Source organism: Mastacembelus armatus, chromosome 12 (genome assembly GCF_900324485.2).
Source record: "Mastacembelus armatus chromosome 12, fMasArm1.2, whole genome shotgun sequence".
NCBI lineage: Eukaryota > Metazoa > Chordata > Actinopteri > Synbranchiformes > Mastacembelidae > Mastacembelus > Mastacembelus armatus.
The window spans coordinates 16,591,835-16,733,636 of record NC_046644.1 but is presented as its reverse complement, the minus strand read 5'-3'; the positions used below and the strand labels follow the sequence as shown (position 1 = coordinate 16,733,636).

General features: G+C 39.1%; 1 protein-coding gene across 2 annotated transcripts; it reads right to left on the bottom strand.

The window, feature by feature from the left end:
- Window positions 1–20,117: 20,117 nt before the first annotated feature.
- fibcd1b (fibrinogen C domain containing 1b) lies at window positions 20,118–94,944 on the bottom strand. Of its 2 annotated transcripts, XM_026297900.1 has the most exons (8): window positions 94,873–94,944; window positions 73,832–73,915; window positions 69,413–69,892; window positions 62,970–63,129; window positions 57,312–57,448; window positions 45,630–45,726; window positions 22,943–23,122; window positions 20,118–20,383 (listed from the first exon to the last, which is right to left on the bottom strand). In XM_026297900.1, exons 1-8 carry the CDS (start codon window positions 94,942–94,944, stop codon window positions 20,118–20,120), a joined length of 1,476 nt encoding a protein of 491 aa, XP_026153685.1. The 2 variants fall into 2 exon arrangements, with proteins under 2 accessions (XP_026153685.1, XP_033181373.1); XM_033325482.1 differs by lacking the exon at window positions 73,832–73,915.
- Window positions 94,945–141,802: the final 46,858 nt, after the last annotated feature.

Below are 141,802 nucleotides of genomic sequence, written 5' to 3'. Positions count from 1 at the left end.
CTGATGTGAAAAGGACTGTAGGGCCATGCAATGTAAAATGGTCCACTCCATTAATATCACAGGAGCTATAAAGCTGTCACTGCCACTCCATGCTCTTCCCACATAAAGCTGATTTGTGATGGGTCCAATCCGCCAGCCCTCAGTCTCCCTAATGATAGCGAGATCCATCACACTCATTTAATCAGAGCTGAAAGGAAAGCACAGAAGATAGATGAGGCCATTGTGTTCCTCAATAGGTACTTTATGAAGTCACTCTTGCAACCACATCATGCTCCGCCAAAAATCTAGATCCTAATATAATCAGTAATTTAATGCAGTTAAAGTTGCTGTTTCTTTTTTTTTAATCACCTGCCTGAACTGTTGACTCTAATGAGAGGGTTGCACAGACAGCTCACATTCCATTACCAAATTGATGGTTCCATTTGGCACAATGTCCCTTCTCACAAGAGCAGACCATGAAAACAGACAAAACCAACAAATTCTCCAGACTTGACAAAATAGGTTGTTCGTCTCTGCCTTTCAAACTGACCCCAATGGCCATTAAATATAACTAATACCACTGTTATATGATCTGGCACTCTCCAAAACACAGAAAACTATGCTGGTTACAGAAATAAATCATTGGTGTTTTCTGATCTTCCACTGCTATGAATTGGATTTGTAAATATTTAGACAACTAAAACCTCTTGGTTATGGTCATGGACAGAATGTGAATGTGTGGTTTTCAGTGTTAAAGTGAAATATTGTCAGTACTACAGTAATATGAAAATAGTACAGTCATAAACAAGTCATTATCCACATGGCCACAAGAGGCTCTTTGCCTACAAAAACCAAAAAAATATAAGTATTTTATCCATGGCCATTAGAAGAGAACAGTTTTATATGAGAGATGCAAACAAATGCAGACAAATAGAGAGAGTCTTGATCACTCACAGATGATATATAATGCATGAGGGTACTAAGTACTGACTTCTTTTTGTGTGTACATTATTGAGAAGATCTCTGTAATCAACATCACTGTAGGACAGGGGTAAACAGCAAGTGTATGTGGCAGCTGAGAGCCTGAGTGGACAGGCTGAGGTGGTGTACTGCCCCCAGAGGACCTGGGAGTTCACCATGCACTCAGCTGTGTATGATGAGGAAGTTAGAAGATAGACTGGGAGTGATGTAAAGAAGTATTGAAATGAGTATGTAATTCACTACAGTAGGAAAGTCTGTTCATTACTGGATATGAAAAATCTGTCATGGGGACTGTCCTTGCATTCAGACACTCTGTGGTGAGCTAGAAATTGATGGAGGAATGAAATTAAAGGGCTTCTTTTACTATTAAAGAATAATTAAGTTTACTTTTTCTTTCCTGCCTATTTTGTTATAGTCACGACCATTTCAGATGCTTTGCTGTCATCAGCCTTTACCTGTTCTTCACTTCAGCCAGTTTCACACCATCATGGTACAATGTTATTTTTGTGACTAAAGCTATTCAGCTATATCTGTCTGTGCACCAGAAGTTCCTAAATCATCTGTAGGGGTGTGTATTTATACTTGGAGATAGGCTGTGGGTTGATATATTGGGAAAACAAATGGGTGGGAAAGGGTGGGGTGGGCGGTGGGAAAGGGCAGAGGGGTATAAGGGTTTTAGAAGAGTGCAAGCAGCCAAACAAATAGCTGAGTCTGTATTCCTACAGGCAAAATGAGGTTACTTCTCCACTAAAGCTGCCCAATAAACTCTGCAATGAGGTTAAGGTCATAGTGATACAGGACTCAAAGCTTATCACTTTATGTTTGTGTAACTGTGTGTGTGACGGCATGCATTTGTGTGTGTGTTTGTGTGTGTGTGTGTGTGTGTGTGCGTATGCCTGATTTAAAGATAACAAGGGAAAAAACAGACAAAGGAAGAGCAGGAGAGCAGAATATAATCGAGGGAAAAAAAGGAGAAAAAAAAGACACACACAGAATCCGACTCCTACCATCACTGTTTGAGAGAGTTCACCCACATGGGACAGCCCATGCCACCATATTAGATTTTCTGCCTTATTGCCTCAGCCAAAATCTCTTGCCTCAGGTCACTTCCCTGTATAAGGGGACACACATTACTCTAATCTCTCAAAACCTTTCATATATGTTGATCCAAGGCCAAAGCTTTAATATCAGCTGGCTAACCTCTTATGATCTACCCCAAGTTAATTCAATTCAAACAATGGTAACAGCGAACATGTCAATATTGAAAATATTAGCTTCAGTAAAACATGTGGGTATATCCTTTTTCTACAGACACAGGTCCTGGGAGACCAGGCGGATTCAGCGTAATAAGAGCTGCATCAGCAGCCACATCAGTGCTCATTTAGTTAATAAATGATGAGGAGTGTGTTGCCAGGGAAGCTTCCTTCAACCCCTTATTATTCGGCCATGGGGTGGATAAAGGCTGTGCAAATGATGAGGGAGGAAAGCTATAATCTCCAACTGAGACTGATGAGAATCTCTGGTTTAAAAAAAAGGAGCAAGTAGTAAAAGATCAATATGAACACAGAGCAAGAGTAGAATTTTCTTTCAAAAATCACTTTATATTCCTCCCTGGCTACTTCGATCTGCCTAACCTTGAATGAATTATGACAAATAGTTCATCTACAGACACACCTGTCTCCAAAAACTGTATTAACATGACCAGCATTACAACACAAACACTACCACCCATGCCTTGACTGGTAGATATAAGTTGTAGATAAAAATGACAAATCTGCCCCTGGATGTGAAAAGTATACCTCACAGTGCTGCATCAAGAAAACATCACTTCACAAAAACACAATAAACTTGGATTCATCATATACTCAAATCTCTTTTGTACTGTAGATAACCTTCAACACTGCAGTCACAGTCATCCAGCAAGCATGGTTCTGCAAGGGGGGAATGATATGGATGAAAAGAGGAACCTGCAGGTGCTTGTTAATGCCTGGAAACAAATGAGGAAATTATGAACACCAAACAAATGATTCATCCATCATATACTTCTGTGACATGGCTCAGCATGTGCTGGTGTGCAAGAGTCTCCCTCATGTAAATTTATATGCAGAGCTGTACAGACTTTTTCTTTCATATCACATGTGATGTGATCTGTGAATTAAGATTTGCAGAAGCCTCTAACCACTATACTGGAACCAACATGACCTGTTGGGTTTGCTGAAAAACACCATTCTCATATGATGCATGTGTACCTGAAGAAATGGAAAAGAAAAAGAAGAACTCAAACAAAGATCTATTATCGTTTTGTCATTTGCATTTCTTGTAAACAAAGAACCACAACAAGCTACAACAGTCTAACAGCAGCAGAGACAGGACAGAACTGGCTGAACTCTGCATGACATGATATGCGGAGAAGCTGAAGGGACAAAGGAAACATATGAAAAAACGAAAGATATTTCTGTGGCAAATTAAGTAGAGATAAGTGCTTTCTCATGACAGAGAGAAGAGGTTTTTGCCAGAAACTGTGAAGGCATTCCTGGGTCATGCAGAGAGGAGAAAAACAACATGAGACTGAAGCTGCATCAGCTCTATTATTATCAACCCAGGGACCAGTAACAAGCTTTTCCCTTATAAATGGACCAACGGCGATGTCACTTAATTCATGGATCGCGTTTCCAGAAGAATGGCAGCTTTAATGACTTGCAATTTCTAGTTTAATGGGAAAAGACTAAATTATATAACTTCATTCTCTCTGCTACATTTAAAGTCTTCTGGCCTTAATCTTGGTGCAGCAGACAGAGCTGTCCAAGCCCTGTGGAAGTCAAGTCCCATCAGTCTTATCATCGTTATGATGTAAGAAAGTGCAATAAAACTACACTGCATCATCAGCAAAGGCAATAATATATTTTAACATTCAGGGATTGTTGAACTGACCCTTGTCTCGCATACTGCAATGTTGATAACCCTAGCTGGGAATTTATAGAAGAAATACAATAAGAGCAGGACAAGACATTGAGAGCCACAGTTTTGTAGTATATTTTTCTTTCTTTCAAAATGGTGTTTTATTGAATGAAAAGGATCACATGTATTTCACACAACTCACTGCAACTCTAGTGAGATTACCACACCAGGCTTTGTATTACAATACATAGAAACTCTGAAAAAAAAGAGCATAAAGGTTACAGCATATTATACATTTCACATTTACACATTAAACTTTTATTGTTTATTTATTAATATTTAATTATGTTGTTAATTATTCATTGATCAAACTGTATGACATTATTACTCACTGTGTAAAAACCTATTAATGAATTAAAGACAAACTTGCAAATTTGTCAAGATATCATGAATACATTACTGAAAAAATATTTCTCATGAATTATGTATTATGTATGCTCGCATAAATAAATAACACTGCAACCTGTTCTCATATAAAAATGTTATATTGCTACAATGTGGGAATCTGCTGTTAAAGGACTGTGTGTGTTTGTGGGCTATATGTGGTTGTATATCCTTCCTGTTCCAGTCTTGTAAAGTCAGCTGAAAGACATTTAGCAGATGTTTAAATATGAGAATTGGGATGTTCTTAATGATGCCAGACCTTGATAAAGTTTTTGGTGGAGTACATTAAAAATATGTAAGATATAAAATATAGAAATTGAGATAGAAATTAAATCTATATAGCCAGTTAACCTATTAAAAACGAAGACTAAATCAATAATTCAGCTTCCACTCATAGATGACTAATAATGTTATCTAGTATCTCTTGCCTTTGAGCTAAAGAGGAAAATAAGCATAGTGTGCATAAGCATCAAAACACTCACATGTGGTGGTAAAATTTTCTCTGAGCTGGAAAAAAGTTTCTACAAAAAACAGTTCAAAATGTGGTTTAACAAAATGTGCTTTTTGTGCTTAGGTTTCTGTCATTTACAAGATTAAAAGTGTGTAATACTGCATAAAGGAGATATATATGAGTGTCACCATCCTGTTGTTTAGATTCTGCTGACTCTGGATATATCTACACACTTACACGGTATAGACCCAAGTAAAAAATGCACCCACTGCGTGAATGGCCAATAAATGCCTCTGGGCTCGAGAGAACAGACCAGTAAAAAAGATAAACTTTCAATATCTTTTCAGCATTAATTAACCAATTAAAACATTAAGTATTTGCTGAAGAAGTAATTAATTACATCACTAGAAACAGTATCTTCTCTGCTGTATTGTATTATACATATTTATATATATATATAAACGGAGTAAACAGGTTATAATTACCTTTAGGTTGTAGTTTGTGCCACTGGTCTGTTGGATATTTCAGAAACAGAGGTTAAAAAAGATTTTAATGGAATTTTGTGGCATACTTTACTAAAACATTATATAATAGTGAAGGCCATGAAATGTTAGCAACTTAATTTTAAAAAATGACTGCTACAACATGGCTTGCATATTACTCTGTTTTGTATTATGCAACAACTGCAGAGAGAATGTGTAACACTAAAATTCAGTATTATGCCAAAATTGTTACAGTCGCTCTGTCAAACAATTGCCCTTTACTAAGCCACTTATACAATGTAACAAGCAATCCTGCAAATTTTGATAGAATCGCAAATGTAAATGTCAGCAACCACTCACTTGTCTCTGGGGAGACCAAACTTATTCTCCATAAATTTGCATTATTATGTGTGATTGTGGTTGGTCTGGTACAGAACTATATGCAGCTGATAGAATATCCCAAATACTTTAAAGCCTCAGCAGAGCTTTTGTGACTATAGCTATTACCATATGGCAATATTACATTTTAACACGTAAGACATTAAGAAATCCACCCTTTCATTGCTCTATCCCCTTCTCTGAGCCCTGACTCCATGGACATCAAATTAATAAGAGCGGCACAGGTATCCTTTTCCTTGTACAATGTGCTCCAAGCTTCTTCTAGGGAAACCTGAGGCATTCCCTGACCATTCTGAGTCTTCAGGACTTGCTCCCAGTCAGACGTGCCCAGAATACTTCTATATGGAGGCTTCAGGTAGACATCCTAATCAGTTCCCCGAACCATTTCAGCAGGCTCCATTCAACATAAAGAAGCAACTGTTGCAAGAAGAGGTTAGGGGCTTAGATAGGGTATCAGAGAATCTGAGCTTCCCAGCCTATCACTGCAAAGAAAACTAATTCCTGTTACTTGTATCTACAGTTTCATCCTTCTGGTCACAACCCAAAAGCTTGTGACTAAAGGTGAGAATTGGACCGTACATCGCCTGGCAAATCCCAAGCTTCACCTTTAGGCTCTAGCTAAAACCTGAAGCCAAAGCTAGTATAGTAAATGGGAATGGACTATAGAGAGAAAAAGACAGCGAATTACTGAGGCAGAAAATGCATATTGCATAAACAGTGTTAGTGTAAATATTTGCATGAGAAAACAGTAACAGACAAAGGAGAGAACATTAACGTCTCATTAATGTCTATGAGCAATAACACATTTAAATGTTTGCCATCATGTTAGTCATATCTACAGTGCTAAATCTCTAATTTATTGTTTTATAAAGGACTCTATTTAAAATTGTTACAAGCATAAATAAGAGCAGCAGAGAGACATTTTACTTACCAAACACTGAATTAATTTAAGTGTTTAGAGGTTTGCCAGAGTCTCACAATGGAAAAATAAAAATGAACTTCTAAATCTGTCATTAGCTGTGGTAAATGCCAACAAAGAGAGCACTTTTTCTATTTTAGTAGAGAGACAGTGCATTATCGAGTCACATATAATGAGATGGATTATTCAATTGTAACAATCTGTTATATGATACTTCAGTTAAGAAATAACAAAGAGCACATAAGCAGTGACAAAGTTTTTTTCACATGAATGAGATACTGTATATCTAGATTTAGCTGCAAAAATAGTCCCTATTGTTGTAGTTCTGTGAGGTAACAGCATGAAACACATAAATAACACCCTAATTGCACAGTGTGACTTTTGACTGTATATACATAGATCATGCCAACATGCCAAGTGTGTTGTATTTGTCGTGTGCTTACAAAATGTGCTAAAGAGAAAAAGTGATTAAGAGATAAGGACTGAGGGAAAACTACTGAAGTTGATGAATATCTGTGTTCATAAATCCACCAAATGCTGGTAGTGGAGCATGGTGATTACAGCAGGACAAAAAAATCAAAGCAGGCCTGAATTTTGCCAAAGAGCACCTTGATGCTCTATAAGACAACTTAAAAAATGTTTGACTGATGAAACTAAAGTTGAATTATTTGGGAAGGATATGCAGCATTACATGTCAAGCCAATGGGAAAACATCATCCCAATGGTTAAGAACGGTAGAAGGAGACGTGGCCTGGGGCTGCCACATAGCTGAACAGCTTGTTGTCATGGATGGTAAAATGATTTCCCAAGTTTATCAAGCCACATTACAGAATAATATGTCAGAGTGGCTGTCCGCCAGGTGAAGCTCAAAAGTTGGCTGATAGAGCAGGACAATAGCCCAAAACATCAAAGTAAATCTCCTACAGAATGGCTTCAAAGAAAATCCAGCTTTTGGAGTGGCCCAGTCAGAGCCCAGACCTTAGCCCAATAGATACTCTGTGGGATGACCTCAAGAAACATTCACACCAGACATCCAAAGAATATGTCTGAGATGAAGCATTTCTTAAAGAAAGGCTGGTCCAGAATTCCTCATGACACTAAACCAGTTACTTTTCCCACCTGTAATGGGAATTTTATGACCAATTAACGCAAAAACAGGTGATTACATCAGTTTACAGACTATACAGGCATATGTGTATGTGTGACGCAGTTTCCTGTCTTTAAGTATTTTTAAAGTATCAGTATCTTACCATTGAGCTGTATATCATGTTGTATTTAGTTGAAGATGTGACTAATATACTGAGCTTGCAGATGGGTAATTTTACACTGTGAAAACACTCACTAATGAAATCTACTTGATGAAACACAGATACAGTATCCTTTCCTATGTGCCATGTTGGACAGGATAACATCAACCAGTGAGTCAACCGGTTTAACAGTTCTGCAAAACGAATACTAGCATGAAAACTTCAGTATTACTTGCACAGGTCTGGATTTACTCCTGAAGGCTGCAAGGAAACTAAGAATCCCAATTTGTGCATTAGCTTCGTACTTATTGCAACGGCTGCTGGCAAATCATTGTACACAGAAACAGTGCGACTTAATCACACTGATAAAAATGATACACTGATAACATTGCCACAAGGATGGCCCTATAACACTATCACAGTCCTTACTGAGTGAAGCTGCAAATAAATCTATGTATTATTCATCAGTCACATTGTCAGTCCATGCTCCTCTAATGGGTCATTAATGTTAACAGTTTCTAAACTTCAATCGATAAAAGCAATAGACAGACTTCAGCTTGTTCTCTTTGACCAGGTCCTTAATGCCTTCAAATCCAGCTGTACTTGATTGATTTCTTCCTGTCTTGTTCATGACTGTTAAGGAAACTATACACTGTCTGTTACCCACAACCTTATGACAAGAGTTATTTGGTTCTAGGGCCTCCTTCTAACATGTCCATTACTCACAGCTCATTAACCACTGTGATGATCCCCTTTTGTCTTAAACATATTAAGACCAGGGTGGACTGGGACTATAATTTATAATAAGGTAATGAACCACTACTATGCTATCATAATGATGTGACATTACACATATACTCACATACCAAACAATTATAAAATATGTAGTTGCTAACATGCTGGAAATTGTAACAGTAATTGTAAATGTGTTTACATTTAGTGCTATATAGTAAAGTACTGTACTGCTAAGGCTGTTATAGCATGACGGAAAATACATAGGACTACAGTATAAAGAATGTGATCAGATATTTGCATGATGCTTCCTTAATGGACTAATCAGTATCCTTCTTTATTCATACTAAATCTATGTTCTAATTGAAAAACTACCTAGAGGCATGTTTGCAATTATTACTAATGGAAATGACTCTTATTAGCCTCAGAGACCATTGCAGGAAAATAGCTGATCCTCACTGACATGACCTAATGAAGTCTTTGTGTGTGTGCGTTTTAGTTGTTGGAAAAAAACTTCCATTTCAAGTGTGTCAATCCCCACAGACACCTAGAGATGCCTTTAAAATGCTCATATAACTCAATGTCAACAAGTCAATATGTGCCCTCCTTTGTCCTGTGCCTACACTGTGCAAACAGAGACATGTAGGTTTGGCAATACAGGGCTTGCATCCCAGAGGGTCAGAGAGAAGCCTTTGTGTAATTTCAATAAAAGCCTGTTAGCTGAAACCTCACTTTCCTCCAGTCAACATCCTTCTATCTAAGACTCTCATGGGGTGTGCTTAGTTATTAGCCACCGCTCCATATTTGTGAGGTGTCATCAGTAATAAGCAGGTTCCAGGTTACCTTTGCCTGTGTCTGTCAGGCAGAATATTAGATCCACCGTTCCCATAGGGCTCCACTGGGACCTTACACTGCCAGCACCATCAATTAGCCTAACGCACAATAACGTCAAATGCGACAGGGAGATGGGGACTCCTGGGCAGGAGTCTGGAGTTACAGCTACCTGTGCTGTGATATTTTCACATATACACTGCATGTCAAAGAGAAGAATGAGAGCTGCATAATATTTTGTAATTCTCACACATACTGGTGCATGGATGGACAGATGCAAGCATATAGGGACATTTACTTCATCTGACTGTTCAAAAATAATTTGAGACAGACAAACAAACAACTCACCAATATGGTACATACATTGTATCCCTTCTGAAAAGAGACACAAAAACCAGGTTAAAAGCAGAAAGTTTATAGCAGCCCACTTCTGCTCTTCACATGTCTGTTCACTGATAGTTTTATCCCATTAACACTGCTGCACTTTCTGCCATTTCCTAACACGCTGAGCTCTCTCCTCCACCGTTGCTCTGCTCTTCTTCATTGTGCATTGTCCTCCTGTCTGAGCAATCATTTGATATGAATGAGTATTGTTCAGTTTGGTGTGAGTGTTCAGTTATAGGGGCTGTCACTGTCGCTGCCAACACTGGACCTGTGAAAAGTTTCCAAATTGTGGCTGCATGTCTGATGTCTGGTGGAAGCAGCAAGTGTCAGAGAGTTTCACTATTGTTTGGAAGGTATAGATGGATGTTTAGCATCTGGGTCATCACAACATTTTTAGCTGCAGGGACAGTGAACTGACATAGATTAAACGCATTCTTTGCAGAAAAAGCTTTCTCACACAGGAACAGGCCCTTTCTATTGAATTGAAGAGAATTTCAAAAGTATTTTATAATTTCGGCTGTGGCATTTTTTAATGCTAAAGTGACCTGAAATTTTAGCACTTAAATCTACAAACACATCTTTTACATGAAATGTCAAGCTTGAAAGTACAAAAATAAAATAGGTGCAAATTCAGCTTTGTGTGAAAACTGCCATCGGTCAGAGACAAAGAAATGTAATGCCTTGTCCTCTTGCATTTCATTCATTCATTACCTACATCTGTTTAATCCTAATTAGGTTCACAAGGATCTGCTGGAGCCTATCCCAGCTCTCTTTGGGTGGCAGGCAGGGGTACAGCCTGGACAGGTCACCAGTCCACCACAGGGCACTATTGCATTTCATTGCCAGAAAAAATAAAACTAAAATAAATAAATAAATAAATAAATAAAAATAAAAATGTACTAATAATTCATATAATCAACCCATAATCACCTGCAATCTGAGACAAATTTAAATATGTACAAACCAGATTTTAAGACAAAGAAAGAGAATAATTAAATATAAAATAAAAAAGTCTAAATTCACATACAGAAAGTCATAAGAACAAATAATAAGAATAGGTAATATTTACCATCATGAACAGTAAAATGCCTGTATAGCTATCGTCAGTAAAAAACTGCACTGGGAATATTATGATCAAAATCCATTTGTAATAGACAAAATTAGTACAATAGTCTTATTTAATTAAAAAGTACATTACTAAGAGATGTTGAATTTTCTGAAGTTCCCACTTCATCCCAATTTTTAACTGCTTCCCAGAGCTGTCGAGGGATGAAATATACCCGGTCATGATTCGGCTTTATAAAGAAAGATGTCTGCCAGGTACAAGGCCAAGAAAAACAGCCAGACTCACTATTGCCTCAGTATTTCCTCACCCACTCCTATTCTCACCTTGGATTATTATTCTAATCAAAGTGCTGACATATCAAGAGCTGGCACCAGTCACAGTATAGCACAATACAAAATGTAATAAAATGTGTGTGTCTTCTCCTTGACATCTCTACTTTTATATGGTACCCCTACAGACCTCGAGAAGAAGCAAGTATTTTTTTTTCTAAGTGCCAAATCTGTACAAAAACAGCCTTGCCAAAACACATACAAGGTGAATTCTGCTCCTGAATTGCTCATCTGAACATCAGGGTAGTGTGAAGAGTGCAAGAACCAAACACTACTCTCAAGCTAATCAGTACAATGAGTCTCTGTCATTGTTCTTTCATCACATAACTCTTCATGTAATGACAAACTCAAAGGAAGCAGCTGTGGCTTGATGCAGTTCCTCTGCTGCAGTCCTCACAAAGTCCATTTACTGATGTTAAGATGTTTTGTGTGCAAAAAATATGATGACAGTTTAATTTTCTTCTCAGATATTCATGAACATACTGTATGCTCAAAAATACAAATACAAATACAAAATATTCAGATGGATGAAATGTGATGATACACAGTTTTTATGTTGGGTAATTTTACTAAAAGCACATTAATATTTTCTCTCCAGAATGAGAACTGTACTGTTGTACTGACTATAATAGGCATTCTTTGAACAGGGAGCATCTCTGCACCATAACTGTCATGCTGTTTGAGACATGACAGGTCCCATCATTTCCCAGCACCAACAGCTGTCCAAGTGATATGGATGACATGGAACAAAGGTAGTATTAATGTCAAAACATACTAAAGAGAGGTCTTTGAGACTTAAACTGCAAACAACTGCAAATCAGTGAAAAAATGCATTATTAAAGAACAAAATATTTACAGGTAAAGGTTTAAGTCTAGTGGAAACAATTTTGTATAAGCTGTAATTTAGTGTTTTACCTGTGACGTGAGAATGTTTGTTGACAGCCACACAAAGGCCTAGGAATTAAATTCAACTTTAAATTATCTTTACATTGTGAACTGATAAATCCATATGGCATTAATGTAAATGTGAAACCACACTTTCAGATTGGAAACAAGTTCTGAGGGCTGTGGATTGGATGTGAAAGCTTAGCCTGGTTGTGTGTTTGGGTGTTCTCTGAGGACTGTGGCAATCCTGCTCTCATACAGCCAGAAGTGTATCGAAGGACAAGAAGTACAAACGGTGCTGTGTATGGATCAATGCACTGGGACAAGAGAGCTGGAAAATTAGAAATTGGTGCATTTGCAGTGCTTATGGTTTCACTGATAACGTCACAGGTAAAACCCTTATCATTATAAAGAGGATTTATAGCTGAAGTATACAGCTGCCAGTGCAGTATGATGCAATTCATCCAGTAACTAAAGTCACTTTCACTTTGCCTTCCATCTCTGTGCTCAAATCCATTAACATATAGACCTTTTCAATTTGTAGCTTGCATGTCAAACTGGTTTTGGTGATGGTTGCTCGCTACTACTTGACAGCAAAGAGGTAAAAAAGGAAGACTGGGTAACGATATTTATAAAAAGAAAGAAAAGGAAAAAAAAGAGAGCAGAAAACTTTCAGGGCCACACAAAAATACCCACAAACACACAGACACCTTTGAATAACTAAAGTATAAGGTATTATTTGTCACTTGTCAAAAAAAAAAACCCCAGTATGTTCATTTCACATGGTCTTAGAAAAGTACTAAGACAGCCATTAAGAAAACATTACTCATTGCACTGGCAATTCAGTTACTGATCACACATGAAGAAAATAATGAGAGTTGTCTTAATTATCTGTCTACACTACATTATGTTCGAAGTGTTTGCAGTAAAGCTGCAAATGCACCATACTGTGAGAAAAATAAAAGAACATTAGTTCACCAGACAGTATAACAGCTACTACATTTCTAATTTGAATACCTAAAATAGTCAGTCTGTGCGAAGGAGTCATACTAATTAAGTGTAAGTGTGTGCACATCTAGGACCCTTTTCACCTCCATATGGCTCCCAGTAAGCTCGACGTAGGAATCTTAGACTCATGTGAGAAGCAGTAATGATTCAAAGGATCCCAAAAACTATTACAACAATTGTTTGCAATTAACCAAACATAGGTAAACTGGAACTAATCTCATAGCAATATTGACCAGTTGTGAGGAGAGTTTGGGAGTAATGAAGAAAGCTGTGCAGAAATAACAACAGGCATAGCTGAACAGCCTTGCACATACTGCAGCGATCAAAACCAAAGCCTGTGATTTGTTTTGGTCTTTACCATTTTGCCTGTACGAACACAGCAAATTTGATTTTGTTTGGAGGACACTTGTCAGCTTTTCTGTCTAAGTTTGTTTTGTCAAGGCAAAGAATCTGTTGTCCCTCCGTGTTATTGTTATTGTACGTTTTGCTGATTTGACAGCTTTACATTCAAACATATTTCTGGAAGTGTGCAGTTTTCCTGTGAAAATGTTAGAGCCAACTTTAACATCACCTTCCTCTACAAACATAAGCACCATTTACAAAGTCCTTTTGATCCTTACCTTTTACTTTTTAACTTGCATGGCAATCATTACAAAGCAACATCCGTTTAGTTCGGTCAGAAACAAACGCTAAATTCTTTCTTTTTTACAGAAACAAATAGCAGAACAGTTCTATTTGACATACAAGTCTGTGCAGTTAACTGCCTCCTGCCTTCTCAGCAAGCATGCTGGAGATATAGCCAGGCAATATCCCCCATGGGTGTTCAGAGAGTGAAGCAGGGCAACAGCACTGTGTTATCAGTGTCACAGCCAGTGGATAGACTATATCAGATAAAGGGTTGGGCAGGAAGAAGTAAAGCTTTACCATGCTTCAAAATGTGTGCAACAGTTTGTATGGCAACAATCAGTGTACAGCAAGTAATTTAAATAGACTACTGTGTTATGACAACGGATGGAGGTGTGTGTAGTGATTAGCTGATAGATTACCAAAGCATGGCATTTGTGCTCTGCCTGAACTACTATAATGCACTCTTTCAGTCAGGTGTTCATGTGTTCAGTTGGTTTTCACGGTTCTGCAGTAATCTGTATGCTTACCCTGCTGGCATACAGAGAATAGATGCAGGGAAGGAATACTAATACCACAAACCCAAATCTATGTGGCAAAGCCGGAGCAGATGACGCTTAGGTATGAGGTGTCTTTGCTAGCTTACTAACAACAAAACAAAATGATTCATACAGGTATAACATATCACTTACCTTTTCTTTCTTCCTTTCTTTATGTGCTACTGCATTTCCTGATTGAATTGCCTTCACACATTGCTGCTCAGTATGAATTCTGCAAACTATTTCCTTTTTCTTCCAGTTTCTCCCCAAGGAATTCTTCACAAATCTGATGCACAATTAAAGCAGATAGGGAAAAACACTGGCACAGTTAACCCTGCTTGCATCAATCCTCTAAAGCAGATTAAAGAAGTGACTGAACAACACAGTAATTACTTTACGGTTCAGACAGCAGGAAAAAAATGCACAAAATCATATACTGCACAACATAGTACCCTGACGTTATATCACCCTTCCCTGACTGATCTCTGTAAGAGCAGTTGAGTTGGTATTTAAAATATCTTGACACTCCTCCACAAATAAGCAAACAACATTTTGCTGCCAATTCTGCACTTTGAAGGGACTGAGTAGATGGCACAGCCAGCACACACACAGTGTCAAGACAAGACTTGAATGCCTTGTACATCTAGTGGCTCTACAGAGATAGGACCTCAGCCGCTAACATCATTTGCTGCCTTTTGAACTATGAATTGAAGAACTAGATCACACAGCTGGCATCCCTTCTCAGCATTACTTCTTCAACACACACCCTTCCTATCATGATTCACACTCCTTCAAGGCAATTAGTAGCTGCACCATACTGTCCTGGGTCTGGGCCATAGACACTTCAGATTTGATTAGTGACAGGTTGCTTTTTGTTGCAGGATTTCATAGCAGCAGAGGATTGTAGGAAGAATGTTGAATATTCTGAATTACCCTGTTACTTAAGTGGAGCTGGATAGTCATTCTCATATAGCTTATCTCCACTATGCTTTAAGAACTCAGCATGTAGCTGAATTTCCAATGGACAGACAGAACTCTTTTATATTAAATAAAATTAAACTGTTTATCCCTGTGGGATTTTGGAGGAGCAACAAGTAATATGTTTCGGTCTAAAAGATACAGACACTAACTACACAACCAAAATATAAAAAGCTATAGAAATAGTAAGTAGAATAGCAATAACACAATAAAACTAGGCAAGAAAAACTTAGACTAAAAAGCTGTAGAATTACAGAATTTCACACCTACCATTAGATAGCCCATATATTCAGTCATCTAGATGTGGGTGTACTGTAGGAGAGGAATTGCATATTAACACTGCAGAACAAATTAATGGATAAATACCAGTAGTGTGTCCACATTATAAGAGTTAAAAGTGATGTTAATGTTGTGGAGGGTTAAGAGCATTACTGTGGAAAAGCTATTTAAAACAACAAAAAGGCTTGATGAAAAGAGTACTTCACAGAGGTGACGAAGATGTTTTCTGAATAAATTACTCTAAGAAAGTATAAGAACACGATGCAGAAAACCTCCTAAATGCAACGGTCACTCAGATTCCTTGATACTGATTGACTGAAACCTTCTTGTGATTGACAATGTAACTCAACACCTATTATTGGCTATTTCAAATTAATACTGCAGTATTAAAAGCTGCACTACTAGCATTATTTGTTCACAGTGGATGAAATATCTGTGTTTTATGAGAAGGGTTGAAGAACCTCCCGAGAAGCATCATGCAACTTTATAGTTTTCCTCAACTTTATGAATCATTTTAGTGTCTTTCAGCTTCTTGCAGTGTAATTGTTGTGGTTCAGCCTCTGCACCCTGCACCCTGCTGTAGCAGTAGCTGTTTTCAGCAGAAATGTTCCAAAAACCTGCCCAGCAAAATAGAACAGAATCAGAGGTGAACTAGGGGTGAAACAGTGAAATATTTAGCTTCATTAAATGGTTGTTGAAGATTAAATTGCAGCTTAGATGAGAATGAATACTGAACTCTGTTGGACAGAAACATGGCCACAAATGAATGCCATGCTTTTAGGCAACTCTTTGCTTACCACATGAATTTATTATGTACCACAGACACATATCTGTTCATAGGTTAATCACATCTTGGTGATCACACCAAGATGTGAGCCCTATGAGGCCTCGTAAGCTGGAGTTAAGCCAAAATCACTTGGTTATCCCATTAATAATTGAACTGGTACAGGCATTAATTCTAGTGACAGTTTAATTGGATAGATCAATAATCAATCAATAATCAATTCACAGTACACACAGTTCTGCTTTCACTTGCTCATTTGCTTTCAATAAATTATGCCATGTTATTCCTAAATTTGACTTTATTTTAAATGTATCCTCTTAGATTTACTATTAATATGGGCCCTAAAAAGCTGCAGCACTTCTACATTCTGGGTCTGCTTAGGCTAAGTAGACTAAACAGCATCCTCAGTTCTTACTTGCATGGATGGAAAGAGAGAGAGAGAGAGAGAAAACTCTCACTTCGGGGTGTTCCGCATTTATAAAATGTGAATGTTTATTAAATGTTGACAAGAACATTAAAACACAGTATCAAGATTCAGCAAAACAATCTATAGTACTTCACTAAAAATTAAAAAAAGAAAACAAAACAGAGTTAGTTCTGCGCTGGGCCCAAAGGAATAGAAGGACTGAGGGCTGGCAAGAGGATAGCAGGGACTGGAATGAGACAAAATGCAGAGCAGAGTTGGGATGTGGAGAGGAGATGAGAGTTCAGGCGCTATGAAGAGAGGGGGAATTGGCAGCAGAGGCTAAGGCAATTAAGGAGGTACACAGTCAGAAAGACAGAAGGTCTGGGGACCTGGGGGATTGGTCAGGAGGGCGCTGATGTTCTGTAATGAGTGGGATAAGTGGGAATAATCAGAGCCTCTAATTTCACTCTTGTCATCTCTTCAGTTCGAGAGTCAGCAAGCTGCAGCAGAAAGAGTGACTATGAAGGCAACCACTCAACAAAAACACAGAAAGGGGGCATGGCATGGCAAAAATACTCACCTTACATTTAAATAGCAACATAGCATTAACATATACAGTGAGCACAACATTGTGTGGAGGTGAATAAAGATTTTGGGAGTGGATTCTCAGGGTTTAAGGGTACAAGCGCAGTTCAACACAGTACCAGAAGGTGGTGTCCACTCTAATGGGTTCACAATCACAATAAGTAATAGTTCATTATAATCATGTAAATCTCTGTTATCAACACAAATAGCAGGGGAAGCAAGTTGTACATAAACATCACATTACTTCAAAATTCCATAGAGACAAACTCAGCGTCCCATCCTCTTGTCTGGCTCATGCACATGGGCATGTACAAATCAAAGCATGTGCATATATGTGTACACACAGAGACACTGTGGACGCTCACATGTGCGCACACACTCACACAAACACACACCCTGTCTAGAACAGACACACACACATTCGCACACACACGTTCTCAGAAGCAATTCCTTCTCCTTAACTAACTTCACACATTTCCACCTTATTTTAAATTTGCTAGGTCCTCTGACATTATCATACCCCATACTCTGTGCCATAATAACAACAGCAGGTATTTGCAACATGTGTCTGTGCTTTGATGTTAAGGAAAGGTGGCAGTCCACCAAGACATGACGTTTAGCTGAATGTATACAGCCAAGGAGCAGAGCTGCAGAAACATCACTGAGATCCTTCCCAGCACTGGTGATGACAGAAAAACTCACAGCTGTTCCAGTGTCAGAGGTATTCAGTGCAACATTGCTCTGCGCTACACGTTAACTCACTGTCAACTGGGGCGACACCCTTCAGCAAACATTCAAAACTGTCTCCCAGTGCCAACGGGGCTTTCCAAAGCCAAGATGTCAGAGAGATTGTGTATGTCCAGAAAGGCAGCCAATGTACCAAGAGGTTCCAGTTCTCTCCAATAATATGCCTTTGTAAATTATTTATATTTGTGCTGCAGATTTGAATGGACATGTGCTTGAGGAATAATCATCTTCCTTCTCTTCACTCATATTTGACCTTCAGAGCAGTGCTGGCTCTTCCCACCTGTGGTTCAGGTAGGGGAAGGGAAAAAAATTTCTGTAAATACATCACACTTGATGCTTCATCTTTTATCTGGTGGATTGTTTTAAGTCCATGTGCTTCAGTTCTCTTTGTGTTGTAGCATAGTAAGAAAACAGATTCACATGCTCTAAAAGTCATACACACTGTACAATAAAATCTACAGATATTTTTAAAGCTTTTAGTACATCCAAAGAAACTCGATGAAACGGAAAAGTTGATTCACCAACTTACAAAAAAAGAGATGGAGTAATTGGAATTGCACATTTTTTTGTACTATTGTGTTTTTTCTTCATAACATTTTTTCCTCTTTCATTCTTTTTTTTGTTTGCTTTAGGCAATTTTGTTTTTGCGATAACACATTGTAGAATTCCTACTCAGAAGAAAGACAGTGGTTTAGAGCATCAAATCTTATTTTACAGCAACCTACTCTCTGTTTGCACAAGTGAAACTGTGTCACACAAACAAATCCCATAATAATCACCTGGAAAAAAGAAAAACACAAAACAGAAGACAGAGAAGGCATGTGGAAATGGGAGTTGGACAATTTTCTCAACTGGTCCAAAAAAAAAAAAAAAAAAAAAAAAAAATCACCACCAAATTCTATGGACCCATAGTTCTTTGAATTGTAGGGGTCTTTTCCTTCCTATTACACGTACACGCAGTAGAAGTTTTGTTATTTCATGTTAATTAATAAGATGGAGAGTGTGAAGGTATGCCATCCATGCATCATGTTTAGTCTGTCTGTGCTATACAAATCGAGATGTTCTACTGAACTCGTTACAGGAAACGGATAATGTTAGAAAACTCTCTCTCTCTGTCGTAGACATACACACACGCTCACACACGCACATATATATGTACACACACACAAAGTGCTGGGTTACCATCTGTGAGTGCTGCATCAGTTGGCCAGTACTCAGCTGGCAGGCAGATCAGACAAAGTGCCCAATATGCTCCCTAATGGCCCAAGTCAGATGAATGAGATCCTCCTTTGTCTTTCTTTTTCTAATTTCTCTTTTTCATCCTTTTTGCACCTCCTCTTCTTCCACTTCCTCTCTCCTTTGATTCATTCTCCTTCCTCTTTTCTTCAACTAATTTAAGTCTTGTCAAATTGTTTCCTCGTTCTCTCTGTCTCAGTCTGTCTCTCATTATCTGAAGCCGTGCACTTCTCGCCACTATCCTGCTGGGTCTCATTCACACTGATCAAGGATGTAAATGTGACTTAGTGTAGTGTGACCACAGCGCTGTCCCTTCTCACTGGTTAAACTCTAGACTTCTTTTTCAGAGTGGAGAAAGGAGAACTTGTGTCTCTTGTTCATATATTGTGAAGGGTCTGTCATTTTTTTTGTTTGGAGCAACACTGTTCACAGATTACACAGCAGTGAGCAGCAAGACTGAGCCACAGTGCCTTGTCAGCACAGATGGGAGGTCAGCGTTGCATAGCAGGAGGAAATCACTGGTGTGTTTCTGTAGAGGATGGTTGGACCACCGTGTTAAACTAGGTAAAGTACAATAGACAGTGGGCTCAGTGCTCTGGTAGGCTGTTTTTGTTAAATTAATAATCAAAAGAAAAAGGGATCAATATTACATTATTTTTTAAAGGAGGGGACCAGGGGGAAGGATTATGGCAGCTAGCATGACGAGTAGCTGAGTGATGCAGGGAGAGGAGCAAAAAGGAAGAGACAGAAGGAGGTAAACCGCTAAAATTAATCTAAACTAAATTCTAAGAGGTGTTTTAGTGAATAAACAATAGCAAGACAAGCAACTCCACCTACTGTAGCTGTCAGACATTGTGGTTTGTAATGTTTAAAAAAAAATTCTTTTTTTCCTTCTTTTTCAGTTTTATTTATTCTCAGGGTCGCGAGTGGGCCGTATCTTCATTTCAGAAAACTTGAGGGAGTACTGCCAGCCAGTCCAGGAGGACCACTCGATGCCATCGGCATAGGAGGTGTGCTGACCGCGCAGGTACTGGCCGTTAAGGTTGGAGGTGTGACAGTTGCGATACCACCAAGCACCGTGATAGAAAGAGGCACAGTTATTCTCCGAGTGGTCATTATCCCTGTCTTTGGTGGTGAACTTCATCCCATTGTGCTTTAGGAGAGAGTCACCTAGGGTGGGAAAATATGTGCAGCAAAATTTGTGTTAGGATGTAGATATAGGCTCATTTAAAATATGTATTAGAATATTGGGAGAAGAATAACACTACAAATATGAATGGTTTGAAGACTGAAAAAAACATTTTAACATTTTAAGCAACTTCTCTGTTTCTTTTACCAAGACATTCTTAGTTCTGATAAAAAAAAACATTAATTAGAAGTGTGACATGATATTATAAGTGAATCACTTCAAAACTGGTTTAAGAATTGTCAATTAATCACTTCTCTAAACAGGAGGAGAAGACAGAATAAAACAATAAAGCTGAGTTCTCTCGGGCATTGCTTCTCGTTATCTAAATGAGGAGGTCAGGCAGCTTTGTAGCCAATTTATCAAAGGTTGCACGGTGACCTTTTTATCTTCTTCTTCTTAATAACACACACCCAATGATTTCATCGGCATGTCTGTCAGTTAATGAACAGAAATTTAATAAGAAAAGAGGAAAACATGCTTAATGGTTCACATATGTTAATTTCATTGTTGCACTATTTATCTATTTTAGTAATTCATGCAGAAATCTTTAAATGTATCCAAATCAATACTCAATAAGACGGTATTCTTCTGTGTAGCATGTGTTTGTGAATATGACAATAATGGAAGACCACTGCAGGAATGCGGCACAAGAAAGTCACATCATCAAAGTGCCTTTAATCATGATCTGCATGGTAAGTCTCATCCACACAATCAAACTGCAGAGCTGAAAATATCTACTTTCCATATAGAGATTTCTCACTGGCAAATTGCATACATCGATAACTGCTTTCCAAACCCCTTCTCTAAGAGGCTTACAAGTAAAAGGAAAGCAGCATCCTTACAGAGACTGGTAGAACTAAAGTTTTTAGCAAATGGATGTTCAAAGAGCTGATAATGCTCAATAAATTCCCCATAGCTCGCCTTCACCCTCTCTCCTTTGCTTTCTTTCTAAACCAGGCTTCACATTGTGACCAGAAGTGGATACCAGGATAAAACTGAGAGCAGAATGAAAGGCCACTCACCAGCCATCAGGTGATGGCTAACAGCTCGTCAGGGCATCAAAGCCCTTAATTGCCCAGGAAGTGGCCACCTAGCTCCTTACCCTCTCACTCTGTCCTACTGTGCTCTCCATTTGGTATTACCATAGTAACCAGTCATCGGGAAAGATAACCTGACAGGCATGTTTGACATTCATGGTGTGTGGTGCTCGACATTAAGAGAAAAGAAATATTGCGGGAGGAAAATAAAGAAAAACAAATTAGCCAATAGCATCACAATGGATATAGAAAAGAGGTAAGAGGGGAAAAAAACAAACAAAACAGAAGCACTTAAAGGCTCATTTGCAATACTCTGGATGTCACCTTGGTGGTTGGAGGCCACCAGCCTCCTCTGATGCCCATTAAGATCCAGCTGTTTCCAGCCTAAATGAGCACCTGTCAGCTGATCAGAAAGCAGCCACAGCAGACCATAGTGCCGCTGCTGCTAATAATAATAGTAGTATTGCTTAGAGGGAGGCCAAGGCGAGAGCATGAGCATCCTGAGAGAGTTGGAGTACTCTTAGTTTGACTGGATTCAAATGTCCAACAGGCAGATGAGTTCAAGGTCAGGTCATGCTGATGACCCAACAGAAGCATTATTACAGAACTTTTTAGCAGATGCTATATTTGCACAAAAATCTGTTACACATGCAGCACTTTTTCCTTCCCCGCTGGTTTCCTTTTATACCCCTCTACTTTTTTGTCTCCTCTGTCCCTTAGATACCACTATCCTCATTTTTATTTACCTCTTCCTCTCATCTGTTACTCTTTTCTTTTCTTACACCTGTTCTCTTCATTCCTCCATCCTAGTTTCTTCCAGCCCTCCCTGTTTCTTCACTGTTTCATCTCTCATATCTGTCCCCATTCTCTCTGTGTTCTCAGAACAGAGCTCCCCAAAGGTTCTTTAAATTGCTGCTTCATTTCAACCGCAGGTTTTTGTTTACGCTGCAGGTCAAGCAGTGCAATTAATTGACAGTAATTTAATCAAGGTGACAGGTAGCTGGTTTGGATCTGGAGGTTGGGGTACAGAGACAACACAAGCAGTTCCTCTTTCAGAGCAACTGTCTGCATGGTTTAACAAGTGGACCACCTATTGCACCACAAAAAAATAACATACTATTATTTTACTAGAAGGCATATCTCTCTCTTTCTCTCTAAATACATATATATATATATATATATACATATATATATATATATATATATATATATATATATATATATATATATATATATATATATATATATATATATATATATACATACATATATATACATATATATATACATACATATATATACATATATATATACATACATATATACATATATATATATACATACATATATATACATATATATATACATACATATATATACATATATATATACATACATATATACATATATATATATATATATATATACACAATAAGTCCTCTATATACATGTGTGTGTGTGTGGTAATTCTTGCAATCTAACTCAGTCACTGACTATACATACCTGCATTGCCAGAATAGTCTCCCACAGTCAAAGGGTATCCATCATCATCAGGGTCCACTGAGAAGAGGCCCACTCCAAAGGTACCATACTGGGCGTAGGCTGTGCTATTTTCAAAGTCCTCTAAGTCGATGCGTAGCTCATAGTTTCCCTGGATGGACAGAGCATGGATCTGCTTCAGTCCTGCAGGGAAAAAAGTGAGACAAAGACCAAAACAATCCATTACAAAGTACTACCATTCTTCTCAGAAAACAACATAAGGCTGTTTCTGCAGCCTCCCAACCCTCTACATTTTCTGGAATTAAGATGTAATATGGTTTTTGTCCCATTTAGAGTCTCCCCGCATGTGTAGGGTTTCTTTCCACAACAAGATTAGACCTTTTTCTCTAAAATGTGGGGAAGGTTTACTTCTCACACAGCTGTTTGCCATATGGAGACATTAGCTGAATCCACTGAGTCAATATATGCGAATGAATTAATAAGGTCAACTATTAACACTTCTTCTTACTGGCATGTAGCTGCAGCACTAAAATGATATTTTTCAGTTAGGTCAGCTCACAAGAGAAAAAAGGGATTTGTTCTCACAGAGTATATTTTCAAATACTCAAGAGGATAATATGATGTACCACTGTTGAATTACCAAAAAAAAGATTTGGTAACGGAACAAGTTACTCACCTTTAAATCTACATTAATTTTTGATGCTGTATATATAAATATGCAACAAATGGAAGAAACATCAAAGTAAATGTCACCACTGTATCCTACATGCATTTTTGACTGAGGAAAGAGTGTATCCTGTAAATCCTTGATTGTGTGTTACTTCTGCCACTCCTCAGAGAAGGAGCACACATGTTTGCCTATCTCAACAATTTCAGATTCACACTTGCCATAATTTCACTCTATGCCTCAAACAGACGTTTTAATTGTTGATCAGTCCTTTAGAGAAAGTGTGCAAGACAAAAACGTGCTAGGGGGAAGAAAGTGTTTCCATCCCTTCTTCCTTGCACCCTGTTTCCCCCTGCTGTGCTGGAGTGATGACGCTTCCCAGGGCAAGTTTACTTCTCTAGGCATGATCAAAGGTACAAGTGCAATAGTGTGTCAGGCAGAGTGGAGCAGGAGGAACTCAACCTACAGAGGTCTCTTGAAATTCAAGGCAGGAAGACAAACAAAAGTAAACTCAGCCTCAAGACTGAGGATGTCCCATGCTTACAAATGTGCTCTATACATTTGCAGTGTTTATTTGAGAGACAAAAAAATAAAACAAAACAAAACATTTTAAACTGTGCACTGATGGAGAAGCTTCAGACACTTCATGGTTAACAACAAGGGTGGGATTTAGAACATGCAGAGGAAGCTGGAGGATGCAATTGCTTGTTTGCTTTACTGTGAATCCTTTAATGTCTCAGATTCAGCATGAAAGCAGGAAGGAATGTGTTTTTATGAACCTGAACATCAACATCATTTTATCTCCTATGGCAATCATCACCTTCACAAATGAAACTCATTCTCCTTTTTAAAGCTTACAAACCTTGAGCTGACTTTGTCTAATTTGAATTCCATCGTTGTCGAGAATTGCACTCTGAGAGGGCCTCGTTTGAAGTAGAGGGCTAATTTGATGACAAACACAGCTGAAAGAACCCATTATTATTCAGAGACTGAAGCTTGCAGTCTGGGCCCAGGCACTTAGTTTGGATTTAATCTTGCCCAATGGGACGTTGATCCCACTCTTTTCTTTTTCACAGTGGATCAGCAAATTGGAGGTGGAGAATCAGTCATTAATACATTCATAGGCAGGTACGTTCACGCATAACAGTTTCCAGTGAATTCTTATAATACTCTAATACTAAATACCGCATATATGCAGGAAACAGGCACACAGAAACACAAAATAAAATGCATTTCCACATGTATTCAGAGAAATAAAAATGATTCATTTACAGAAATAGTTTTTGTGTCACAGCCCTTTGAGAAAAAGTATCAATCCACACAGACACCTAAGGGAAAAGTAACCCTGGAGTGATTTGACAAACTTCAAAAGAAAAACTTAGGATGTTTTCTCTTTCAGAAAAAAAAAAAAAAAAAAAAAAAAAAAAAAAATATATATATATATATATATATATATATATATATATATATATATATATATACCAGATGCAACACGACTCTATTTAAAGACTCCATGGCTTCCAACTGTATTTACATAACTTTAATTCAGTATCTAATTAAAGCCCCAGAGAATCTCAGCGAGATTCTAATTCAGAATAATTAAAGGGGAAGACGCGTAAAATAACAACAGAGACTTCTTTGGTTAAAATCTAAATGCTCAGGTGTAACTTCCTGTTAATTAAATGCTACTGTTGAGTTATTTAAAATGGATTCTAATACAAGGGAGAATTTTGAGGTGTTTTGCTTCAGTATTAACATACTGATTGCTCCATTGGGGAGAGATCCTTCCCTCTTCTCACTGATTTGCCATTTAAGAGAAGCTTAGAAGAACATCTGTCGTCCTACGTGCTTTAGCTGGACAATTAGGGTATGCTTTCTTTATTCCCTTTGTTCTGACTACCTTTCTATGTGTTTAATATTAAGTCTGTCTGTTTAGATTTTTGTTATTGTTTAATCTACCTGACCCAAGCTATGTCTATTTAGCCATTCACAATTTAGCATGAAGGGATTTTGAGATAATTACACTTTCATAGGATGATGCAGTTTATTCATGTTAAAGTAAGTATGTGAAAATATTAAAGTATACTTTGACTCACAAATAACACTAATACTTCTTGGTATGAAGCTATCTCGCAGACTGGATTACAAAATTTGGCAAAGCAGAAACTACTACATGAAATCAGACCCTCAGGGGCCCTGAAAGCATCAGGTAGTCTGTGTGTCGACTACACTGTGTGGTAATAATCAAAACAGCAAAGTCCAAGTTGGCTCCTGCATTTTTTCCTACTGCATATGTTCAGGGGCCTGACATCAAAATCTAGTTTTAATACCTTTTTAATGTGTATACTTCATAGACATGTCTGGTTGTGTCTTTGACTTTTAGCAAAATAAGTTGTGGGAGCCTCATAAGGGCCCCACAGCTCACTGTTGCCCCAGGACCCCTAGTGGGCTTATCACATCCTGCCTAGAGTTACATTTTCCTTGAGCATAGAGTCAGGGAACATTTTAAGGCCACTGCTAATGCTACCAAACACTTCAAGCAACAACCTATGAGTGGGTAACACTCTTCTTTTAACTTTTCTTTACAGATAAATCTCTATGTGATGCAAGCACTACTCTCAGTCATCTAAAACGAAGATTAATAACTCTGGCAGAATTGGTATCTCAATCTGAACAATCAATGTGTTTACTGATAAGGAATCACAGTTAGAGGGGCCCTGATTAACAAGCACATTGATGGGACAAAAATCTTTACGCATTCTTCGCCATTAAATCTGCCATATCATTTTAGTTTCATTTACAATGTTTGCTAATAGGACAGGCTAAAAAGTGCTGTGCATTATTATGACTCTTAGTCATTCAGGTGTAGAAAAGACAAAAAGAGGATCTGTTATGCTAAACATGAGAATCATGCTGCTATTACATTTAGAACACATTAATATATGAGGGAGTCAACTATCGGTCCTCTGGTAATATGCAAATTTATGAGAAATGACAATAAAAGTGATATATATTTTAAATTACATCATTAAACTAGGTCATTGTAATCCATAAGACATTTTCACAGCTGCAAGGTTTATATAAAAGAGGACAAATTTAGCTTGTTTAAAACATGAAGGCAAAAATTTGTCACTTTTTATCTTTTATTCATTCTGGGAGGGCATGTTGTGTTCTCCAGAATTAAAAAAAAAAACAAGTTCAAACCTCTAACACTGATTAAACCATTACTGTCAGAGATTCCTGCTCCATAAATGTGATTTTACAATTAATGTGACTGACATCAATGATTTGACTTAAAAATGTAGACGACCTTTGTGAAATGTCTCTTTGATGCTGCTAAAAGACCCAAATATTAATGATTTATTTGCTTTTATTTGAAAAGTATGTAGGGGGATGTATTGGATGCTTTTAGGGGAACGGGTTGCAGTCCTGTGCTCACAGTCTCAGTGTAGCGCAGTACTACAGGGCAAAAAGAAAAAGAACAAAAAAACAGATCTCTAAACCCAACAGAGAAATTATTACACTTCTCTCTGCCGCTTGTGACATTTCTTGAAGTTAATTATTCATCATGCTTTTCTCCCTCTTTTGCTGTGGGGTAACTCCTGAGACTGTTTCAGCTGAAGAGGAGCAGCACTATTCCATCTCCTCCTCCCCATCTCCTCTCACCATAACTCAAGCCCTCCCTTGTTTTGTCTTCTCTTTTCTCTCAATCCCTCCCTCTTGGTTAATCTTCCTGTCAAGTTGTTTTACTCTACAGAGATTGTGGATAGGGAGGAGTTAGAATGGGTCTGACTATTTCTGTAGTCACAAGGACATGTGCTGTGCCCTTTGTCATTGGGGGCTGGGCTGGTTGAGGGGGTCTGTGAGCACACGTCAAAAGACAGGAGCACAGGGAGAAAAACAGAGACAGGTGTGTGCTGAACGTTGGCTTACGGCTCCCCTAGAGTCAACTGTGACATTTGGTGGGACAAAAAGCAACGTTTTCTGATTACTTGTCACAGCACTGACATGTCTATGTCTCCTCACAAGTTTCCTTTTGCAAATTCCCATATAGGACGGTCACTTTTCCCAGCAGTAGGATGTTACTCATTTGGAAGACACTCTACGGCTATAGAGCTTTACTCAATTGAATACATTTTTCTGCAGTATATTTTAAAGTACAGTGTAAGCTGCTGATACCATCATACAAGGACAAAGAACCAGGAGCATGCAAATCCATTAACCCTACTTTCACTGGTACGTGTGTAGATTGGCTGTAAATCAAATGGGATCTGATTTGATTTGATGAGACTTGTTATCAGCGTTAATATTGTCCCGATTCTCTCACAGAAAAAAAGTGGGTGCTGCATTTTCTTCTGGTCCACTCATGCACACACAAGTATCATGTGTTTGGCTGAAAGAACTAGTGCATGGGAGGATGAGTTTGCTATATTCAAAACCATTTCCCGATTGAATGCAGGGTGTTTGATACATGAATGAGCATGACAGTGGTTCTTTTTGTTTAGTGCCAAAAACTCAGTGCCATTCCCCAGGCTGAGTTTAACTTGGGAATAATGAGACTATATTGCTCACTTTGCCCACAGAGTCCTCATTATTACTCTTAGGAGTCACTTGCTTAATTTTGAAGACAGATACATTTTACAATATATTATTGATACACATCATTTGCTTTGAATCCTTATGGATTTCTGAAAAGACGGAGGCTCACTGAGCTGCATATTTCAGACCTTCAGCATTTTTACTGAATTAAATTCAGCAGCTTTAATGAGATCTGTCTCCCAGCGCCGCTGGAAGAGGTGGTTCAGCATGACTTCAGGTGTGAGGATGAGCCTCCATAGGTCTGGTGTGTAGGATGGCAGTATGAAGAAGGAATTATACAACTAATCTCTGACTTTTTCATTTTGCAGTCCCACTGCACAAAGAGGTATTAATGCTATCTATATTCATGAAAGTAGCATGGTGTGTCTAATTGAGTCCAAACCTTGGGCTCCTGTTGATTATCATTTTATAGTCAAGGGTCATGTTTATGTTTGTACATTTTTATGTGGGTACAAGCAATGCTACGATTTATATAGTAACTGAAAACAAAACTGTCTCTGTGGCAGACCAGTCAGTATTTATTAAATTTAAGTCATAATTAGCTTTTTTTCTGTCAGTCAGTTATAGGGAAAGGTTAGGGACAGTTACAAGCCACTGTAAAGCTCAGTCCTGTGGATTAGATGGAGCTGTGGGCTGTGGTTAGCCATACACTTAAAAGAGCAATGGATTAGTGCACGTGCTAATAAAAAGCTGCTGTGTGACAAACTGTAATATTTGAGGAATCGCACAAACCATAGCAGTTTTAGTATTCTTAAGTTTCTCTATCGATGTGCTAATTATTTTTTCTGATCTTTCCTTAGAAGATGAATAAAGTTGATCTCATCTTATCTTAAATGATGTGTTGTCTGTGACTGCACCACATCTTTGCTCTCTCCTGTTGCCACTTTGCTGAAACCTAGTTCCTGAAAGTCATCGAGCTGTCACTGCGTTCCTCTCACACCACATTACCCACCACTCATTTGAAATGAATGAGTACCATCATTTTGTCTCGTTTCTGGTGCCCACATGAGCTCATAGTATGAAACGAAAGAGGCGACAAGTTTACTTCGTGTTACTCATAATGTAGCTTGAACAATCTGATTTCATGTTTGCATGATTCAGCTGCTACTAGTGAACAGCATTTGTAGCTCATTCCAATGCAGACACTTATCCGTTTTGAAAATTACTCCATCTCTCTTGCATTTTTTTTATTGTGAGTATTAATAATGAGCAGGTAGATTATTTTATATATAGGGACAGGCAGAGGTTGGTGTAACATACGAGACACAAAGCTAATTGGCAGGTCACAATGCTGTATAGTTGCAGTGAGTCCTAATTAAAACTAATGTCTAACTAATGAATTTACCTCTCTAACATTTCTACCACACTTTAACCAATCATGCAACCAACAACCCTGGCAATCAAGAACAGATCAAGAACGCACATTGTCATACAGAAACCAGATTCACACTTCAACTAATAACTATTTCACCTTGACACTAATGTTCTTCATGTTTATTTCCTTGTCATCATCTAAGTGTTTGAACTGTAGGAGCCATGTGGAGTTTCCTTGTGTATTGAAGCCCTGTTATGATATATTATGCATAAAACCTTGGCTTTGCTCTAAGAATAATTCATGTAGACATAATTGAGCACATAAGAGGAAATCAAAATGTCTGCTGTGACTATGCAGTTGACAGTGATTACTGATGATAATAATATTGCACATGCAGTTTGGTGGTCACATGCTGTTAAATGCTTTGGTAACTGAACAGTGACTTTGAAAGAATGAGTATACAATAGTACAGTAGTGGTTATGTTTTCCATATTTCCCAGCATATTTCCCAAGCATAAATATATTGTTAAGAGGAGGAAATGTTGCATTTAATTGCTATTGTGTTGTCTTAGAGTCTGTTTGAACACTGTCTAATAGTTTTGATTTCTAAGAGCCCTTCACTAGTGCACCACCTGATCTGTATCTTATCTATCATTGTATATTAATGACAGCACATTTATATGTGGGCTGAATATTATGTTGCTGAAACAGAAGACCTCAAAATTTCTTATGTCCCAGCCACAGCCAAGTCAAATAGCCCAGTCAAACAGGATTCATTTGTTAGTGATAAAAAGGACATGGGTGGCACAATCATACAGATTTCAATGTTGGTTAGCACATAAGATTCAATTATTACATGCTAGTGCATTCAGGTAGTTGTCAGAATAAGATTTCAGGTTTGCGTTCAACCTCACACCTTTGCGGAACTAAATGCTTTCAAAAGGAAGGGATTTAGTTCAAGTCGGAGAATTAGAATCATAAAATCATGAGAGAGAAGAATGAGAGCCAACTACCCATCACATCTGATATCATCAGAAATTAACCTTTGGGGTGGAAAGACTGAGCCAAGAGTGGAAAAGAGATATAGTGGGAAAGTGGAAGGGAGAAAGAGAGGACAGTAGACAAATGCTGGGAGAGTTGGCAAGCCTGTAAGGCTGTAATTCAGGGAGAAGACCACATTAATATTTAGAGGTGCTCTCAGGTAAAACAAAATGAGCAGAGCAGCCCCAGCTTGACAGGAAAGACTGGCAACAGACAAGGCATAAACATCCACCGGGTATCCAGCAACCACACAGTCATAAAGCTTCAAGGTTTGTGTTAGAATTAGAAGTCCGCTTTGTCTTAGAAGTTAAACACATTTTAATTAAAAAATGTCAACGTATTGATAACAGACCACAACACATACATATGATATGGTATAAGACAGGTATAGATGTGATAGCTAATGTTGCCATCTGAGGTAAAGAGAGTAGCTACAGCAAATAGACCGTTATCATCTGCTAGACCTTTGTGAGAATGGATATAGTAACAAACAGAGTGTTCCAGGTTTAAGCACAAAAAGGTTGTGCTTTGTGTTAAAATAACTACTAAACATTTTCACATATAGGTCTGGTATTTTGTTGTCCCACCCATCCACGCTGACCTCTACTTTGCTGTTTGTGTGACACCACCAACAGTGTTCCTGCCATAATTACTGTGACTGCTAGAGGTTGACTAGTTGTTTAGACTGATAACAGCCATTCAATATAGTGATAATATTTGAAACGGCTCTGAAAAACCTACCCGAACACGCATAAGCACATTTTCAAGACAAGAGATCCCAGAACTGTTAGAACTACTGTAATACTCAGACCTAAACAAAAACACGGTTGATCCAAGCAGATCAAAAACGAGAAAGAGCAGGTACAGTCTGAAATACCTTTGGTTTAGTTGGTCCACTGAGGATGAACCCCACTGACTGTGATGAGCCACTGACTTTTCCTCTAACACGACCACAAGTGTTTTTTTTAGTGAAATTCATGTTCATCTCAGGATGAATTACATTATTTTTGATGATCTGTTATGGTCAGTGTTATGGTGATTTTCTTTTAGCTGCACTTCACAGTTGACACACTCTCTTGTGGAAAATGTCTACACTCAAAACATTGATTATGATGCACCATATTAACAGGCCTGGTGAATCCACTATATTAGACATGCTAGCACACGTACCAGAGACCTGCTACAATAAAAGTGGAACCAGACTTGACAGGATTGAATAGAATATGGTACAGAGCTGGGTCTTAAGATAAACCAAAAGAAACTGTAAAATCCTCTATCAGTCATTTCCTAATGTGCCCTGATGGGCTGTGTCCCTAGGGGGTAAAATGGTACAAATGTGAAAGGCATTAAAAGAAGTGCTGAAGAGCAAATCTAACTGAGCAGGGAGAATGTGTTAGATGAGAAGGAAACACAGTGACAGACACCAAAAATGGAGAGTTGACATGGAACAAGACATGATAAGGATGCCATAGAATATTGAAAAGCCACAGAGACTTTGATCATGGGCACATGACACTATTACAGCTGGGCAAGGGCAGGGTGATGGTTTTGCTAAGCCCCATCTGTGATTCCTTTCTCAAATTAATGAAGGGCTTGAGAAATGGAGAGAGAGTGTCCAAAGGGGCCACACATCTTAAGACCCTCCAGTGCTGTTTGCTTATAATGACGTTACTAAGAGTTTAGTGCTAATTAAGCACCAGGCATCATTAGAATGCAATGCTTTAAAAAGTCAAGACATTCTCCTTCAAATATTAATATCATCAGCAGAAAAGCATTTCTGACCTTTTAGTCTACTAAACATTCACAAGCAGAACTGAAGGAAAATTAGGCTAATATTTAAGACTAAAATAAAAAAGATAAATGATCATTTAACAGTATGTCCCACAAAAGTGCTGTGGGTGTGCAAATGTTGCCATGAGAGCTCAAGACTTGAATGAGAATAAAATGCCTATTGAGAGTCTCCCATCGAGGTGTAGTAGCCCATACAAAAAGCGTAAAATAGCACTGGGTGTCAGGTACATGTTTAATTCATTGAGAAACATGCTTTTCACAGTTACCATCACCTCACCCTTTATTTATAGTCTTATTCACAATGCAGCAGCACACAGCAGAGATACCATCCTGCAGAAATGTACACTTATCTTAGCCCCGAAGAGTTGAGGAAATTTTAAAAATGAATTGTTAATCCACATGTTGTTTTGATGTCTAACGTCTGACCAGGCATGAACAATGTGGAACCCCTTAAGAAAACGCCGTCAAATCATGAGATGAATTCTTTTCTTCCTTTCCTTCCGCCTGCTCTCTTCAGGGGTCGCCACAGCGAAATCATGAGATGAATTATTACATGAAACAAAACAGAAAGGGGATGATGTGGCAAGAAGCTGGGTTCTTGTACGAAGACTTTCCTGTCACTGTCATTAGCAGAGCCATTCAATCATTGCTTAATCAAATTTCCAATTGTGCCATCTGTACACATTTAACATTCCATTATGACAATCTTCTGCTGATAAATGTTTTTTAGCTGAAAAATAACATCCCTTCCCTTTTTAAACAGACTTCTTCGCCGTATGAGCCAAACCTGATATTGGAACCACTGCAAGTAGCAAGGTGGAGGAATATACCTGTAGGCTGGTGATGAGAGGCATCAAATAAAGTACCTTGGCCTTGTGGAGAGGGCTACGAATTGCTCTGGTCCTCATACATACCGAAATTACTGGCAGAATTGCTGCAAATTGCAGCTATCTCCACTCCAGCAGTGCAATCTAGTGCAGATAGAGTGTCTGCCTGGGTACAGCCGCACCAATCAGAGACAGCAAAACCCTCCTGAAGGAAGCAGAGTCAGAGTTGGCAGCTGAGGCATCATTGTGTCAGCATCAGGGCTGATTGGCAAGGCCTCAGCTGGCTTGCTGACTGGATCTCTGGACAACATCAGCGTGTCAGACTCACTGAGGAGGAATCACACTCTTGAATAATTGAGTAGATATGAATGCAGTGTTGAAGGAGCTTTAACTGCAAACACTTCCATGTGCTCTAAATAATAGATTGCAGGGGATTGTAGTTTATATTTCTCTTTGTCATGTGGGGTATGGTATCATCATTTCTTGTAGATCTTGACAGCTGGGTTCCACACTCATCTCAATCAGTTTCTCTGGTAAATTTTGACCTGCACACTATACCCTGCACTTCCATAAACATATTAAATGCATTTACTCCACATGTACTCAAACTTGAAATGCCATATACTGTAGTACTCCAGCTTATAAGTTGTCTTTAATAAGGTTTAGTAAGATTTCTGGTGCATTTGCCCTAAAGTTTCAGTAAAAGTGGACAAGAGTTCATAAACTTGTGACCACATGCAATAAATGCTTACTATACACATATTTAAAAATGCATATAAAAATGTATCTGTATATACTCTGTCTGAATACCCTAACGTAAATAGAGTATATCATAACTGTACTGTATGTGTGTATGCATCAAAAGATATGTGACTATCAATTATAGGGACATATAATGCTTTGATGCTGAGAGAAAAAAAATATCTGTAAATGCAAAATCTTGTTTCAAAGGTATTATTGGAAATTAGTTCAATGAGCACACAAATGGTTACCTGTGATGGTATGTGGCACTCATGCACCTATAGACACTTGCGGTGACCTCAAGGAGACATGATTTATCAAATATATCCATTTATAGTGCATAGTGCCGTACCCACCAAGGATTTTTCTTGTCTTTTCACGTATTAAGTGAATAGTCCAATATAATACACAAGCTCCATAAAGCCCTTTTCATGTGGAGCCAATTATTATGGCAGCAGCTGTATAAAACACTCTTGCTGAAACACTCTTAAAATTGTACACTGTGTCAGAGTGAGGAATTAAACATAGTGTTAGCAAACTGCTGTGGTTGTACTACACCATGAAATGGTTTTCTGGATTATAATTATCTGTGGGTACGGCTGGAGGGAGTAAATCTACAGGGTAGAAAGCCAACAGGCAGCATGAGCCACACGGGCCCAGTGTGTGGGCAGACACTAACTGTAAAGGGCTGCACAAGGCATAAAAAATAACTATTGTTTTCCTGACATTAGGGTCACCTCTAGGTGATAACAGTAATCACTGTTCTGCTTTAGTTCAATATGTTGTGTTATAAAAGGTTCTACAAATATGGAATTATAGTATTATTAAAAACTCTCCCTAGTGACTGTTATATTATAGATACCGTATAACTGAGGACTGAGCAGGGAAACTATGTACAATGAACGCATTGTTGTTCTATAGAATTATGTGGCATAAACACATTGTTAAGTCAAATAATGATTGATTTGCAATTGTAAGAATGAAATCACTAGTGAAATATAGTTTGATAACATTTTACGTATAAGACAATATTGTGCACATCGAGATTAATTCTATAAACGCATCGTGAACACAACGGAAATGAAGCCACCTCACAGTTGTGTTAGGGGAGCACACTGACATGTAGGATATGTAAACTGACAACTAGTTTCTCTAGTGGAGACTTAGTGATCAAATGTTACTTATTGTAAACAATTTACAGGCGTTTGGATTAAATATTTGCTTGCTCGGGAAGAATAAATCATCATGAGGACACATTTTAAATTGTGCAGCTGGCAAATTATATTGTGAGAATAATTTAAAATGTGCAATAATTCTTAGAATATGTTTATGTGCAAGCAGACCGAATGAAAAGTTTTCTCAGCAAAGTGATAGGAGTTTTTTAGAAACAATGGAAGCGACGCACGGGGATGGATGGTGAGTGCCTGGCAGAATAATGAGGCTATTTATTGCCTCTAACGGGAACAGAGAGTTCAGGGGGAGACTGTGTAGAGCCTTGTGGAGAGTTTCTCTAAGCTCTGACCTTCCTGCAAGGTAGCAGTCATTATTGACTTTACACCTGTTTCAAATCAGCTTCCAATGCACATTGTGTGCCCAGCCTAAGTAAGATTGTGCATTCTTAAATTTGGAGTCTTATGCACATGCATGTGAATTGTATATGACGCAATATGCCTGTCAGGAATATGCCTTAATGGTCCAATTGCAAAACACTAATTAACTAATTAATAATGTGACAAAGAAAAACATTTAGAAGTAGTCCATCACTTCTTTCATACGTTCATTTAAAAAAAAAAAAAAAAAAAAAAAAGAAATCACTGACATCAATACATTTTCTTACATTTTTTAGCTTTAACCCCTCTTTTACCCTGTGCTTCCATTGATGTATCTCTTCCTTTCTTAAAGTCTGGTTGATTATCTTCCTCCTTGACCACTGTTCCCCCCCTTCCCTTACTCCACTGCTTTAATTGCTAATCATGCTCATCTGCTGTCTCAGCTATTTCTTTGCACTCATCACCTGTCTATTCTTTTCACCTGTCCTTTCTACCTCTCTTAATACCCCAGTATATAAATTTTACAAAATACTAGATGGGTACAGACACTGGAAAGCTGTGCAGCCGAAAGACTTGTTTTTAAATGAGGCAGAAGCAACACCTATCTAGTAAAGACTGGAGTGATAAATCTCCCAGGGAAGAATCGATCTCACTACTGTACACCCCCTCTCTCCACTAACCTTTGAATGGTGAAAGGTACTGACCCTTGCCCTTGCTGTGCACAGTGGTACTGCAGACAAGCCAGGACAAGAAGCAGCAACATATGATTGGAGTGTCCGGCATCTTTTCACAGATGAACCACTGTCAGGGTCAAGGTACACAGTTGTATTATGTCTTTTATTCCTCGCTCTCACAGAACTGATGTGATTAAAGAGTAATCAGAGCTGCTGTCTACCCTTGGGGTTTCTGCATCATTTTGGACTTAAGGGCTATGTGTAGTCCCTATGAGAATGATTAAATGTTTATTCAAACCCTTGGCCCTTCCTTTCATGGCTATGTCAAACTTCACTGGCTTTTTTGCCCAATTCACTGGCTTTTTTTTTTTCAATTGAGCAAAGTGTCCACAGACAAAATAATGAAAAAAAAAAAAAAACATAAAGAAGGCAAAATGAGCTGTCATCCTCACAGGAATTGTGATGTTCTTTGATTTGTGCTTGCTTTTGTAGATACTGTCCTCTTTATGTTTTCGACTGTGTGACAAGAATATAAATGCAAGCCTCAGGGCGCTGCATTGTGGTACAAGCAAGTTGTGGAGGATAAATGTGTGTAAAGATGTGTTTGTGCATAAGTCTGTAGGAAAGAGAAAGATTAGAAGGCATTAAATGATAAAACTGAGAAATAGTTGCCTAACTTAAACATGTGGAATGATATCGCACAATAAGACTGCATCAAAACATATAAATGAGTGAATTAGAAAATGGGTGTTTTCAGTAGCACATCTATATTGAAAATCCTATTTTCTGCTTAGGTTTTGTATGGCCCTAAGAGCTCTTCATAAGTGAGAATGTGGTTGTGCCCCATGCAGTGTGGTAGAAGTCAGGCAAGGATCTACCATCTCAAAACGCAGTTTCTAACAATGGCAGCTAAATGACTGCATTATTATGATCTTTTTTCAGTGCTTTTGTAGTTCAACAACAGTAGGCTGTGACCTTTCCATACCCTGTTCTTCCTTTTCTCAGGAAACCAACTACGCAACAAAACAGCTTAATAATAGTGATGTAACTTTACATATATCCCCACAGAGAATATTTTACTTGACCTGAATAAATGCTCTCTTTCAGCATTTCGGCCCAATCACATCTATTCTTTCAGTCCCATTGTTTGCACCTTCTAGCATCTTTGCATGTGTGTGTATTTGAGTGTGGACTGTGAGTCCTCTCTGGACTGAAAATGGATGGACTCCCCTGCTGTGCATGGCTCCGTTGTTTCTGTAAGCTCTGAGCAGTTCTACACCCTGGCAGCTAATTGGCAGAAATTCTGTGCTGTTTTACATTGATCTGAGAAATATGGGAAGGACTCCTGCTACAAAAAAGAGATAAGGACACCAAGGGACGGAAAGAGATGAAGGGAATGAAAGAGCTCAAGAAAGACAAACAGGCATGTTTGGCAATTAGTTATTATACCTACTGGTTCCATTTGTATTTGTGTATGAATGTTGATAGATGTGGGTGCATATGATGCTGTATTTGTTAGTGTTTATTCACTATAATTTGCCACTGTGTGTTACATTATGTTGCACTTTGATTTAATAGTTTTTCTAACACTGTCCTTATACATTGTTTTCTCTCCTGAGTAATTCCAGGCCGCCTTTTTGATGTGAAAGGGCCCTCTCCTACTTTGGACTGACACAAACAGTCAAGCCTGTCAAACGCCCATCTCCAAATTATAGTCATCCTCCTGCCTGGCTCCTATCAGCACCCTCTCTTTTGCATAAACACACACAAACTCCCAAATAACTTATTCTTTGTTACTCATCTCTCTATAATCACATAGGCTTACAATTCTCAGGGCAGGCTAAGAGCTCAGTAATAGCACTTGCACATGCTCCACTTGTTAAAGGTAAGCAGTAGGCAAAGTGGTTATCATTGCAATTTTTGTAGGATTTTGTTCAATTTTAGTGGCACAAAGAAAAGACTAGAAGATGAAAAAGAAGTCTTTTCTACGTCTTCTCAGTTGCAACTGTAAGTCTATCTTTAATGAGCCAGTCAGTCAATAAATGTTAAACCACAATGAGGCACTCGTGAGATAGAGGACAACTTCCAGGCAGAGCAGTCAAGACACACAGATCTTTTTATGTTTTTCCCTGTCACCATCGCAAAAATATAATATAACATGCTCTGGGCATCCTCAGAGAAAAGAAAATCACTAAACACTTGAGGGGAAAAATGACTGTTGCATGTTATTTGATGGTGCTGAAACGTAATAATAGAAAAAATAATGTCAGTTTTTATGTCTTTTGGGCTTTAGCTTTTCTATTATTAAATCTTTATGCTAATAACCAGAAAGAACCATAACTAAAAATTATTTGTCAAGTTGTTGCACCACAAATGCACAGACAGACCAACAAATTTACAGGTTTTATATATTTTAAATGACAAAAATCATCCAAACATTGTAATCAAGTCAAGCACACTGTAAATACACAGTTCTGGCCTCACTGGTAATTGCATACAGGAAACACCAAAGTGCATGACAGTCCAAAAAATGTTTAAATAAATAATGTGTATGAACACTGATATAAGCCTACAGATCACAGCAGTCGCTCACGGCTGCACAGCAACTTGAATGATACTGTATGTGCAGGGGAGAGTGCATTGCCATTATTGTGCAGATATTGTTTTGAGGCATCATGTAGCTGAGTTATCTCTTCATTACTGTGATGGCACGAGGAGAAACAGTGTTTCTGTCCCTGCTTTTTTCGGGGCACGGTGATCTGTTACAGCAATACCAGCAGATCCATTTACCTATCATCACAGCATGAGTGTGAGATGATTTTCTTTATGAACCTCCATGTATGGCACCAAATAAAGTTAAGTTTCAGCTTAGTTTCTATGTTTATCTATTTACTCTCCCTCTCGCTGTTTGCACTCCAGTTGTACAGTTGCATATGTACATTTTGCCAAAATTGCATTCCCTCACCCAATTCTGATGTGCAACAGTAACACTATCAGTGCCACTCTAAAGTCTGACGTTACAGAATCTGGTTTGTATATTTTGCTGTGGGAAATGATATAAACTGTCAAAGACACAAGGACACAAGCCATAACATTTTCATCCACATTTAAATTCCACTCCCTCGGGTTAAGCACTTTTAAAGGAATTTAATATGTTTTTTTTTTAGTTCACATCTTCTACAGCTGGCTTATTAAACAGTTGAGTAACTATATTAGCATTTTTGTTTTAGATTAAAACAATCCATAAGGTATACATGTGTCTTATTTTCCCTACGGGATGGGGCAGACAGAATTTCACAAGTAAATGGTTTTATGGGTGACAGCGATCAGAATCTCCGCAGGAAAAGGCAGGCATGGCATAGCACATCTGTGGGTGTGGGGTGTAATAGTCGGAAATCATCTCAGAAAAGGTGGATGTGGTATTGATTGTCCAGTGATCTTTTAATAAGTTTAGGCTCTGTGCTGCAGCCTGTTCTTACACTGTTTTGTGCCCAAACCAAATCAAAACGCTACAAAAGGAGAGAACATACCTAACCATAAGCGTGTACAATTCAAGTTTAGCTTCCCTGGCCTGCAAGAAAGTCCAGCTGAGTGTCAGTCAAAACCAGTGTCCCCAGACCTACAGTAATTTAACAAAGTAACCTGTGTAGCCAAGTATGGTAACCCATCCCAAAGTGCACCCGCAACTTTCGGGTTAAAAGTCCGACTCCCTATCCATTAGGCCATGACTGCCGCTTGTGTGTGTGTGTGTGTGTGTGTGTGTGTGTGTGTGTGTGTGTGTGTGTGTGTGTGCTTTACACATTTTACATCAGATGTAAAGTCCCCCAGCCTCTCCTGCTGCTTCCTGTCTCCAGGAAGTGCTGGTCCACTTTTAGAAGTGGAAGTTGCGAGTTGAGAGTCTGAGCTTTAAACAGAAGAGCTACAGGACAAAAACAAAGATTTTTGCATATAGCGACTTTCCAGGCAGTAGAACTGTTGTAGATCTGTGTGCACAGCTATAATGACTGCTTCATTAACCAACATGTTTGCCCTGGAGGCAAAATGAAGGGCTTCCAGCAGGGGGCCTGAGATATGCTTTAGGTGGTTCAGCAATAGCTTCTCAAAGACTTTTGTGACCACAGATGTGACGACAACTGGCCTGTAGTCATTGTTATGCAACAGGGGGACAGTATAATTGTGCATTTGAAGCAGGAGGGAATTTCACACAAATTGAATGTTTGGATGAAAAATCTGTGTGAACACAGGAGCCATTTGGACATTACAGGCCTTCAGACAGAAGCTAAAAATGAAAACCTCTTAAGGTATCCACTTCACTGAAGCAGCATGCAGGTTAAAGAGGGTGAAGGGTAAATCTGTTGGAATTGTAAGTTGTGTAGTGCGTGACTTGGGGCCAGGAGGATGCTTTGTTTTTTAGCTTTTCGGTGCAGGTTTTAGCATCTAATATAAAATGTCTGTTCCACCGCTGCTTATCATTGGCCTGACAACGCTTCCTGACGGACTGGAAAAATGTTTTTATTGCTGTATTTTAAACAAGTCTTGTTAAGAACTCGTCTCTGCAATGACCTTACAGTGTCATTGTGTCAGTAAGCTCAGTCAAATCATTGTTCCAATTCCCACAATGTTTACAACAGGCTTTGTGGATTTTAGTTTCTACCTGTATATTGCAAAAAGATCAGAGGGTTCAAAAGCTGCATCAGGGATGGAGCTGTAAACATTCTTTAACACTGTCACTGTTTTCGCCCCCATTGGGAGACTAAACATACAGTGTGTATTTGTGCAGTTTATCGCTGAGGTTTGCTCTGTTAAAATCCCTAGAATAATGAGAAGAAAGGCTGGGTGCTCTTGCTCCATACTGGTTATCTGGTCAGCCAAGCACTGCAGCGCTTCGCTCTCACAGGCTTAAGGCAGGATGTAAACGCTGGCTAGAATAAAGGAGGAAAACTCCTATGGTGAATGAAACAGCTTAAGGGTAATAAAAAGAGCTCTTACATACTTTCTTTAACACTTTGACATCAATGCACTAACCATCACTGATATAAGAGCAGATTCTGTCTGCCCTAATTTCCACCAGCTCTGATACACAGTCCACTTCATAGAGTAGAAAGTCTGGCAGATATAATGCAATGTCCAGGGTGAATTCACCTCGCTAAGTTCACATGACTCAAAGTGCAACAAGAGAGTGTGGACTCCTTGTTTTTCTTGCAGAGTAATAATTTGTCTATTTTATTGCTCAGAGAGGTTTGTGCCTTGTCCAGATGGTTGGAACCTTGCCTGCAGAACAATGAAAATGGATAAAGGGCCTTGGGGCCCACAAGCCACCACCCGACCATACGCAGACTACAGACTTTTCAACCAGTACCAATACAAAGACTCATGCTTTACAGCAACGCAAGCAACCTGCCTGCAATAAACATAAACTGAAGTTGCAGACCTCACTATGCTAAAAATTATACCTTTATCATTACACTGTACAACATTGTCAGATAGCATTAAATCAAGGTGATATTCTAGCAGTTTTAACATACATTGAAGTTGTACTACTCCCTTTCCAAGTGAAAAATATTGTTGCAGATACTCTTAATATAACTGATGCACAAACACAATTAATATATAAGCACTTAACCAATAGACACCAAATAAACCCTTATTGATTTTGCCAGAACAGTCTGCTTTTTTGGATCAGATCATGCAGAACCAAATGTGCTAGGATTTTCTCATGTGTGCCTCCCAGCACTACTACTAAATGTGGCAGCAGTGCCACTTTCAATATGAATAAGCAGATGTCTGACATTTTAACTTTTCTTTCTTATTCTTTATTTTCTCACCACGACTGTTATTGCCACTATAATTATACTACTGGAAGTTCAATACAAGCAACAACAATCCTAAAAGGAAAACAGAATTTACCTGAGTATTACGGTAATGAGAAATCTTCGGAGGTGATGGGTGGCATTAATGAGCAATATTAGTCTGGAAGAGGTATCTGCAATGAATTACTTTCTAGACTGCAAGCATGAATGTATTTTTCATTTTTGCCCTGAGGGTAATCGATGATGGGGGTGACGAGACAACAGCACAGCCTGAATGAGCAAGGGTACTGTGAAAGGTTCAAAGTAGCCTCCTAGCTCATTTAAATTCAGTGTACTAAATCCAGGGCTTTCCATATTCCCACCATGTTCCAACAGCATACCATTGGGAGATCTAGCTGGCACTCTAACCACGTTTTTTATTATTTATTTATTTTTTATTATTATTATGGGCTGCACTCTGTAATGGCCTCAGGTCAGCAAAGAGACCCAGATCTTCTTCAATTCACATAAACTCAATAGCTCTATACAGTAGATACATAGAGTACCAGGAATGATCAATTATCAAGGCTCATTAATGACAGACAAGTGTCTGCAATAACTTATTAAGGAACAGAATGATGCTCTGTTTTAATTTAATTATTTTATTTTAACTAACAGATGTTTAAAGTGTAAAATATGAGGAAAATCTCAATAACAAACCCATAAAACAAGCACCTGCATAAAATAAAAACCTTTAGCTGTACCACAGACTAATAGATGCCGGACCTGCTGAATATTTGCTGAGTTTATTCTGAGTTTACTGGCTTCCCTAAAATCAGGTTCTTACAACGTGGTTCCTTCACTGGGTGTATTTTCGTTGCATATTGATATGAGACTAACACCGCCAACAAATTTAGTCCATCCCATTTTGGGTTGTGGTTGGTCCATCTGTTCAAGGACTCGTACAATCAGGTCACTGCTCCCACCCTCTTGTTATCTGCCTGGTCAACCACCCCTGAACCTGCTACTGTGGTCACCTAATAAATCCACCTTAAACACCCTTGTAGCTGTGATTTAATCATGATGCTATGTTAACGTGTGATTGTAGTTAATGGTACTGCTAATTTGGATTTCTCGGACTTTGTACAGTTAACACATGAGGCACATGAAGCTGTGGGACTGAACAGGGAGGTTTTTATAGATTATTTTCTAGCCTATATTTCATAACTTCACATCAAAAACATTTGTTTAGCACACTAGGAATAGATGTGGTTGGCTCCTATCCTTCTATGTGTGAGTCTTGTTCGGACAGCTAGGTTTGTTTTATTTAAACTTTATTTCTTTATTTTGACAGGACAGTGACTATGTTCCTGAGTGGTTATGAAGTTAACTTTTGTTATATTTGTTTGATTGATTTGGCTCCACCTGCAGGCCTTTCCCTTTGCTTGCCTCAGTTCTTTAGTGTAGTTTTGTGCTGTGAGATTTGTCTGTTAACTGACTGCTGTCTTCTGAACAATAAATGGTGTGAAAGGCGGGTGTTATGCTTCCCTAACCCCTATTGCCTTCTGTGATAAATACCCACTAATACTTATTAAAGTGCATGTGTGCATGTGTGTGAAAGACTGCTGATGGCAGAGTATCTCAGCTGTGGTTTGACACTTCTGTGACCTTGACCATGTGCATTTTTACAGAAATAGACTTCTTCAAGCTCCACTTCATCCATTGTTTGACATTGTTAGAGGTTTTAGAGACACACAGACTTATTAGGTGATAGCTCATTAACTCTACTTCTCAATCCAAATTTACTCAGGAAAAATGCTGTTTTTGTTTAAGCAGACCGGATTCGGTGATCAGTAATGCACAAAATATGAAAGTGTATTAGCTCTTTTTACAATGACTGTCAATTAAGCAATAAACTTTCTTGTTTAGTGAAATGTTTTATGAAGTTCTTAAACCAAATTGTTTTCACAGGAACTTGGTTTGATGAGACGAGTCATCACTAGTAGGCATCTTGCCAGCTTCAGAGTGCTGTCTCATCACAATTTCATTGCCATGAATCATGGTGCAGTCACAGTATGTTCTATATGCGGTAGGTGGGAGTACCCCTGAAGGTTGGGGATCAGGACTAACAGAGTGAGTGTTTGAATCAGAAATGTAGCATACAAGCACAAGCTCAGGATAATGTTTTCAACAACAACATCACAGAAGCCAAGACCTCTCATCAGTAAAATCTTATGATGTCCTTGCTAGTTTTGTTTCCAATTTCTTGTTTGTGGTACAGCAGACTTCATCTCTACAAGTAAGTATCTTTGGTGGCATACCATAATGAAAAGAACAATTTGAGGTATTGAGGCATGTCACTGGGAATGTTTGGGTAGACAGAGATAATAGTTATGTAGCAATTAGCAGCTGAGCTCCGCAGACATGGTGATTATGTCTGTGAAAACAGTGATTAGATGTTGCTACAGACTCTAAGCTGCAGTTATTTCTAGTTTAGGCACCTTGCTTCGACTCACCCTCATAGCTGCTTTTCTGGTTATCAATTTTCATATTTAACACCTGATGTGAGAAACCTGCTTTCAGACTGTTTTGCGCCCTTATACTACCTGGACAAATGTCAGGGTAATTAAAAAGAAGCCACTCTAGTACTGAGAGAAGTAGCTGTGTATTGCTTTACCTTTTCAAATAGGCAGCTTGAGGAGTGTTTTTTTTTACATGTACACTGAACATAAATCCATTATATGATATTAAAGTCTCATCTATTTAAGATGTTCTGAATATGCTGTCAGTGCCATTACTGTCCCTCTGTTCATAAGAGCATGCAGCTAAGTTAAGAAGAAAACCCATGAGGGGGCCGAAGGGTACCCAGAAAGAAATTTAGTCTGTTTAATGAAAACTGGTGTTAAGATGAGGAGTTTGGCTTTGGAAAAGTTGATAATTTCACAGTTGAATTCATCCTTTTGTTGGATTTTTTTCTCATCATATTTGTGGCGAGGCATGGGCTAATGTGTCATGCTGCCAGCAAGAAATACAAGAATTTGGACAAGCATACTCTGAAAAATACAAACTTTAAGTAGAATGAGACCATGCAAAACCTGTAAGATTAACAGAAAAGAAATTACAGTGTTGCTATGTCATGTGAAAAATAAAAATATTGTAATTGAATTGCTGTCTGTTTGGCTTGTGTTGTAATTTTATGGTGCTGAACGGACAGCTCTGGTAACGAGCACTTCATACACATCTTTTAATTTGCTGCAATATTCTTTGTCCCTGTCACTTGAAGTGGTTTTTATTGTCACAGTAGTGAATGCTATTACTGAATACTTGATATGATAAGTCAACAATGTCTAACGTGTTTCTATTGGCCCCTCGGGTGTCTCTTTATCTTGATCCATCACTCGCTATGAGCAGTTATTCCACTTTCAATGAGTGACTTTCTTTCATCTTTCTGCTTTGAGTTTGAGCACTGCACTTGTGATTTTCTGTCATGCAGGCCGTCATTATGCTGCTGAGATGGGGACTGTTTTATAATGTCTCATCAAAATGTAACCGTATATCTAGTAGCCAACATTAACAGTACTGTGTGAAAATCTACTTTCTAATGTTTGGCTTGGGATGTTAGTGCAGGCTACAATACAGGTACAGGAGGCGTGAATCATATGTTGGCAAAAACACACATATTCCTGAGTAACTTACCGAGCCAGTGTTCACCAGTAATCTTGCCAAATCCCTCACGATATGACTCCCATCCTCTGAAGAAGTTGACCGAGCCATCTTCCCTGCGCTGGATCACCTACACAGTCAAGGAAAGAGGTCAAATGAAATTCATCTCATACACAGTGTTTGATCATCCTCTGTGATGACTGATTTCACGTCCAAACAATAAATGCTGAGCTGATCCAGAATTAAACTTTCTGAACTCATAAATACTTGCTCCCTCACATAATAAATAATGCAAATGTTCTTTCTTCTAAAAAGTAAATTTGTTGAAAGCCACTCAAAGGAATCTATTAAATCATGACTGACTTTGAATCAAATCACCATGGAATCTGCATACATAATTGAAATCTCAGAGAAGAGATTTTGTTCAAAAAACAATAACCTTAAATACACAGAGAGAACAATAGTGTGTGAAGAACTGGAGATATTGTGTGACAGAGTCTTACAGCATGGGAAACAAAGGAAATATTAGCACATAGCATATACAGTACTTAGCAATTTAGCTCAGCTGTGTGTGCATGTATGTGTGAGGGGGCAGTATCTGTATCATCCATGAAATACTCTATCCATTAAAAGTGCTGACATGCCAAGCGTCAGGCTGAGGATGAAAGGAAATTGGAAATGTGCTCCAGAAGAGGAAATGAATGCAGATGGAAAATAGTCTAAGACTCTCTTTTGGAAGGCTGTGTTAATGTTGAGATGACAAAGGAAATTCTCTGAGACAGTTTATGTTCAGCGTGACTAATCCCCTAACATACCATAAGGTACCAGATGGCACCAACAGCCATATTTGCTTTTAACATCAGCACAGACAAAGAACAAAATCCTGCAGAGCAGTGGCAAAATCTTCATCCTCATCATTTTGATCCTCATAATTGTTTTCATCATGATCATCTTAATCATCATTACTGTATCATCATCATTTATCAAAACTATCTAGCAATTTCAGGGATTTTCCTCCTTAAAGAAGTTAGATTCCTCCTCATTTAGAGCTCTCTGAATTTGTTCGACATAATATCAAAGACTGATTTCTTTACTTATTACAGAGATATCACAAAACCTATATTCTGCCAACAGATTAAAGTCCATCTTTCTGATCAAGTCAGACTCTCTCAGGAAACTCAACCTGACAGCATTTCCATGTCTTTCTACACAATATATCCTGAAGTAATTACAAGTCCATTATTTTTCCCATCAAATCTTTCAAAATATGACAGATTTCTTGCATAATTCTGAACTCTTGCCAGCCACTATACTCAAGTAAATTGAGGCAGCAAACCCCAAGTCCTGTAATGATAAGTCTGGTCTTCTATATATTATTATTATAGAGTGCCAACCATAAGCGTAGACTTAATTAGAATAATAATTTACTTACTCTGAAAATTTGTAGATTCCTAAAAGACATTTACTGCAATGAAATATTTTCATGGTGATATTAAATTATAACACATATAACTCATCAGGGTCAATAACCTGCTAATAAGTCTCATGCTACAAAAAAGCAATGTTGTCATAATTAAACTAATTAAACTAGTGTTTTCTGCTGATTGCCAGATTAACTGATGAGATTTACATCAAAACCTTAACAACAATCTACCCTGGCATAGTCACTACATTAAAGCATAGCTGCCACTAAATTCTCCTTCAATTTATGACTTTCTATCCTGCTCATCTTACTCTGTGCTTCCTCTTATGCCTCATCTTAACTACATACAAATTAGCTAAAATGGAGCAGACTTAAATGTATAATGCTATATTAAAAATGAGGTGGAGGTTTTCCTTTTTATTCATTCATAATTGTTTTTTCTATCCCCTGCAAGACAATTTCACAAAGTGCCTCCTCAATCCAAAAACTGATGAGAAAACACAGAGAAAGAAAAACCTTTAAATTTACACCAAAGGAAATCAGAAAGATGTGTCAGACTACTGCCAGTCTTTATGAAGAGATTTTATCCAACTCTAATTTTTATCCAAATAATCTGTGGCCTTTGAGAACAATGTGTCATATCATCACATCTCAGAAAAACTCTAAGCCTGTCTGGCTCTATATACAATGTACAGCCACCTGACTTGTGACAAAAATGTCTGATAGATTTGAGATGGAAAGAACTGAAAAAGTGTGCTTTCATAACAGCATTGTTCCAGTAGTGCAGAAAGCCATTGTGAAACACAACCAGGAAAGACACTCACAATATAAAATGTACAGTAGATACTGGTTTAGTGGTCAGTTGTCACATAAAGCAGCACTTCACAAAAGCAGGTTATCCAGCAAGCAGTTCAGTTCGGATTAGGGTTAACAGTCTTGTCTTGCTGGCCCTTCCTCCTCCCATGTCTAGCATCCTTGTAAGACTGGAGAGCCACTCAAAGGTTTAATTGCATGTTGACCCTGAAGGTCAGAATCTCTCTCTCTCTCATTTTGTGTGTATATCTTTGTGTACAGTACTGTAAGTGTGTATTCCCTATAAAAACATTAATTTCATGTGTTTCAAAAGGGAAGGGCAACAAACAAAACTGAGAAGTGGAAGGAAGCACGGGATTTGGAAAGTGCATGATGTTGATGGTGCAATGTTACAGGATGTACAGGACACTGTACAGGATGTGTTGCATGTGTACATACATTTACATTCTTATATATGCCTGTATAAATTTATTGTATTGAAAACCAACAAAGTCATAGTCACTACATGTGTGTGGATGCAAATGTTAATGCTTGTGCACCTACTTTTGTTACTGAAACGTGTGTGTGTGTGTGTGTGTAGAACATGCAGCTTAACATCCCAACTGAAAAATCCTTGCACACAATGTCTGGCTGGAGGCCAGAGCCTGACATCAAAGTTGTTTCTGTCAAGGTCAGAAACCAACAGGCTTGTTCTATCTGAGTGTGGGGCAGGTGATGGTCTAGCAGCACACATAATGTGCTCTGCTGTTATGACACAGCAGCTATTTTATTAAATGTTTGAGCAAAGTCTGCAAAGTCTGACAGCATACAGGATAAGGTCACCCAAAAACTGAAGTGCACGATCAATAATGACTACAGCCTGTGTCCATACTAGCATACTATTAGCAAACAGAATAATAATATTTAATACAATGCAGTGGAGTTGCAGGAATCAGGTTCTAAATTTTGTAAATGTTGGTTTAAATATTTAACTCTATAGCAGAAATTACCATAGGTTTGGAAGATTTGAAGCACCATATAGATTTTATTATTGCAATTGTACTGACAGATAATATATTTTGTGCACCATCTCAACACTAAATATGAAAGAATAATTCTGGGACAGTTCTCTCTCCATCAGTCTGTCTCCAGTGTTTCAACTTTATCCCTTTTCTATGCTGCTCTAAGGTAATTAATTCTTTATACAAGCTGTTCTACATGCTCCACAAAGCCTAAACAACCCATCTCTCTGAGATGTTTCACAATTACCTCTACTATTTTTGCAGCTGCACATATTTCCTATAAGAAAATACGTCATGAAGAAAATCTAGGAAATGTTTTTAATTCAATAATATCAGTTAATAGCTCACAATATGGTGAGTGCAATCAGTGTTTATGAGTCAGTAGAAAAATCTGTTCAAATCACAAATTACTTAATATACAGTACAGCTTATACATATTGCCAAGTATTTTATGTTTCAGTTCATTAGCTCCAATTACCTTTACCTGAAATTTTAACCTAGGTTTACCTTACATTTACATATATTACGTTTCCATTACTGATCCCACCTTTGAATTTGAAAGCTGCCTAGTTGTGCTGCAAAAGCTGAACAATAAAATAACTGTCTTTCTACACCAGCTTTTTTATTGATGCATTGTAACACTGTACAGCACGTAGGCAGACAGGCCATACCGATGAAGGAAAATACCTTTGAGGGGGACAGTGGCTGCTGTAACATGTTTTGTCAAAGTGTCTGTGTCAGCAAGGCACCATAAACTAAGTATTGACAGTTAGAAGACTCTTGTAGAGTACTTTCCCTCCACAGTCAAGGGAAATTTGTGACTGTTCTTGAGAAAAATAAAACCAGTGTTTCAAGACTGCAACCTATTCCAGAAAAAAATGCTTTGCAGCAAAGAATATGAAAAACAGCCGGTTTTACAAATACATTTGATGAAATTCAGACTATTTAAGAGCTACGTACCACACTCCAGATGGTAAATGGCATGTGTAAGTTATCCAGTAGGTAAACTGTTTTCACCCTCCAAACATGGAGGTCATCTAAAGTGGCCATACAGAGTTAATAAGCAAAGCTTCAATCCGTAACGACCCTCACACCCAAGACGTTCTAAGGGGCCACTGCACTGGCATGATCACATTAAGCTTCGTGTAATCGCTGCAGTAGATGAAGGTTACTTAACAAGCTGCCTTAAGCTCTTCAGCAGGCTTTATGTCAGCTACTGGGAGCCCATAGTGTGCACAGATGGACACCTTGACTGACAGACCAGAACACAGGGAAGAATCAGTAACAAGCATTTCGAAGCTGATTGTAGAAGATTTACAATCTGGCATGTGACTGGGTGGAAAATAGGAAATGTGCCAATAGCTTGTTAGCTCCTGGCATGTGCACACTGTCAGCACACTGTGTTTATATGTTTGGTGCTTTGGCAGCAGATGCCATTTATACCACTGCTCTATACAGACTGATTAGATTGGTAACATCATCAGGGAGGGATTGATCCATCAGCCACAAGAGACAAAGTAGGATAGAAAAAAATGAGAAAAAAAAGGTATATACAATATGTGGGACTACTAAATACAGTACTGAAAAACAGAGCAGATCAAATAAATGAAGCAAGCTTTGAGTCAGGTCTGAGCCACACGTCCTTTCATCAGATTCAAGATAGATCAAAACAGACTGACTGTGGAATTGTTAACAATTTGATTACATTGTTAAGAATATTGATGATAAAGTGACAAATTCAAAACTGTCTTGATGAAAGCACTCATAAATCCACAGCAGTCTAGAGGATCGCTGTCTTCAAAGAGGACTGCAAACATCTGTTGGTGAATGTTTTATAATCCTATCAGAAAGACAGATGTGCTGCGAACACGACATCAGCAAACAAGAACAGAAGGAGAAACCCAATCAGCCACAAAGACTTTTTCTCTTTCTCTCTCCCTCTCTCACTTACACGCATGCAAACAAAATTTCTGCATTTACATGTACTTACTGTAAATGAAAGGATTATTTCTGGCTTTCAGGAGGAACCTGATTTTTGAAACATCACATAAACAAAAAAACCTGTTTTTTCTTTTTGGGTTATGGGATTAAGAGAAACCAGGCTGGCACCGGTAAGTTTGTGCAAAGACTTTTTGAAGACACAGACTCTTAAAGAACCGCGATAAAGATCCAGTACAATGAAAGTATATTTACTGCAAATCATTGCTGGTTCACCTTAAGAATGTAAGTTTCCTTGCCAGTACATGAATAAATAGTTCTTTTAATAGTTGATAGTAATTTGACCGTGTCTAAGACATGAGCTTTGAAAATACAAACCTAACTCTGTTAACTGAACTCAAGTAAACAATGTCTCAGTTTTAATATTATACAATATAAAATATATAGTATAAAGGTCCAACAGCAACAACATTGCAGCAAGACCTATTTATGTGTGTGCTCACGTAAGAGAGAGAAAATACAAAATAAGTGAATGTCCCTGCAGCAGCCCTGACAGAACTGCCTAACCTTTACTCACATAACCTGCAACCAACCCCAGCTAATGGCACTAATAATAAAAATGATATCGTAAAGGATGTCTGACACTGCCTCTGATAATGCTACCAATAGATATGCTCTCTTTCAGCACCACAATGAACTGTCTTCTCTCCCCAGTAAATGTCTGCATGAAAAAACGTCCAGAAAAAAACAACAACAACCTAAATTCTCAATAAAATTCTGATTCTAAACAGCAGGAAAACCATTATAACAATGGTTAAATTGTACGCTGAAGTTTTCAATTTAGTTCCCTACATTTACAGTAAGACACAATTTTAAAAACATTCATCCTGGATTTTCGTTTTACTTACAAAGCAATAAACTAACACAAATGAAATATTGAAGAACCTCTGAGCTGGATAGAGATACTGAAAAGCTACAACGTACACTCTGCATAGCTCAAAAGCCACTCCAAGCCTCTAAAGGAGTGATACAACATGCACACAATCATACATTCAATCTCAAACTTTTACATTTCAGTTCTTAGCTGAATTGAATATTTGAGTGTGATTGCAGTACTTCTGATAAAAGCACCATTTGATAATGCAGCTCCACACTGCACTCTGATATATCTACTCTCATTCATTATTTATGCTCCGGTCATTTTTAGTCCTTTCCTTTTAACAAATAAAATAGTAATAATAGAAGACATTACCCCTAAGCTGCAAGGCTGTATTTAAATGGAATGTGAAATCGCCCTTTGCCGAAACAGGTAGACCACATGCCCAAAGGATTACTTTATCTGAGTGAGGGGCTTTTTGTTTATGTGTATGTATGTTATTACAGTATGTGTGTGAGACTGCGTGGATCTGTAAGCACATATGAACACACATTTCCTCAATGTAGACATGCATACTTCTTTGATTATTTGAAAAGGTCATTTTGTATCATACATCTCATTCTGTAGCAGCAGTGTGTGATACATGTGTTTGTGTGTGTGTGTGTGTGTGTGTGTGTTGAGGGGCTTGGGGCCCAGTAATGATAGTCCTTTTCTTTTATGTCCTATCTGCCATCATCCCTCCTACGTCTGTGGACAGACAGTCTCCAGGGTGTGAGCTATAGCAGTGGAGAAATACTAACCAATTTCTTCTGACAACCATCCACATCAACCTGTACTGTCTCCTGTCTTGAAGTCACTATTAAGATGTCATTTTAAAAACACCAAATGCCAGTAATGACTTAGATTGTGTTAAACTGATTAAAACCCTCACTAGCTTCTCTCCCAAGTGAGACAGTATATACAGTAGTTTTTGTATATGACAAATTAGAGCTTCAGTCACAATTTTAATATGAGTCTGGGTAATTTGTTATTGTAAGCAAGACTACACAGCTGTTGTAAAACAGCAGCCACTATGACCACAAATGGTAATTATAGGATTATAAATGAGTTTCTGACTCACATCTTCTGCAAGATTTCTGTGCAGGCATGAGGTAGAAAACAGATCAGATTGCTGGTCAAAGCTCTGGATTTTATGAAGTGCAAGAATAAACACAGGTTTTAAGGTTTTAAGGTAAGATCACTCAAACTGTTTCTGTGTGTCTAAGGTTGGTCAATGCATATTACTAAGGACTTGTGTTTGGTGTGTGTTTCAGTTTGGGAGTTCTGGTGTGGGAGCTGATAGAGAAATAAACTGATGGCTTTGGATAGAACGTGTGTCAGGGTGTGCGGTTTTTTTTTTTTCTCTTATAAAGAGAAAAAAAAACTTACCTGGCAAACAGCATCTGTTTTTATGATCCAGTGTGGCTGATCAATAACACTGATTAAATCTTGTATTACCACAGTTTGTGGGAATACACAGTTTGTGAATCTCAGCCCATTTACTCTCTGCTAACATGAATTTTTGAATGTAGCATATCTGGCATATATCCAGTATCAGGTACATTTTAAATAAAGCAGGATACATGCTAATGTTGCAAAAACAATAAACCAAATGAGTGCACCGGTGCTTTTAACTTGGGCAGCAGGCAAACATTGTGACAATGTCATTTTTTATGCTCATTTTAATTGCGTGAGGGAGCTTCTGTGCTTTTAAGTTAAACTCTGCTGTCAGTTAACACAGGTCATTCCTCGCTAACTCTGTGCATAGTCTTATTTAGCATTACTGCTACTTGCTGTTATTTGCCCAGGATGTCTGTCAAAGATGGCATCTGTCACATACCAGTGTAACATACAACAACATAGTGTAAATGTCTGTATATAAGCTACTGTGTAAACACGTTTTCTACCTCAATGCTGTGCACACATCCTCTATAGTTTAGAGGTTTATGTTTGCTTGTTACCAGCATATGCAGATCAGATCATAGTGCAACCATTGGCACTACATACTCAAATGCATGTGCATATTTATGTGAATGTAGAAGATAAACAAAATGTGCATCCACTTACATAAACAACCCCAGGGCACCACAATAAGTTACTCCACAGGGAACCTTTAATTGACACAATTTTCAGAAACTGGTTGCTGCATTATATTTTGTACTCTTTGACATTTGAAAACATAGTGTTACAGGCTCACAGGTAGAAAATGAATCAGAGTGAGAACTCTTATTTATGTTAGTTACAAACAGTAGCATCTATCTTACAAACATTAGCTAGCATTAGTAAGCTACTAGTCAAGTAAGGCTGAGGTGAGAAAACTAAATTACCTCAGTTGACCATTGGTGCAAGTTATACCCCTTGTACCCCTAATGTTCAGCTTTTCAATGAGTATCTTATTTCTTTTTTATAAAAGTTACACAATCATGTTTTAAGGAGGTTTTGTGTTTGTTTTGATTAGCAGGGCGGTGTCTTAGTCTACACTTACACTACAGCTGTAGTGATTACTGCCTCCGCCTTCCTCATTTCTACTGAGGGGGGGCAGAGAGGGCCCAGTTTCAATCTACTGAATCTGACAGCTGACAAAATGACTGTAAACTCAACCTATAATACATTCTGTGGTATTTATTGTCTCTGTGTTGATGTAATGGCCAGCGTCATAAAACACACTATAAACTATAGCTAGTAAAGGACAAAACATTTTGTTTGAAACCTACCCCTTATACCTTCAAAAGGAAAAAAAGAGAAATTACATTTACATATCTATGAGCTGTTACACCCCAGAAGTTATTCCTGTGACTTGCACCTTTTGTAAAAGCTGATGATCTGGACTTCTGTGACATTTTCTTAGATGTTAAGCAAATCTTGATGGACATTTTGACAATGTGCCACATAGTTAACTCTGCATGTGCACACATTAACATGCTTCTGCTGATCACCATTATTTCAGACAGGTGCTTTATCCCAGAGTCTCCCTAAGAGCTACCATTTTACAGAACAGAAAGATTTTGTCACAGGCTATAACTGCATTAAGGTATTTCAGGGCATAAAGAAAAATATAATTGCTGTTCCCTATTGTGTTTTTGTATCTGCAAGTCACACTTTCTCTCTCTCTTCACATCTGATGTTTTCGTCAGTTCCTTTCTCTTCAGTCTCATCTGAGTCCCGCTCTCTGCTCTGTTCCTTCCCTCTTCTAAGTAACCTGCTTGTCTCTCAGTCTGACTGCAGCAGTCTCTGTATCAGTGCTATGGCATGTCAAAGTATGCTAATGAGGTGGTAGCATATGTCTCATTCCCTATTTAAGCTCAGCCATCAGAGACAGTAAGCCACTCAACTCACCAAGCATCTCCCCACCTGCCCCTGTTGGATCACAGAAAGCTGATCTCTTAATGAGGCTCAAGCGTTATCACAATCAGCTCAACACACCAGGCAGGATCAGTAACTCTTTATCACATCAATCTGAGCTGCTAGGTCAATCCTTCTCTAGGAGAATATGCAAAGAGTTGTTAGTTGACATTAGTGCACTGTATGAAAATAGGTGGGAAACCCTGATATGAACGCATGCATGCTCACACAGGCTGTTTCTTCTGTACATCTACACACTTTGGTGCAAACATTAATTCATGCAGAGACATAAGCATATACCCACTGAAGAACATGCAGCACCTAAATCTATTCTATAATGGCGTCCTATGCATTCTGTCCACTGTCCTTCCAATGTAGCAGTGACCTGAGTTAAAGTGTGTGCTGAATGTGCAGTGGAAATGCCTTATAAAACAGGCAAGGATGGCAGAATCTACATCCCAGGTCACATACTTTATTGATGAAATATTAATTGTAGAACAAACAGACAAATACATTCGCAACTTGCAGGTGTTTGCAGCAAATGATTGGTGCAGTAGTTAAGCTATTTACGAATTTCAGAAATGATTCTTTTTGAAATCATGGAGACATTTTCACACCTCTTTAACATGTTCACACATTCATTAGAGGAAGCCTTAAAAATGTCCATACAAGTTTTAAAATATCCATCAAAATGGTGTCAACAAAATCGCATCACACCCACAAACTGATAGAAAATAGCAGGTTTGATTTTGTAACTATCTGCAGTACATTTATTTATTCCCTTAAAGCATGAAGCATCTGCCCCTGGGTGCTCACACACTGCAAAATAAAACAAGAGCTGTGATGAAGTTGTGCAGCTGAAATTTCAAACTTAAGTATTAGTAAAGAACTTAGTTTTCTATTAAGAAGTGCTCTGCTCTCCCTGAGGACTGCTACAGTACACTTCAGAACAAAGGGAAATAAATGGTTCTAACCAATAAGATGGTGAGTGTATGTGCATTTGCGTGTGTGTGTGTGTCTGTGTGTGTGTGTAAACACAGTAAAATACATCTAAACCACACTTCCAAATATAACTTCAAACAGCTCTGTGTCAATGTTTGTTCACCTCGCTGTCTCTCATTCCCAAAAGACACAGGCTTCCAGTATACAGTCTCACTTAAACAACTAGGTTTGCTTTAGCAAGGCCAGACAACTGACAAATGTTTGATCAAGGAAATAGACACACTTCAAGAAACTCTAAATATCTTTTTCCATGTTACCTTTATAATACAAAATCTTCTCAAAATGCTAGAATACAAAGGCAAGAATGCAAGCTCTACAAAACTGGAACAGAAACAGGTCAGACATTCATTAACTATAATAGAAACGTTTTTTGTGAGTTTGGAGCACAATGACAAAACCAAATTAAAAAAAAAAAAAAAAGGAAACTATTTCTGTGTGCAGGTTGTGCATGTTGCTTTGGTTATACTGTACTATTATCATCCCAGCTTTATAGCTAATAAGGAATCTTAGCATCACTGCATCCTGGTTATTAGATTTACATAATTTTGTTACATGATGAGTTGTCTGCTTACACTACCTTTTGAATTTCTTGCCTTGCTATTATGGCACCATTTACTTACTAATTTATAGCACCATACACTTTACTAAAAAAGTGTCACCATGATTCATGGGATACATTTCAGTTTTATTGTGTCTCTAGGTGCTTTATTTTGTTGGCTTTGCCTCTTTTTAATCATTTTCCTTTCAATTTGTTACCTGTTGACACTCTCACTCTAAATGTGACTAATTAGTAGTCTCTTCTCTAAATGAAAAACAAAGCATAAAAATAATGGAATATTTTCAATCAAATCCCTTTTAAACTTAGGACATCCTTTCCTTTCTGTGATAACAATTTGATGAGACGTTTTCAGATTAATACATGAGATTCCAAAGGCACTACACCTGTAATCACAGCTGGTGTTCAGAAAAACAGTGTAGCACCTAATGTACTGGATGACTCTGACGTGATGGAGTTGAATGTTGCAGTTAGAATGATTCTTGTTCAGTGACTCATTCTTATTTTGAGGTTATTAAGTAAATGAAAAGCAGGTTTGTCAAAACAGACAATTAAAAAGCTTTAGTTCTCATCCATTTCCCTGTTTTCATTTTCATCTTCAATGTAACTGTCGTAAAAATTTTGTCACAAAGTGAACTCTTGTATATTGGGTAAATACACATACAGCTTAAGAGCTTTGTCTACGTGTCTTTACAGTAATAGATGTGTGTTTTATCTGACTCACCGTCCAGCCTCCTCCATCTGTGGTCATGTCACAGTAGACTTGGAAGCCTGTAGGATGGTGAATGGGAAATACAGAGTAGATGCCATCTTCTCTCTGACCACTGGCATAGAGATCACCACAGTCACGGGGACGTGAGCCTAGGGAGAGGTGAAATAAATGAGGTCCAATGTGGCTTGAAAAGGGAATAGCACTTGAAGAGGTAAATTGGAATCAGTAATAAAGATGCAGAAAACATGAATATTCATTTGTCACAAACTGTCTTCTGTCTCTGCCCAGGAGCTCATAGAGTAAACGTAAGAATGAGTCTGGTTTTATGCTGTGAAGTCATCATGTCAAAATGAAATCTCAGTGTTAAATCAAGTAATTTTCTAAATTGTTTTCCAAAAGGAGGGCTTTTGAAAAGCATAGAAAGAGCAATGAAGAGGTCAAGAATGCCTGTGTTGAGAGGGAAGACGCAAAAAAGACAGATGATGAGACAGATGGGCAAGTGATGCATGGCACACTGGGGAACAGTCTAAGCATCGTCGAAGATAAAACCTCTAAAAAGATGGAATGCAAGTAGGTTGAAATGAAGACAGAAAGGTACTAGAGTGGAGTGTAGACACAATGCCACAGAAGAGAAGCAGATATATGGCACAGCCACAGATTTGAGATAACACAAGTTGTAGGAAAAAGGAGAAAGCAAAAGACAGAAAGGAAGAAGTATTACCTAGTGAGGAGATATATACCTTTGAGTGATATAACACATTCAGTGAGACAGAAAGACTAGTGAGAGTATATAACAGACAGAAAGAACAAGGATCCAGGAAGGGTTAATGCAGAAAACAAGTGACAGAGACAGGGAGGTTGTAGGCTACAGCAGAGCAGAACAGTAGCGCCCTTGTCTGTGAGTGAGAAACCCAGCTTGCACAAAGGATACAAAATCTATTCCCCAGGAAGCAGGAAAGGAACTGTGTGATGAGGACAGTGTCATAGATTATTATGCCAGCCTTCACAGGGTCAAACCCCTGAATTTAAAACAGCTAGGAAAGTTCTTGAAACAGTCATACAAGATATTTTTACAGTCCATACACATAAAATGTTTGGTCTCCCTGAAGCTTTTCCTTCTCTCCACATAAGCCTCAGCTAATAAGCTCAAACTTTCATTATAAACTGTAGCATTTCCCAGTTCTTTTTGTCATACAGAAAACTGAAGCTGTTTAGTTTCCATGGGACCTGTAAAAAGATGCTATCATCATCATTTAAAAAATTTGTTCTCTGCAACAGAGGCTTTCAGAGTTTTTCAGCTTAATGATCTTTTACAGGACAGAAGTATTTCTTCCATGCAAATCCTCGTTTTAGCTTGGCCTGTTTCATGCCGTGATACGCACAAAATTTCACACAGAAATTTGGGTCTTCTACTGTTTGTCAATTTCTTTCCTATCACAGTTCTGTTTGTATTTTGATCAGATCTCAATATGCAAATTTGGCAGGGATGGTGGGCTTGATAACAAGGTGCATCCCATTTCTTTGTGATTTGGCCAGTCCCATTATAATCACATTGTCTACTATGCACATTAACATTCACAAGCATGTATGGATAGGATTTTTGTTGCCTGCTTCCCACTATATTTTATTAAAAGACTAATTAACAATTAACAAAAACAATCGGGAATGTAGTTCAGTAAATTAGATGCACAAAATGCATTTGTTGGATCCTATTTTCACTTTAATCTTCAGTGTATTATTCAGAACTTTTGGCAACGGGATGTGGCAAATGACAGCCAGTGTTCATAGTGAAACATCGCCCATGTGATGGTGTGGCTCAGTGATGTGTTAGTGATTTAAGGACAACAGTGGAGCTCTGTGAGGCACAGTAATATGCCATATTAGGCTTTGAGTACACGGACAGAGATTCTTAGTAGGTTCAGATAATTTTTGGTTTTTGTGTTTCTGTGGAATTTGAAGCCAAACAAAGAATATCACCAGACTATCCTTTAAGGCAGACATTTATTTAAATGTATATTTCAGGTGAGTGTGTGCACATGCTGCTCTGTGTGGTTGGCAGTGGGGTGGGAAAGTATCTGTTCTGACTCTGCATGGTGACAAAACTTTCAGTCACACACACCCGTCAAAGGAAGTCACTTTGACATCGCAGCAACTGCACAGTAGGAACTGGACTAATTTAACTGCAGCTTGTCCTTGCATCTCCAGCTAACACTGCTCATTAGGTGACAAGCATTACAGTTTGAACCATGAACCAACTAAGCTCAGAACCATGAATATGTCATGCGTCTAACTTTTATTTATTCTTTGGCTTTTGTTTAAAGTGCATTACCTATGAAAATGAATAATTTATGTGGCAGCAAAAATAATAAAAACCAAAAAAATCCTCCAAATGTCAGTCCAATACTTCCATGCCTCCTGCTGACAAAAATGGACTTTGACTTTCAAATCATGTCAGTGGTAAAACCACTGTGTAACAGCACAACAAAAAAAAGGGCTCCTACAGTGGTTTCATCTAACTTAGAACCTCTGCTGCAGTCGGAGCTGAGAATGTTTTCACTGTAATTAGTTATGGATTAATTTAACATCCAATCCAATGCAAACAGTACAGAGATGAACACTTCAAATACTTAGGCATAGTGGGCCAGACGGGCAGTCAAACATATTAATGGTTGTGAACCATGCTTAAACACACATGCACACAGCCATACAGACATGGTCATAGAAAATGAAAATGTGTGCATATAGTTTTTATTTAATTACAAATTGAATTACAAATGGATACATACGTATTAGTAACTACTCAGTACCTGTAGCACTATAATGATATCTGCTTCTCTGGTGTAGCATAGGCCTATACATCAGGTATATAATCGTAAGTGCTGTAATTTATCAAAGAATTCTGCAATAATAAAAAGAAAGATATATTGTATATTAAATATAGGCATTTAAAAATCTTGTATAGGGTCCATCTCCTATTTGATTATTATATTGTTTTTATTGTTGAAGCTTTTAGTTTAGTGTATCTATTTTTGTTAAAACGTTGAAGTGGTGCTCCACGAAAACACTGACTTGCCGCTAGCTGTAGTCTGTCCTGTTTGTAGCTCTGAAATGCATAAAGAGCAGAAACCTGCATATAGATCTTTTTAGTAGTCATACAGAGACAGAAACCATATGTAAGAGGGTAGAACAATTCTTCACAGATGGGCAGAAACTAATCTATGCCAAGCTCTCTCCATGGTGCTGAACCTAGCTGGTGGTTGGTCAATTAGTCTGAGTGCTGTAAAGCTTTACCCCTGACATTTATATAGCTTTAGGGTATCTATACTTTAAATTGGTCAGTGTACATCACTTTGTGGATATTTACATGGAATATACAAGAATTGCACATATGGTGGCTATAAATTATAAATTCTCTAACAAAGAAATACTGAGTATTACACAGTATTTATAGTAGCCTAATTGTAAGTGGAATTATTAAAGATTTATTTTAATTAGCTAACATCTGGCTAAAAGGTAAAACTGACAAATTGAGCCACAAAAGTAAGATTGCAAATAATAGTTTAAGATTAGAATGTAATTGCCTCCTCCTTTGCCTGTACAGAGTCTGGACAGGAGGATTAATTTTATGAACAAATGCTGATTATGGTTTCAAATTAAATGCTTTTTTGCAGACAACATGCAGAAATACACACAGTCATGAATTCTTGCGAGTGCTCATAGCAAATCTTTTGCAGCCATGTCACAAAAATAGTAAACTCAAGCCATTGGAGCCGTTGGTATGAAATGTATTTCACAGTCCAGTGTTCTGTTAATTAATATTCTTTATGTGATCACTAATGAAAAGATCTGCATATTTTAATAACCCTTTTCCAAAAACTAAATTGTTTTTTTTATCTCAGGAGTTGAACAGCCTGAAAAGCTTTCCAAATGTTCATTGATTTTAGTAAACACATACAGACTATTTTCTAGATAACGGTGCTGTAAATGGTGGAACTCATGTAGGAAAAATATTACAGACAGCTACACTAACAGACAGTTGACTGAACTGAACACCTGTTTCCAGAAGGCTCTGTATGAAATAATGAGGACATGAGTAGCCTATGAGCCATACTCAACAGCAATCATCTAGCAGCCCTGTACCGGATGATGACTTAACCATGCTGAGAGAAGAAGAATGAGGTTTGAAAATAAATAGAGCTCATATATAATTATCCTTCATCATAAAGACTTCATTACATATTTTCACAACCACATGCAAAATATAATACATTAATTAATATAACATACTCAAGATGGAACTTCTGAAATGTTCATCCTGTCTCTGTGTTTCTGTCGTCGCTCTTACAATTACAGAGCCAGGAGACAAGAAATTGAAATAAAGCATGAAGAAATTATTACACAATTGTGCTAGAACACCTAGTGTGATATAACAGCGCTGCTAATTGATTTACTATTCATTGCCACTAATAATTTTCGCATATTGGCATGTTTCAAGTAACTCTTTTCTGATTGCTCGAGACCTAATTTTGGTTAAGACAAGAAAATTCTGAACGGCACTGTTAGGCATGACACTGTTATCAGCACCATGGACAGAGCTTCAACAGAAAAACAGCCTTGTTAACAGCTTTTTCAGGCAATTCAGTGCTATTTATTTATTTATTTTGAGTTATTTATTTAAAGTTAAGAATAGGAGCTCAGTGAGCACACTTCTGTCTTTTTAGGAAAAGTTGAATATCACCAGAATTGGACTTACACAACCTCAATGAAATGAGAAAGTGTGTCCAAACTTTTGACTGTAAGTGTAGTTTTCACTCGACATCTTCATTATGTAAATTGTTAAGGCTTGGTTAATCTTCCAGATCTGACTTCAGGCAGAACTGTGGATAAATGTTGTGTAATAACCTATGATAATAACATTTAGTATATAACTACTAGAAAGACTAATTTCTGGCTGATGATGATGTGTATGGTGTTTGTAAGATAGGATACTAATAAAACGTTTAATATGGCATGTACAACACTTTGGCCTAGAGGAAAAGTAAATATGAAACCTTGAAAATGTGTTATGGCCTCACTCTGGAGTTTGCAGATGTACATCTTCCACATTCTCAAGTAATGCCATTTTCACAAAAAGCACATACAGTCTCTTACTCTATTATTTTGAGCCGTATCCTATACATGAATGGCCTTCACTGAGCTCCTTGGCTACCTGTGCAAAGCAAATTCAACAGGGGCATGCCATCGGGTATAGTGTGAATGGTTAAAAGCTTTCCAATGGGATAATCCCTCAGGCGCTTCTCTGCCTCAGAAACACAGCCCAGTGGACATGCAAGTCATCTCTCATGTACAATAAAAATTTCACATCTCTACCAAGGCCATGGATAATATGGATGAGATGTAGCCAGTGAAACATACTGATATTACCAGCAGAGGTTGGTTTGGAGAGATGGATGACAGACAGAACACACTGGAGTATAATTTTACAGGGCAGTAGAGTTAAGATAGTGGAAGGAGGGATTGTGACATTGAACAGGACATAGTAGGTCAAACATATAACTAGCCAGTGATGTATGTGACGTATTTATATTTGCAGAGACAAAGGAACAAAATGTACAAAGAAAGAGTCCAATCCAAAAGGTAACTAGTCAAGCCAAGCTTCATTTCTCTTACCATTGGAGCATCCCTTGAAACGGGCCCCTCTGACCGGTGCCCTCTGCAAGTCAGCCTTGACACGTGCCTTCAGGCCCACATTCTCCTTCTGCATGGCGTTAAGAGCATCACTGACTGAGTTCACTACCTTCACCATGTTGATCTGACTGTCTGACAACAGCTGAAAGACAGAGTGGGAGAAATGAATACAGATTTAAAGTCCATGTGGTTTCAGTGAATTCAAGTCATTTCCAGTTAGAATGATATAGCTCAATATCATAAATAACTAATTTGCCTGCAGATACTTTATAACTAGCATAGCATACGACGCCCTCTGTCCCTAGACCTTCAAAATGGATAATTCACCAGAAAATCCTCTAAGAGGGAAAAAAGAAACCCCAGAAAGAGGACTGAAGGAGGGATCCCTCTTGCAGCATAGACAAACATGTTATAGATGTGTATACAGAACATGGCATACAGTAGATTAACAGTATTGACAATAAGGATAGCTATAGATTATGAAGATATGAATGTCTGCAGTGCTTTTTAGTAGCCAGCTGTCACGTCAGGGCATTTTCACACACCAGCAAGGACAGTTTTTAAAGTAAGTTTGAGTGCATGACCATGTGGTCAAAAAAACATATTGTTTTCTATAATGTGGAAAGGTTAAACAAAAGGCTTAAACTAATGCAGTCTATATAAGTTTTGGGTTCCTTTAGGAAATTCTTTTAATTATAATGAGTAATTTATTATTAGTCATTTTGTAGTTAATTCTAAAACATATAACCACTGGAACTGTATAGTTCAGTAGGGACCTTTAGAAACAAAGAAAAAAAAGACTTCTCTGCGCAGCAAAGATACCACATGGTTCCCCATCCCATAATGCACCATGGCAAATGAAACACAATGAGCCCTGTGGGAAAGCTTGTGATGAATGTGTATGCTGGGTCTACCAGAGAGCATAGTAAGCTCTGTGATCTGCTGTGGTCACTTCCTTATCTGCAGCCCTTAATGCACTGCTCATTGCAGAAAGGTCATTTCATATATTGCCCTAACGATTAATACACACACTCTTAATTTTGTCTTCTACCCCTTGCTCTCATCAAACACACACAAAGACCTGAAGTGTTGAAAGTCACATACAAGATGTTCAGAATCTTCTACCAGAAGTATGTATGTGCAGCTGCAGGATATTCAGATGTTAAAACTGCATTAGCCGCAAACCCCAGTGGCATTTCCCTGGCCTCAATAACTATGCAACATACCTCTGAGGTACAGCAAGCTGTACTACAATCATATTACATGGGCACTAGGGCTTTAATGCACACACACTCACACAGACAGAAACAAGACACGTTTATGTACATGCCCACATGCAAGTATAAAGAAAATCACATGCAAGCATACAGTATAGAAATGACCAATGAGGCACAGCAGTTAAGCAGAGAAGAAGATTCAGTGAAGACAACCGGGTTACTTGTGTTGTGAATGTAACATTGTTTATAATGACAGATTTATTGTGTCTGCTGGAGGTAGACTTTAAAAGGGTTTAACATTATTTAATAGATGAGCTTTGTGCAAATTTACATGACTTGGTTATAGGGTTAATGTTAGAATTAGATTTAGGGAAAGGCGTAGGGTAAGGCTTGAGGTTAGTAATTGGTTGTGATGGTTAAGGTTCGAATAACGGACTAGGAAATGCATTTTGCCAATGAATGTCCTCACAAAGCCAGTTATACACACATGTCCTTGTGTGCAGAGGAGTGCAATCTTAATGCTCATGCCTAACTTGACACATCAATTATGATCACGATGTAATTGCTCTGATTAGGCAGCCTTTGCACAAAATCAGTTACACTACAGCACTTAACACAAGCAGCCATGTTTTTAGTTAGTCAAGGTTTAAACACTAACAATTGTTTGTTTTTTGCACTACAAATCAAGCTTTTGGTTTGTTACTGTAGTTTAAATCCAGTTTGTATTGATGTTCCGTATAAAAACTTAACTGCTTTACATAAGATTGAATTATTTAACAAAGTGTACAATAACGGTTTTTGTTAAGGTTCTTTTCAGACTAAATCGGCCATTCCATAAGTTAGAGATATGTACTTGTAAGGGAAAGTCACAGAACACAGCGAGGTTGCAAGGCTGGATGTGGCAAGTAAAAAGCCATTCAGTCACCATCTGCCTAACACAACATCTTCACCTAACAGACAGATGGCTGTCCAGTGAACTGGATCTGAAGGATCAAATTAGAGAAGCAGGAGAAGCCATCTAAAAGCCACCTTTTTTCCTCTTGACTCATATAGCTGGAAAATGATTCATAATCTCTAGTGCATTTCTACTATTACACAACAATTTCAAAATCAATAAGTTCTGAAAAGTAATGAGAAAGATTTTAACCTATTGTATCTTGCTGGGCCTCTACCATTAAGTGATTGAAGAGAACCAACACAATTAATCAAGAAAATAACCATCCGAAACAATCCAAACAAATAATGAAAATAATACCTCCATTAATCGGGCCAGATGCTGGCTTAGAAAAATGAATTCACTAAGTTGATGCTGATATCAACACCAGATGTCCAGTCAGGCTAATTGTTCTGACAATCCCTTCAAATTGTGTTGCATTTTAAAAGCCATGCAGCTCTCAACCATCTCTCTGTTCACATCCTGCATTTTAGAGCACCCCCTCCATTTTTTTAATCTTTTGGCAGCTGTGATCTAGATGCAAATCTTCATCTAACTCCACCTACTCCTCCTCAAGTGCCTCTGGGTGGCTAATTGTTTTCCCTTTACGCTGATTGTCTGATGCCAGTAAAATAAAGTTGAACGGGTCTTTTTCTTTTTCAATGAAATATGGGCCTTTTAAATTCTGAAAGTAAACTAAAAATAACATTCTGGATTAACAGGACAGATAGACTGTACTTTATCTTCCCCTTGAATATACTTAGTAGTCCCTATTTTAAAATATGTGCATTATAGATTATTAGATTGTAAGATTATTAAGCCAACTGTACTTAAATTTACTATTTATAAATACTGTACTTATATTATGGTCCACAAATATAAATCTCTGTTTCACTTATAGTATCTCTTTGATTAAATGGTCTCAGAGATCTTCAATATATGAGAGGCCTATGATAAAAAAAAAAAAAATAGAACAATCAATAAACGATTAACCTGAGGATGGACAAACCCTTCACACATAGAGGGAATGTTTTCATAGTACGTCTGATTTACGTTTACATTACGTAGGTTATGTAAATCATGCTTTTGCTCATGTGTGGTTTAGTGTCGGCATGGTGGGGGGTGAAAGCAAAGACTCCAGCTGTGAAATTAAATCATTATTAATGAAACAAAGTGGTGTAATTTACCTTAAACGATTTTTGTGCACTTATTACATTACAAGATTTTATGTTGAACAGAATGTACATCTTGAGGCATATCATTTCTGTTCTACAGAAGCAGAGGGTTGCCTCTAGATCCTTAGCAGAGGTTGGAGGTGTCACTTGTCCACAACATTAATATTTCACAGGCACATAATTCAGGTTAAACTGTGACTCATAGTGCAAGGAAATCAGTAAGTCGTGCCTTCATTTCCTTGCAGTCAGACTTGGGAAAACACAATGTCAATACAGTGAATATTTTGTCTCAGCTGGACATATGCAATGGAAGCCCATTTTCAATTTTTAATGCCCGAGATGCATGAGCACGGTTCACAAAACATCTCTTTCCTTAAAAACCATAAGTTTTAATGCAACACAGCACTGAAACAGGTTTGTGCTAGTTACTGTAAAATGAGCATTAGAAATAGCAGTCTAAGAGCCACTGAAGACACATAAAGAAAACGTGTCATTAGGTTTGAAGGTTCACACTGCATTTATATGAAGATTTTACAATTAGTACTTTGAGTCTTGGGTAATTTTCGTGTGTGCATGTGTGTGTGTGTATTTCTTTTTTGTGTATTGTGTATTTTCAAAGACTTTTTTTAGAAAGTGTCTTTTATTTGGTCAAACTACTTAAATTTAAATGTTTTTTTCTGACAAATATTCAGTCTGACTCACAATAGCATCATTGCACCAACACCAATAAAGGGACTAAATGATGTTTATTAGAATGTGGTTTCAGGACAAAAATATCATGTTTTAAGGTTGTATCTAGAAATCATGGGCTATGTTGCTGCTGTTAGTGTTGATGCAGAGTCCCCCTGGGTTCGGTTCTAGGGCTGCTAATGTTGAGAGGTAACTGAAAGAGTAGGAAATGCATTGAAACACTGGGACACATTGGGAAAATAGTAACATTAAAAGAAAATGCACTACCAAGAAAATGAATTGATATAATGGCAAACAAAACTGAAAGCATATATCAAACATTCACTTTTCACTGCTGTAAATTGACTTAATATGCCCTATGGCTGAATGTTTCAGTTGTTCACGGGGGAGAAAGAGACAGCAAAACAACTTCGGCAAAAACAGAATTCAGACTGCTCTATCAATTCTTGTAATTTAGGTTTCCGATAATACCTAAGAAAACTGGTGATATATATAGGATGTCCTCCCATGACCCTCTGCAGGATCTAAATAATTAATAGATGGATTAACACCAATAACATGCTGTATCTGGCCTGTCACTCTGAAAGCTGACCATAAGCCAAATGTATTGCGATATTGCATTAGATTTGTTTAGCTGTTTTTTCCATTTGAATGACTTGCAGGTATATGTATTTGAATGCAAATCAGTGTGATTTGGTGTACCTTTCCATTTGAGGCTGCAAGCTGTGAAAAATGAAAATGTCGAGATTTGAAAAATCCAAACAGATTGGCTTTAAACCCGGTCCAATCAGATTCTCCTGCTCACCACCTTGGGGGCAAGCAAAAGGGTTTCGCTCTGTGCGCCAGGGTGAAACTGTTCTTCAGGGAGCTGTGGTGCACACTGAGCCATTACTAACACTGGCACAGTCAGCTCTGTGTCATCATATAAATCAGAAGTCCTGGCCACAGGTGGCCTATAGATCATACAGTCACACCATGGTGTCGGGCAGAAACAGCGGATGTGCACACCGCATGCTTTGCCTCCAAAGAGGAAATCAATCACCTAGAGTGTCTGGGCTGCCAGCACCATCTCCACTTAGCCTCAGTGCCCACTGCTCTATGCCACCTACACCACATTAACAGGAGTAAGATTTTCTGCTTCTATTGTGCTACCAATCGGCACCAGTGGTTTCTTAGCACACAGATTCAGAGCAGACCAATCCAGTGAGTTTTTTAGTGATTTCTAAACAATGTTGAACGCTCAGCTAAAGAGGCTTAAAGAAAGGAGTGACAGAAGTGAAATGCATTCAGTTGTTTGAGCTACAGCATATGGCTGGAGGCTATGAAATCTACTTCTTGCAGAACAGACAGCATGAGCCTGATTGGCCAAAATGAAATGAGTATGTAGTATGACGATATAATATCTTAATTAACGTGCAAGTTGTTCTATTTCTGAATTACAAGAATGAGTGAGTAATATTCAGTGGCCCTACCTGTACTGCGATCTAGTTGTCATTGGGTTTGTACAGTGAAAAGAGAAATAACATCTTTGGGTTGTCGCTCGTTTCATGAATAGTGGTATTTGGGTTTTGCAGTCAAGAAAAGGAAGGGACTAAATGACACCAGCCAACATAAAACTCTCAAGTCCAGTGAGATGTCACACATCTTAAGGTTTCACAATCAATACATATTGATAGGTGTTTCACAATCCAGTCCTCAGGCAGCTCTCAACAGTACTTAGTCATGACTTCAGGAGTGAGTCTTGCTCACTAGATTAAGTTCACTTGTTTTTACTGCTCAACCAGTCACCAACCAGTTGACCAGCCATTTAAGAATTAAAAAGAACTGGTCTGAGAAATTTGTTTTGACACAAAATATATATTCATAGGCAATTGTACTAATGATTGCATATTATACTACTGTATAAATAATAAGGACAAAGAACAGATGTGTAAACCTATTCTGCATGCAATTTCATGCTTTTAATTTACTGAAAGAACAGTAATATAACCAAAATAAATGTGTTAATTATCATTATCAGCAGATGTTTTTTGCTCTTTTTAATGTCATCTCTATACTGAGATTTTAATATCTTTTGACTTCTACTGTAGAAGCCTTAGTCCTTTGGCTCTCTGGGCTGTGTGGACATGGACATTGTGTTAACTGCCATAAAAATAAGCTCAATTTCACATAGTTGTGAAAAGCATTTGTGCCTTGATAATGATAACAAAACGATATGCTACTACATGCAAATGTCAAAAACAAATGCGAGCACAGATATCAGTGGTTTATTAACATCTTTGTTTCATAATGTGTCTTGGTAACCATCGTGAACAGGGTGGTGTATTCACTATGACCTTACAAAACTGCTGCATGCCTCCCTGTCTCGGGGGTTTATGCTGTTTGGGTGAGTGGGTGTATGTATCTCACCTGTATGAGGCGTCCCTGTTCGGTCTGCAGTGTGTTAAGGTCTTGCCCAAGGCTGCCCTGCCCTCTGCGTAGGGATTCATAATCCATTTTCAGTTGCCCCGCATGTGCCGACAGCTTGGCTACCTCCTCAGCCAGACTGACAAGCAGAGCCCGATCCTGGCCCTTCACTGACTTCAGGTCAGAGTCGTGATCGGTTAGTGAGTGAAGCAGGGAGGTCTGCACCCCCTCCAGACGCAAAAAGTTACTGTTATAGTCAGGACAGTTTGGGTCGATGAAGATGTTGATGCGTGAGCCATCGCCTCTCTCAACAGTGACCAGGGCATTAGCTTCATCCTGATTGGTAGAGATGTGGGGTAGACCATCGGACATGGGTGGGGCCTGGTAGTGATTCATAAAAAGAATGGTGCCAGTTACAGTGACAGCCAGCAATACAGCCACGAAGAGGAGGATGGTGCAGAGCAGGTAGCTGCAGCTCATTCTCTGTAAGTAGGAAAGAAAGAGAAAAGGAGGAAGGGAGTGAGGAAATATGGTAGGAAAAGAAAAAAAAAAAGCTGCTGTCAGAATAACAACTGCAAAACACCTATTCAAAACAAATTACTTTTCATCCATCACTGGGGATGCTGTGAATGCCAGATGGCCAGTAATCAGTGATATAACCATATACCCCTCTGTCAAAATGTAGTTTCAAATGATTTATACAGCAACGGAATCTAGATTCATTCAACAGCCAGTCCTTTTGAAAATTAAACTTGATTAAAACTAAGGACAACTCTTGCATGTCATTAGAGTAGTGGTAGTGCAGCAGAATAGAGAATGAAACACTTGAAACACTTCTGGAAAACACATGGTCAAGGCACAAAGAGTAGAATCCTCTTAGAGGAAAAAAGCAGACCTGTACCAGTAACACCTCTCCATTAACTGCACTATAAAAGGCCTGTATTATGGCCCTTTATGGGCGACCTCCATTTTTCCACTTAGGTCAAGAGAACTAGCGAAGGACAGCAGAGAACAATATGGCCCACCTATGTATGATTAACAATCTCTAACTCCCCCATATCTTTCTCCAAATGAATCAGCAACTCAACTCAAATTTTTTTTGTCCACTAGAGGATGTTCTCAGTGAAAATGTGTCTGCAGGTGTGTGTATTTATCTGTTTGTACAAGCAAGTGTGAGTGAGCGCAAGCTCATTAATATGTAAATTGACTGTACAAGCACAGTGAAGCAGACTAATAGACAGCTAACGGTCTGTTTACGAGAGAGGTTTATGGTTTCTTTAATGTGAAGAAAATCAAGCTGTTGTGTAGGAAATATTCTTATCCAGTGTGTTTACCCACGGTCTTTGGGTAGAATACACAAAACAACTTGTCCAGACAACATGTCCATGTGGAGGTTGAAATGTGGGATCTGAGGACAGGTGTGCGTTGAATGAACTGTTGGAGTCAAATGGGCTCCCAGTAGTTAGCCCACAAAGTGCTGGCCTGATGACAGAAAAACTGCTCTATTTGAGATCAGGCGTTTCTCATGAGGCTTAATTGTAGCTCTCCTTGGTCTAATCATAAGCCTGAGTAAATGTACACAAAAAGGTTTAAGTGGGGCCTGAGGATGGTTTTCTCATGTGAGCCCCATTTGTTCCCAACTGGCCTCATTCACAACCCACATGGGCAGACACATAAGCAGCCTGGAGAAACTGAGCAAATTTTGCTGGGCCTGGTGAGTCCCTCCTGGATGTCTACTGTTTTTTCATGTGCTAGCTTCACAAAAAATAAGATTTTACTTTTTTTCACAAATTGCAAATTTTGTAAGTGTGTCTTTTTATCCTGAAATATAAAAAGCCCTTTGGTAGAATCTATTGAGTACACACATTATTGTTTTTCCACAGCAGCCAACTTCACTGTGGCCACTGTATTCTGGACACCACTGGCATTTATGGAAATAGTGTTACTGCAAACTGCCCTAGGCTCTATTTGTCCAAATGGGTTGGAAGTTGTGTACTTATGTACACACATACACACACAACCATATACACGAGACACAAGACAGGAGATGCACTATTCTCACACCACATCAATTTCTAATCCACAAGTATACATGCAAAATGTCAACACAGTCCTTTATGCCAAATACTTACAACACACAGGCAGGCACATTCCCATATTGCACAGAAAGTTGGTGCATTGCTTTGTCAGAACATTCCCACTAATTCTTGTTCTTCACCCAAATAAATCATCACAGAAAAGAGCTTCAGGGGCATATTGCTGCATATAACATTGTTTTGTCTTTTTGCTCAAACTCAACATGTAGACCCTGACTGCACTCTGAAATCTCTCTTTGCATGTCAAACAGTGTTTTTAGTTATTTTTTTCGGTGTGTGTGAGCGCAGGTGCAGCTGAGTGATTCTGACTGAGCCCGTGTATGTGTAGGTGTGTGTGTGTGCGTGTGTGCGTGTGTGTGTGTGTGTGTGTGTGTGTGGGGTGGGGGGTGGGGGATATGTGTGTGACAGGGTGTCTGTGCTTCATGTTGCAGAATGGCAGCAATGTAACAGAACAGTTTCACTGAGCTCTATTGCCAGCGGGCCAAGACATCAGTGGAAGCCGTCATCAGCGTTGCACTAAATATTCATTGCTAGCATACTGATAGATATATGATGGCCCCCATTATGCTGATGGGTTTTGGTCATTTAGGATACAGAATTGTACTTGCAGGTTCAGAAACTACAGCTACAGAAATTGACTTGCAAGTAAAGATGTACATTTGTATGAAGGTACTGCCCCTGTAAAAATCTTTTGTGCTCTGAAAAGTAAAATTATGTTATACTTTTTTCTGAGGTCAGACTGACATAAGGTCATAAAGAAGGGACTGAAGGAAAGTCAGCATGACAGTGAAGAGTGGAGATTTTCCTGCTGCCTTATTTGTTTTTTGGACAGTCAGTAAAAATAAACCGCAACAGCAACCTGCTTCATGTCCCAATGGAATACACAATCTCTCTGCTCAGCTCAAGACTTGTAGCAGGGATAATGGCACTGAGATTGGGACGCAAGCAGCCTCTTAACACAGTTTTTTTTGTAAATGAGTCTCTCAATCTCACAGCAGGAGCCCACTCTGTAATTAGTGCCTGACTTTCAGATCCTCTACTCTCCCTACTCATGCCACACCATGAAATTTGAGAGGACAACAGGGGAATTATGATGGATAAATAAAAAAGAAGAGGCTGAGAAAGGAAGAATTCCTGAAAATGATGTTGTCCTCCTACGCAGGAGCATTGGCAGACAGATCATGGATGAGAGGCTTTGTCTGCTCATTAGATAAGCAGGAAACCAGCAGGAGTCATGCAAGCTGTCTCTCTCTCACAGTCATTCTCGCTCCTTCACAAATATACACAAACATATGCTGACACAAACTGATGTATGGAGACAAAGTCATTGAAGTTAATGCTACACAACTAATGCATACATATTTTTAAATGCTGAATCGGCACACATATACCTACCAAGTCCAATGCACATACAAAGCGCTCACAATTTTAAAGTAGGTATTGGCATGAATACCACTTCTATTGCGTGTACTGTACCCTGCAGCTTGGATACCACTTTCAAATAAGTATTTAACATTCAGCTTCTTCCCAAATTCTGACATGCAATCAAGCTCCATTTCCTGGTGAAGCTATGATCACTCGTCTCAGTTCGAAGAATCTGTAGGGTCTAATCCTGTCTAATTCTTGTGTGCTTGGGTACTTGAACCAAGGTTGTAACATCACAGCAGCTTGGTGGCAAAATCTAATGTGCAATAGAATGCAATAATCCTTCACACTGTCATCACCAAAGCAGTGAGAAAGAGGATTGTGATGAAAATTGTCATCAATAATACCTAATCCCTTCCGCAGGTGAACAAGTAAAGTATTCACAGTGTGCCCCTGTTTTTACAAAAAGAAAGGTGGTGGGATATACATATATATATATATATATATATATATATATACAAGAGTAGGATATAAATGAAGCAATAAAGAGAATTAATACTGTTTAAAAATGAATTTTACTAGTTTGGATAACTTCCATCCTGGTTTTCATTTGATACTAAACTGAATTATTTGGGGGCTTGTAACCAAAAGTCATTTGAAGACATCTTCATAGGAAATGTAATGGCCATTTTCCACTAATTGCTCTCACTTTATAGAATATGTGATTAATGGGGAAAAAAATTTGCTGTTTAAGTGATGAAATATGTTGCAATGTCATATTTTTTAAAATAAACTGTTAATAAGCTGAAATTAGTTTTACCATATTTTAGTAGTATGGTACATTGCAATAAAGGATAATGTAATTAAAAAAAGAACAATGAAATAACAGTGTGTTTTGGTGTGTATGTGCATGCATATTTGCCTGCATGTGGATGTACACATTGTGATGACAATGCCTTACCTTGGCTGGAGTCTCCCTGGCAGCTTCTGAGTCTGACCAGCGATGTTTGAGTTGGGAGGAGCTGGGTACACACTCACAGAACGTCTGCATGAGACAAACAGACAAGGCCACCAGTGTTGGCGTTTGTTGTCACATGTGCAATCAAGCATGCAAGCACATGCACACAAACACATACACACACACACACTAGAACACATAAATACATATTGGATCATTGTTAATAGATGAATTGTGTTGGCGCTGATAAACTACAGCCACCTACACACAGAACTGCACAATGACATAGACAGATCTGAACAAGCATCTGTACATCTCAAAGGTATCACTGAATTCAATAGTTTATGACAGGCTCAATGTGTCTTCCCAGAGACAGCTTTGCAAATCCCCAGTACACAGAATTTCGTTTCACTCCAAAAAAAAAAAAAAAGAATAACACTTTTTCACTGAATGTCAGCAGATACAGCATGTGTGTAGAAGCAAGCATTAATGTGTTTCAGTATATGTGCATTTTGGTGCTTGGGCATTTGTCTGGGAGTACTCTGCTGCACAGATAAAAGCAGAGTAATTATGAAAATGGGGGCTTTCTAACTGCTCTAGGAGAGCACGTCATTTTGTGACCTTAAACACCACTGCTCCCACTGTGGAATTGCTCAATTAGCCTGGGACAATAACACCAACACAAAAGCACACACACACACGCACACACACACGCGCGTGCACACACACGCACACACACACACACACACACACACAACTGCTTACTTAAGAATGGATGCAGCAAACATTAGCAATTAATGCATCATAATGCATTCTCCATCTGAGCATAGTTTCATTATGTACATGACTGAGACTGAGTATGCTCTTCACACTTGTTATATGACATGTATGTTTTAATAACATCTGCAGAAGTGTAACAAAACAAGCTCACTTTGTCAGACTGGTTTGACTAACAATTTCCTACGTTATCATTCAGTAGACATAATGCAACTTTAGCATTCACTTAGTGACATCTCTTTCAGTCCATTTGACAAAAGAAATCACAATTCAAAGGGTCAATATTCGCTCTGTGGCCTCCAAGAACTCCTGAGAATGAAACCTGGCTCTTTAGTTCCTAATTGCTCAGTTTTCTTCACACAGTGAAGTGACTGCAGTGCTGGCAGGTAGTATACAATGAGTTTATCAGAGCTTTTCTTTTTTTTTTTCCTTAATGCTGCCTATGGGGGGCTAATGAGAGCAGCTCAGATGCAGTCACAAAGTAATTGCAGGGGTTTCAACAGAAAATAAGACTATAAAGAGACTTAAAAGCTCCCTGTACCTAAAGAGTTAGATCATTGTCCTCCCTGATTTAGTATGAGCAACCCCTTTCACAATGTACAGTCATGTGTAACCAGGATTGCCTTTGTGTATGTTTGTCAGTGAGTGTGAATTGCTCTATATGCAGCTCATACAGTCATTGTTATGATTATTGACCAGTAGGTTAAGTCTTAGCTCTAAGCTTTCTCTGAAAACATATAAGATAGCAATGAGTAGAAAAAAAAAACAGCAGCAAAAAAGAAGAAAGTATGGAGGTGGAGGGGGTGGGAAAGAGCTAGGGGAGATTTAGGAGAGGTGTGCTGAATGCTAATGAGCAGCCTTAGGGTCAGTAATAGAAATCTATGTCTGTTCTGTCTAAAACATTGCAGCTGTCTGCGCTTTCAGGACACAGAGGGGCTACAGAGCTGCCATTACTAAATAAACAGACTCCACAGTGATGCTGCTAAACAAACAAACAAATCACCTACACAATAATGTAAATTGGAATTATTTTGTATGTCTTGAAGAAATACAATTCTAATAAAAAATAGGTGCCTGCTTTTATACTGTTGCAGAAGGCTGCTTCATTACAGGAGGGCTAAGAAATATAAACACACACAGAGAACAAAGGTTGAGATTACTGACACACTGCCTTCCCATTACACTGAGCACCAGTATCAGGGCTTTAGTTTGTTCATCCCCCTGCCTGCTAATGCTCACATTGGGGTTCTTTTCTGTCTGTGCACACAAGCATGCACACACACACACACACACACACACACACACACACACACACACACGCACGCACGCACGCACGCACGCACGCACGCACGCACGCACACACACACACACACACACACACACGCACACACACACACACACACACACACACACACACACACACACACACACACACACAGTGACACAACAATATCTGTGGGGCTTCTTGTTGGCAGTGGTCCCGGTGTGGGCATGACTGCTTAACAGTGTTTGTCTAGTTCTAATCTGACTCCACAAGCTCCACCAATGGAGAGGATTTACACATAATAGAATATTTGGTCTTTTTATTGGTTGGACCTTACATGCAGAATCCTATCTGACAAGGCACGTCTTCAAAGACAGGGAGGGCTATGATTTCTCTTGATGTATACGTGTGCTCTTTTTGAATGAGCATACCTACATGTTTGCATGCATTCACATGTGGACATAAAACCCAGCACTACTTAAGAATATTTGGACTGTTTACATGTGTTGTTCTTGGTATATATATATTCATTGAATACCTGTATGTTTGAGTGTGTGAATGTGACAGGGAATTTAGCAAGGTGTGTTTAAGCCTGCTGCTCACTAATCCGATGGAGTGGAAGAGGCTTTGCATATATTCACTTGTGGGCTTACTAATCATTTAACAGGACTTGCAGACTGCTAAATGAGGGGAGTAAGACTGGCAGAATGTTGAAAAGGAAGTAAAAAAGGTGGTGTATGATGCCGAATAAATAGCACCATGACACTGTGTTATAAGTATGAGGGCCCTTCCACAGTTCATCACTGTTTTATATAGAAGATTATCTTAAGTGAGTAATGTCTGTAAACACTACTGTGCCATCAGATTACACCAAAACAAACAGAAGTGCTAAGAGTGAATAAATAAATGAAGAGAGCTGTGACATTTGTCGAGAAAACATGCTTAGGACTTACACCCTCTTATTAGAAAGAAAGAAGCCATTCAGATAAATTACAAAACATTTCAAAATTCACAGTATGCCATTGGAGGCATTACCTTCTCTGGTAGTGTATTCGTGTAACACACACTGGAGAGTTGATGTAAACCTGTGAGGTCCTTTGTATTTAAAAAAAAAAGGATAACTTAGTAAGTTTTCACTTTGGAAGGTATTTTGATACAGTATAATGAGCCTACATCATAACGTTTAGGAGAAAAGCTAACTCTAGTAATGGCCACCATTACCCTTTCTATCAATTACCCATGATCACAGTACTCCCTTAACCAAAAGGTTTAAACAAAACTATAAGCCTGTGCCACCTCCTTCATAAAATAAACAGAAATTCCAATAACAGTGGCATAGAGGAGGATGTTGCATGGGCCCACTGAATATGGTGAGAGAGGTGTTCACTTTGCCAGCATCTATATTCTGTTCTGCAGATCACAGAGACTTGCGCCAGGATTTCGAGGACACTGCCATTGTGCATGTGATAGAAAGTGCAGCAGATTTTACAGATTTCAAAGGTTCTATTCCCAGTGCAACTGATGGCTGATGATATTGCTGGAGACTTTTTTTGGATTACGTGGCCACTGGCACACAAATAGCGATTAAACAGGGCACTAGGAGAGACACTGCTCTTAACTGGTTATAATATTAAAAGTACGTTAGATAATGAGATATTGTATAATGGCATCTCCTCAGAGATTTGGTATTTCAGCACACTTTAATAGGACTGCCCCCTTGCCAAAAGAAGACAAACACACTTAAACTTGCCACAGTTAAGAGACCTACTCTTGACAAAAATGCATTGAGGGAGTTGATCTTTGCTACCTTTCATTGAAAACTAAAGGTACTGTTCTGAGTGCAGGATTTTTCATTGTTTGAAATGAAACGTTTAAAAATATGGCACTGTATTCATGCTACGTCCTCACCTCCACTGAATAAGTGAAGATCTCCTGGATTGTGTTTCTCACTACATAAACTGTAGAAATTCGTGACACACAGAGAACTGCTTGTGCTGAAAGTATGCAAACACTGAGTAAAATGCTCTTCACCTTCAAAATAAAACAGCATGCAGAGAAAGAAGAGAGAGGAGAGGCATGTGGGAGACCAGGAAGATGAGCTCCATCCTAAGAGACAAATCACCCGTTCTACCCTCCACTGCTTGTCCTTGGAGCTCGCACTGCAATCGGACACACACAGGGAGTGAGTCTGTCACCTACTGTCCCTGAGATGCACACACACAGTGGAATGCAAAAACATATTACCACACCCGTTATTCTAAAGCACACAATCACTGTGAGGTCAGAATGGCTGCTTTGCGAGCGTGAAGTGAAACGGCAAGATTGGAAGAGGGCTTTCAATTTCGTATGGGTGTTATGGCTTGTTGTTACCTCTCTTCTCTTAGAACAAAGATGATCTGAGACTGCTCTTGCTTATGTTCCCTTATCTAATAATGTTAATTTATCAGAGCTGAGGAGAAATAGCCTTGAGATTACACTGAATTTCCGTTGTCCATTTTTCTTATTCCTCTCATTTTTTTGTGGAGGTTTTCCTTTGCCCTGTTAGAGAACTTGAACAGTCAGGAAATCTTGCTGCTGTGGGCTTGCATAACGTCCACTGAGATATCGAATCTGATACTGGGCTATACAAATAAACTTGACTTGTCTTGACTTTAAATTAAACTTTCATGTGCAAGATGTGGGCAAAGCAAAGAAGATTTGAAAATGACTGCTTAAAATGCCAAAAACATAAGACTCAGTCACATGGGCACAAAAACATACACATCCAGAAGGAATGTATTCTAATGGGGGCTTATAAATGCAAATGCAGTGCTTCTGTGACAGTAAAAGTTCTTGTTATACTGTGAGTCCTTAAGAACAGAATGGCCACTTGCTGTTGCTGCTTCAACAAACATCAACATAGATATCTTTTATAAAGTGATACACTCAGTGTTACATGAAATAGAAAGTAGGTGATTATGATACTATTTGCATCACCTTTGTCGGGAATAATCAAAATTATTCTCATCAAGGACTCGTCATATCTTAAATTCACAGCCTTACATCTCTTCCTACCTCCTTTACAGTCCCCACTTCAATTTCTCTTTTTAAAATTGCAGACCACTTACAGTCTTGATTGCAGTTGCAGGCACAGTTAAGTGCACGTGTACCAGCACAAACACACAAGCATAAGATCTGCACATATCTAGATACACAAACACATTCACATATCCCTTTATGCCCTGCACACATACACACACACCATTAAAAGACAAGATGCATCTGCACCAAAAAGCCTTGCTATTTTAACAGCAGTGTGATGAGAAGGCAGACACTTCTTCTAAATAGCAGAAATGAAGAGTTGCCTCTCGTTAATGTACACATTTGCATACATCTCTACATGCAAACTCTACCAAACCATGCTCATAAATAATACATATATGTCATGGATATTTGTGTCTACACTTCATGGTACAGCTATCTTGCAAATGACTTATAGTTGTAACTCATGTACCACATCAGACTAGCATTATGGGTGTATGTGTGTGTCTGTGTATATTTCTATATCTATAAATCTGTGTCTCTGCATCTCCATCTATCTTTTTATCTACATCTATGTCTGTCTGCGACTGTGTTTAAACACAGGGGATACCATACATCTTCATAAGTTTAATTTACTTTGATCTTGATAGAGACCAGATTTTGATCCTGATGGTGTGAGACGAATATGGTGTTTGCTCCTTTCCTGTTTACTTTACTGTTTGTAGGTGTGTGTGAGTCCGAGTGAGTGCACAGTACAATTAAGTAACACTACATGTATGTGTATGGGTGTGTGTGTGTGTGTGTGTGTGAGGCGCAGCTTGACTAAAGGATGTGTTAGTTGAGTGCTATCGGGTGGTAAGTGCTGTGTGTTCACTCTCTTCCTGAGGGGAGGTCATGCTGCAGTGGACAGTGGTCATCTAAGGTCATGGCTTTCTGCATAAACCTAACTTTATCACACACCCACGTTGTGCTATCATAAACTAACAAAACATTTCCTTTTATCAAGTGCAATATCTCACCTCTTGATGCTACCTTTTGTGAGAAAGATGGAGCTGGAAACTGAAAATGAAGAAATAAAATAACAAATTTACACTCACTCACCACACATCAGAGTAAAAACCCTCTAACAAGGTTTTGTTTATTAAAGTCAGTAGAAAATGTTTCTCCTTTCCTTCCTATCTTTAAAATTGGCTGTGACAGTTTTGTTTCGTACTGGAGTCTAGTTAGCAGTTACAAATATAGTCAGTATGGTGCTACTATGTAGTGACACTACTTGTAAATACAAAAGCAATTTTCTCAAAAGGGCATTCAGTTAATGGAAGCATTCTAAATTTCTTTGCAAAACAACCCATCAGAAGCAACAGTCAATGAATGCACTAAAAAGTGTAGGATGGGGATTTGCAAACACAATGAAGGGGCCTCTTGATGCCGAGTGTGGCGTTTTGATCACTGCCTTTTCAAGAGGTGGAGTCATAAACAGGGCACAGGGAAATCATGCAACTTGCTCAGAATTAGACAGTTACAGCCCAAGTGTGACTAAAGCCTGAGTTTTGAAACGATGAAAAGACAGATAACCTAGTGTGAAATTAAGTGCCAGAGAAATACACATACTACATACAAGTTGAATGTTTTTTCCAAACTAAGTAAAGGTGCATCTAACTAATGTAGCTGTCAAATTTGGTGTTATCCTGACCCTGTCCCTTTTATTATACAGTTGCCAAGAAGTAGATGTAGAATGTATTGTGAGCTAGAAAAAAATTAAATAAATAAAAAAAATCAGATATAGACAAGCTTCATGTTTTCTCAACATTGGTTGTTCCAACGCTGCAATTTAATGCAGTTGTATTATCAAGATATTATGCAAACATATTTTGTAATTCTTTCTACTGACCAGAAGCTATTTATGTAGCATGTTTTGAAAATCTGTTAACAATTACAGGAAGGGGTAATACAATCAGCACTGCAACCTATAGCATAAAACACCATATGTTTTTTTTAAACACTATTCTCCAAATAAGTAAAGAACTGTGGCAGTTTTTGCTGGTGAAATAAAAGAAACTTATAAGACAGATATAAAATGGAGGTACCAAGATACCAATTTAGACCAAGATCTAAATTCAACAGTGTGAATCCTTGGGAGTCAGGAGCTGGTGAATATAAAAACAGTTGCAGTGGCTTTCTCACTGGCTGTTTGTAAAAGGACCTGCCATTGCTGTCATTTTTGGATGCAGCAGAGGCAATGTAAAAAAATGTAATCCAAATGAACACCCTGAAGAAGGCAAGGACTAAATCAAACCAGAGTGACTGCATAAACAGACCAGTAAGGTGTGTTTAGCAGGTGCTAAACATCAGTCACACTCTGAAAATAACAGACAAGTTATTGACTGTTTACCCAACTGCAATTATATTATAACTTAAATTCACTTCATGTCTGACAGGTTTTTCATATTAACCTGTCAAAGTGTAGGTTCATAAATTAGAGTAAATGCAATGCATTTGCTAATCCCAAAATATCATGAGCTAAGCAACATGAATCTTAATGTGAGCCCTTAACAAGATTAATCAATATTAGACGGTGACAGATTTGATTTTTATGGATTCTTAGAGTTGAGAAACATTACAAACGGAAAATCAATGTAGAATCAACATTGCTTTAGTTACATGTTGACTAATTGAATAAACAATTCCTCAAAAACGATGCAAATCCTTAGAGTCTGCTTATTCTACGTCATAAACAAACCGTAAGTGATAATCGCAAACATCTTTGTAAGGTAGGTCCATTCTAAAAAAGTGGGAGCTTTAAAATAAATACACACAAGATCTTAATTAATGCAGTCCTCTGCTGACTATTCCTCTGGAGTTACCAGATTAAACCACTTCATTAGTGTCTAGAGAGACAACAGACAAGAGATGAGAAAGGCAGAGCTTGGGGAGAGAGGAATGGAGAGACAGAGGAATAAGAGCCTGCTTTGTTAGTGTTCGAAAGAGACACTTTCAAGGCAGTAATTATGACGCAGAAAGAATGTAATTATTTTCCCAGAATGCCAGAGGGCTCTGACTATCTCCTAATAGTGATGGGTGACAATCTAATAGACCACAGATGTAAGTAGTGCATGGGGCTTAATTGGTGCTTAAATGTAAGTGGCCTGTCTGAACACATCCAGGCTCTTCCCTAAAAGTGTTGGCAGTCCCTGCTCACTGTGATCCTGCCTGGCATGATGTGACAAATTTGATCAGAGGAAAGCAGTGTCACTGCGTATCTCACACAATCTGACAGCTTGCAGTAATAAGCCTGAGGTATTGTTAGTGTTTTTAAAACTGCTTAAGCCACTGTCACATTTCACACTTCCCCAGGGTTCCTCAAACTGTTTCCTACCAAACCCACAATTAGATGGAGAGACTCGGTCTGAATTAAGATTGCCACGGGTGACTTGAAGTTTTATTGCAGACTGCAGCATGTGCCATGTGTCTACACTATGAAAAAGAGACAAAAGTAAGAAATTAGTGAGAAATAAGCTTAGATGGCAAAAAAAAAAAAAAAAAAATACAATATCTGATTTAACTAAGACTAATACTGATTAACTGTACTATTTGGATGAATAACTTATCGATATTAATTGAACAGTGATTTTGCCATTTCTGCTTTACAGGGCAGTAAACAGCATAGAGAGGTATCTCATTCCAAATAACTTTTCTCACATGGGCCAAAGTGACAGAATAAATGATCCACTATAATGGATAAACCACTTTGCACCTTGTTGCTGCTTTTCCCAGGGTACTAGTGTGAACACAGCTTTATGGGAAATGAAGCATTCTCTGTATAATTCCTGTGGGAGAACTGCAGTGATGAGTTAAAATGTCTGGACTCCTAATGGAAGGCTTGGTCATCAGAACCAACTACAAAGGTTTTTCTTTATTTGCTTTTTCCTTTTATTTTTTTTTTTTCCATGGCTCTCTGTCAGATCACATTTACGCACTCTCCTCACAGTCATTTCCTTTCCTAGCTACTCAGCCAAAAAAGTCGATTCAAGAAGCTTAGTGTTCTGATTGAAATCAAAATCCATTTTATTCATTTCCAGATTTTCATTTTGTAAGATCTATTATTGAAAAAAAAAAAAAAGGTTATTGAAAGCTCAATGCGCACAGTATGCAGTGACATTTAGAGTAAGCCACTGCAACAAAGTGATGTAGCTGGTAACATTAGATCTCTAAGAATATCTGCTTGAAGTGGAGTGCAGGGTGACTGACTGATGTGACAGACGCGATAAACAAGCTGAACCTATTCTAATAAATGGTGTAGCGGGTTATGTTCTCATCCACCCCATAATATTCTGATCAGCGTTTGACCCACAGCCCAGATCACTACCAACTTCTAATTGTGACAAGGCACACATGGCAGATAATTATTCTGAATAATCTGTTGCCATGGCGACAGCTGACCCTGATGGCCAATGATGCACCCACTTCGTGTCCAGCTCTGTGCGGTTGGAGACAGTGTCACCTCTTTGCCCTCTTATAGTGCTGGGGATTAAAGATGTACATTATCACTTTAATCTCCTCTTTAACCCTTTCAATCAGCCTCACAGTCCCTGCAGACAACTCTGCTCTGCTGAGCTGAGCTGCATGTGGCCACTGACAGACATATGTATTCTTGCCTGTGTATTTTATGAAAGCTTAATATAAACATAAAATTTAATTTTCTCCATAGTGCTGTCCTATCTCTGTAATCCACTTCAATCCTCATCTCCATCAGTCTCCTTTGGTGTCTCCTAAGTGTATACCCATGATATAAATACACCAAGCTACTATTGAGCTCTTACTTACTCTGCCTCCCCCTACGACAGTCAGCTTCTCCAAAACGGATAAACAAGCCTTTCACTCTTGAAATGTATAAAATAAGAAACAAAATTTATTGGTGAGCCATCCCTCAAGATACCCCACCTCCCAAACCCCCAAGATGTGTGAGCATGAAATATGAAACTGCTCTGAGTCATAATTGAGTGGCAACAGCAAGATAATTTGTTCTGAGTTTAAAAAAATGTCAAGATTGAAAGTGACTCAAATCTGTGACAGCAGTCAAAAAGCCATTACAGAACACATTAGGTACAATTTACAAATTTAATATGGTAATGATTTATTGTAGGAAACAGTAGACATTTAAAAAAAAGTGATAACAATGAATCAGGGGAACATTTGAAAAATGGCAAAAGTTGAGTAAAGTCAAAGTTTTAAGTGTGTTATGACACAAACATGACTCATGTTCTATAAAACAAATAGTGTAAGTGTAATATCATTACAGAATACCACAATGTTATACTCTTGTGCAGTTGTCTATAGGTTTGTCAGGTTTGTGTATTGGTGGTGTCTGATGGGAATCTATCCCACCACAATCTCTGTGACCCTTGACCCATCCATCTACAGGATGACAGCAGCTGTCATGGTACACATACTGGAAAACCAAAGCACATAGCAAAAACACCACAGCCATCTAAAATCTAAACTACATTATCATCATTTTCTTCTACCTGACTGACTGATGACAGACAGTGTGTTGACCCTGAGGTGAACAAAGTCAGCCTATCAAAACAAGGATCAGCAGAACAACATCCCTTCTCTTCGCTTGCTCCTCCCACTCACCTCTCAATCCCAACATGTCATCTTTCCTGCCATCCTTCCCTGCTACATGTACTGCCCTTGACTACCCTGCCCCACAGTGCTAAAGAGTTTTTCTGTTCATCTCCAACACATTTGCAATAAATCAATATGAGCTGAGGGGCTGTAGAAAAAGTGCGAGTCTGATTTATTTCTTATGTTAACACATTATAGAAGCCTGTGTGAAGCCTCCTTTCCATTCCCCAAAGTGGGAGAGGCATAGAGAGAGAGATAGAGAGAGTGTGCATAAGTTTAACATGCATGGAGAAATAAAGAAGCGCCCTGTATGAACCAAACACTGAAGAACAATTTGTCAGTGATTATCTGACAATTACTGTTTCCGTCTACTCACAAATTCAATCTTCTCTGTGTTTCTCCAAGCCTTACTTGTCTTTAAAATCTCTGGTCTCCAGACTTTTTTTTTTTCTTTCCTCAAATAAGTTCTCTCACACTCACTGTAGTCTATCCCCATCTCTTGCAAACTTCATCTATTAGTCATTGCATCTGAAAAGAAGATTTGACTAAAGGTGGCAGGCAAATGGCTGAGACACTGTGCAGTGCTGACAGGCTGTATAAGAGCTTATACAATACCAGACTATCAGGGAACTACAAGTATGTAATTATCTGGTAGTGTAGCTAGAAAATGTTCATGTAAGATTTACAAAGTTAAAAATGAAAGTGAGGTGTGGTCTATCATGTAGAAAAAAGGTTAAGTTATATTTTACCTGTTGATTTCATTGTTCATTCACATTTCATCCACACTATTTTACATCATTTCTGACCAGCAGAAAAATGCACAGAATGAGAATAGATGATGACTGCGGCTAAAATAGCATGAATTATTCCTAATAATGAATGAGAATTTCCACTGCCTTGCATGCTATGTTTTATTCATATTCCAATGACTGACTTTAAACTGTATGATAACAATACCCATAAAGAACTAGAAGTATGTTTTTCACCTGTTGTGTGGAGCAAAACATGGTAATTTCAAATTTTTGGTCAGTGGGAGACATCAACTGACATCATCCTCAAAAACTGCTTCTAACGCCATGTGAATCAGTTGTGTGTGCTTACCGACACTCTTCTGTTTCCCATACTTCATTTTATATTGTGTATATATATATATATATATATATATATATATATATATATAAATAAATTCACTGAAAAATATCTTAGAAAAGACTTCATGGAGCTGCTTCAAATTCAATCTGATCCATTGAACAAGACTGTCCAAAACAAGTATGTATGATTGAAAAAGAAATACTTGAAGCGAACATGCTGTGCTTCAGTTCTATAAAATGATAAGCCACTACACTTGACCCTCTTGCTTATAGGCCCCCTCCCCCTAAAGAGACTAGGCTTAAAAACGTCAAAAGTTAGACAGAAGGTTCAAGATTGTTGACAGCAAGACGCTTACAAGAGAGCACAAAGGTGGTCTTCAATTAATGGCCAGATAATGTTTTCTAAACAGAGATTTAAGATTCTGTTTTTGGACCATTTCTAATTTATTGGACTGTGTCCTTCTGCACAGATCCAATTGCAGCACAAGTGACTAAATGCTGCAGTGTTTGGGCAGGATGGTGGCCAAGTCCTTGGATAAAATAACAGATCACCTGCAATCATGTACTCCGACAGTACAACCAAGGCCCCAACAGTTTCAGTATATTTAATAAACAACTCTTACACAATTTGATCCAAACATTAAAAGCCCAGAAACAATTTAAACAGTTTCCTGTATGGGTATTATATCCATCTGAATAATATTATCTCCTCAATGCATCAGCTCAGAGCTGACTAAATGTCAGTAAGGATCGCTGTGCTGGCATTTAACAATAAAAAATGTTAAGCTGTGCCATCGATGGTGTTTAAAGACATCATAATACTCCACTTCAGCCACAGTGGGGAGGAGGTTGGGATGGCATTAACACAACCCATGATACTTTACCTAATCTACCCATATCATTTTTGTGTATAAAGTCAAACAGTTATCTGATATTTTGTCAAGTTCCATTGGCGTAACATGCTGATGCAGTTTACATGTGTTTGATTCACACTAATGGGAGGATTAGAGAAAGTACCTAGTAAGAGGTTCATTTAGAGTTTCAGATGTCAAATAAATCCATCAATTTATTTTTGTATTTTTGAGGAATGCTGTTTGTCCTGTTATCCATGTGGCCAAGTTCCACATCATCAGCAGAAACTACCTGTCTGCAATATTCTACATGTCTATATCCAGTCTCATTCGGATTTAGGTATTGCAAAGAGGTGCAGAATTTCATCACAGGAAACAAGACAACCCCAAAATAGTAAACATCAGCTTATTTACTGCAGAATCGGGTCAGAAACTGCCCTAAAATGAGTTGCAAGTTGAAACATGCTGGAAACATAACGTTTTCCTTTTCTGCTAATGAAAACCACAAGCAAAATGCTTGAGACTGAGGCACTACCAACAGTTTTGATAAGTCAGATTTTTTTTTTAAATGGGTCAGGAACAAAAATAAAAGATTTCTTCCCAAAAATATAATGAATTCCAGCTATGTGAGCTCAGAAGGGGATTTTTTTCTAACATCAGTTCTTCTCCTACATTTTTTGATTGATTTAAAGTTTGAATCATTTAAAGGGAGGGTTTTAGAATAACAACAAGCCATGGGAGTGAGCCCTACAATTCCTCATTTATTCAAATGTGCCACTTTCCCCCAGCACATCTGAATAATGGCACACAGTCTACCAGATTGAATTTTTGATGATGAATAAATAATGGATGTTGGTGAATAAGTCTGTTAATATAGTGTATTAGCTTAGTTTGTCACAACTGTTTCATACGGTAGCTGCAATAAATACATCTCTGCATCTCTTCGTGCCTCCTTCTCTGTCTAGTTTGGTATATTTTTATTCTTTTTTTTTTTCTTAAAACTATCCACAATCCTAATGCTGCTTTTCTCATCCTCCCAACACACACACACACACACACACACACACACATCTTTTCTCCTGCTCAGCACCATAAAGTTTAGTTTTAATGTTTCGGTGGAGTATTTTCAGGATTGTGGGAATCATAATGAAGAAAGCCTTTATTACTTTATTACTTGTGATCAGAATGACCCTCATATAACACACTCGAACTACATTTACTGTATAAAGGAGGGGATTAGATTTTTTTCCAGGATTGCATAATAATATGTTTGGCATGTTAAAAACATACTGCATGTCCCCAAAATTTTTTATTATATTTGTGATAATGACTCTGACACATTTCACTGAACATTAAGAGGCTATCATTCTTTTTTTCATCTAATTCACAGGACAAGAATATTTCTAGATATGGAAAACAAGGATACCTCAGGCTTCATCCTTTCCATCTGGTACTATTGATATTAACCTTGAGACCCCTGATGGTGCCTGGCACATAGTGATGCTATTGTTGTTTCCTCTGTTAGCTTAAACAAGTCATTAGCAGGTAAATATATGAAGCCAGTTTGCTGTGGAAATTATTCCATTTGGCTCAAAGAAGAACCAATAATGTGATTTTGGAAAGACTACCAAGTATGAGTGCTAGAGCGCAGCACTGCTCAATCACAGGCACTTTAACACCAAGATAAAAAGGCTTTCTGTATGCTAGGAGTGAAACAGATGCCACACACCAACATCACTATTTTAACAACCAACTGAAATGCAGTGTCAGTCATTCTCTGTATTCCTGCAATTTTCAGTGCGACTGCTCATTTAAGTGGTTTATACTGAGTTAAAAACTGAATTATCTTCCTCCTCCCTCTGTTCTGTGATATTTTTCTGCTCCAGATCCAGTGGTCAGAGTAGATTGATTGCTTGATTAAACTTTGTCATTTATCATAAATTATTAACTGGATTTTCAGATTCTAATTAATTCCCTTGTTATTTACTGTTCAGTCTGCATACATAGACATGCAACACATCACTAAAGGGAACCTCACTCGTGTGTGTGTGATTTGTTGTGCTTGCAAGCTGGCATGAATCAGTATTTGCAAGCATTGATTAATGATGACCAGGGAACAAAAAAAAAAAAAAAAAAAAAATCCATTATGTTGTGGGAAGTATATTCCCTTAAAAGCAGGCCCACATCTCTATTTGATCAAGGATCTAGTGTCCCATGAACGGAGCTCTTTAACTCTTAGATTGAAATCACCAAGAGGAAATTGGACACTTCTCACTGCAGATATGGAGATAGCATCCAATCTGTCAGTGGAATGGGCCTGGCTAGTTGTCCATCAAGATGACTGGACTCTGTAACACGTGTCTCTCTCTCTCATCCCTCACTTTACTACTCTACCTCATTTCCACCCTACTCTTTTCCGTCCATCTGTGCACGTGTCATCTGCCTGTCACAGGTGATTTCCAATGCATTTTTAACTATGATTTAAAAGGGATTTAAATGATACATTGCAGAATGGCAACATTACAGTCTTCTAGAGTAAAAGAGTGTGTGGGGGAGGATGGAGGGCGGTGGGGGGTTACACATTTATCTTTCCATTTGAGTGTTGTTTTTGAGTGTTTTTTTTTCACCTTCATGACTCTTTCTGAATAGGTATGACACACACACGCGCACACACACACACACACACACACACACACGCACAAAAGGGGCAGAATCCTACAGATGGAAATCTAATGCCTATTCTCCCTCTCTCTCTCCCTCATACACTTTCGCACTTTCAGCTCTTCTACTGTGAAACCCTGCCCATCAGGTCAGCTTGCTGACACATCTGTCAATACATGCTCTGGGAGGCTGAGTATACCCTTGCCCAGTGGTGCATTCCTAATGTTCACTACTCAGATTTACTTTCTTCACATTCATTCAAAAAAAAAAAACACTGAAGGAAACCAACACTGTGATGATTATGCTTGCAGACACAAACATACAAACATGTATGTCTCATACACACTCTCACACACAAACATTCAATAAAACCTAAAGAAAAATCAACACTATTGCCAAGAATCATAAATCACGTAGGTACAATTAATACCTATTGCAACTGTTGGATGTGAGTGAGCCCCTTGGTGATGCTTTGGGGCTTTTGTGATGAGGCTTGTAACTGATCCAAGAGTCAACTGTGGAAAAAGATTGTCTTTCCTCAAGCAGCAAAGTGTGGTACTGTATATCTGATAGAAATCTTTTGTTGGAGGCATGTGGGATTTTGAGCAGCTGGAATATTTCTGCGTCATCTTGTAAAGGTACATGTGCCCCCAGCTAGCCTGCTGTCTGCTCCACACTGATCTAGGACCTACTGTGATTCATACTTTCCAACCCTCCCATGTCCTGCTTACTCTACTCGCGGTTACTCTTTTGTTTCTCTACTCTAGCTTTTATTTTTATTTTTTGAATTTATCGACTCCTGCTTTCATCCTTGTTCTTGTCCTTCATCGCCTCTACCTCTTTTCCTCCCAAGGCCTCCTGTCCACCTTGCAGCACCAGAAATCTGATATTGAAATGTGCTGTTCCTTTATGTCAGCAAGAGATACAGGAGGGCAGAAAATGTGAAAAAGACATTGAAGTCAGAGAGGGTCAGATAACAAAGACAGAGAATGAGCAAGGCCAGAAGCACATGGGAAAGCTGCCGTCATTTATAAACTTTAGGCTAGTAAAGCCCCAGCTACACCAGGCTACTGTACAGGCACGTTACACAAAATGGCCTCATCTGTCTAAAGCAAAAACCTAAACAAAATCACATGCAGCACCATTAAGACACAAAACCACTTTCTATGTAAAAGCACCCTTCACTTACGTAAAGACTTGACAGTAATGGCTCATTACTGCTTTGATCCGCCAACACACATACTCCTCTCACACATTCATACCTTCATTCTAACAATAGGCCTACACTTTAGTGAGCCACTTAGGTTTTGATCCTACAAGTCAACAATACTAAAGCAGTGTATATTGTATGTAGATGTTCCAAAAGACAATACTGTAATGATAAAAAGTGTCAGAAGCAGAGAGCAATTAGAAAAGTATTTGTATGACGAGAACATGTCCAGTGAAAGATGAAAAACACAATAAGGCCTTGAGATTTATTATGATACATGCCAATATAAAGGCGGTGATGTTATGAAAAGTAGTACCAAAGTAAAATCAATAACAGTGAGGGGTTGTTTTTTTCTCCTCGTAATCCCACCTCCATACCCTTGTTCACAAAGAACAATGAATTAATAGAAAAACATGATCACAAAAGCGAGTCATGCACAGATCCACATGAATATCAAACTCTTTATATACTTTAAAACTCATCATATCTAACACAAAGACTGACATGACCTAATTTGATCCGTCTCTCCAGTATCTCCTTAGAGACAGTCAACTTCTTATACATACACACACACACACACACACACACACACACACATATATACACACAAAAAACCCTTGCACTCCTCTCAAACCAGCCTCACACTCTTCTTATAGGGTTTCTGCATAGATGAAGGCACTCACACATGAACAGTGTGAAAGATACAGTAAAATAAAAGTTTTTTAAAAAAAAGTTTTAAATGCCTCAATTTTAACTCACTAAACTTGTCTGGCTGCAGAATATGTAAATATCAAAGCATCTGCCAGCTGCATGTTTAGTTTTGTGACGTGCCAAATGGATGAAGCACTTTTGGGGCTTGAAGATTTTTGCTGGCGAGTGTTTCCCTGATGCTACCCAGAGTGGGGCAGGAGAGACAGAATTTGAGGTTGTTAGAGTTGCTCTGCTGCCACAGTAGGACCCCCCACAGGGAAATCACAGGCCCAGTGAACCAGGGAACTCTCTCTGCTCTGCTCCAATCCACACTCCCTCCTAACCCTCCAGCCAGCTCAGCAGGTTCATTACTTCGACAAGGATACCCACAAACCCAGCCAGCCCCCTTCTCACACATACGGTACAGAGCTACAATTGTCACCTTGCAACACACTGCTATACTGTGACTGGAAAGCCATTAGAAATGTTAGCAATATCTAGCAGTAATAAAGACTTCTTGCTTCTTATGGGCCTAGGCAAATATAACTAACATATACCTAATATATTGTAATTGTTCTATAGACAAGTCAGCAAGTTTTCAGGAAAAAAAAACAACTCACAATTTAAATATGAGTCAAAAAAAGGTCTATTGTGGTGTGTTAGTACTGACTGATAAAGACTGGTGAAGGCGCTTGTGTGTGTGTGTGTGCACCATGCTGTCATGCAACCCTGATATGATTTCTAAGTTGGACTGCTGCAGAGCGTGTTGCTGATAGATGTGGACATGTAGCACAAGTGTGATGTCAAGAAAAACCTTTCTCCTTTTCACAGTTCTGTGTCTGACGTGTTGAGGATACATGAACATCCCAACTATAGTAGTTTGATTTGCCATAAATTTTAGTTTCTGACTATGATAGATTTGTGTTGGTCCAAGGTTTTTAAGTTGAGGCTTGGGCTATAAAAATCTGACAAATTGTCTGTAAAGTATATCCGTCTTTAGTTCAGTGTGTGCATTTCATTGTGCGAGCTGGCGAGGCACAGCTGTATTCTGTGGTATACTACTCATACCACTTTCACTGTTTTGGGAAGATTGTAGTTCTCTGAGTGTTATTGATTACTTCCAACCCAAATGGGCAACCCTGCTGGGCCTCACTGACTTTTAGACTACACTGCGATGTGTGTGTGTTTATGTCTATAGGCCGTATGTCATTAAGAGGAAAAAGATATATGCACATACACAGTATACTGTACAGGTGTGATATATGATGTCTGTGGAATATTAAATTGATACAAAAAACAAGCTCTAACTCGATTTATGGCTGATTTAGGGATAATCCAATGAAAACTCATATAGCAGCAACCCCATAAGAAATCTAGCTAGCACCCGCCCCAAAAAAAACAGTTTTCACAGAACAACATGACATGGTTTGTTTTGTGTTTCTTGTGTGGAATCACTTCTTTTTAATGTGCAATCTTAGAGTAGAGAAGCAAAATCCCTTGAGCGGTTTGACAAAAGCACCCTCGGGTTTAATTTTCCTCAGCTACTAATAAAACAATCGTGAACAGCAACTCAGTTATCTTTCATTTTCATTGCAGGCTGTTTATATGGTGGATTGTTTCACTGTTGCATCCATTTGTAGTAGTAAGTCAGTAAGTGATGGCAGACATTTTGATTCTTTCAGGTGTTTTGAGTTTGATATACAAGTGCACATCTGACGACATGGCCTCAATTGCTTTTTACCCAGTGAATTAGATTTCAAGGCTAATTTTAAGCTGCACTTGAATCTTCATTTTACTGTAGCTGATGTCCACCTGTTATAAAAGGGCACAAGTGGCAGCACACTCACACCATTCATATATACTTGATTACCGAATATGAAGACATGCTCTGTAATATAAAAACAAACAAAAAAAGAGATCTCTACCCACTGGGCCTGGAATGAGTAGGTTAATAGCACAAGGCTGGAGGATGACTGTTTCATGGTAGTACTCAAGATCACAGAGGGACAGGCTGACACACACACACAGATACATAAAGTATTTCAGTGTTTCTGTGTGTGATGGCAAATAACAAGGGTAGAAGGAGACAGATAGATGTAGGGGAGGAGAAGGACAGATAGCAGTATTACCCATCCCCATTTCCCACAACCTCTCATCTAACATGCCCTGGTGCTGTCTGAGTTGTTGGGGTTACAGGAACTATTTTGCCTTTTCATCCTCCAGGCTTACCACTCAACATACCAGACCACTGTTTTTTCTTCAATAGCACAGTCATTGAAAAACTTTAATTAACCTTGTTTTCTCTGTTCAGAATGTTTTTAATTTATCCAGTATAATGATTTTGGTATAACAGGACACAGAATTATGACGTTAAAACCCAGGGCGTTTGTATTTGCTATTCACATGACCTTTAAGTGGTATTCAAAGAGGCCAAGGAGCATGCAGTCAGTAGCAGCCTATTAGTCACCGATCAGCTCCACCTGAGAAGTACAGAGGTTACACGAAAACCACTGTAATAGATGAAAAGATGACTACAGCCTTGTATTAAACGACACTCATGTAAATATACGATAGTATATTATAGAACAGCCCGAGTTTAGAGTGGCAGCATACAAATGATTCACATTGAGCCATGGAGTCAACAGGAGCACAAGACAAGAAATCACATAGTGTGAGACTCCTTCAATTACAAGAGATGTGCCTCAAGCACAGTTCCTTCCAACAAATGCCTGCTGAATGTCACAGTCTGTACTTCCGATTAGTTAAGAGTTTAGAGTCATGGAAGAACAGAGAGCACACGAATGCACTTACTGTCTGCTGTGAGCTCCTGTTTATATCGCAGATTGCCAAATGTGTATCCCATCAAGTGATTTGTATTCACTACTCTAACCTTTTTATTCTAACTGACCGTTTTTTTTTATTAGTAAAATTATTTTCTTGTTAAAGCAAACTATGATTGTACCAGTTTAAATCTCCCAAAATGTAATAAAGTATCTGATATGCTTTTCTTCTATGTCAAATCATTTTACAGCGGCTCTGATGAAGTTTTCACGTCAGCACCTTTACATTATTTATCAGTGATGCCGCATAATAATTAAATCCATCCCCATCTTCATTACGCGGTGAGAAAGGCAAAGCATTCTGTGTTTCCAAGGGCGCCAAGATTTAACAGTGCCCCGAAATCCGATTCCTTGTTCCAGCGCAGCCCTGTCCCTTATGGGTTGTCAATAACCCTCCACTGACCTTGTGAAAACACATCGACTATTCCCCAAAGTGAGCTTTGCCTGGCTGCAACACAACGCACGTCCGCTCCTGTCTCAATTCACCCGTGCGGGAGACAGCCTAAAGAGCTCTGGAGCTTTAATGGCTATTGGGGAACGTCTGTGTGCCATGTTTCTACACTGTAAACAACACATGCAATTTCCCGAAATACAAGTATAGCCCGAGTTCACGCGGAGAGAAAATGTGAATGTTTGGTGAAGAAAGCAGTCAGAGATGCGCAAACATCTAATGCGCCTTTTCCCACTTCTAGTCATCTCCTGCCGTCATATAATTATTCTTAGTTTATCTACCAGTATCCAAAGTAGTGTAACAAACACATTTAAGCGTTGCGTCACGCTAAAAACAAGCGGACATTGGGATTGTGTGATCTGCGGGTGGGTTTAAACATCATGACAGGGACAGAAGTGTCAGAGCCTGGGGAGTCGGGAAAAGCTCATCTGCAGCCAGTCTCTCCGGTGCAGAGATTCGCCTGAGAGCCACATTACCAAACTCAGCGTGGTAACACTGCACCAAACATATGCACCACTCCTCATAAACCCATAGCGCAACTGTACGTTGTGTGAACATACCTGGTTTTTATGCCGAGTCCCATCTTCGAGTTCAGAAGAGCTGTTCATGATTCCCCATCGGTCATTTACCATCCTACGGAGAATCTGCGCATCAGATCCGCCTGTTTGTTCCAGGCACTTTTAAAGTCTTTCTCTGTGATTTCGCCTACTCCATAGGAAAATAGGGTCTTCAATGGAAAATAGATGGGCGGCACAAGTACTTCTGCGGCTCAGCAACAGCACAAATTACGCACCAAAATTGAAATGAAATTCCTCCCGGGAGCCTCCTGATTATTCCAATTAAAAGAAAAAAAGGCGTGTTTACAGAATCCACGAGTTGTAACTTCACTCACAAATGCAGCGTGATTACAGTAAAACTAAAAATTGAACCCCAAAAGAGCACAGTCCGTTTACTCCATGAAAACAAAACACCGAAATCTTTGGCTCAGACTGCAAAGTGCAACCTGACCTTTTTGTCCATCCGTTTCCAGGATACTCTGAGACTCCAGATTAGCCCAGACTGTGTCCACACATGACTGAACAGGTAAAGACAGGATGGGATAGGGTCGCAGAGCTGCCGCGTCCTTTTTTCTTGTTTATTCGGCGAGAAGACTCCACTGCCGAGCCCAGGGATGGATAAAGCGTCCTTGATTTGCGCCAAGTTGATCTGGCTGGTATTTCACAGAGATGTCTATGACAAGACGTGTACGAGGAGATTAGCGTGCTCCACTTGTGTGCCGCACGGGGCGCTCCGTGCCTCCGCCTGTCAATCAACGCGTCCCTAAGGTACGCGCGGCGCGCTCCACGGCAGCGTTTTCTTCTCTGTGCCGCCCTGCCCTCGACTGCTGTGCCACTACCACCCCGCCTGCTACTTCACTTCCACCTTACCCTGGACCATCCTATTCCACCGCAACCCAAATGGTAGCAGACTGAAGCAAATGTAGGCTATACCAAATGCGGAGATATATAGGCCCATGCCAAATAATGTAACATAATGCCAGGGTGGGAGTGCTGATAAAATCCTCTTTGTAGAATAAAAGATTTTCTTTGCAGATCTAACAAAGGTTGCAACACATTACAAAGATTGTCACATCACAGTGTGTAGCCTACATTATTCTACTCAGGTACCTGACTGGGTTTACTAATTAGAAAGGCTTAATGACTGGGCATTTCTAATTTGAGTGCCAGTCTTTCGAAGGAGGGCTGGTTGTTTAGGAATTTAAAGCACAGAAACCTCACTACAGCAGAAAATCATGAAACAGAATATTAAAATAGAGCAACTGCCTTATTTATTTAAGAGGAATTAGATTTAAAACAAATATTGTGGCACAAGTTTATCTAAGGTGAGCTCTGAGCACTGGACGTTGTCTGGGTATGTTAAAACACGCTTAGCAAAAACCGACAATGCATATATTGTAAACATTTACTGAACATAGCTGCATATAAACAAGGCTAAGTACAGTAGAATAGTCTATGGCCACTAAGTAACAATTATGCAAAAATTAATGAAGAATATTGACTAATAATGGAGAGAATGCACCAGACTGTGAATTCTTCTTTTAGAGATTGACTCCAGGTATAAATTAGCCAAAATGGTCTTAAAGAAATCAATTCCCACCTGATTGAAATTATTAGAGGTCTAATCATGGGTGCAAGGACCAAAGCAGGAGTGAGATTACTCATCCCTGTGATAGACCTGCACTCACAGGGAGGGAGGGATGAGGCTGGGGTAAGGGGGACAATGCAAAATAGGGTCACTGCTGGACAATGTGCATTGTCAGCAGGTCTGACATCCACCAGTGGATTGGGGGTATGTCAGTAAGATGGAATAGTTTGTCATGGAAACAGCAGGGGAACAAAAAAAGCTATTTGAATATAGCTTCAATATTTTAATATTTTGTGCTTTCATCCTTTTCTATTAAAATAACTGTTGATTAAATTGACTAACCAATCAGTGAAGGGTCCTGATATAAGAGCAGGACTGACTAAGTCCAGTTCCTTCTGGTCCTGGAATTCAGGACACACTGCACCAGCGTAAGGTCTGACAATTACTCAGGCCCTCATGCCACTTTCATGGAGTCTGACAGTGTGGTCAGAGTCATGCACACCAATAGCTCCCTGGATGTTATTTTGTAGAGCTCTCACAATGCTTTTCCTCTTTCTCCATGCACATTGAAGCAGATAACAGTTGCTGTTCAGTGGCCCTGTCCAGCTCTCCTGGTGTAACAGCTGGTCTCCTGGTATCTCCTCCATGCTCCTGAGACTGTGCTGGGAGACACAGCAAACCTTCTTGCAACAGAGCTTGAAAATAATCAGTCAGGAAGGTTAAGAAAAGAGCATTTGCCTGTGGCCACCACAAAAAAAAAAAAAAAAAAAAAAAAAAAATCACTATTTGGGTTTTGTCTTGCTTCAGCATCTCCATAGCACCTGTTGTCACCTCCCTTTGCACCAAATCTGGGGAAACACTGACAATCACTTTCTAAATGAACAGATATCCCCTGAGGTTTAACTGACTTGGTGTTACTAATTAACTGCAAATTTTCACACATTGTTATTATTAACTCAGCAAAGTTGCCTCTTCTAAACCTTGTGGGTGTGGTTTGATCAGATTTGAATGCCAGTAACCAGGAGAACAGTAGACGTTGTCAGATGTGACTAAATTCTCATTAGTACAGGGACATATGTCACACCAACTTTTCCCAGCTGAATCCTGGCCATTTTAAACCAGTAAAATGGCATGAACAAAAACAAATCTCTCGTGAAAAAACTTGAACTCTATTAACTTTGGCAGAGAATTTTGTTTTCACATTCAGCTCCATTATTTAAAAATATGAATGACAAAGTAGGGCTTTTTTGATGTGCCTTAATAGTAGTTACTGATCTGTAAAGAGCTGCTCATTAGCAAATGATCTTCATAAACCACAATAGTTGCACAGTTTTGTGAGAGCTATTAAAGCATTTATACAGTTTTCAATAGACTACACAGCAACCATTTTTTGAGAATAACTACTGAAAGACCAGCGGCATGCATTGCTTCAATCTAAGGCATTTGAGGTCAATAAGAAGAATCAGTTTCCGGAACCTGAGAGAATAAAAAGTCAATAAGGGTTACGACAGAGAAACAATAAGGGTCTGAAAGAATGTCTCTGGTTTTCATAAAACGCACCTTATAAATAGTTAACCTACACAAACTTCCTTTTCCTGTTCCCTTTTAATTTGCTAAGCTTCATATTACATATGCAGGCACATGTATATCTATTTCTAATTAGATTTATAAAGTATGTCTGTATGGTTAAGTACACAAATGACTGCAATAAACCTACGGGTAGGTGTAATTTCCACATAAACATGATATATGGATGTGTGTGTGTTAACAGTGGGTGGTAAAGGTATGTGTACAAGTATGCCTGCAGTGTATACAAATGTGTAAATACAGCATGTACAGTAAGTACAAAGTATTTCTTTGTTTAAACAGTGAAACTGCTATATCTGGCCAATTCCAGACATTTCTGCTTATATAAACTGCATTCGTTTTGAAATACAGTAATGGTTGCACATGACTTCCTTTGCAGGGATTCATAAATAAGTGGGCCATATATCCTGTGTAAACATAGTCATTCTTACTCGAACAGTATGCAGTTAACGCCAAATGTCTTTCTAGACCTGAGGTCATGGTTCGTATTTTGATGAAAAAATAGCAGCAGCTGCAGTTTGCACATTTGCTGACAAACTGCAGGGTTATTCGTTTAGGCCTATATCCTTCGGGGTTTTTGACAAAATATTGTAATAATATAGCGATTTCCTTCACAATGAATGAGCCATGACTTGACTATCAAGGGAGAAGTTGTATGGGTGGATTGCCAAATATACAGTGGCGCAATCCACTGCAGGTAGAACCATGGTCATGTTTGTGTCAGACTGTGTGTGTACTGGCAGGCGTGTGTGTTTGCCTGTGTTCATGCGTGTGCTCAATTTTGGCCCCATCTTTGAATGTCACTGAAACCCGATCAGCCAGAGGCATTCAGAGAAAAAGGAGAAGTCTCCAAGGAAGTGCTGTTTATCTCCCAAACAATACAGACATTTACTGGCTATGCTGCTTTATGAGTCCTGATATCCAAACAAGCATATGCGTTTGTGGAATGTTTCACTCAAGCTCTGCATTTGACTCAGTATTGCGAGCTAGTCTTTTCCCCCTTTTTTTGAATTTTCACACATGATGTGGCAACAGGACAAATGCACAGAACTGTGAAGAACCAACAGTCCACTGGCCTTCCCAAAATGCCACATCTATAATTTGCAAAATGATGGAGTTACGCAAAAAGAGAGACAGATTTTAAAAAAAAAAAAGGAAAACAAAATAGGAAAAAATAGGTGAGAATGATAAAAACATATATGCACGTATACACTGTACAAAAAAAATTATAACACATATATTAATGCACATTCACACAGAAGTGCACACCCAAACACACACCAAATAATGGTAAATGTAATCAAAGTGTCAGTCCCTATACTTTCATCAAAAGAATTCATTGAAAAATCAATAGGGGACACAAACAGAGACTACGCAGGCTGAGGGGAGAAGTCTCTAGTGTTATTAATGTATAATGATGGTCTTTCTCAAGAATCTCCAGTAGAGGGGCAAAATGCTCACACCTCTGAAGTGCAAAGTCAAAGGCAGTGTTGCATCTTTCCCTGGCTGCCCTGTTAATTCCCTAACTTAGCCTGAGGTTAGCCATAGGTGTAGGACATGATTGAGGTTACTGATACATCAGATTCTTTGCAGAGCTCCTTACTCTGCCCTCTCCCTTTTTCAGTTAGAATATCAACCCTGTGGGGCAAAGCTATTTTATCAAACACTCCACACATGCACACGCTTGCAAACACATTCTTCAGCACCGAGGGTCTAGTAAGTGTGCCGAGTCTGGTCGCAGATAGAAGTGACATTTACTAATGGGGTAATGAGACTTAAATCTGTGAGATGGAATTACATAAATGGTGGGTACTGCTGATGATGATCACAAAAGTGATTGTAATGATTATGAGCTTAAAATATAGTGGGCGTTTCAACACTTTATGATCAGCATACCCTCTTCTTTACGGTCTTCATTACTGTCGCCAAGCTATTAACTGTGATTATACCCCTTATCTGTCATATTTCTACAGTAGTTATAAGATGGGTAATATTCTAAGATTTTCTGCGGTCATCTCCTTCCTGGCTTCCATCCTCTTCAGTGAGTCAGGTGTTCCTATGTTTCAATCACATTTCCAATTCAGTGTTCAATACTGTATGACTCATGTTACTCTGTTTTTCCACTTTTGTCTCGTTAGAGCTCTGTGTGCCGGCTCACCGTGAGAATGTCTCCAGGAGTTGATGAGCTGAGTTTGTTGAATTGTTTGTAATTATCCAAGGCCCCCCTTGGGCAATACTACTGGGCGCCTTTGCAACGACCTACTGCTCCACCCACAAATGGACCAGTTCTTTTGGAGAGAATTAAAATGGAACACACACATCATAAAAGAAAAATGCAAGTAAATACAAGAGACTTATTAAAACAGGCATAGTATTTACAGCACACCCTGTCCCCTAGTCATCTTATTCAGCTCATTGTACTGACTTACCAACCAATAACACACAAGTGTGTGATCCTCTTGCCCTCTCCAAGAACATAAGGACTTTCATGCTGTATTTCATGTAGGGCTGAACTCCCATAGTGCAAGTCCAAGTCCAATCTGTACCTCTTTGGGGGATTTGGGAATTAAGTAGGCAGGAAGTAATCCAAAAATGCTTGTTCTTGTAATGTCTTATAATTCTATTAAGCTTACTTACCCCTACTGGGACATCCCTATACCTGTGGTGTAGCCCGACCCTTAATGTGACTTATTTGATTTCCATTAAATCTCTCTGTAGCTCCAATCCACATATGTTCACCAGTTCTTTGGATGTGGCTATAAACCAGCTTTCTTAATATGGAAAGTCTTGTGAACCTGTCTCCTTTCTTCATAACCTTGGCTTGATTTTATCGCTGTTTATTACAAATGAAGATATTGGTTTAGAAAGCAACACAATTTACATTTGCACTTAGAAGTTTTTAGAACTCTACAGAAGAGTGTAACCTCCCAAAAGTGAGACAAACACTAAATAACCCACAACCAAATAACACTGTTTTGCCCGGTGCTAAAGGTCCATTAGGTCATTAGATTATGAAGGAAAATTACATATCAAATTATTTGTAAAAAAAATAGCAACCTACTATGTTTGTAATGTGTTTGGTATGGTCTTTGTCAGAACCTATTATGCAAGTGTAAGTTGTAAAGGATGGGCCCCAATAGCATTTAGTCAAATGTAAATCCAGTTTAGAATCGCTCATCAAGTCTGAATCCTTTCAAATCCCTTATGGTATCTGTTTAAATAGTCTGCTAGTTTAAAAATCATATGTTTATAGGTAACTTAGTGCAGTGCCAAGACAAATGTAACCTATTTTGTGTAACCAAAGTAACCATAAATTTGAGAAAAAGCTTTTCTAACCATGTGACAGTCAAATAATTTTGTGATTTCAGTAACAATGACTAGATAAGGTGACGCTGACCCCAACAGTAACTACAGTGATTAACTATCAAACCTAAATCATGGACATTGTGCTGAGCTGAAGGGCTGTAAGGCTTTCAGCACATATTTTCTCACTGTTTTGTGAAATTCATTAACCTGTCCTCACTCACTCTGTTCCTCACCAGAGGGCTGTGCTGCAACTGCACGTCAAAATAATATTCATTTTACTTTGTCATTTAGTCAATATCAGTTCAATAAATTTCTGATGTTTTGCTGCTCAGTGGACTTAATGTAACCTGAAGGCAAACTGGCTACTGCACTGCTGCAGGTCACAGACTCTTACAGTCACAGATGACAGAACACTGGCAGCAGTCTTTCTCAAATCACCAAAAACAACCTTGTTGGATGCTAGAGAAAGTTTAAAAAAAAAAAAACACAAACAAAAAACAACTTGCTAATCCTGCTACATAGTGAGCGTCTTCCTGCAAATATAACATTTTTGTCGATTTTACAGCAGTTACTACTACCATCACCTTTGTTTTCCCTAGTCTAGTGTATAGTAAAACCTGGCAGAAACAGGTTTATAACATTCAGGTACTCCACACTTCGGTGATGTTGAGAACTATCATACACGAGCAACAGCCAATGACAACCCTGTAATCAGATTCCTGCCTTCTGCTTTCTCAGTTGTTGAATCATGGCAGAGGAATGTAACCTGTACATAATTTGCATCCACAACATATAATCTGCATTTGAAAGTTTATGGTAACAATAATCACAAATCACAGTTTTATGAGATTGTTCTACATGACCTTAGAACTCTGGAAAAGGATCTGCTGAAGTATGTGAGAAAGAGTTTCTCCTTTGGTGTTATGCATTAAAGTGTGTGACAATACCAAAGGAGGGGGATGAAATTTTACTGCTTCACCCAGCCTGTTTCAGTGCACTTTCAGGTGAAACCAAAGAGATGGAACCAAAGAAAAGAATGAAAATGATATATAATAATCGTAATATCACAGTCCTATTGCTTGAAGTATTACAGCTATTGGAATTGATGGCAAATAGGCCAGGACAGATGTCAACCCACTGAATCCATTCCTGGCGAGAGAGGAAGGTAAAATGGTACCTTAATGGAAGAGGGATGTGTAGGTTGAGTGGTCATGGATGAAAGACTCAAATTCTTTCATCTTTGTGTCAAGTAAAAAAAGAAAACGGGGAAAAAAAAAAAAAAAATCAATCAGTGTACAAATAGTGTAAATTACTAAATTGTGGAGCATGCCAAAGGTAAAAGGATCTGCTTTCCAAAAACAGTGACTCTTCAATATATACTGGCCTATCTTACAGTAAATCTATCATACAGTATAGAGTGTCAACAGACTAGATTTCAAACAAGCACAGATATCAAACATTAAAATAACTACATTTAACTTTAGAAATTTGGATCACCTACTTCTACTAATTTGCATCAGCCCAATAACTTACATTTGGGAAGTGTGTGTGTGTGTGTGTGTGTGTGGGGTGGGGTAACAATACTGCCAAGGTCTTTTTTTTTTTTTTTTTTAAATCTACATGCAAAATATTCACCACACACAGGAACAACGAATCCTCCTCAATTAAAAGGGAGATGCAATGATTACACATCAAAGTCTGTTTACAGGTCATGGGGAGTACTAGTGTATATGTTAAAAAAAAAAAAGGCAATTTATATAGAGGGGGCTGTGCAAAGCAAATTCTGATAAAGTGCGTCAAGTGATGTCTGGAGGTGTGGAGTTAAGAAGAACGCAGCAGGTCACTGTCCACTGATGCTTCAAGCTAACAGCATCAGACTAAATTAGCTGCTACTAGTGTAACATCCCTGAATCTCTGACTGTGGGTAATCTGTGAACCTGGCTTTAACTAAGAAAAATATATAAAAACTCTGTATTTCTGCTGCATCAATCTTTAACTATGCATTTTGTAATTATGACATTAGACATGCAATACAAAATTTGTGGACTTGTCTTGTAAGAGTAAGGCAAAGGATAGTGGCACAGACAATAACAATAACTATCCAAGACCTCAGCCTTTCAAAACACAGAAAGGATCGATTTAGAGAAGGAACAATGCAGGAGCATCAGTGCAAGAAGTGCAAGGAAATGACAAAAAACTCAAACAATACCCTTAAAATTAATAAACTAAATTACACCATATACATATAAATAGTTAACACTTAATTGCTATACTAACTATATAAAGCTCAACTGAATGACTTCATTGTACCAATGTTTTGGCTACAGTTGTTTCTCGTCTACCTATAATTATATATATTTAAACAAAGAAATGTATCCTCCACATCCACTTTTGTTTCCTAAAGAATAAGCAGTTATAAGTGGAAAGAAGATACTGGAACTCATCAGTGGCTATGTGTCAGCCCTTGGCAGTACTCCAATTAACGCCGTAGTTTGGGTTAATGTCTTGTCATGCCCCGTTGATACCCTACAATTGAGAATTCTTGTTACAATGACTAAACCAATAAACACAACAGTACTTTCTACAAAATAAAATGAACACCAGTCCCTTACTTAAGCTGATATAATTTTTATACCATGTAGTATGACGTGGATTTTGTGAACCTGGAAGCTATTGCTCTTTATTTTATCAGGTTTTTAAGTATAACTACATGCCATTATTAGACAGTGCAAACAATGGGTGGTGGATTAGGTTGGTAAATTTACATCATGCTATTGCCTGCTAAACTATGTCACGAGCACTTATGTATTTTTAAGTCTCACAATCCCAATAACCCCCTGAGATGCAGAATTAGACTGCATCTTAGGTTAGCTTCCATTGAACAAATTCACTTAAGTAAACCTTGATTAGTCAGTACATGGCAAACTATTTCGACAGTGCTGAACTTTGGCAGAACCTAGAACCAGAGTCCAAAATGATCAAAGCAATTAGAGCTCGTTTGCAGTGCTGTAAGTCACTTTTATTTAACCACATCTATAAGAGTATAAACTACACAATCAAAGAGTAATGTTTGCAGTCAAGACAGGAACTGATGGCACAAATACTTTTTAAAAAACTTTGTAAATATTTTGTACCATTAGCACACAAGACGAATCCATGCAATCTCAATTACTTGTAGAGCTTGCATTAGTTATTAACTTTTTTATTTAATGAAATGATGAAACAAATTGCTAAAGGGGGTAAATGACAGCACAAACAACAAAAGCACCAAAAGCTTAGGCAGCTGTTAATACTGACTAGTATTATCATGGTCCACGTGGTTACTAACTTCCTTGCAAGTATTCCTTTTCCCATCAAGCTTACAGAATCAAATATTTTACAGAAAAAAAGCAAGAAAGAATTTCATAATGAAACTTTCTGGTGTTGCAGGCCTTAGCAATGAAGTTTATGAGGAGTTTATAGAGTCAGAGGTCCATTTTTCTTTCCCACGACAAGTTGAGTATGGCTCACACTCAACTGAGCTGTCCAGCAAGTCCCTGGCCTTGCAAAAAAGTATTGGTAACACCATAAAAAATTGGTCAGCAGAGTAATTTGGTCAGGATGGTACAACTCAATAGCAGTGCATGAGGCCAAGCAACATGGCTACTATATATGTGAAGCACTTTGACACATTTTATGATCATTCCAACATCTTTCACGTTGTATGTAGGTTCTCTCCCTACCTCAATACGGCAAAGACCCGGGACTGTCTGCTTGGTGTTACCTGGCTGTCAACATCCTTAAATATTGAACAAACTTTAAACCATAACATACACACAAAAATACCAGTAACTAACAACCATTTATCTATCCTTTGAGACATTTGGTGTAGTTTTTCTAGGCTTAACTAGTTTTGTTGTGAAAGACAACAACAAACAAAAATATATAACCCAAGTTATATCAATGCAGTAATTCTGAGTGTACTGAGTATTTTAAGATACCTGAAAAGATGAAGTAGAGATAAGTGAACTAAGTATACACTCATACAATAAATCAAACTACTGAAAAAAACAAATACTCTTGATGAACAGACATATTTGCACAAAATCAAACAATGTTTGCACAAACCTTGTCCAGCTGTGCACCGATCACTACACCTCTTTCCTGCCTTAGAACAGCCACACTCACATTGTTTGTTTAAAGTTAGACAATGGACCACACATATACATTAGTTTCAAACTTAGTATAACTCAGAAATACATTGACAGGTTCGTTTAAGGACTAACATTAATTAATTATAACCACCTCAAAACAACTACATGATTATTTACTTACCAGCAATATTCAGGAGAGAAACAGCTGTTTATTTCCCTCCCTGTTGTACTGCTGCTAGCTAACATTAATATTAACGTTAGGCCTAGCTAGCTATTTCAGCTAACCACTAGCTAAGTTAGCTAGCTAGCTCAGAAACTAGTAATACCACTCATATTCCGCGATTACTAGGTACACTAAGCAACTATCACTTTAACTGCGCCTTGACACATTTCACAATCAGTTTTCAACAACATACTCACTAAAATATTTGTTTCCATACAGTGTCCACAGCTCTGTCGAGTCCAATTCGCGTGATTTCTTTCACTCTAATTCCCGTCATGCCTGATAATAAATTCTGAACATGCGCAGTCAATCCACGGGCTCAACTCTTCCAATATAAACAATCAAGCGTATTTTGTGAAATAAAAGCATCTAATGTGAATCAGAGCAGCTAATAATTAATCTGAGGGTAAGTGCAGTTACTGCTACAGCTGAATCAAAACAATTTCAACCTGTACCATGACAATTAACAACATAAGTATATTAGTTAGGTGTGTAGGATAGACTAGGCCATGGAAAGTACCGTAATGTAATAATTTTACAATTAGGCTATCTTTAAAATGAAAAGCACCATTGTGCATTCCTTCTACCATTGCAAATACCAATGGTCAAACTGAAAATACCATCCACTATCATGGTACTTTTTTGGAAAGGTGTACGCAGACTGCTGCTCAGCTCTGACACTACTGCAGTCATCTGAGACATTGTGCAGAAAACAGGATGACTCCTGGTTGCATTTGAAGTCTGTAGCCTACTGTACAGTGAAGAACAGTGAAGAACATGAAAAGAGACAGGACTGTTCATGTGAGTCTGCATAGCTGCTTTCCAGCCGTTCAGGCACACAGTACCACTTCTGAAGGAACCAGGATCTGTAACGTAGTCGGTTATTATTACTGTTTTACTGGACCTGTGTGGTAAAACAGCTATATGCAAAACTTCAAAATAGCAATTAATGTGTAGCAGAAGTGATAACATTTTTCTGTGATTTCTATGTTTATCCAGCAGCTTTGAAAAATTACATATATTTATCACAATGTCCATTTTTAACTTTAGTGACTAGCCAATGCTGTTCGAAAAAAGTTATCTCAAATAAAGTGGCTGAAATAAAGTGAATGAGTTATGGATGTGATTGCTTAAATTAAATTTCAGTAACAATACAGCATGCACTCTATATTACATTAATTGGTTCATTATTGATAACATGCATCAATGATCCATGCAGAAAAATGAACAACATACAATATGCTCAGTTGATAAGATGGCTGATAACACAAGACTTACTGGTGATCATAGGGGAAGAAATGCCCATTCCAAGTATAGCAGTATCACAATGCACTGGAAAGATAAAAAAAAAAGCTACAATTCGAGTACTAAGAGCAAATAGGGGAAGTACTATCATAAACTGTCATTTGCAGCATCCATTTTATCACAGGTAAAGTTTCAAACAGCTCTGTTCCCTTGTTAAATGCTTTCTCAGAAGGACAGAATTAGCACATTATGTCTTATCTATATTTAGCTTTCTCATTTGCAAACACTGATTTTTTTTTCTCATGAGAGCAAATGAAAAAAATAGTCTGAGCACAGTGACAGGTATAAGCAGATCAGATGGCAGTTAAAATACCAAATTAGGAGGAGGAGTAAAACAAGTGCACTTCCCACTATATAACATTTATAGTTTTGACAGCCTTGTTTGAATATCACTGTGTTTGGGAGTGTACTTTAGTCTGCAAATACTTAGAGCAACAAGCAAAATATTTTACATAATAAATGTGTCACCATGAAAATTATCACTGCTGTAAACATCATGATATCACATGATGTAAACTTACTGATGTTAAAAGTGCAAGGTGAACACCGTGAATAAATTTAGAAATCTGTTTGTAAATATTCTGTATGTTTATAAGTGTGTTGAAAGCAGGCAGGCACTTCACTGACTTTAGCAGATTAGGTTTAAATTTGCCATAACTTATTATCTTGGCCAATTGGGCATCAGAAACAAGCAGCAAAATCACATTAACAAATTACTGTAATATTCGCAGTTGCTGTGGCGAAACATGATCGCAAACAGTTATTTATTGACATATCCAATACACATTGAGCTCAGTTAATATTTATTTGCAATCATGTTCCTGCCCACCTGCTGAATATAAGTCTAGTATTAACTCTTTAGGGCTGTTTTGGTCTTCACCAATTCCAGACAGAAATTTCTGGCTGAAAGACACGTTATAGCACTGGTGCACCAAAGGGGACTGCAAAATCAGGTGTGAATTGGCCGTGGGTTTGTTACTGTAAGTGACACCTTTTTTACATTACGCGTGGTCATCTGTTTTTATTCTAAAAATCTCAATGATAGCAGCTGTAATATTTTTTAAGTGATAAAATAATGTCATGTTTTATAATTTAAATAGTTTACAATTTATGACTAATACTCCCCTGTCACAAATCAATTGTATAGAGAGAACACTACCTCTTTTATATGCAGACTTATCTGAGGTAAACAACAAAATACCATACTGTATCCCTCTCTTCTCTCACTCTGTATGCATTTTATTCCACAGTGGGAAAGAGGGGTAAAGGAGTGCAAGAGCTGATGGTTTACTGCTGACATGGCTGTTGCACAGCCAAATTGCTATAATGTACTGTCACTCTGACAAACCGGGAAGTGAAATTAAAGAAGATAAAAAACAACTTCCAGGAAACAAATATACTCAGGCAGCCTAAAGTAGCTGTGAACCCACAGAGTAGACTTACACCATGGAGCAATGAAACCACAATTATCCAAATTCTACACTCATCCACTTAAAGTTAAATCAAGAAAATGGACCACTGAAGACATCAGAAAATGTTGTGTTTAGTTGTGCATACAGTATGTCTGGTGATAGGCTCTATAAGTGCACAGTTACAGTCTATAATGAGGATGTGCCTGGTGACTGGTCAGTGGACCTCCACCAAAACAGTATAAACAAAGTATAAAAACCTATGTGTGACTAATTATCTCAAAAACTACCTTGTCAGTTTTTACCAGACAGTGGAGTTGTCAGGAATTCAGATAAACTATCAGGTTGCATTCTTACTGTTGTAAACTCCTAACAGCCAAACAATATGTTATCTGAATGTTATTATATAAAGTGAAAATACCTGCACTCTTTTTCTTTAGTTTAGACATTAGAAGAATAAATTCACTTATATTTTTGGGGAAACTCTTCAAAAACTGTTCTAACACATAGTTTCAAGCCTTATGGTACCTCTTAAGGTTTTATAACTTCTGTGATACTAAAAGGAGCACAGAATTTCTGTAACAGTAGAAAGCTTTACTGCCTCTAGGTGCTGCTTTGGTGACTATCCCCAGGCCAGTAGTGGAACTTGGCAGTGACATGTACCACACTGTAGTGAAAAAGGCCATTACAAAGCAGGAGAAAAATGTTAAAAATCACACAAAATTGGTCAAATCTTGACCTTTCTAAGACTTGGCCCCTCTTTTACAATTACATTCTTGTTCTTCCAGTGCAGTATAAAATTATGCTTGTCTCTAATTGCAGTTACTGCCAGGGCTGCCTCAGTATTCCAAGCTAATTTGCAGCAGTGCTGAATAGCACCAGTAGTCTATCCCTTGTCACTCTGTTGAGATTTTTCACGAGTACAGCAGAAGCACAAATGGCCATCAGTGAAAGTGATTCTATCAGTACACAATTACAAACATATTATAGAGCCAGGTATCATGTCATTGTTTAAAGGGAGAGACCTATTACCAAGCTGCCTCTTATTGAAAACATGCAATATATTATCAAAAAGAAAAGAAGATGGGGAAATTGTAATTAGATTAATGCAAGACTCCAGGGACAAGCAAACATGGAAGCTTTGTTCTGCTGGATCTAATGATTTCGAATCAGTGTGGTTGTTGCAACTAAATTAAATGCTTGCCAAAGTAGTTTAAAGTCAAAACACAGTTAAAGTAAGTGTTAATGTAATTATTAGTTTAACTGTAGTCTGCAAAGTTCTTACCAAAGTCTGTAAACAGGATCTATGTCTTAGTGATTAAAACTATCTCACAACTGACTCATCAAGATGTTTTGTAAAAATCTACACAAAAAGTAATTCAGTAGACATATGTATTATCCTCTTGTATTATTCCAAACTGAATCATTTGGAATTCATTTAAAAGGACATAACACTTAGCCTACTGAAAGACTTCATCATGGTTTCATTTTATAGAAGTCTGATGTGGGAGGGTTACCTTGTAAGCAAGCTAGCCACCAACTGGGTTGTATTAAAACATGTTTGAAGAAAACTTGCAGAACATAGAATGTAAGTGAATATAACAAAAACCACCCACGCCTAGGCTATTTTTGCACAGCCATCATCAAGGCCTGAATCACATAATCAAATAAAATGGGCAAGAAAACAAGCAGAAAACAATCTAGCACCCAAACAAACAGTTCAGTAAATAAAATAGTCAGACTCACAGAATGAGATGCCTTGGGACGGTGAAAATCAATTAAGTTGGGGCTCTGTTGGGTGTTTGGGGGGGTTGTCTGCTGTTCCTTCCTGATAAGAACATTTCTGTGCTTGATTTGGTTATGCCAACAGAAGATTATCGCCTGGCACGAGCAGCAGTAGGCCTTACTCATTAAGTAGTGGGTTATTGCCAGTTCTCAACATCAGCGCCAAGGTTTTAGTACATTGTAATGGGGGCTGGGTAAACACTCAACCACATTGGTAATCTTGGCCTGCTTTAGTTTTGCAAAACTAAATTGTCTTGCTCTTTTATCAAAGATTAGTTATTAACCGTGATCCTATTTTAATGACAGTGGGTACTTCATCACATGTGTAATAGTGGGACAAGAGGTGATGCTGCTGTGAAGGTTTGGATTTTACAAAAGAAACATCTGTTTGTTCTTTAAAACAATGACACGTGTCATTATATTAGCTTCCCTGCCAGCTAGCTATCGTTTTCTTTAAAATGATTTGTGGGAGATTTTTTTTCTGCAGTAAAAAAAAAAAAGTTCTGTTCAAATTAGAAATGAATCCATAAATAATCCGCATTGTTTAGCTGTTGATTTGTGTTTCAAGATGATAATTGGTCTGGCTTGTGGTAACAGTGGCTTTGTGTTACTTTAATGTCAATTATATGATGACATGTTAACGCTTTTTTGCTTCACTGTGCTCTGAAGAATAAAGAGTAAAGAGTAAACAAAAACTAGTTGTGGAACATATGCAAACTTACATATTTTTGTAAAAACAATGGCTTATAGGTTTGAGGAGGGTAATATTTACCCTTAACCCTATAAGTATGGTCCTGTTCTGCCCTTAAACATATTTTTAGGAAAGGTTTCAGTAACAACACAACTGCACCACCCCAGGTTCCAAAAATGAAAAAGCCTGTCATGTGTAATTGGTGTGTGCGGCACTGTGCTGCACCACTGGGACCCAGAGTAAATGTTACCTGACAGTGTGAAAAAAGGGAGAGAAAAGGCTCTTTTGATCCCTTATTCATCTCTCCCCTGTCACTGATAAAGCTGGTGGGGTTGGACGATGGAAGGATGATTTCTCCCTGAGGAGAGGCTACACTACATTGTCACAATATAGACTTGGAGAGGCAGAAACAGACGCACGGGGTGGAGGGGTGAAATTGTAGAATGCTAAATATGAGCGATTATAAAAGTATTTTCTTGTGAGAATGGAGGGCAAAGGATGAGAGGATAGCCTATCTTTTCCTATTGAATGAACTATTTTACACACTGTGAAGAAGCTCTGCAGTATTTGTTCTCATCCATCCTCTCACTAAAGCGTGTAAAATAAATACCTTAAATCTGAAAATTTGACAGCAACGCTTTCTGTTTTTTTGTGCCCCAATAGTGCTGAATGCACTGAAGTATTTAATGTGCAAACGGCTTTGTGTAAATGAAAATGGGAAGACGTGAGGGAGTGTATCTGTGCTAAGAGAGGGGAAAAAAGAAGGGGAAAAGGGGAGAAGTGCAGAGATATAGCTGCTCATTGAAGCATAATTCCATTACAGTTGGGCGCTGCTGTGAAGAGGAACCATTAGGTGTAATCACGGTGTATGGATGAGGACAGAGAGAATGAACACGGGGAACTATATAGCTGATGTTACGTGATTGAGCCATAGTCTATGACCCATAACCCCCCGCCCAGTGGAGACAGACTATAAGGGAGTGAAATGACACCTGTCACTGAAGGTAATAGTGCAGTACCTGGGTCAGTGTTTCTTACTTTTGCTTTATTACCCTCACTGCCTTTATTCTACCTTCCATTCTCTCACCCTCCCCCTAATTGATACACAATTTAAAACACCAATTGTCAATCCCAGAGGAAAAATTTGTGTTTACAATTATAACATTTACTAATTGTAAGTATATGTATGGTTAGGAAAATGTGTCTTTTTTTCCAAGTATAAAAGGCAAAAGTAGTCTGTATTCAAAACATACCCTTTTAATATTACATACAATCATTATTGGTTCTTTAAAGTCTAAGTAGCATTGTTCTGCTGTGTTGTACAAGCTGAAAGTAATTCTAATTATTTTTATTCTTTTGGGCAGTTTAATCTGAAAAACCTCCTAAAATTTACTTTTAACTTCACAAATCTGAACTTAATCTAAAACAACTCATTTAAAAGTGTTCTCGATGTTAGTGTCTATATTTGTTAAAGTAAAATTATGCAAAATGAAGCACAGTTTTAATAACTACTTTTAAATTGTCGGTTTGCATTCAAAACATGTTCCTTCAGCACTGTCACTGAAAATAGTTTTATGGACTTAAAGTTAAGTTAAAACCATGGGCAGTTTGTTCCTAAGGGCGATTGGGCGACGCACCACCCAAAGGTTAAAGAGAGGATTTAAAAAAAAAAAATTACATTATTCACATTAACATTATCTGTCACTGTTGTAGGCAGTTAATCCTGCCTGTCTCTGAATATGGTCCAATCAGCGTCAAGGCTTGTTCCGTGGAGTGCTGCTCCCGCCCCATCTGGGCGATTTCAGTCTGGATGAAAATCGCCCATAGACTCATAGTTCTCATAGACTGTCATATTATTAGTATTATTATTTTTTCAAACTTTAGACGCTGCAATGTATTCTGTATGGTTTCCGGGAGGGCTTGTACTAACGTGCTTTCGTCATACGTAACCCGGTGTTACAAATCGCAGGAGTAGCAAGCTAGTGGGATTCACGGTCAACATGGCTAACATTACCTCATCTCAGAGCAACACGATCAAATCGCTAAGAGAAATACCATTCAGTCGTCGTAGTAATCAGGATAAATTGGCAACTAAAGAATGAGGACCACCCAGACCAAATTTAAACATAAACAAGTATCTACAAGGGGTGGGGGTATAATCGGGGTTTTTCGCGGAGCTGGTTTGAGCAGAAAATATGGCTAGCGGGCTGTGAAGTAGCTAACGTTTTGTTTTGCTAACCCCTGCATTCTGTTAATGGAGGCACCGGCATGGACACCACATGGACGACGACAGGTGTATGTTGCTGTTGCTTTTACATCCAAACATGTCTCTGAGGGTGAACCAATAAATGGCAACCCACTGCTGATGATCACTGGCATGTTCATTCATTGTAGAGCCGAATTATTATTCAAGACATTGACAACGAACTCCAGGATGTAGCTGATGGAGAAAATTTTGGGTTGATTCCATCTAGCGGTTACTGTGGTTGTATTCATATATGCAGGGTTGTATTCATATATGCAGGGATTAGAAACCACAAACAAATTGTTCAATGCAGTGTGACAATGTCTAGTTTGCTAGCTGTTCATTTACCCATTTAAAGGGTCACCCTAGCCATTATGGCAGTGGTTAAAACTAAAATCTATCAATAAGAAGCAGATGTTTCTTGTGGTAACACCTGCTCAGATCCTGTGGATTGTTTTATAAGAATTTACAAAAGCTCATCTTGTGCAAAAGAAGACATTATACAATGGTTGTGTCAGGCTAAGTAATGCGTGATGAATAAACTTGACTTCAAGTTTAAAATCAGTTGAGTGCTCCTTAAAGGAGAGTACTGGCGTACATTTTTCTTGTTCACCCAGTATTAAAGATGGTGTCTGTCCTGTTGTACAAGTCATTCAGCTGTTCAAGACTCAGCATTTATTTTCTAGGAGAAGGAAAAGCAGCTGAAGTAACAAGAGGTAGCATTTTTACTGAAACATTCTACAGGTGTTTTAATAGATAACAGGTTATTAAATTAAAAAAGCAGGGAAAGCAAAATTTTCTTCTCTATAATGTTTAAATTCACTCTATCACTGAGACAAGCCCAAATGCAAACTTAACACGTAGCATCATAATTTTCCAAGGTAGTATGCTTCAAAAGGAGCCGTTTTTATGAACATCAGAGAAAATGTACAATATTCTATCTGTCCTGTATGAAAAGCCCTTGACCTTTCCAGCATTGCAGTGAGGGTAAAGTGAGACAAGGTATGTTAAAAGCAATCAATCCACACTCTGTAGACCCCCCTTGGGTTCCATGCCTATGCTCTATTTGCTTTCAAAGACATGGTGCTAAATCTAAAGCCAGGGTGATTTGATGCAAGAAGTGTAGACACTTGGTAGTCCACAGTGCACCTAAGAAGCCAGCCCTTTACATAAAGGCCTGGCCAGGTGAGGCATTAGATTCATGATTGAAATTATATGTTGCTTTCACCATGTTCAGGAGTTCAGATGATTACAGTCATTGAGGGCACAGGTCCTTACTTGAGCAGGTTTGAAAGCTGGTGGGCAAATGCAAATCATGCCTTTATTGTTTTTGTGGCACCTGATGGCATATTGGGAGGTAAAAAAAAAAAAAAAGAGATACACAGGGTTCAGTAGAAAGTTACTCTAAGGCTAAATCTGAATGCAATCAACAGGGTGCTGTTACAAGCACAACCCTATAACCAGACAACCTGGAACAATATGAAAATGTCAGTACTGGATGATTCTGTAAAGTCTTACATCCAGTGGAAACCATTTTTATTATTAATGCTTTTAGATATATACATGAATGGTATATATGATATGATTACAAATAGGGAATGGCTGTGGCAAATTAATGATCATCATGGTAGGATTAGGTTTAGAGTTAGTCAACTAGGACATGTAATGAAAAGCCCCTTGTGGAGTGTGGTGTAAGTAACCAAGACATGTTGTGTGTGAGACCTAACCAAATGTGATGTGTTTCATTTAGTTCATGCCCAGCAAAGTTGGTCACAGGCCGGCTACAAGTGGTTAGAGATCCCGGTCTTCTGGTGGTGGTTAAAATCTAAAGACCCAAAGGGCGCTGTGGCACATCCCATGCACGGCGAAGATTGTAACAAGTCGGCTAAGGGCGGCTGGACATCCTGGTCCTCAGGTGGTGGTTAAGATCCAGAGAAGCAAAGGGCGCTGGGGTATAGCTCATGCCCGGCGAAGTTGGTCAGAAGTCGGCTACGAGCGGAAAGACATCCCGGTCCTCTAGTGGTGGTTAAGATCCAGAGAATCAAGGGGCGCTGTGACACAGCCCCTGCCCAACAAAGTTGGTCTCAAGACGGCTACAAGCGGCAGGACGTCCTGGTCTTCTGGTTGTGGTTTCGATCCAGAGTACCAAGGGGGGCTGTGGCATAGCCCAGGTCCAGTGAAGGTGGTCTCAAGTCGGCTACAAGCGGCAGAATGTCCCGGTCCTCTGGTGGTGGTTGAGATCCAGATAACCAAGGGGGCTGTGGCACAGCCCATGCACAGTGAAGGTGGTCTCAAGTCGGCTACAAGTGGCAGGACGTCCTGGTCCGTTGGTGATGGTGGTGGTGGTGGTGGTTAGGATCCAGATAACCAAGGGGGGCTGTGGCACATCTCATGCCCAGCGAAGGTGGTTTCAAGTCGGCTACAAGCGGCAGTACGTCCCGGTCCTTTGGTGGTGGTTAAGATCCAGAGAAGCAAAGAGAGCTGTGGCATAGCTCGTGCCCAGCGAAGGTGGTGTCAAGTCGGCTACGAGGGGCAGGACGTCCCTGTCCTCTGGTTGTGGTTTTGATCCAGAGTACCAAGGGGGGCTGTGGCATAGCCCAGGCCCAGTGAACGTGGTCTCAAGTCGGCTACAAGCGGCAGCATGTCCCGGTCCTCTGGTGGTGGTTGAGATCCAGATAACCAAGGAGGGCTGTGGCGTATCCCATGCCCAGTTAAGGTGGTCTCAAGTCGGCTACAAACGGCAGGACGTCCCTGTCCTCTGGTTGTGTTAAGATCCAGAGACCCACGGGGGGCTGTGGCATAGCCCAGGCCCAGTGAAAGTGGTCTCAACTCAGATACAAGCGGCAGGTCGTCCCGGTCCTCTGGTGGTGGTTAGGATCCAGAGTACCAGGGGGAACTGTAGCAAAGCTCATGCCCAGCGAAGGTGGTCTCAACTCGCATACAAGCGGCAGGACGTCGCAGTCTTCCGGTGGTGGTTAAGATCCAGAGAAGCAAAGGGAGCTGTGGCATAGCTCGTGCCCAGTGAAGGTGGTCTCAAGTCGGCTACGAGGGGCAGGACGTCCCGGTCCTCTGGTTGACGTTAAGATCCAGAGAAGCAAGGGGGGCTGTGGCATAGGCCATGCCCAGTTAAGGTGTTCACAAGTCGTCTACAAGCGGCAGAACGTCCCGGTTCTCTGGTGGTGAAGATCCAGAGAAGTAAAGGGAGCTGTGGCATAGTTCGTGCCCAGCGAAGGTGGTCTCAAGTCGGCTACGAGGAGCACGACGTCCCGTTTTTCTGGTGGTGGTTAAGATCCAGAAAAGCAAAGGGAGCTGTGGCATAGGTCATGCCCAGCGAAGGTGGTTTCAAATCGGCTACAAGCGGCAGGACGTCCTGGTTCTCTGGTTGTTGTTAAGCTCCAGAGAACCAAGGGGAGCTGTGGCACAGTTCATGCCCAGCGAAGGTGGTCTCAAGTCGGCTACAAGCGGCAGGACGTCCAGGTCCTCTGGTGGTGGTTAAGATCCAGAGAACCAAGGGGAGCTGTGGCACAGCTCATGCCCAGCGAAGGTGGTCTCAAGTCGGCTACAAGCGGCAGTACGTCCCGGTCCTTTGGTGGTGGTTAAGATCCAGAGAAGCAAAGAGAGCTGTGGCATAGCTCGTGCCCAGCGAAGGTGGTGTCAAGTCGGCTACGAGGGGCAGGACGTCCCTGTCCTCTGGTTGTGGTTTTGATCCAGAGTACCAAGGAGGAGCTGTGGCACAGCCCAGGCCCAGTGAACGTGGTCTCAAGTCGGCTACAAGCGGTAGCATGTCCCGGTCCTCTGGTGGTGGTTGAGATCCAGATAACCAAAGAGGGCTGTGGCGTATCCCATGCCCAGTTAAGGTGGTCTCAAGTCGGCTACAAGCGGCAGGACGTCCCTGTCCTCTGGTTGTGTTAAGATCCAGAGACCCACGGGGGGCTGTGGCATAGCCCAGGCCCAGTGAAAGTGGTCTCAACTCAGATACAAGCGGCAGGACGTCCCGGTCCTCTGGTAGTGGTTAGGATCCAGAGTACCAGGGGGAACTGTAGCAAAGCTCATGCCCAGCGAAGGTGGTCTCAACTCGCATACAAGCGGCAGGACGTCGCAGTCTTCCGGTGGTGGTTAAGATCCAGAGAAGCAAAAAGAGGTGTGGCATAGCTCGTGCGCAGCGAAGGTGGTCTCAAGTCGGCTACGAGGGGCAGGACGTCCCGGTCCTCTGGTTGACGTTAAGATCCAGAGAAGCAAGGGGGGCTGTGGCATAGGCCATGCCCAGTTAAGGTGTTCACAAGTCGTCTACAAGCGGCAGGACGTCCCGGTTCTCTGGTGGTGAAGATCCAGAGAAGTAAAGGGAGCTGTGGCATAGTTCGTGCCCAGCGAAGGTGGTCTCAAGTCGGCTACGAGAAGCACGACGTCCCGTTTTTCTGGTGGTGGTTAAGATCCAGAGAAGCAAAGGGAGCTGTGGCATAGGTCATGCCCAGCGAAGGTGGTCTCAAATCGGATACAAGCGGCAGGACGTCCTGGTTCTCTGGTTGTTGTTAAGCTCCAGAGAACCAAGGGGAGCTGTGGCATAGGTCATGCCCAGCGAAGGTCGTCTCAAGTCGGCTACAAGCGGCAGGACGTCCCGGTCCTCTGGTGGTGGTTAAGATCCAGAGAAGTAAAGGGAGCTGTGGCACAGCTCATGCCCAGCAAAGGTGGTCTCAAGTTGACTACAAGCGGCAGGACGTCCTGGTTCTCTGGTGGTTGTTAAGCTCCAGAGAACCTAGGAGAGCTGTGGCACAGCTCATGCCCAGCAAAGGTGGTCTCAAGTTGACTACAAGCGGCAGGACGTCCTGGTTCTCTGGTGGTTGTTAAGCTCCAGAGAACCTAGGTGAGCTGTGGCACAGCTCATGCCCAGCGAAGGTGGTCTCAAGTCGGCTACAAGCGGCAGGACGTCCCGGTTCTCTGGTGGTGAAGATCCAGAGAAGTAAAGGGAGCTGTGGCATAGTTCGTGCCCAGCGAAGGTGGTCTCAAGTCGGCTACGAGAAGCACGACGTCCCGTTTTTCTGGTGGTGGTTAAGATCCAGAGAAGCAAAGGGAGCTGTGGCATAGGTCATGCCCAGCGAAGGTGGTCTCAAATCGGCTACAAGCGGCAGGACGTCCTGGTTCTCTGGTCGTTGTTAAGCTCCAGAGAACCAAGGGGAGCTGTGGCATAGGTCATGCCCAGCGAAGGTGGTCTCAAGTCGGCTACAAGCGGCAGGACGTCCCGGTCCTCTGGTGGTTGTTAAGATCCAGAGAACCAAGGGGAGCTGTGGCACAGCTCATGCCCAGCGAAGGTGGTCTCAAGTCGGCTACAAGCGGCAGGACGTCCCTGTCCTCTGGTGGTTGTTAAGATCCAGAGAACCAAGGGGAGCTGTGGCACAGCTCATGCCCAGCAAAGGTGGTCTCAAGTTGACTACAAGCGGCAGGACGTCCTGGTTCTCTGGTGGTTGTTAAGCTCCAGAGAACCTAGGAGAGCTGTGGCACAGCTCATGCCCAGCGAAGGTGGTCTCAAGTCGGCTACAAGCGGCAGGACGTCCCGGTTCTCTGGTGGTGAAGATCCAGAGAAGTAAAGGGAGCTGTGGCATAGTTCGTGCCCAGCGAAGGTGTTCTCATGTCGTCTACAAGCGGCAGGACGTCCCGGTCCTCTGGTGGTGGTTAGGATCCAGAGTACCAGGGGGAACTGTAGCAAAGCTCATGCCCAGCGAAGGTGGTCTCAAGTCGTCTACAAGCGGCAGGACGTCCCTTTCCTCTGGTGGTTGTTAAGATCCAGAGAACCTAGGAGAGCTGTGGCACAGCTCATGCCCAGCGAAGGTGGTCTCAAGTCGGCTACAAGCGGCAGGACGTCCCGGTTCTCTGGTGGTGAAGATCCAGAGAAGTAAAGGGAGCTGTGGCATAGTTCGTGCCCAGCGAAGGTGTTCTCATGTCGGCTACGAGGAGCACGACGTCCCGCTTTTCTGGTGGTGGTTAAGATCCAGAGAGGCAAAGGGAGCTGTGGCATAGGTCATGCCCAGCGAAGGTGGTCTCAAATAGGCTACAAGCGGCAGGACGTCCTGGTTCTCTGGTGGTTGTTAAGCTCCAGAGAACCTAGGAGAGCTGTGGCACAGCTCATGCCCAGCGAAGGTGGTCTCAAGTCGGCTACAAGCGGCAGGAAGTCCCGGTTCTCTGGTGGTGAAGATCCAGAGAGGTAAAGGGAGCTGTGGCATAGTTCGTCCCCAGCGAAGGTGGTCTCAAGTCGTCTACGAGGAGCACGACGTCCCGTTTTTCTGGTGGTGGTTAAGATCCAGAGAAGCAAAGGGAGCTGTGGCATAGGTCATGCCCAGCGAAGGTGGTCTCAAATCGGCTACAAGCGGCAGGACGTCCCGGTTCTCTGGTGGTGGTTAAGTTCCAGAGAAGTAAAGGGAGCTGTGGCATAGTTCGTCCCCAGCGAAGGTGGTCTCAAGTCGGCTACAAGCGGCAGGACGTCCCGGTCCTCTGGTGGTGGTTAAGCTCCAGAGAACCAAGGTGAGCTGTGGCACAGCTCATGCCCAGCGAAGGTGGTCTCAAGTCGGCTACGAGGAGCACGACGTCCCGTTTTTCTGGTGGTGGTTAAGATCCAGAAAAGCAAAGGGAGCTGTGGCATAGGTCATGCCCAGCGAAGGTGGTCTCAAGTCGGCTACAAGCGGCAGTACGTCCCGGTCCTTTGGTGGTGGTTAAGATCCAGAGAAGCAAAGAGAGCTGTTGCATAGCTCGTGCCCAGCGAAGGTGGTGTCAAGTCGGCTACGAGGTGCAGGACGTCCCTGTCCTCTGGTTGTGGTTTTGATCCAGAGTACCAAGGGGGAGCTGTGGCATAGCCCAGGCCCAGTGAACGTGGTCTCAAGTCGGCTACAAGCGGCAGCATGTCCCGGTCCTCTGGTGGTGGTTGAGATCCAGATAACCAAGGAGGGCTGTGGCGTATCCCATGCCCAGTTAAGGTGGTCTCAAGTCGGCTACAAGCGGCAGGACGTCCCTGTCCTCTGGTTGTGTTAAGATCCAGAGACCCACGGGGGGCTGTGGCATAGCCCAGGCCCAGTGAAAGTGGTCTCAACTCAGATACAAGCGGCAGGACGTCCCGGTCCTCTGGTGGTGGTTAGGATCCAGAGTACCAGGGGGAACTGTAGCAAAGCTCATGCCCAGCGAAGGTGGTCTCAAGTCGTCTACAAGCGGCAGGACGTCCCTGTCCTCTGGTGGTTGTTAAGCTCCAGAGAACCTAGGAGAGCTGTGGCACAGCTCATGCCCAGCGAAGGTGGTCTCAAGTCGGCTACAAGCGGCAGGACGTCCCGGTTCTCTGGTGGTGAAGATCCAGAGAAGTAAAGGGAGCTTTGGCATAGTTCGTGCCCAGCGAAGGTGGTCTCAAGTCGGCTACGAGGAGCACGACGTCCCGTTTTTCTGGTGGTGGTTAAGATCCAGAGAAGCAAAGGGAGCTGTGGCATAGGTCATGCCCAGCGAAGGTGGTCTCAAATCGGCTACAAGCGGCAGGACGTCCTGGTTCTCTGGTTGTTGTTAAGCTCCAGAGAAGTAAAGGGAGCTGTGGCATCGTTCGTGCCCAGCGAAGGTGGTCTCAAGTCGGCTACAAGCGGCAGGACGTCCCGGTTCTCTGGTGGTGGTTATGTTCCAGAGAAGTAAAGGGAGCTGTGGCATCGTTCGTGCCCAGCGAAGGTGGTCTCAAGTCGGCTACAAGCGGCAGGACGTCCCGGTCCTCTGGTGGTGGTTAAGATCCAGAGAACCAAGGGGAGCTGTGGCACAGCTCATGCCGAGCGAAGGTGGTCTCAAGTCGTCTACAAGCGGCAGGACGTCCCGGTTCTCCGGTGGTGGTTAAGATCCAGAGAAGTAAAGGGAGCTGTGGCATAGTTCGTGCCCAGCGAAGGTGTTCTCATGTCGGCTACGAGGAGCACGACGTCCCGCTTTTCTGGTGGTGGTTAAGATCCAGAGAGGCAAAGGGAGCTGTGGCATAGGTCATGCCCAGCGAAGGTGGTCTCAAATCGTCTACAAGCGGCAGGACGTCCTTGTTCTCTGGTGGTTGTTAAGCTCCAGAGAACCAAGGGGAGCTGTGGCACAGCTCATGCCCAGCGAAGGTGGTCTCAAGTCGGCTACAAGCAGTAGGACCTCCCGGTTCTCTGGTGGTGGTTAAGATCCAGAGAACCAAGGGTTGCTGTAGCACAGCCCATGCACAGCGAAGGTGGTCTCAAGTCGGCTACATGCGGCAGGACGTCCCGGTTCTCTGGTGGTGGTTAAGATCCAGAGAAGTAAAGGGAGCTGTGGCATAGTTCGTGCACAGCGAAGGTGTTCTCATGTCGGCTACGAGGAGCACGACGTCCCGCTTTTCTGGTGGTGGTTAAGATCCAGAGAGGCAAAGGGAGCTGTGGCATAGGTCATGCCCAGCGAAGGTGGTCTCAAATCGGCTACAAGCGGCAGGACGTCCCGGTCCTCTGGTGGTGGTTAAGATCCAGAGAAGTAAAGGGAGCTGTGGCATAGCCCAGGACCAGTGAAAGTAGTCTCATGTCATCCACGAACGGCAGGATGTCCCGGTCGTCTGGTGGTGGTGGTGGTGAAGATTCAGATAACAAAGGGGGGCTGTGGCACAGCCCATGCACAGTGAAGGTGGTCTCATGTCGGCTTCGAGCGGCACACACACAAATATAACAGACACACACACACACACACACACGCACTAAAGTTGGATGTCATATCCTATACAGATTATTAAGTTCCTAGAGGAAAAATGATCTTTTTTTAAACATTGATTTAGAAATAAAATTTGATTTAACTGACATGATTTCCCCTCTTTTGTTTGCATAAAGAATTGATAGTTGATACAAATCATGATGTGTAAAATCATTCTATATGGACACAATACCTTGGGGGTAACACACTTCTTTATAGACTGAATATGGAAGAAGTTGAAGGTGTTTCAAATATAACTGCTCACGGTGTGACTAGTTCATGTGAGGATCTCAGCCCAGTGGCTTTGCACAAAGCTTCAGCTGGAGGTACAGCAGCATCAATACGAGATGAGTCATTCTCTGCTGGCAACAGAGCCATGAACAAAGTGGGTAGAGTTACTTAGTGCTGTTTTCCACCACAATCTGACTCATTTGGCTGTGATCGACTGCTCCAGGGTAGTTGTCTTATCTTCACATATTTAATCATATTTGCAAAAAATTGCAATCTGAGAATGAATAAAGAGTTCAGAATAACCATACAAAAACATCGTAATAGTTGTGTGTATACAATGAACAGGTAAGGTATCAACAGTACCAACAACAGGACCATACATTATGGTTCAAACACTGTAATATTGAGACACCTTGTGCATAATTATAAACAGAATGCTTAATAAAAGCCTTTGGCCTATCATTTGATAACAGGATGAAAGAAAGCCCAGACACTGTTGTCTAATGTTATAATATATTAATGATACACTAATGCACATTCCTAATTAACCAAAGCAATTATAAAGTGTAAAGTGCAGTAGAAAAATCTTTTTTTGATTTGATGCCAGAGATAGATAGTATTCATAGTTCATTCTTAGAAATATCTAATGGTTGAATTCATGGTAAACCTCAGAGTCCTCATGAAAGAAATGGTTGATGAAAGATACTCTTTTATAAAGCACCACTCACTCTAAAGATGTATTGTCCTAATGCATACTATTGTTGGACCTTGATATATTATGATTCATTTATGAAACACATTTGTACACTAACTACTTGACTCAGACTGAAAATGAATAAGTTCTCCTGATTTTACAAGTAACACATGGTAGAAAACTGTTTGGTTCCACTGTCACAAGAGCATGTCTTTATAGTAACACATGGTCTACTCTACCAGTTATAAAAAATCACTCAACACATTACACCATGACCTACATACCGCTGTCCAGGCTTTGTGTTACCTACTGGCAAACATAAGAAGTCTTTCCATGTGTGAATTTTATTTTATCATTTATGTTATAATATGTCATGAATTGATAAGCATATCCTATTAGGGACTCTAGTTTACACCGAACAATAACTCTGGCTCTCATGCCTGGAGACCTTTCAAAATGGGGCTTTTTGTGTTGGTTCAGTCTTTCAAATGAAATGGGCCAAAATAGTCTTGAGCTGAAATTAAACACTTAGAAACCTTTTTTTTTTAAATGTCCACTATCTCTAACATGACTCCAGGGCTGTTCTTTCAATACCTAATTCATCCTAGTGAACAATGTTATTTTGGACAAGATTATACCTCTCTTGCTAGAATTTCTCTTTAGCATTGGAGGTGCTTGATACTGCTTGAAACTCAGGTCAAGTGGGAAAAATTTAGTGATTGCAGTCCTAGCTGTGGGTGCAGAAAGGAAGCACATCTGTAAAATAAATGAACAAACCTGAAGTCTTTTGTGCCCCACTTCCTTTACTACTCTCACAGGTTGAGCGTGATATGTTTTCTTTTTTGTTTTTTGCCAAATAATGAAAAAGTAGCCCTTTGTGGAGATGTATTGCAGTGATAGGCAGATAAAAAGCATGCCTCCATCCTTTAAGTCTTTCTGATAAGGAGCAACCCAATAAGCTTTGCAAGGTAAATGAGTCTTGTAAAATATAACAACATTTACATGTGAAAGTGACTTATGTGGCCAAGTATGGTGACCCGTACTCAGAATTTGTGCACTACATTTAACCCATCCCAAAGTGCACACGCATAGCGGTGAACACACACCCAGAACAGTGGGCAGCCAGTGCTGCGGTGCCCGGTGCCTTGCTCAAGGGTCTCACCTCAGTCGTGGTATTGAAGGTGGACAGGGCGCTGTCTATTCACTCCACCCCACCGAGAATTGAGACCTGAGACTCGAACCTGGTTACAAGGTCCGGTTATAAGTCCGACTCCCTATCCATTAGGCCACAACTGCCCCATAGACTATAGAGGGATAAGTAGTGCCCTTACTACTTCCAAAGGTGAAATGTATACCTTGGCATAAATTTGGTGGAATCCTCCTATTAAACATATTGGTGAAACAGTTCACTTGGAATATTTCCCATTGCCTGCACTTGCTGCTGATGAGCCCATGATCCCAGGCAGCATTTTAGTCTCGTAGTATATGGATGGAGTAATGGGTCTTGCCTAAAAAAGGTCAACATTATCAACACAGTGTGATTCAATGCATCACAGTGGTTCTTCAGACAACTATGAAGTCTGACCTGACTTAACTATCTTTTCAATACTCCTGTCACCTGTATAATGTTAATGCCTATCACTGTATTCAGCTGTGAGCTCTTTGGTAGGTCATTGAACTTCTAGTTTCTAAATGTCTCACATAACTATTTTGTCTTCCTCGTTGCTCATCAGACTTTAATTTTGTCTGCATTCTTGAAACACCACACTTTGATGTACAGAATGCTTGTATAGGATTCCTGTTACAAGGTTTTTCCTGTGAGTGACCTAAGTTGTTAAAGCTGTATATGTAACACTGTACCATATACGCTTCATTGATCAGTATAAAAGGTATTGGCTGGCTTGTGATGGGCTATAATCTGTTTAGTAAAAGGATGCTGCAGCTGTTCTGATGGGACTGTAAAAGAATAAAATGTAGCCAGTGAAAGTCAAGGGCATTTTTTATGTCCATGAATTTTAATGAAACAACATCCGTATTTAAAAGGGTCATTGTTAAATGGCGTCACCATGCTATAACAAATTAAAACTAAAGAAAACCATGCAGGTTTTTGGACTTTGTACTTCATGATAAGATGTTTTTTGAACTAAAGCTTGGGTGCATTTTATTCAGCGCAATCTTGTGAAAATTGGATTGAGGACTCTTAAAAAATGTTGCACAGAATAGAACATGCCAAAAGTAGACTTACCAAAGCCACAGATGGGACTGTGGATTCTACTCTGTGACCACTGCGTACTTGATCGACTGTGGATAAAAGATTTAAAATAGAATAAAAATAAATTCAAACCTACTTCAGAAGTAACTATTTTTATGTCCTACTCCCTGTTCTCACAGCTCAAGGACAAGTCCAGTGGTATTCTAAGTTTTTCTAAACCAATCCCATCAAAAGAACAAAGTCAGCAATGCATTTGTGTGTGTCTTTGGATATAGTACATGATTTCACACATTGCTGACATGTGAACTAGCACTTGGTCCATATATCCTGTGATCAATATGACAAGCTGTGAAGCACTGCTATAGCTGCATGTTTAATATGGCTCCTGTGTAAAATATTGCATGAACCTGTGCAGCAATGGTCATACTACTGTAGGCAAAAAACAGCTACTTTGAATAAATTCGGTCTCAGTACAAGTCCTAGATATTCTTGGACAGTAAGTGGGTTTGGAAAATGTTATAGTTTAGTGTGTATATATATATGTAGTCATGTGCACATGCTTGCATTTTATGTTTTTCTCTGACTTTAAACACACTCTTGAGATGTGCAGTAATGGTATATTTAGTGATGCCCTGTGGCTTTGAACCTAATTAGTCCATGTCACATCACAAATTTTAGCTTAATTTACACTGGCTAACTGTTCCCTCAGAAGGGCTTTGGTGAGAGTGAGGAGGGACACACTCCACACATTTTATCACTGTTAGTATTTGCCTTTGATTTAGTTTGCCACCTTGTGACCTCTCATTTCCCAGTGGCACATTTTGATCAATATGTAAGACAAATGTTGATAACTTTGGCTTGACCTCCTCTTGCCAGGTGGTTATAACTGTACAAGTACTCTGAAGTGTGTGTGTTAGGTGGATGGATGGAGTATGTTGGTAAAGCTGACTAAAATTGTGTCTTATTAGATACTGATTCGGTTACTCTATGGAACAAGATTTGAGTAGTCCTGCTCTACCACAGGAAATGGATAATGCTCCCATTGAAAATTCAAATAATATTGAAGTCAAAATTGCCTGTCATGGCTATATTTAATTTTCTAAAATAAATTCCACATTTACATTTGCTTACACTGGCCAGTGAAGCTAGAACTGACAGATTCCAAAATCAGCTCCTTAACCACGAGGAGGAGTCAATTGTAGAGGACAAATGTCATCGTGGGAGTCCTAAATGTTAGATTATCATTAGCATTTATTCTAAATTAAAATATAATTGAATTTTATACTAGACGTTTTAATAGGTAAATAGAATCAAAGACCCTGTAGAACCATCTCCAAGTGTGAAGTATATTACATTCATATTTACAAAGCAAAATACAGAATGAGAGCTGGTTAACATCGTGTACTCAAATGATCAAGCACTGGAAATACAATCATGTGAAATAATTACTACTACTACTACTACTACTACTACTAATACTACTACTACTAATAATAACGATAATGATAATGTATCCCTTTACAGACATGGACCATAATTCCAAACATTGTTTATTGTTAAACATGTACACTACCAGTCAAAAGTTTGGACACACTTTCCCTTTGAATTAACAAGTAAACTTTTGACTGGTAGTGTATGCAACCTCCATCATTGCAATTCTAATAATATCACTGTTCTAGTGCAAGATTTCTTTCCTTTTGTGTAAGTTGGCATACAATACTTAGAAATAATGTAACATAACTTACAAAGAACAGTAAGGCTCTGGCAATTTGATCAGTACAAACATCAGTGCAAACGTTCATTCTGTGGACTCTTGTTCTGACTACCTTACCACCTTGCCCACCTGCCTACCCATTTGCCTTCATTAAACCCACTGCACTGAACCTGCCTGACTGTTTGTCTGCATTTGGGTCCTTATGTCTGAGTCACATGCACTGTGACAGTGGAGGCACTGGAGTAGTTTGTTGAGCTGAGCTCAGTAATAAGAATAAAATGAGTGATCTATTTGGGCTTATTATGTTTGTTGTTGAGTATTTAAAGCAATTACTTTTTCTGTTAGTAAGGAGTAAGGAGTAGTTGATCACATCTTTCGAGTAACATTGCTGAATATCTAGACCTTAAGGTGACTGTGATTTCTCCTACTGCTTTTATACTTTATGCCAACGATGCTAAGCAGTACCTTTAGTGATAATTTCATTTCACTTTTGTCCATGAAATGCAAAGAGAGAAAAATAACCTCACATAATGTGACATTGATTGGGCTGTAAAACTGTGGTTGGGAAATATCCAATGCTGAGTGACAATATGTAGCTGAATTTAGGAAAGCCTTGTCAAGACTTGTCAGGTAGGTCATCTGTTTTGGCTTACATTTCAGAGGTAATGATTATACTATGATGATGCACAGCTGTGGGTCATTATCATTAATACAGAGATATCCAGAACCCTAGAGAGATGTACTGATAAATGGTCAATGTCATCCAAGCATCCATGAAGTAACGACATTTAACATTCATTTCATCATAAGATCACAAGCCAGCATATGAATACAGCTGTATAGTAGAGAACATGGGGGGTAACATCTGAGTGAGCTGTAGTCTGGCAGAATGTGAGGGAGGAAGGACCTCAGAGAGCAGAGAACAAAGTAAGAGCAGAGAAAGAGTAAGAGGTTTTGATCACCTGCTGGTTGGACAGTGAAGACGTGGCCAGTCTTATCAGTTATTGACCTTTTTTTATTAAATCACTCCTGGTTCACCTTTGAGTGTCCTAAGAACATTTTTACCAGTCGTTATGAAAACCTAAATGCATTAACCCTTCTGAACAAAGAGCTTTTCCTGTGATCAAATGTCATGCGTGTTATGGTTTAAATTAGGGAACCTGCAGTTTTTTTAAATAACCCTGAGAGGTAGACCTTAAGGTAAAAAAATAATAACTTGCATCATTATATTGTATTTGAGCAAGTATTAGTGAGTAAAAGATGAAGTGTGTTTTAATTTGAGTAATTTATTTGCTCATTGATTAACAAGCATCAAATCTAATTATAGGATTGTAATTTCTTTCTCTGAAAAGCTTTCCAGTGCTGCTTAAGTCTTATATATTACAGAAGATGTGATACAAAAGTGCTGATTTAACAGAAGGGTTACAAAGCTGTCAGCAAGTGTCATCGCACCACTCTTCCCGCACTGAGTCAGCAGTAGTATATTTAGGAAGAAATGTGTTTTCCTCACCACGAACCTAAACAGGATGAGTGATGAAAATGGACAGGTGGATGTTTCTTTTTATCTATAATATAAAAATTAATACTTTAATCATAACATTTAATCAGCCACCCTACTGTCTCAAGACTTTTGACACACTGACAGATGTCAATCATGCTGGCAACTCTAAAAGCTTCCCATGCTGCTGCAAAGCTAAGGCCTCTCTCTAATTCATCCCAGTGTACTGTTCTCAGAACGGGTCTCAAAGATCAGATCTGTTTACAAACTCTCCAGCACAGCAATTCCTTTTTAATTAATGCATAAATCACTTTCATCACTTATAAAATGCTTCTACATTCCATCCTCTTCACTTCACTTTCTCGCCTTCACTGGCGAAATCAAACTTTCGTTGCATTATAATTCATGTGGGAGTTTATTCATATTGATATATGACCATGATCAGAGCTGGCTGTGCCTTCACCCTTCACCACATTTCAAGATCAATTCGATTATGATCAATTTGGCAGGAGTGTTTAACTTTTTTGACACATGTCTCTTGGAAAAATAAATCATCACATTACAATGAATTATTTTTCTTATTTATTTAATGGTAATTACACTTGATGCTCATATCTGTGTCTTGTTTAACAAATTTTCAAGCCAGGTTTGGAAACCTTTACCACTACCAATCATTTTCTAAATAAAGTTGCTGGTTCTAATTAGGTCATTAAGTTAAATTTAAAGAGGTGTGGGACTGGAAACAACATGGAACTAAATTAAATGCCTACAAAGCACAATGTGAACCACAACAACACAGAATACATACAGCCTAATTGCTTTATTACTACAATAGAACTTTGCTTCACACTTTTCACAATAAACCAACATGGGGAAGAGCCTGTTTGTTGACATCGATTTTGAACCATGGTTGTTCACAAGGTCCACAGTGTTGCACTGGCGTGGCTCTGCTCAGCTTTGAAAAGTGAGTTCAGGCGTTTCTCCTGCATTGAAATTGGCAGCCAGTTTTAGCTGTTTGAGAGAAATTCTACCTGTCTAGATCGCAAATGAACAATATTGCAGAAAGTATGCTGTTGCATTAACATTTCATAAAGGTAACCAGCTGGAGAGAAGATGATATGATATCAAGCCAAACACTAGCTTGTTTTCCCCTCACACCACATTAAATCTTTAAACTACCATAATCAATATTTTTATATTAACAATGAATCAAATAACTACTGAGCATGTATGTCAAAAAGTGTCCCCCATAGTGACAAACCAACATAATTATCCCCTGGCCCCAACTCTGCAGCTCCCTCCATCTCTACAGCATTTTTTAAACATATTTAAGCTCATTGTATTGGTTTGATGGTCTTCAGCTTTACTGCTATGGTTCACTCACACTGCTCTCATCAGTGTTGTTTGCAGACACAGCGGGAAGCAATTTTCATTAAAAAAAGCTGTAAAACCCACTGTACTCGATCTGCCCTGCACAGTTAATGACTAGCCAATAAACATAGTGAAGCATTTAGTAGCTAAAAAACAAGATATTTCTCACAAAAGATGGTGGAGCACAAAACCGAGCTAAAATGAGATTTACATTTATCCTGGAAATAAATGTACGTTTGTGTTAAGTGAAGCGGATCTAAAGACGATCAAAATGTCTTGCTCACTGTTTTTAAAATCATTTCATGGACATGACAGGGAGACATACATGAAACACTACACAATTCAGCTGCATTTCTGCTGACCTGCTGAGACACTGAAAGACAATTATAGGAGACAAAGATGACAAGCTTGTCAGCATGACAGCTCACTGTGAATTCCATTTGTCTTCAAAGCCTTTATTCAACATGAGTCACACCTGATTGAACCTCCACAGGGGAGTGAAGAGCAAGGATTGTAGCAGAGCTACTCTGCCTATTTGGCTCAAATCTGCATTTGGTGATATTGTGCATGCACTTATGCAATAAATATAGGGGTCTAAACATGCACATAAACTTCAGAATTAACTCCACTAACTTAGAAGAAAGTGAGAAACAATAAAAACACTTGAGGGCAGTTTGCAATTAATGGATATAATAGTTAAGGATCATGGAACCATTTGCAAATATTTGTGTGGGCTCTGAGGTATTTTAAAAGTTGTGGGGATGATATTGTGGTGAGGAAAGAAAGGAGCTACCATGCAAAAGATTAATTGTCCAAAATTAACATCTGGTCCATGAGCCAGAAACTGTCACTCACAACACTGTCTTCATTAAATTCATTTCAATACATTATGTTTTGCATTATGTATAAGTACTGTATGTGAACAGGAAGCAGATTGAGAAGAGGGTGGGTTGACATTCACATTGTATTTTTTTTAAATTATTTTTTATAAAAGGTGAGAAACAAACATGAAGAGATCAGTGACTGTTTATTATACAAGGGAATTAATTACATTTGCCAACAAAATATTCAGAATGATTGACCCCTCAATATGGTAAGCAGGTGGTTAGCACTGTCTGTTGATTTTAGCAGATACAGGTTTAAAACATCAAAGATCCAATTAACCTTCAAATCCATGGGTTAAGTTGGAAAAGCTGTGGACAGGCAGGAACACAGTTTCAATATACAGTAATCCACTGTCAAAATAGGCAGCTTGTTATACAACATTTAGAACCAGAATATACTGTACAATAACATGAGTTCATGCAGTAGAATGGGTTAGTGCTAATAATTTATAAAATACTTCAAGGGAAATAATTCTTTGAGAAAATTAGCAGTGGCATTAAATTTTAATTGTCCCTCTCCATAACTGTCACCAATAAATGACTCATACTTTAAAGAGAATGTGCATAAAACTGCATCTGTGATAAAAAGAGCTATAATGCAATCAGTATTTCCAATAACACGATTCACAACAGCCGTATTGTGATTAAAATCAATCATGCAAATGATGGAAAGGTGGCCAAATAAAGATCAATGCATAGTCCTCAAGGATGTGTGCCATAACTGAAAAGCAGATTCTCCACACACCTATATGTTCTACTGGCTGTGTTCTGTGCTGTGAGACACACCATCAGTGCATATTTTATAGATGTTTACAGCAGAACTGCACTGAGTCCCAAAAGCCTGCAGGCTTCCACTATCCCAGAGGTTGCCACTGGGACAGCTGTTCATATAAACTTAACAGGTGTTACTGGTCTCCACTGAGAGCCTCTCTCTTTTTCTCACTATTTCCCCTTGTTTTCTTCCCTCCCTTATATTCAGCATGTATCCCTGAATTGATTTCTCTCGTCCAATGCATCTGCCATGTCTCATCCAGCGCTCATAGATCCTCATACATGGACGAGCAGACAGATATTACTTTATTGGGCTTCATGCAGTACAGATTCATACAAGAATAATATATATCTGCATTAAATATTTTATATGAGAATCACACTTGCTGGACACATTATCAAGTCAGTAGTTAATCCAAACTGAAGCATAATACATTAAAAGATTGTTATAAAACACAACAATGTCACAAGATTCAGAATTTGTTCCAATCTGCATGAAACTTTTTATAGTACATACTGTATGAAATGCATAAGCAACAATATGACAGTTTATCATAACAACCCTCAGGCCTTTTAGCTGCATACTACACCTACAGTGGAATCTATAATATGCACCCTCAGTCCTCAATCCGAAAATTGTTCATGGCAGTGGAGTCTACATTTTCTTCTGAAGCTGTTTGCTAGCCACTATTCTAATATTCCCCAAATAAGTGACCAAATAATACTATTTACATGGTTTTATAAATATAGAAGGCAAACTGTATTTCAATCAATTTTTGCAAAATTTTGTTTGGATTTTTGTGAAGATACATAAGGGATTAAAATGCTATGATCTTGTATGAATACAGTATGAAAGCAGATTGTTTGATTTGAACTCCTGTATGTCCAGCTGAGTATTAAAATCAATGTCTTTGTACTACATTTTTGAACATCCTGTGTTCTACAGCACATTCTGACATGTTTTGTTCATTTTTAAACCTGTGCCCAATGTCAAACTTTTCCTGAGAAGGTACCAGAGATTCATAAATTACTATGAAATAATTATTTACATTAAAGGCAGATCTTGATTTAGAGACTATAGATTCAGAGAATATTTACTCCATCTACATTTGCTGAACAATTTTGTTTACAAGAGTACAACTTTGCTCACATTTAGACAATTAACTATACGTAAGCTGTATCTTGGAAATGAACCTGGATTGTTTGATACAACCATCTTCATCTCCGCATGAATATGATACTCTTACATTATTTCACCCTGAAACATTATTTTTGCCATCATATAATACAGCTGACATTGAGAAACGTATTCAGCATAATCCATATTTTTGATAAAAACACATATTTGCTGTGTTCATTTCAGAAAATCCCTGAAATACAACAGAAGAACTTTAAAATGTTTGGGTCTTCCAGCATACATACTGTATCTCAGCATCAAGCAATATTGTCTTTCCCTGTAGCTGTTTCTTGTATTGTATTTTCTTATCGCTTCATTTTAAAATTACATCCAGCCATCTGTTGCAAATTACTTTCCCAAAACAATATTTTATTGTAGACAAATCAGACTGAATCAGCATTTTTTAGGCAGGGGCATGGCATTTCTCTCTATATATCTGTGTTTCGCAGGTTAATTGTTAGTGAGAGTGGGAGAACATGTGCACTGTAAAGGTTATCTCTCATTTCCTAGTTTTATTATTTCCTTTTGTGAAGTACGTTCGGTTACATCCAATGTATTGAACACAATATTTCACAGAAAGAACCCCCCCCTCATGCTAAAGACAAAATATTTCCAAACCACTGCTCCTAGAATAAAGCACACTGTATTCGCAGTATACAGAGGCAATCAATGCTGGCTCTGCCATCATGTTTTTGTCAAATTATTGTATTTCTTTGATTAAATAGCTAAGACAGTCACAGTTAGACTGTGCATACTCTTGAGAGAGGCATAGTGAAGTCAGCCTCCCAGATAGGGGAATTCTCTTCATAGATTTCTGTTCTTTCTTAATACCATTGTTAGCTGCTGTTTAGTGAGTCTGTTGGGGAGTAGCAGAGAGGATATAAACATGGTATAACAAGGGGTTCTGATCTGATCAGCCATTTTTCTACATCTTTGAATCTGTAAATTAAGTATGAATAAGGATGAGAATTCTCTGTGTGTCTGATTAGTGCTTGACTGCATAAATGGCCTTTATGAAAAGTTAAACAGAGCCTCAGGAAAAGCCTAACAAGAGATGGAGGCACATAAAGGACTGGTTGTTTTGTTTGTTTTTCAGAGAAAGAAAAAAAATTATTGAAAGGGTGTAAGGGACAGACAGTTACAGATGATTCCCACAAATTGTTTGGTTTAACGTGATAGCCAGTGAATTGGATAGAGGGGGTTGAGGATAAAAGTGTTAAGATCAGAGCAGAGTTTTGGGACTTTATTTTAAACACATCTAGCAGCTTCCACTGCAAAACGCATTATGCTGCACTGAAAAAGGGTAAGTGAATGTTTCTTGAAAAAAGGAATCGACAAAGAATTCTAAAGATAATTTGACACCCTGTTATCGTTTGGATGTATCAGCAATAAACCTTTCAATCTATAACATATGTCTCATAAATTTAGGCTTTATCATTGCATAGTGCAATTGTACAATCTTCAGTATTTACAGCAGCCACGTGACTACCCCTTTGTGGTATAAACATTATACACTATATGCACACATGCATTTCTGTGTTCTGCTTGGTTTGAGGTAGCCACCATGCTGGGTGGAAACAGTAGCAGCATCTGTTAGAGCCTGTAATCCATCCAAATTTTAGCTCTGTGAGCAGCTGCTGCAGCACACTCCAAGAGAGGATCTGTACTGGAGAAAAAAAAAAGCAAGAGAAAAGGATCTGTAGGAAAAGCACAGGAAATGAGAAGAATTTGAGTGACTTAAATTCATGGAAAGCAAATACAAAAGATAAAAGTGCAGCAGTGATGAATAGTGTACCTGCATTGGCACTTTCTGTCTCATGATTAATTATGCGATTCAGTGCAATGGCATGTGCTTCCACAGTGAGTCTGGTATAACTAAAAGTTGGCCATCCTGAGTAATACTCATCACTAAGAAATGGCAGACAAAGAAGGTAGAATGATCCAGCACACTTGTGTCTTCAAACACTGTGATATAAGTTTGTGCCAAGCCAGCTGTTGTGATCATTACAAGACGGTGGCAGTGCCAACCTCTTGGTCAGCCAGCAGCTGTCTAAGCAATGTGGATCTTTTAGATTAAGGCCGGCTCCAATCTGCTCTGATCTGTTCGAGGCAAGAGATGATGATGAAGCGACAAACAGCTACAATCAGAGACAGCACAACTAATCCACACAGCCATATCGGATCACGCAGAAAACGTCATCTCAGAAAATTACTATGAATGCTGCAAATGCCTTTTATGCCGAGATGAAGTAATGAGCAATGTGATCTTGGTTAATTTCACACATCTTTGTGAGTAATTTTAGGGGTAGCTAGCTAACGTCACACTTGTAAAAGAGGAAATATGGATGGTATATTAATTTATCCCTTAAAAGTCCTTTTTCACTATTGATAGGAGGTATTGGATAGGAGATTGCTCGCTTCCCGGTGGAAAAACAATGACCAAATTTACCCAAAATGCTCCTCAATGAGACAAAGAAGCAGCTGTGCAACATTCATTACATCTGTGTTTTCATTCAGAAACAATATTAAATATCATCTGGCTCTCACTTCTTCCAAAAGTTGGACTGTATCAGTTATATCCCTGGCTACTGTTTTGTCAGAGGAAAGCACTGTATCAACTATCCCCACAGCCTCATCACAGTGTAGTCCCTGAATAATGGCTTTGGCAGCAGGTAAAATTAGATATTCACCAACAGCACATGGTTTTTGTGTGCAGGCAATCTGATATAGCTATAAAGGACACCTTCACTCACTCAGGAAAGATTGTTTTCTGCTTAAATGCAGTTGCTTCTTTAGCCGTCCCCTCCTTTTTCTTTGCAGGGATGAAGTGACATTTGGCTATTTATATTTTATTTCATATTATTACTTTAGCATCCTGACTTTTTTTTTTCTTTTTGCAGTTGTGATGAGCCCTTTTAGCTTTATTAAGTAATGTTTTTGTGGAAACTTGGATGCAATCTTTCATCATCTGATCAGAAAAGGCATGATCAAAAAGGTCATTGTTGTCTGGCTGTCAGTCACCGTGTCCGTTATATTATGTATATGTGATAGAATAAAGGATTATGCAAATTCAGATTATAGTAAAATTTTATTGGTAATCACCATGTAGATTAATTTTCAATGACACACCTAAGGGTGGATGCACAGACCAGGGTCACCTCCATCAGCAACGATATAATTTCTCTCTTGGCTACTGGCTACTAAGACGCTTTCATATTTACTTGCACAGAAGAGCATTAAAGTGGAACACTGAAGGGAATATTAAGAGTCAGATGCTGATATTGCATATAGGAAATTAAGTATTGCAGGAACCAATCAACATTCAGGAGGGCTTGTACAAGCAATTGGCTTTTCACTGTTAATAGTGGTGAATATATAGCTGTGTGCTATAAAACCTATAATGCCGAAGATTTCAGGTAAAAGAAAAATAGTTTAATCCTGCTCAGTAGTGCAACCACAGCCTGTTGTCCCTGCCCACACCACTGACATCAACCCCAGGACACAGATGGCTCATGAACCAATGTGATAGGACACCATGGAATCTGCTATAACTTGTGCAGGGGTAAAGTTCATTCCTGTGTGACACCAGGTCCTGCTGGGATCAAACATATCAATGTGAAAAATAGATGGGAGGCAAGAAGTGGACACAGAGGGACAAACAGCCAGGCTTTACTCACTTATTACTGAAAAACAAAAGCCAGTGTGACATGATATTATTGCTGTGTGAAAACAAATGGAACGAAGTGAGAAAATGAATAGTAAGAAGTTAGTTGCTACTTTTAACGAAAATTGTGTTAAAAATAAAGCTCATACATCACTTTATAGGTAATGACAACTATTGATCTTTTTTGATTTTTGTGAGATCCATTTGTAGTTATCTATCCTGTTCAGTAACAATATTAAAACGATAAACCTTCACTATAAAACTGAACTGATGGTTTTTTTTATTAAATCTAATTTAAAAGTAAGCACGTTCTGATTGATCTTAATATTTGAAAATAAAATATGTATGACTGAGATATACTTACTGGATGTGCTGAAGACTAAATATTTAGCTGAAAAGAGAGCAAAGTGGAGGGGGGCTAATTTAACAAATATTGATCTTGAGGTGATCTAAAGCAAACATGGAAGACCCATTAAAATTGCAGCACGTAAGCTGAGAGCAAATCAAATTATAATGACGACTGATAAATGAGTCTTGAGTAACTGAACTGCACACTTTGCTGATAATAGGTGTGGGTTACTATACTATTTCAATATAATCTTTTTCCAAGGTGATAAAAAAAAAAGCATCAGGCTAGTATACTGAAGTAGAATGTAGTCTATAGTATCTTAGGGTGGGCTATGACCAAGTGTTTGTCTTTATTTGAAATTAACTGAGCCTCAATACTAATTGGATTTCTGCAGTAATAATATAGCTGCATGTGGTACTAACAGGTTACACAAAGACTGTTTTGTTAAATTCACATTGATTTACACATGAGGTGGTACTTCAAATACATCTGAGGATCAAGAAGCAATTCCCTTTTCTGCTAATGCTTATTTTAGGTTTGTGCAAGGACGATATATCACAATACTAATGATTATCAGAAAAATTTAAATCACAAAATGTATTTTGAATTGAATTAGGTGTGTTTGAAATTCTGTAATTTGTTGAATAAATAATTTGTCTATACTTTCTGCCTAGAACCTCAGATCTACTTTAATCTCTTTTGAATTACAGTACATGACTGATTAATGTAATTACTAAATCACTGTGATGACTGTGTGTTTAACCTTGCAACACGTGTTATACAGTATATGAACGTGTGGGCATGTGATACAAACACTCACCCTCTGCTGCAGTGACCCAGAATCAGACCTTGTTCTGACCAAACACATTTGGCAGTGATCATGTCTTCATTGCTGCACCAGTGATTTCTGCTGGTTTGGTTTGGATGGTGGTGAGGAGGAGGGTCAGAAACATGTAAAAACCCACAAGTGAAGGTGAATATATGTAATATCACATGGTGATGTTTACTTATTTGGTAGGAGACAAGTGAAATTATGCAAATTTTGTATTTTAAATGTAGTATTGCAGGGTTAACATGAACCTCTGCACCTGTTCTTCCCTCCAGGGAATGCTCTGTCAGCTGCTGCCTCTAACCTGCCACTTTTGCCAAGATCATAGTATAGACCCAGTGGTAACCTGTGGAAACTGATGTTCTATCTCTGTCTAAAAATGCTGGCCAACTTGTGAAAGTTATAAAGTGTAAGAGTGTGATGGAATGTATTTTTTATGATTTGACCTTATGAACTAAATGTAAATTAATTTGAAAAAAAAAAAAAAAAAAACTCATCCGCTTCATATCCTTTCTGTTGCGCTGGGGGACTCCCCATCTGCCAGGTCTACTGATCAAGGCTCTTTGACTCAGGAGACAGGTGAAGTGTTGGAAACTGATCCTGCTGAGACCTATCTAGGCTGACAAGATCAGAATAAGCAGCATATTTATTAGAAATAAAATTTTTAGATTTATCCTACATGTATGTACTGGTATTTTATACATATACATGAAAGGTTCAGAGGAAAATTACCACTAAAATGTCTTAGCAGACATTAAAACGACAGACATGTTAAACTTGTAAACATGAACAGGAATCCATGAATATTAATTGACCAATTCCCAAATCACTGTGATGTTGTGGAACATTTTATCCTTCTCTCAGTTTCAGCAAATGCAGCTCATATAATCCAAATAAATGTTGACATGACAATGAAAAAGAAACTTATTTATCCATTCATCCATTATATATACCATCTTATTTCTATTTAGGGTCATGGTCATGGTCATCTACTTGAGCCTTTGTGTGAAAGGCAGGGGCACATCCTGGGCAGGTCACCAGTCCATCACAGGGCCAGAAACGTATTTATTCTTTCTATAATTATCAGGCTGCTACCTTATCAGGTTTTACTAAGGAATGCCTACATGTGCAAGCATACAGTATGTACATGTGGAGTTTATACCCATGACATTAGATGTTTACTGGTAAAAACTGTAGTACTAGTGAAGTTCTGTCATTGGATTTTATAATTATTGTGTGTTCATTCATGTTTGAGTTCTGTCTTTTTGCATAGTGGAAGATCTATTTAGCCTGAAAGCTCCCATGCAATCAGAAAACAGCTGTCTGTCAGGATGAGCTAACATTTATAACTGATAAATGGACGAGTGAGTATGTGGAAGGAGCAAATATAATGATGATGAAACTTAATAAGTAATGCTTTTCTCTAGTACCGGCTTATTTTTTCCAATTTTGTACTTAGTGAAATACGAACAAACAAAAAGTTCCTTTTCATATTTGTATGTTAACTGAGCAACCTCTTGTTCACTTCTGTCCCAGTTTAACATGTTAAAGAGACTGGAGGAATATGAACTTTCCACCTTGGGTTCAGTGATAGTAGTACATGCTAAATGTTGCTATGTGTAGGAAAACAGTTCAGAAAGTCACAGAAAAAAAAACCCAAACTTGTTATTATATTAACTGAATAGGTAAACTTACCCATAGATGTAAAATGGGTACAAGATTAAACATTAAGAAGCAGAATCAGCACATGCTTCTCCTCTGTCAAGCCTGATTAATTTGCTGAACCCAAATGTGCATTGGTGCTCTTCAGTCACTCCTCCATCTGCAGACAGGGTTCACTGTTTTATCATCTGTCAATCAGGCAGATCTGCCAGACATCACAACACCTGCCACCTCATTGTTTTGCCACAAATGTCCAGCCTTAACCTGGCTTCATGCCCCGCTGTCCTCAGCATAAAGACTTTTGAACTAATACCCAACATCAGCACCACAGTGTTACATTACTGGGTCACTGCACTGCAAATACAAGTTCACCATTGGTTGTAAACAAATCATATGGACACACAAGCAGCCATGTTGGTAGCCTGCAGGGGCCCCCGATAAAAAACAAATACATTTAGCTAATTGTGATGGATTGGTCTGCACTATCTGCAATAATTTACCTCTTTTGTTGTTCATGAAAAAAAAAAAAATGTAATGAGCACACCGGAAAATAGCTGCCAGCTGGCAACTAGTCACTCTACAGTTTTGTTCCAATTATTATTTGCTCTAACAGCTCTTACCCCTCCTGTGCTCCAGTAGAATTTTATAGTATTTTCTATTTGGGAGGTACTTGTAAATTTCTGCTAACTTCACAGCCATTTAATGCTTTTAATATTTATACCCTATAAAACTAACCATGTCATCAGACTGACAGCTTGACTGACAGAAGATATACTTATCCAATTTATAGATTGGAGGACATTAATTGGATTCTCACCAGCAGTTGAAATGGATTTATTTTTGCTCAAGGCTCTGTGGCAGTTAAATTAAATAGATTTTACACACAAAGTTCTGAATTCAGCTGTGTTTCATTCTCAGACTTATGTTTACTCTAATATATGCCATGTATTTTTGGTTTAAGCTATAAATTATCAGTTTATAATACTTGTATGTTCCCATATGACTGGATTCATTAACTAACTGATATAGACCAGAGGCTAATCCTTGAGGAATATAAAAAAACAAAACAAACTATAAATATGGTATTCGTAGTGGCCTTGCCCTTTATGATGTACACGATTGCTACATTTCACTTCACAATTTAAATTAACTACAGTATTTCCCACTTTTCAAATGCTTTTTTGTTTTTACCATTATAGTGTGTATAAGGCATTGCTGACAGATAATTCCATCAAATATAGAGCTTAAAGAAAAGCTTTTCCAAATCCTGCACAGGTGTATAGTTACAAGAATAATCACATGGCTTCACTCTGTTTGTGTCTGAAAGTCCTCATCACACTGGTGCGGATGTGATGGGAACATTAATTTGTTTAGACTTAAGTCTGTTTGGTCCTCAGACTGATTGGAACTTTAGATTTGTTTATATCCAATCAATGCTGTCTCAGCTAACAAAGCTCTCATTTTTCAGCTCACAGCTTCAGGATCTGCCATAACAACTTATCTTAAAGCAGAATTACAAACAAGACAAAGCAAACAAATCTACAGAAAATTACACTCCTCCCAGTCACTGGGGCCAAACTTTTCTGTGCTGATTGTCAGGGGATATAGTGTATGCTGTCTGGCTACTGCTTTTAGCCATATAGGGGATTTCAGGTCTAATCTCTCAGGTGCATGCCCAAGCATTTATTTATCAACTTTATCAATAAAAGTGCAGCATTGCCAGGGCAACAGGTAGCAGGATGGCCAACAGCCTATCCTTCTGCTCCACAGCAGACAATAATTACTCAACCTGCCCCCAAAAAAGCTTGACCCGGGAGGGGCTGGAGCATGCCTGAGGTCCTCCTACCACGAGATAAAAATAATATTTGGTTGTGCTCCCCTCACTTACAAACCTAAATGAAAGACTGGTTTGTTGATATGCACCTGATGTTTTGTCTTGCATGTTATGTTATATGCACGGATGCAATACAGTGATGGATATGCTGAGGTTTTAAGCAGAGAGTAAGTCATTTCTCTCTTAAAATGAGAACTAAAAGTATTTGGTTAGGAAAAGGTATTACAGGGGGTGTGGTGATGCAGTGGTTAGTGCTGTCACCTTACAGAAAGATGACTGGTTTAGAGTCTACATATGTGGAGTTTGTTTGTTCCCCCTGTATCTGCAGCTGCTGCTCTGGTTTTCTCCCACAGTCTAAGTGGGTAATGTTAATGAATGGATGGGATACTGGAATGATACCTAATCACTGTTTTCTTGATTTCCATTGTATACCATCTGAATATCATTGGAAACTGGACTTCTCTTTAGAAATGAAAAAGTGAACTATGGTCACTTTAATGATAATAAAGATCAATTATTATTACTTTAAATTTGTGTGTTTGTGTGACTAAATGCTTAAAGCAAAAACAAGCTATTCTCACTGCAGGTGGAGACATGTCAGATACTTACATGTATAAATGAATTACACATTAATCGTAATATTTTTCTCCAACAGACAAAGCAACAACATCAACGTCTCATCTGTTTTAATTTTATCTTGGTGAAACAACTTTGACAGTTCATTGCATTTTTCCACTTGGAGGCATTTAACTTAATATTGTCATTTTAATGTAACCACCCAATAAAACAGGTTTTACACTGCAGGTCTTTGTATCATCATTGTGTTTACTTTACATTAAATGACATAACTGTTTTCCTAAGCATTTAGAACTGAAATGGAATCAGTTCATTTATAAGTAATCACCATGTTTAGCAAATATCTGCACATATGTTCCCTGTCAGGTTTTTCAGGACAGTATAGATGCTATGAAGCTTCTGGCTCATTGGTAGATGCAGGTACTCCCTCTAATGTATAATTAGCAGATTGATGACAACTGCTAACTGCTACTGAATGGTGTAATAACAGCCAAAGCAGGTGGA

Coding starts and splice junctions, on each gene's coding strand:
- fibcd1b (XM_026297900.1), bottom strand. CDS start 94,944: ATGGTAAATGACCGATGGGGAATCATGAACAGCTCTTCTGAACTCGAA. Junction 73,916..94,872: donor GGACTCGGCATAAAAACCAG/GTATGTTCACAC, acceptor TGTCTCATGCAG/ACGTTCTGTGAGTGTGTACC. Junction 63,130..69,412: donor AACAGGGACGCCTCATACAG/GTGAGATACATA, acceptor TCTGTCTTTCAG/CTGTTGTCAGACAGTCAGAT.